Raw genomic sequence first — 142,774 nt, forward strand, 5'->3', positions numbered from 1 at the left:
ACTTCAGCGGAAGTATCTGGGACTCTCGCTAAAGAGCATCCATTGCTAAGTGGTCCCAGTAGGCCTTTCGGACCTGGGCCTCGGTCCCTGCTTTGGTGCCTTCTGCCTGGAGCCTGGAGGTGTTTGTGCAGGAGATAGGACCAGCTACAGACCTCTGCCTGCACACTGGGGCTCACCCAGCACTTACCTTGCCTGCTTCTCAGTGTTACTCAGCATGTGTACGCAAAGGCTGAATGAGAGTGGGAGGCCCAGAGCAAGTGAGTGGGAGTGTGAAATGGGGGCAGATGAGAAAAGGGGACCTGGGGAGTAGAAGTGGGAGTAGTGGTGCTTGAGAAGTGTGTGTGTAAGGAGTTTAAGAGGGTGTGTGTGGACAAAGTGGTGTAGAAGTTTGAGGGAGAACTTGTGACGAAGGTGTGAGAGGTGTAAATTCCAGGTTGGGAGGGCCTGAGGTGGGACAAAGCTCAAGTGAGCCTTTGATCAGGGATGGAAAGCTTGAGTGTGCTTGGAGAGGTGTGAATCTGAGGGTCCAAGAAACTTGGAGTGAGAAGACCAGAATAATGCAGAAGGGGGTGGTTCAGACGGGTGGGCCTCTGAGCACAGCCAGAGGCGTGGAGGGTTCTGGGCTTTCTCCCTTTCTTCTGAGCCTGCCTCATCTCCTGAAGGCAGGGAAGCCAGAACTTTTCCCTTGTATTCTGATTTTTTTTTTTTTAATGAATAATGGAAAGAAAATTTGGAGCAGGAGAGGCTTGTAAGGGATTTAGCGAGCAGTTTCACAATGTATTGGCGACAAGGAGTGATTATGTCGCCCAAGAAAGTTGGGGTGCGTGTGTAGGAATCTTGGAAACATGTATTAAGACTAAGCTGTGTGTGGCGGGCGGCGGAGTAAGTGCTAGTGGAGAAAGTGGCAGGGGGCGAGCGCTGAGCGTCGTGGAGAAGGGGAACGCACAAAGTTGGGGAACGCATGAGAGTGAAGACGCCCCTGCGTGTAAGGCTGGCGACTGACGGGAGCGAGTGACAGCGAAGAAGAGGGGGGTGGGGTGAGAGGGTGTGCCGGCGTCTAGGCTGGGGATTCGGTCTCTGGGTGCCTGCGGCAGCGCGGCGGCGGCTTGCCTGCGGCGGGCTCGGGGCCGGGGTGCGTGTGCGCGCGTGTGCGCGGGACGGAGAGGCTGGGGCTCCTGGGCGCGTGGCTGTGCCTCGGCGCGGCCGGCTGGGTGAGCGCGGGCGCGAGCGGAACGCATAACCGAGGCGGCGAGCAGCCCAGGTTATCTGAGCCGCTCGGTCTTGGGTGACTGCGCCCAGATTTCAGGGCGGCGGCGGCAAAGGCGAGACGCGCTGTCGGGCCGCAGAGAAGCCGAGAAGCGAGACCCAGGCCCAGACGGCAGCGGCGGGGCGCAGAGCATGGAACAGCGTGCGGGCCGGGCAGGTAAGAGCAAGGAGGACCCTGAGGCGCCACAGGCAAGGGGGTGACTGAAACGCACGGGGGCGGCCAACTGAGGGACTCCACTTCTATTTCTGGTGCTTGCCCGGCGGCAGGGCTGGGGACTGGAGCCCTGGGGCCTCTTTCCCACCGCTGAGGCCGCCCGCCTTCCGTCCCAGTGTCCTCTAAACCGACGAAAAACTTTCCACCCAGAAAACGTGAGTTTTACAACTTCTCTTGGTCTCTTTGCAGAATCTGGCCTTGGCTCTCTTGCTGTGCCTTTGCTTTCCTTCAGTGTAGAAATATTTTACCCGACTTCCCCCAAGTTGGGAGCACTGGGAAGGCCTTAGTTTCTAGTGGGGATGGAGTGTGGGTGCATGTGTGCTAGTGGGTGAGGACAGGCTGTGTGCACAAGTCTCTGTGCACATGTGTGAGGGTCTTGTGTATTTGAGTATGAGCGAAAGTGTAAGCACTGGTGTAGATAATATGTGTGGAGAGAAGGTTGCTCCCAAAATAAACAACTCCAGGGAGGCCTGGGACAAGAAGAGGGATGTCAGGCCCCGGGGTACCTGAGTAGGGAGGAGAATCTGAAGCTGCTTACCCAACGGGCTAAGGCAGTGGAAGGCTGTTCCTGTCTCTTTTCCCTCCCCCAGGCTGGCCACCTCCACTCTGTCTGCCCACTAGTTTTCCTGATGTAGCACAGGGGTGGAAAGCCAGGGACCCAAGTTTAGTTTCAGATTGTCAAGGAGGGAGAGGGTTGGATCAGGTTTCCAAGAGTTTTTCAAATAATACCACAGAGGTCAAGGACTAACTCCAGACCTTTTTGCCTCACTCCTCTCCTTCTCCAAGTCACCTTCTTCCTCTCTCTCCTCCCCACATCTACCAGCTCAGGCTCTAGTTCTTTCAACTGCTTATCCACCCTCAGCACTGCCCTTCCTGTAGCTTCTTGGCCTAGTCCCTCAGCTACCTCCATTCCCTCTCGGGGGCCTTGTCCTCACTGGGGGAACTTGGGCCCCCAAGAGTGTCAACTGGGGCCTCTTGGGCTTTTAGGGGTCTGGGCCACCCCTCCGCACCGGAGGTTTAAGTAGGGAGATCAATAGCAAACAGTTGTAATGATCTAATTAATTATGGCAAAATTAAAAGCGAGTACAAAATCAATCTCTGATGGTGTTGAAGATGGAATTCAATTGAGAGCCCATCTGTGCACCCCCTCGACCGTATAAATATGCAGCCCAAGGACAGACCTAATGGCTGGGCCTTCCTGGGAACCTCTCTCCCCCTTTCTTCCCCTCCTGCACAGAGCTTCTCTCTCGCTCTGTCTGAATCTATTTATTTTGCCTCCTACTGCCTCCTGCCCCCACCCCTCCTTCCTTCCCGGTCCTGTCTGCTCAGGCTCACGACACTCCCACTTTGCCATTTTCCCCTCGTGGAAGGAGGCTCTCACTGCCTGGCAGGCCTGGGGTGTGTGGACCTGGCTCCCAGTCCCTGCAAGTCTCCCGAAAGACACAGCCCGACCCAATCCCCAGCGCCTCGGGAAGGAGAAGGCACAGCGGTGGGGGCATCCTTGGGCACCTCTCCGGGCCCTCATCTCAAGCTTCCTGGCGATGGGGATACTTCACAAGAGGCGAGGGCTCTTACCCAGGGCCGCCTGCGCCTACTACCGGCATCTGCCCGACGATCCGCTCTCCCGGCGCGGTCGGTCCAGCGGCCGGGGAAGACCAGCTGCGCACAGCACTCCAATTTTCCCTTCCCTCCTTTCCCCGCTTTGGCCGACGCGGGGATCACATTCCCGCCAGCCCAGCCAGGACTTGGGGAAGGGTAGGGAGGAGCTGCAGAACAGGGCAGGAGGCAGGGCTGGGTCCGAGCAAGGAAATGTTTCCCTTCCAAGGCGCCTTCACTTTTTTCACTGCCTTCCTCCGGTCCCTCGGCCCTCCCCTCATTTTTGAACACCTCTGGCCGAGGCACAGAACAAACCAGGACTCTGCGTGCCCTAGAGGGCCCCGGGTCCCCTCTTAGACCCATACGGCTGGTTCAAAATGACGCGCAGGAGAGAGCGTGCCTGGCGGACGCCCTGGCGCAACCGGCGCAGACGGGTTTGCGAAGGATGCGGGTTTTATTTAGTATCGCTGAACCTGTCCGGAAACAGCGAAGACCACCAGGATAAAGCGAGAGAAGGGGTAACTGGAAAGGATCGGCTATCAGGTCAATTGCGGTTTTTGGCCATCGATGCCTCTACTCACTCTCAGAACCATAAAAATAAGTCCTTTATTTAACGACCTTCCTTTTACTCCACTGGCCTGACCCAGCAAGTTCTCTGCCTCCCTGTCGCTGGTCCTCTCTCTCCCTTCTGTGGCTCAGGGCCCACGCTGATTTCTCAGGGGTCTTTATGCCCCCTCCAGACCCCTCCTACTCCCTACTCCTGCAGCCGGGCCCTCGGGGCCTGGGGGAGACACAGCCTGATGCCTCCCACCCTCTTTTGCCAGGCCTCCTCACCCCGTTATTAATTGCTGTGTTGACCTGCAGGATTGATTGGCGGCCCTGCTGGAAGAGGCTGCAGAGGCCTTGGCCTCGGTGCAGCCTCGGCTGAGGGCAGAGAGGGGAGGGGGAGGTGCTGGGTATGGGTCCTGAGCGCCTATCTCAGCCCCGCCTGGGACACAGCTGTTTGCCTAGACACTTACCCCACCTGCCTCACAGATCTTTCACACCCTCACAACACTCACACACTCACAGGATCCCTTCACCAAGAGGCGTTCAGCCCTCAAGGAGACACATCAGAAATTCTCCATAGATTTAGAAATTGAAAGAGGCTTCCTCTCTCCATCAGTTTCTTCTCTACCTTCGTTATCCGCAGGTCTTAGACTTCCCGACCAGCCTGTTCAGAGATAGCCGGAGTGACCTACTGAGACCTGGGCTTTTTTTCTGTCCGATATTTACTTTGCATCTCCCCCCAACCTTCCCGCCCCTCCTCCCAGGAACAGTTGCAGAAAGTTAAGAAACAATCCTGGATGCAGGTAACCCTTAAAGTCTCAGACCAAAGCACTTCTCTAGAAAGAGTCGGTGCCCCGACTCCAGAGGGATTTGGTTAAGCCCTTTTGTTTCAAGTTCGGTGGATGGACCGCTCTGGATCGCGCAGGATAGAGGGCAGAGGCTTGTGGCAGCTAGGGATAGGGGTCTGACCCAAAGGCGAAGGCCCTCCCCTCTCCACCCCTCCCCCTTCCCTAAACCTTGTCGCGTGCGCGCACACGCGCGCGCACACACACACAAACACACGACCCCACAGACACAGCAACACCTCGCTGCCCGATTCCAGGCCACAGGCCCTCCGGCTTGGAATCCAAGCGATAGTGAACCCCGGGACGACCCACTTCCAGGCTGGGGTGGGCAGAGGCGGGAGGGGCAGACGACCCTCGGCCGGTCCCCAGAGAGACCCCTTTTCCTTGGTACTCTCCCAGTCTCATCAGCCCTTCTCTCTCCACCGAGGTACCCTCTCCCCTCCGCTCCGGTCCTTTGTCTCCGGCCACTCAGCGGCGCCGGGCAGCCTGGCCCCTGCCTGGGCGGCCCTGCCCCTGGCTTCCCTGTTTGTCTGGCGGGGCTCCCCCTGCCTTCCTTACCCGCTCTCGGCTCTGGCGCGTCCTCCGCCTGCTCCTCACGTCCGCACAGCTGCTGGGAGAGGAGGCAGGGAGGGCGGGAGCGCCGCGGACGGATCCGGGAGAGTAGATTTGGTGCCTGCTGCAACTCGGGGAAAACTCAGCCCGCCCCTCTTCAACTATTCCTCAGCGCCTCGGAGCCGCGCGCCCTCACCCGCGTTTGGCCCCTTCCTTTCCTTGTACGTTGGCGGTGGCTATTTCACTTCCCTGGTCTGCCCAGCATCTGAAGTTGCGTTCCCCCTGCCCTATACTCCGTTGCCTTTTGGCTTCCCGCATGCTACCTTCTGTCCCCTTCCTCCGCAGCCCCCTTCTTGGCGGTGGCTTGGAAGGTGTCGCTGGGGACGTCCGAGGTCCGCCGGCACAATCGCCCTTCACCAGCCGGGTCAGGCTCAGGGCTCAGGGCCTGGCTGAGAAGAGGGTTAATCATTACTCGCTACAGACCCTCAGCCTCTCCGGGACTCTCTCACCCTGGGGGAAGAAGTGAAGAGGGCAGATGGCCAGGTGGGCATCCCGGCTTGACCCCAGCCAGCCTCCTCGGCCCTTCCAGAGACACGTGCCTTCTCTGGTCCCTCAGCACCTTTCACATCCCTTTCTTTTCCTCCTCTCTCCCTTCTTCCACTCCTCCCCTTGGTCAGGCCTCTCCCCGCCAGCTTATCTCCGCTCTGGCTTTGGCAGGTTGACTGCAGGTCCTGGGAGGAACAACTTTCTTTGTTTGGAACCGAACTGGATGGGATTTCCTTACCCAAATCTCCACCAGCAAGCCGCTTCCTCCCAACCATTTTGCCCAAAGGGGACCACGCCTGAGGGCACACTTAACCTGGGCTGTTGGCCAGGGCGTGGTATTTAACTGATCCTCTAGCAGTTGCAGTGGGGAGAGGGGCGCAGGAAGAAGTGGGAATGGAAGAAAGGCAGGGGAAAAAAAGTAGAGTGATGAACATGGACAAGGGTGCATTGCGACAACAGAAAGAAAAACATCTGAAGGGGAGGAACACAGAAAGGAAAGCAGTGAGGAATCCTCTTTACCTTTATAGGGTAGACGTTGGATGAGAAACATCACCCCCTGCCCTGAGTGCCTAGATCCCTCTCTTCCCTCTTTGTGAAAGGTTAAGTGTTCAGAAAGTCTACTGTCGACGTATTTGGTTTTTAAAATGCTTTCCTATTGGCTGGCTCCATGGAGAAGCAAGACAGGTGGAATTATCCCTATTTTACAGGCAAGAAAACTGAGGCTCAAAGAGGCAAAGGGACTGTGCACGTGGAAGCTATTGCTCCTTCCCTGGGTGAGTGGCCCTTTAGCTGTGCAGAGGTCTAGAAGCAGAGGGGGAGGGCAGGCTGTGTCCTGGAGCACTAGAGCCTCACTGGGCCCCCCTCACCGCCTTCCAGCTTGTTCTCTGTTGGACAGAGAATTCATTACCTTACCTCCTACCCTATAGCCTTGCTGGCCCAGTTTCTCCTGGCTTGACAGTTTTTGTTGTTTTTTTATTTTTTCCTGCTCCCCAGTCTGGTGGCCCACTGGCGGCAGCCACCTGGCAGGCCCGTGCCGCTAAGAGGCCGCTTTGGTGGCCAAGTGGCTTGCATTGTCGTTTTTCGTCAAAGGGACTGTGAAGGGCCGGCAGGTCGCTAGGACCTCTTGTGAGGAAAAGCCGGGTTAAAGGAGGAGGGGCCGGGGAGGATAAAGGCGCAGCACGTGCGCTCGGCCTCCTCAGGACCAACAGACAGAGCGGGCGGGGCCAGCCGGGAGTCAGGCCCCCCGGGCTTCACGCAGGGAGCCCAAATATTGGGAACAAAAGCGGGGAAAGAAGAGTGAGCGCAGGAGGGTGGGAGGGAGCAAGGGAGGGAGCGAGGAAGCAGAAATTAGGGGGTCTTAGATGAAAAAAAAGAAAGTAGCTTTAGGGGGAATGTGCCGTGGAGTGTGAAATTGCAGCCCATGGTGCTCCATATTGTACCAGAAGCTCTTCCAAAAAAAAAAAAAACACCATCCTCCAACGTGACCAGAGGGCTAGGAAGGGGGAGGGGCGGGGAGAGAAGCGGGAGGAGGAGGAGAAAGGGTCGGGCCGGAGCTGGTCAGGGCGAGCTGAAGTGGGGCCCCAGTGCGTGAAGCGGCCGCTCGGGACCTGGTCCCAGAGAGGATGCGCCCCAGGGGCACCCCGGGACCCTGGGGGCCAGTGGGCCTTGGCTGTCCAAGACTTAGATTGTCAGTCGAACTTTTTTCTCTTTTCTTGTAATTTTTTTTTTCTGGTGGTGGTGACTTCCAAAACTAGGAATAATTCTGAAAAGGAGCTTGGCTCTGGAGCTGATGCTCTGCTCCACCCTCCTCTCTTCCCTCTGTTTTCGCTTTTCTTCCCTTTGGACTAGTTTTTTTTTTCCCCCTTGGTTCTAAACAGCTTTCCCCGCCTTGAACTTTAATGCATTTAATTTGGTCCGCACCGTGGGGAGCATTTCCTAGGGAGATACATTTAATTTCGGAATTTCTAATCCCCTCACTCAGAGCCCCAGCCCTGGCTCCCCTTGCCGCTCCCCGGGGGGTGGAAGGAGTGGAAGGAGGAAGGCTGGCCGACGTGTCCAGGAGGGGCATGACTGCGATGCTCCCTGGGCCCCCACCAAGCCCTCCCCTCAGAGGCAAGCCACCTTCCCCAACTGCTCCAGGTCAGGCATCCAGGCCCTGGGTCAGGGCCCTGCCTGCAGTGGGTAGGCAGCCAAGCCTCAGCCTTTCTTCGCCAGGGCAGAAAGCACTGGGCCAGACTAGGGAATTCAGTCCAAGAAATTACATGGGAAACGTGAAAAGGAGCTGAAGGATTGTGCAGGGACAGCATGCAATTAGGGGTTGCAGACAGGGTTTTGACCACTTGAGTTCAAGCACAGTCTGCCCAGAAATGCATCTGGGAGCTCTGGGTGCTAGTTGCTCTTGGCTTGGGGCGTCTTTGCGTGTGTATGCTGTGGGGGAGGAGAGAGAAGCTCAGTGGAGACCTTAGCCTCGGACACCTACACCCGGCAGAGCAGGCAGGAGACAGCCAGAGAGTCAGGCGGCCAGTGCTCATCAGCGAGGAAGGAGGCAAGGGTGGGGGCGCTAGGCGCCGGGTGAGCCTGGCAGGGAAGGGAGCGGAGAAGGTGAAGGAGCGGAGATCCACAAGGAAGATTTATTGGGCAGATCAGATGCACAGAGGCGGCTAATGAAGCAAATCCCGAGATGGGTATCAGAGCAACTCCCCAAAAGTTTATTTGCCTTTAAATTTCCGCAGGGAGGCGGGCGCCTTGTTTGAAGTGTAAATGCCCCTAGGTTGGGGGGTGGAAGGGCCGCTTTGAAAACACCAGAGAGAAAAGGTTCATTTAGAGGCAGACGGGAAAAGCAACCAACCCTGACAGGTCGGAGCCTGGGTTGTGTTTGGGGTTGGGTTGTTTTCTTTCTTTTTCTTTCTTTTCCTCTTCTTTCCTTTTTTTCCTTTCTGGCTTCCCCCCCCCCCCTCCTCTACTGACTATAGAAGAAGAAAGGGAAGAACAGGAAAGAGAACATCAGAGGGAGAGACCAGCGCCTCTGGAGAGAAATCTGTGCCAGCCCTTCAGCCTGGAGCCCTGGGAGAAGGCTGGGGCTTGACTAAAAGGGTTTCTAATCATCATGGAATATTGCTCTTTGATTTTCTAGGTCCTTGAATGGGCTGGAGCCAAAAAGGAAGGTGCCAGGGGCTGGCTTGGTGGGAGGGTGGATGTCCAGCTGGTGTGGTACAGGGAAAAGTGTCTCAGGAGCAGGGTGGTGGGGTTCTGGAGCCCCAGGGACTGCCTGGGAACTGGACTGTCAGGGAAGGGTCTTCACTTCTCAGGGGTCATGTCAAGTATAGGTGTGTGAGCGCAACCTCCAGCACACTTTGTGTGCCGTCTCCTTCTTTACAAGAGAAGAAAATCCCTCGTCGTTGGTATGTAAAAAAAGCCTGTTGTCTGCACCCCGGCTTCTTCATAGTCTGTGTAACCTAAGGATATGTCTGGCTGATTCTAGAAAAATCTGAGTCTCTGTGCAGACAGGGGTGCTGTCCACTGTCCAGTTTTTCCAAGAGTTCAGACTCCCTAAGACAACTTCCTAGACCAACATAAGGAGACCTGCGGCAAAGGGCTCCTTTAGTATTGAGCTCCTTCTCAGTAAAGAAGACCCTTCCTCCATGCAGGGGGGCCCCCCCTCATCTCAATTGTGACTTAATTACCTCCCTGAAAGAAGCCCGAGGCTGTACCAGCTAATATCACCCGAGAGCCCCTTGCTCCCAAGCCCGAGAGCCATTCCCTTTAGGCTGCCGGGGACGGTTTTCCCTTCTCGCTCCCCACACCAAGTTAGTGCGTGTTCGTGGGGCTGTGAGGCCAAAGGAAACCCAGGAGCGCCATCTGCAGGTCTCGAGAGGAAGAGACTGACCTTCGGGGCTGGACCCTGCGTCTTTCATCTCCCGCCCGAGGGAACCAGCTGGGCCGCCCAAGAGACGTGGGGCTGAGGGCTGGGAAGGAGGGGGCAGGTGGGGAGGGGACTTTTCCTTCCAGAAGTTACTCCGCAAGTGGATTAAACGAACTGGGCTCCGGAGGATCCAGGAAGGAGAGGAAATGCCAGGATCCCAGCAGATCCGACCTCCTAAAGAGTGGGGAGCTTGAAACCCTGTCGGTCTGAACCTGGCCCGAACCGGGCCGAGGATGAAGGGAGTTCTGAAAACCAACGTGCGAGAGGCCCTGTAGGAGTTTCCTCCTACCTGAGTTGGAGCGGGGAGTGAGGGGGGCCGCCGCCTTCGACCCCCAACCTAGCTGCAGCCTAGGTTCCGGACAGAGAGACAGCGGCGCGAGTCCGCGGCTCTTCTACAGGCGCCAGGGTCAACAGGCAGGGGCCAGAGTTGCCTCGAGTACCGGCTGCAAGAGCGCGTCGCGGGCTTCCCTGAGTCGCCCTTTCGCAGACCCAGGAAGCTGGGGTGTGCGGAGCGAGCGAAGGAGGGAGAGAGTTAAAACATCAGCTGAAGTGCCAAGATGATTTATGAGAGGAGGGAAAATATTTCATGAAGATCTCCCGGATATTCTGTACTTAACCAGTTAGGAGACAAAGGGCTTCTCCTGCCTGGTGCTTGCGCGAGCTAACCTGAGCGAGCGAGCGAGCGCGGACGAGGGCTGCGGCGGCTGGGCCGGGTCGAGCGCGCAGCGCCTCCTGCGCTGGCTCTGGATCCGCCGAGCAGGCAGCGGGCGGCGCTCAGCCTCGTTCGCAGCCTCTTCTCCCCAGCCGGGGAGAGCGAGGCGAGCCTCGATCTCCCGCCTCCTCTGCCGCCAGCGACCGGTCGTTCTGCACTGTCTCCCCAAGCCCCCTCCCCGGACACCTGAGGGTCCAGGAGCAAAGTCCCCGGGTTCTCGCACCGTCCGTTGGGTCCCACTGAGGCAGGTGGGTCCCCGCCGGAGGTCTCCAGCTGGCTTCTACACCGAGCGTTCTGGACTGTCCAGACCCCTTTAGGCAAGGGGACGAGGGAAGCCTTGCACGCAGCCGCGCGTGGGATGGGAGAGGACAAATTGCCGGACACTTTGCCCCGGAATGAGAATTGGGGGTGTGTGGGTGGGGAGGTACCTCAGGAGGGACAGGCGAAAGGGAAGGACCAGAGAGAGGAAGGAAGAACCAGGAGGAACGGAAGGGAACTCAGCTGAGAGTAGCGGGGGGAACAGGACTAGGGATGCGGACCGAGCTGGGGGCTCCGTGGCTCATGCGGGCACTGGCCGGTGGATGGCAGGGCTGGGTGAGTTGGGACTTCGAGCCGGATTCGGAGCGTGGCGCGCTCTGCGGTCCTCTGTCGTTGCCTGAATATTCATTAGACTGGCCCTTCTTTATCCTTATCTAACGTTTATCTCATCGGCGAGTTTCGTTTCTCAGTGTAGTTTTAATCCCAGGCTCCCCTTCCCCCTCCCCCTGGCCCACTCCCCTCCCTCCCTCTTCCTTCGCCCGCTGCTCGCTCCCTCCCTCCCGTTTCCCCCTCCCCTCCCCTCCCCTCCCCTCGCCGGCACCGGAGTGACAGGCGCGGGGCCCTCCTCGCCGAAGCTCCGGGCTCCGGCGCTGGCGAATCACAGAGTGGTGGAATCTATTGCCTTTGTCTGACAAGTCATCCATCTCCCAGCGCGGGGAGGGGGAGGGGGTCTGGAGGGGGCTTTGCAGCTTTTAGAGAGAGACACTCCGGGAGCCCAGGCTCCAGTCTGCGGCCGAGTCTTCTCGCAAACGCAACCCACCTGGGGCCAGTCCAGTGCTGCCGGCGTTGTTCGGCTCCCTCCCTCCCTCCCGGCCCTTCGGCCGCGGCGGCGCGCGCCAGCCTTTTCCGGGGGCGGGGGCCCGGCTCGCGCTCTCCCCTCCCGAAGGCGCCGGCTCGGACATCCCGAGGATTGCTACTTCTTTGCCAACTTCTTCAACTCACCGGCACTTGGAGCGGCCCGGCTCCCCGCCTGGCGCCCTCGGGCCGCCCCTTCTCCTGGCCCACTCCCGACTGCCGCCTCTGGATGACCGGGTTCCAGGGGAGCTGAGCGAGCCGTCTCCACGCCCAGCTTCAGCCCTGGCCGCAGCTGCCGCGCGCGCCATGCGCCCCCAGGTCCCCCCGGTTCGACCTGCCGCCCCGGGGCCGTTCTGCTGACCGCCCAGCCCCGCGCCCCGACGGTGGGAAGTTGCGGCCGCTGCGGTTTCGAGCTCCGATCGGCCCGGGAGGAGTCCCCGCGGGGAGCGCAGCGCCCCCCGCTCTCGAGCGCCGGGTCGCAGCCGGGCGCCCACTCACCCTCACCCCCCCCCCCCGTCCCTCCCTTTTCTCCTCAAGTCCTGAAGTTGAGTTTGAGAGGCGACACGGCGGCGGCGGCCGCGCTGCTCCCGCTCCTCTGCCTCCCCATGGATATGCACTGCAAAGCAGACCCCTTCTCCGCGATGCACCGTGAGTACCGGCGCCCGGCTCCTGTCCCAGCTCGGGGCTCCCCGTCCCACCCTAGCCTGTCCTGTCCTGTACTGTCCTGAGGCGGCTCTGGCCTCTTATGCTCAGGTCCCATCTTGGAGGCCACCCTGGCTTCTCCTGGTCCCCCCCATTTCGTTCTTCCTCTTTCTCCCATTTCTCGGTCTATCTAAAGACCCTTCTCTTCCTTCTGCCTTATGTCGCTCATATTTATCCTACTACCTGCCTTCCTACCTCCCGGGTGCCCATCCTTTCTTCCTTACTTCCACCTGCTTCTTCTTAAATAGTGGATCCACAGCCCATGACCCTGGCTCCAGCCACCGTTCCCCTGGCCACCCTCTTGCCTGGGGCTGGGAGACTAATGGGCAGGCAGTTTTTAGGGTTCTGTGTTAGTTATGCTTACTTTGTTTTCACTCTCTGTTTGGTTCCCCATCCTTCCTCCTCTCATCTGTACCTTTCTCGAACTTAGAGTGTGGCTGTCCAGGAGAAGACTCCCCGCACAGGCAGTCTCAGTGTCAAGACAATCAGGCAGAAGAGCGGGGGGTGGGGTGCCCCCTTCTGACCCTCAGCTCCCAGCTTCTCCTGGCCCTACCAGCCCAGGCAAGGCTTCATGTGGGCTGGTTTGAAATACTTCCTTCCTCTTCTTTTCTTTCTTGCCTTCCATCCTACTTCCCCTCTGGTGTCCCTGAGGTTGGGAGTCTGAGATTGGCCAGACGTGGTGGTCATCTTTCTCTGCCTTTCCTGGGGAGATGCTCTAAAAACAAAGAGGGGTTCCAAGGAGAAACCGAAGTCAGCGAGATATCACATAGAAAAGCCTTCCAAGCAGTCCCAAAGCTTTGCTCTGCTTCTAGTTCTAGAGGCTTCTTGCCAGTCTCCCACTCCCTGGTAAGGATGATCCAACCAGTAACCTGGCCAGGGGATCAGAAAAGAGGGAGAAAAGGAGGTGGGAAGAACAAAAGGAAGGCAAATGCCAAAGCTGGGGAGAAAGAAAAGAGAAACCAAAACCAGGGCTAAGAAAGAGCAAGAAAACAGAAAAAAAAAAATGCTACAGTAAAAAAGAGAAGGGGAGAAAATAAATTTAAAATAGGAAAGGAGGACTATTTAAATTAAATTTGAATTTATCTAATTCTTGTCCTATGTCTTTAGCTTGGAAACAATTCAGAGATTTTTTTTTTTTGCAGGCTTTTTTCCCCCCAAAAGGTAAATAGATTCTAAATAGAAAACTTCTCTGTAGATTAATAATCAAGGATGATTTGTAACTTTTCACAAGGAAACTTTTTAGAGCTGGCTTGGATCTGTGCTTTGGACAAGAGAGCCCAGAAGGGAGGGAGAGCTGCATTTTTCTCTAAGCATTTATTTAGCATATATATGTATATATATGCTTTTAAAAGTACTCCTGGGATAAAATATATTTCCCTAAATAATTTCCAAGCATACACAGGAAATCCGAGCCAGAGACCTCCGGCTGCCGCCGGTTTGTGCCAGCCGAGCCTGAAATCCTGTCTCCTTTTCGGAGGGAGTGGAACCGGGTACCACACCGTCTTCGCCCAGCCAGCCGGCCTCCTGGCCCTGCTGCCTCTGCTCTTTCTCTCCCCTCTCGCCGATTCCGCGTGGGATCTGCCGAGTCCTGGCCGCCCACTGGGTACCACTTTGAAGCCCAAAGGGGAGCAAGGCGAGCCGAAGGTGGTCGAAGGAAGGGACAGACCGCGGCGCGGGCTAGCCGGCCAGCAGCGGCAGCCGGAGTCGGCGCCGGCGGCGGCGGTGGCGCAGTCTAGGCCCGACTCAGCACCGGCCCTCGGCCCCAGCCCTGGACTCCCGCGGTACCCCCTTTCTTTCCCCACCCCTTAGATTGGGGTCGAGGGGCCGGGCCCGGAGCCCGGGGAGGCTGAATTATTCATCTTTAATCTGCCCGCAGCTGCCGCCTTTTCATACCGGTAACGCGAGTTCTCCCGGGGCCTAAATTATTGATGGTCGGCTTTGGAGGGAGGGGAGGGGTGAGGAGTGGGGCTAGACTTAGGGAACCTAGCATGGATGAGGGGTAGGATAAGAGGCTTCGGCCTCCCCCAGCCTGGAGATCGGAGGCCTCTCCCTAGAGGTTTAGCCGGCCCCTATTCTCGGTCCCCCCAGAAGGGGACGGGAGAGCAGCAAGCCGGGTGCAGGTGTCCCCGCTTTCTCCGAAAGTCTCCAGAGGCTAGCAGCACAGGGCTGCAGGTTGTTGGTCCGGTCAGGTTGGACTCTGCCGCTAGAACTCTGTGCTTGGATTGCTCAGTAACTGTGACTGCGTGTTGATGGCTCTGGGTGCAGGATTTCTAGACTGCTGTGAGTCAGGGAGAATGGGGCGCCAGGCAGCACCTTGAGGCCTGGCATCCGGCGACCACTATGGCTCCGAGGTTGGGCGCCTGCAGCAGGAGTCAGGTTGGAGACCCAGCGCCCTCCTCTTGCCCAGGAGAGCAAACGCCCTTGCTGTCCCCTTTCCTGAGTGGCAGCAGAGGTCTAAAAGGTCAGAGGAACATGAGCTGGCTGAGGCTGGCTGCACAGGGTGCCCTGTGAACCTTGAGCCCACCTAGGCAACCTGTACCATGTGTCCTGGGCGAGGCGGTGGGTCCCCAGCCTGGCGCAGTGGGGCAGGCGAATGAACCCAAGCAGTCTGCATTCTGTGGTTGCTAGCGGGCACCTCACCGCTCTCCACTGCATCCCTGTCACCAAGCGCAGCAGACTCTGGGCCCCTGCCTCTTCAGCCTAGCCCCTTCCTTCCTTCAGTTGGCTTTCTTTGAACTTTAAACACTAGGCGGGGGCGGGGGGGGGGAATATGGCTCCCCAAATACCTAAAGATAGAAAACATAAAGGAAAGAAAAACTCCCTGTTCCCCCCCCCAAAAAAATCACAATAAAAACACGGGGAAAGGTATAGGAAGACTCCAATTCCAAATAAATACAAGGAAAGAGGTAGGGAGCAGAGGGGAGAATGTCAGGGACTTAGCTCCTCTCCTACCCAACACCCCAGAATCATCCACTTCCAAGCACGCTCCGTCAACTCCCTCTCGCCTGCGGCTCAGGCGGGATTCCGCACCGTCCTCCGCCGGCCCTCTCTTGCCTACATTCTTTCCTGCCGGTATTAATTCCCACTTGGCTCTTTTTCTCCCCTTCTTCCCCCTTTACCCCCTCTCGCCCCGCTGCCCATCCCTTCCTCATTTTCTCCCTGGCGTCGTACCAGTTTTCGAGTCGCGCGTCGTTTCCCAGCCCTCCGCCCAGCCTCTGCACTTCCGCGTCTCTACAGCCCCCGCGGCTCCCTGTCCCTAATCCCCTGCGTTGTGGTCGGCCTCCGCCGTTCGCCCGCGAGCCCAGGAACATGCCCTTCCGCCCTGCCTGCTCCCTTCTTCCATCCTGGGCCGCGCGCGGACCCTGACTAATGGCCGGTCCCTGCTGTGTGTGGGGTGTTGTGTCTTTTTCTTGTCTCTCCCCAGCAGGGCACGGGGGTGTGAACCAGCTCGGGGGGGTGTTTGTGAACGGCAGGCCCCTGCCCGACGTGGTGAGGCAGCGCATCGTGGAGCTGGCCCACCAGGGCGTGCGGCCCTGCGACATCTCCCGGCAGCTGCGGGTCAGCCACGGCTGTGTCAGCAAAATCCTGGGCAGGTGAGGGTCGCGGAGCCGCCCCTGAGAGATGCCCCCGTCTCCTTCGCGGGCTGGACGGCCCTGGGTCTCCAGCCGAGGGCTTGGCTAAAAGTGCAGGTCGCTAGCGGGCGTGGGAGATCCCTGACTGCGGCTATCTGGAGAGCGGCTCCTTTTGGCAAGGGCACGCAGGTGGTGACTGCGGCCCCAGAAGCGCCGTCCAGCGCACTTGCCAGGCTCCAGATTCCTCCCTGGGAGAGAGCCGGATTCCTGTCTTCAGAAACGGAAGGACAGCTCTTCTCTTTGGAAGGGAGGGTTGGAGGAATGGGTGAAGGTAAAGATGGGTGCCCCGAGAAAAGAATCAGCTTGAGAGGTGCAAGGTTAGTCCTGGTTCCCACAGGGGCCCTGTGCTCAGCGGGAATGGGCGGGAGGCCTCCAAGTGCTGTTCCTCCCGCTCTTCTCAAATGAAAGGCCAGGCTTCCCTGTTCGCCTGTTGCAGCTGTTGTGTGTGCAGCCTTTGATACGACCACCTTCTGGGAGAGAGCGTCCCTGTTGTCCCTGCCCTCATCCTCCGACGTATCCCTGCCTTAGCCGAGTGGCTTTGGAAGCCCGCTCAGACACGCTAGGTCTTTTCCCTCCGCACCACTGCCTCCAGCGGGAGAGTGGCTTAGCGGCTCCAGAGCCTGCAGCCTCACTCTCTGCCACCGCCTGCTTCTCACTGACCCTGCTGGCTTTCCCCGTGCAGGTACTACGAGACCGGCAGCATCAAACCCGGAGTGATCGGCGGCTCCAAGCCAAAAGTGGCAACACCCAAAGTTGTAGACAAGATTGCTGAATACAAGCGACAGAACCCAACTATGTTTGCCTGGGAGATCCGGGACCGGCTTCTGGCGGAGGGCATCTGTGACAACGACACGGTGCCCAGCGTCTCTTCCATCAACAGGTGAGTAAGTCACGCTGGGCTGCAGGGCGGGGCTCCAGCTCCCAGCTCCCGGGCAACGCGCACCGGAGTTTCTCCCAGCTCCAGCTCCGTTCTTTCTCCAGCCTCCGCCTGCCCTTGCTCCTAGGCTCCCAGGTTCTTTGGGTAGGGAGAGGGGACCTGGGAGGCAGAAAGACAGACAGACAGACAGGGCTGTCTCCAGCTCAGGACTGGGTATTTCCTGCCAGGCTTCTCCCGCTGGCGTCCTGGAAATGAATCCAAGTGTTTGTGGTAATTAAGACTCCAAGATTACGCGCCTCGGTATCTAGAGACAATCACAGCCCACAGCTGAAGCCTTTAAAATGACCAGTGTCCTATTCATCGCCTCTAAACAGACTTTCCTTTCTAAAGGCATGCTCCCTTCCCCAGGGGCAGCCACCTGTCCTGGCTCCCCGCCTCCCCCCACCCATCATCTCTGCTGACTCCTATAAAGGTGGCCTTCTTGGGAGCCCAGGCCTTGCTAGCCAGTTCCACACAAATTTCTGGCCTATTAGCACCAGTATCCAGGCCTGTAGAGCAAACACCAACGACCAGCAAACTGCTGGCAGGGAGCAGAGAAGCTAGACAAGGAGTGGGATGCCAAGTCAGGAGGGAGAACTCTGGACCCTGAAGCTGAACCTCAGGAGATGCCTCCAACCACCTAGAGTACCTGTGTCCAGGCCTGAGGCTGCACTGATGACAGGTTCAGGCACAGGGTGACAACTCAGGCTGGAGTCAGCTCAACATATAGTAGCACAAGTTAGTCTCCCAATCTTCGAGCCACTCCAGTGTGCTCTCCAAGATACATGCACACTCCACATATGTACCACCCCACCCAGGCCAGCGTATACATGTGGCAGGTATAGCACATAACAGGAGCACTTGGAGATGGGGACCCAGGATGGCTTTCCCATCACAGAACTGCACAACCTGACATCAGCAGAGACCCTGTGCAAATTCCAGACAGCCTTGGCCAGCTTTTCAACCCCGGCCCCTTGCATTTTAAGGCAAATCCCCAAATGAGAAGAAGGCTGAGGGTTTCATACCCGTGTTTTTCTTTACACTCTTCATAGGCTCATTATCAGAGCAACTAATAATTCAGCTGGTGCCTTTTTCTGAAACTGGCATCATGTATCAAGGTTCTTTTTTTTTTTTTAATATTTTGCAAATGATATGGAATTATCCCAAATCATCCTGAAAACAGCAGGTAAAATTAGCTGGTAGAATGTACCTTGGCTAAAGAAGATTCCCTCTGCCACACTCGTGCTGTAACGTACTGCGAGGCGACCCCAGAAATTATCCCACTGTGTGCCATCTGTATTAAAATGGTTATTCAGTTATGAACAGGGTAACATAATACTGATCAGCTAATTATACACCCTCCGAAAACCCTCCAGCTCCCTGGGCCTGGCTCAGCTAGGTATTGAGAGCATAGCGGTTTGACATTCACTTTCCAAAGGAGCTGGAGAAAGACTTGGCCCACCCCCCCCCCCCCCCCCCCCACACACACACAACCTGCATTGGGAGAGGAATGAGTCTTTTGCATTTAAAAGCCAGTGGAGGAGGCTGGGGAAGCTCTGGGGCTGGGGCAGGAGTGGGAAGGGTACAAAGCAATGTCTCCTCTCAACCTCTAGGCTGGCTACTGGTCTAGGGAGTGGGTTTGAACTGGGGTCTTGGGAAGAGAGAAGCCCTGCTGAGGAGCAGTGTTGATGGGACTGGGTGCTGGTATTCTGAAGCAATCTTGTTGTGATAGGATTTGCAAGCCTTTGGAGGAGCCCAAGATATGTTTGGTTAAAGCAATGTGCTTCGCTCTGGGGGCGTGGAAGATTGGGGCAGTCAGTGCAGGTGTGGTGGCAGCACCCCTTGCCTAGCACCCCTTCTTCCCCCCTCTCCCCACTATACCCCTCACTGGCTAAGATGTTTTGGGAAGCTGGCTTATGCAAAAGTTTGAGAATGCTCTCATCCTGAAAAGCCACGGAGAGCAGGGGACGGATGACCCCAGGACCAAGCTCCAGAGGCCTTGAGGTGCACTCACCAGAACTGGGAGAGAATAGAAGAGTGAGCTGCTAGTGGGATGACAGTGGGAGAACGACCTCGGTTTAACAGCTCTGACAGCAGCAGAATTTGCTCAACACAGAGCGTGATCACCCGAGGGACACAGAGGCTACCTTTGGGTGTGGAACTACAGCCATCTGTGGGCAGGTGTTGCTGGAGATGGCCAGGGAGTGGGAAGAGAACGGGGAAGCTGCTGGCAGCATGGGCAGCCAGCCCTGGGTCTGCAGTGAGGCTTCCTGGCTGGCTTTGTCAACAAGGCTTGGTCAGAGTTTTCTTGACTTTGCATTGTGATTCATATGTGGGAATGAATTCTGGGGGCTTCCTGGTATGCTACTGAATTGGGTCTGGGGGGATGCATCTGGGCCAGATGCCCTTAGCATTATGCCTCCAGATGCTTTGGTCTGAAGGGGAAGGTTTGTCTGAGATGCATTGCTTCACCCTAAAGGCTGCTAAAAGTGGGATTTCTGCTGGTACTGCTGATGCCAGGAACTTTGTGAATTCTCGCTCCTTGTAGGAAGAACCTGGAGATGTTGTTCTGTGTCGAAAGTATGGTGTGTTGGGGACTGGGTGGTTCTCGAGTTTAGACCTTTACTGTGGGTGAGGTGCCGCTTGTGTTGGGCACTTTATAATACTCACAATCAAGGATGTGTCTGTACTGGCTGTTGGCAAGAAAGGAAGTCCACACGTGCTTATCCACCTGAGCCAAATCGCAAGGGTTTTCATCTTCTCCTCCCCCAAACAGATGCTGTCGCCGCACTTGAAATATGCTATTATGGTTATAAACTAAATTACTTTTCCTGCTTTAAAAATGATTTTGGCTTTTTCTGATCCTGTCGTGATAAAGGCTTGACATCCAACTCCCCTTCTCCATTGGCAAATCCTCATAGCAGTACCTCTCTGAGCCAATGGAGTAGGTAAGGGAGGCCTCCCAATCTCACCCTCACTCCCAGAAACCACCATCAAAAATCCGGAGGCTGGACTGGATTGTTTAGCATGCGGAATTTATCTGAATGGCTCTCAATTTTGGGTTACTGGTCGTTGAGTGTGGAGTTGCCAGCTCTTCAGCTTGTGCTTAAACACTGCTGCTGTGTGTGTGTGGGGTGTGGGGTGTGTTTATAAACAGGTGACTTGAGACTGAAAGCTCATGTGGGAAATGGCCTAGAGTGGGGAGGAGATGGAGGGGGACCCACCCTGCTAACAGTCACCTGCCTAGTTACATCGCTGAGCAATTGGCTAGGCAGGAAGGATTTTCCTGATTATATGCCAACGTCTTCAGGTTTGGCTGTTGCTCTGGGAAGGGAATATAGCTCCTTTGAAGGCACAGGCGCAGACTCTAGCGAGAGTCAAGTGTTCCTGAAGATCCCCTGAGGGTACTGTCTTGGACTGAGCTGACAAGGAGGCCATCTATCTTTTAGCTTTCTCAGCCGACACTATACTGTGTGGGACCAAGGCACTCCCAGCTCCTAGATCTTTCAAGTGAACCCTCCCAGAGTTAATTTCCCACCAATCATATGCTACCCACACCCTTCCTTAACCTATTTGGATTATAAGTGAGCATATGTACTCTCCTAGCGGTGGCAACACTGGCTTCAAGAAGGCACCAGCCCCAGGGCTGTTAAACAGTTCCATCTTGTGTTATCTGCAAGTCTTTGTCAGAATCTGGCACTGGGGTGACAGGTGGTCTAGCTGTTCATTCAGAGGTCTTTCCAAAGAAGCTGGGAGCCACTCATCCCAGCCAAGGGAATGCTGAAGACACATTCGGGGCTGGGGTCTGTGTCTCTTTCTGAGACTCAGGTTCTAGAACATAGCATATTTGACTCTTGGACAGACCTGGTTTGGCGCAAAGCTGGACCAGAGAGGCTGCATTGCCCACCACATTTCCGTACCCTTGCCCTTGTTTGGTGGTCAGGTCTGTTGGTCTTGTGGCCAAGAGCCAAGGCAAAGAAGAAGGCTTCTCCCCACAGAGGAAAGGGAAAAATAAGGATAAAGGACTTGCTTTGTGTGCCCCTTGGTTTTCTGGATCAGGCCACCTCTAGTGGACAGATGTGCCAGTTTCTGTCGGAAGACCCTCGCCCACCTGTCCTTCCCTAGAGAATGTCTCCTGCTTCTAACAAGGCTTCCCCTCATTAGAATAACACGTGAAGTAGTCATGACTGCTGGCACTCTTATTTCTTTAAATGAGCTGGAGTTGTCCCCCTGAAAAGCCATCTTTGTTCACTTAGTTATTTTAGATGTCTTGGCCAGCAGTTGTATTGGTCTAACTGTTTCCCTGTGGGCAGGCTTCGAGTGGGAAGTCAGGCCACAAGATGGCTTTCAGGTGAGAGTGATGGCTGGTTGCCCTGAGTTCTTACCTCCACTGGCAACTCTAGGAAAGAGGAGGACAGGAGGGGTTGTCCATAACGAAAGCTCCAGGTGCATTTTGGAGGGTGATTCAAAGAGGAAACTAGAGGGGGGAACCTTAAATAAATAAAGTGTGTCCCAACTATTCCGAGAACTCAATAAAACAATCACATCAAATATGAAGAGGCATAAATCTTGTGTCTGCACAGGTAACCTACTCAATTGCTTTTATTATCGCTCAGGCTGCCTCCATTTATTACCGTCCACAGTCTGGGCAAAGGAGCTTGCGTGGAGGGTGGTCTCCAGTGCAATCCTACACCCCGAGAGGCAACAATCAGCCCATACAGCCAGGGATTTCGATGGGAGCTCGGAAGGGCCCATCTGTCTGCATGAAAACCAATCAATAACTCTGTAACCAGAGCCCTTGTCACAGGGAAATGGACAACACAACAGTTCAATACAGGGGCCACGGGGGGAATTAGCCAAGTGGAGATGGACCAGACAGGAGGAGCCCCTGGAGAAGGGAGACAGGGTGCCTAGTGAAGGGAATATTCGGGAGGGAGTGAGATGGAGCAATGGCTTTGTGTGCATATTGGAGGGAATTATTGTGCAAAGTAGACCCAGGGGACTGGAGGCACCGTTGGAAGCTGGGGCGCTAGGGAACAGTTGGGAAGTGGGCTTGTTCCAGTATGTGAGACAGTGTGGTTGTATATGTGATGGTGTGTTTGTGGACTAGAACGTTATGCTTGCATAGAAAGAATAGCTATGGTAGTAACTGATGTGGAAGATGAACAAACCTCCCCGCTCCCCACCCTCCCCAGCCTGCACTCTCTCCCTCTGAGTCCACAAAGGAGTGCCTTAAACCAGGGGCTTCATTTTCTGTCCCCAGCTCCCTAGATCTCCAACTCCAACTGCTCTGAAACTTCACCTTTTAAAGTTCAGGTCCATTCTTAGCCCTTCCTTATTGCTACCTGGAGTTGGAGTTCTTTAAGAGGAAACTGTACACTGGAAAGAATTTCTCTCTCACTTCCTGTTCTTTAAAAGAATGTAGTATAGGGTGTGAGCCTGGCCTGCCACTTCCCTGAATCCCTGCTGTTTCACCTCACCCCCCACTCCCTCCACTGGCCCTCCCCTAGGTCAGATTCTCCAAGGGAGAGTTTCTTGCATTCATGCTGGGGAAACAGGTACAGGTGCAGCCATGTCGAGTACCACTCATCCAGCCACGTGGGTGAGTCTAGAGAAGAGAGAAGGGCCTCTGATAGATCTCAGGGGTGTGGGACAGTGTCTCACAACCAGTGCCTAGGAACAGGTAAAATATTGAATGGGCTTAAAATTAAATCACTGTGGGTTTATCTGTCTACCACTGAACTACTGGGTTGAAATGTTTTTCTCCCGTTGAGCAGGTTGTTGAAATGTTTTTCTTCCCGTTGTTTTGGTGCTCTGAAGGTGCAGCTTGAATACATTCATGATGGTTTATGGGCAACAGAGGTTGCTACCTTCAGGGTGTGTGGATGTGTGTGTGTTTGTGCCTACTTGTGTCTGTTCCTTGGTGAATGGGCTCTGAGGTCAAGAGCAGAAAACAGAGGAAGGCCCATGCAGTATGGCCTGGAGTCACAGACAGACTGGACACCCCGTCCCTGGGACCATCAGGCCAGTCATTGAGGCGGTTATCGGGCCACTGGGCAACAGTAATAGGACTGAGTTGAGGAGTCCTCTTTCCATAATTTGGAAAAACTGGGACCAAGTTTTTCTTCCATCTTTATTTGTACTGTAGCACTCTCTTTAGCCCGCAATACGAGGGGCTTTGCTACAGTGACGCTCCTTTATGATACAGAGCTTTGTGATCCACTGTCCATCTTCACTTTGACACTTGAGTCCCAGTCCTGTCAGCAGAACTAGTTAAGGACCAATTGCAAAAGCAGCTAAGAAGGTGCCCTTCCTGGTGCACCCCCTTGCTGCAGAGTTACAGTGCAGTGGCCCATCAAGGCCCACCATGCCCCCAGCAGGAAGCATGGCAGCAGCACTGAGACACGGTCATGGGCATAGCTCCTAAGTGCCAGGCCTTAGTTACAGCCTCCAAATCCTGCCCCAGGAATCCAGGTGCCAGGGAAATAATGAAGAACCTGGGGTAGGGCAGGGCAGGGCAGGGGAGGGGACGGGAGAAACAGAGCTGGGAACCAGAGAGGGCTTGGACACCAAACCCCGCAGGGCATGATGGCAGAGGCAGATGCTTGGGGTCTGGGTGCAGGGGAGCTATGGAGGATGTGGAAAACCAGAGGAGGATGACCTGGGACAAGGGAAGAAGAAGCAAGGCCCTGTATATACCTGGGAGCTCTCTGCTAGGAGGAGAAGGCATGTAGGAGGGAGATGGGCGAGGCTGCGGAGCCAGGCTCCTCTGTGGCTCATTCTCAACAACCATAAAAAGAACTGGACTCTTGTGGGTTTTGAGTGATAATATGATAAGAAGGTATTTGAGTTTTTCATGAGAGAGAAATGGAGTTATTGGCATTCTGAAGAGGCTGGGGTCTGTTGTGGGGCTGTGTGGGAAGGAAAGCAGTGCCCTGAAGTCCAGACTGGTGAGAAACACGTTAGTGGAGATGCCGTATGGCTGCAGAGGTCATGAGGACAGTTGCCTCCAGGACCCCGCGAGGAAGGTCGGTGGGAGAGCTGAGGAGGCTGGGACAGCGGTGGTGAGAGCCACAGAATCAGGAGCTGGATTGCACAGGCCCAGCCTAGAGGCACTGAGATTTCGCTTTTAAAAACTCTGTGTTGGTCAAATAAAATACATCTCTGGGCCTGATTCAGTTCATGGGCCACTGGTTTGCAGCCGCTGGTCTGCATAACTGGACATAACTTACCTCTCAGCTTCAGACCAGAGCTGTCATCTTAGGGCGGGTATCGGGGATGTGACATTTCCAGAGCCCCTGAGTCCTGGAGCCCCTGAGGAAGGGAACGAGTTCTAAGTCCTCATAGCTAGAGGAGGAGAGGGGGTGATGCACATGGAAAGGGAAGAACAAAAGTAAGAATGAGGAGGAAGAGTGAGGAAGGAGGTGATGAGGCTGAGAGGTGAAAGGCAGAGGCCTGGGACCTGGCTTTGCTGGGCTGGGCTTGCCTGGCCTGAACGTGTCAGAAAGTTGCAGGGAGCCAGAGCTCTGAGCGGCTGGTAGAGCAGGCTGCTGGAGTGGCCTCCAGGAGAGGCTCGGAAGGTTGTTAAGGAGAAAAGGGGAGGCCAGCCTGGGAGGAGAAAGGTGGCAGAGCAAATGATGTGGTGTGGGAGCTAATGTCTTAAAACCTGGAGCCCACGGTTGCCTGTACCAGGGAGCATACCGCAAGGCAGGCAGGCAGCGGCTACGGGGCTGCTGCAGTGCGGTCACTCCAGCCTGGTCCCTGGCAGAAGAGACAGTGGGAGGGAAGCCAAGAGGAAGGAAGGGAGGGCTGGCTTCCTGGGTGTTCCAGGTTAGAGCCCCCTCCACCTGGGAGCCCTGGCCACTTGGCTCTGGACTCCTCTGCCTGCTTTCAGCCCGGCATGAACTCCCCTGTAGTGAACCCCTCCCGAAGCCATCCAGGAACAGAGGCAGCCAAAGGATGATCTGGGCAGCTCCTGGCAGCAGGAGGAGAAAGGGCTGTGAGGCAGCAGGCTGCAAGGGGACCTGTGCCCACTGTAGGCATAGTCAGCTGGGGAAATGGAGAGAAGGACTCAGGAGACTGGAGGAGGGCAGAAGGGAGAGCGCAGGGGCCCCCGGGCATGAACACATGGGAGCGAGCAGTAGGGCAGCTGCCCCCGGGCCTCATGTGCCCTCGTGGCCCCAGGGTCTCTGCTGGGTCAGTGAAGGAAGCCCAGGGTGACCAGGAGCCTGTGGGCAGCCCCCAGCCCAACAGGCCCCAGAGATGGTTACGGAAGAGGCCCTCATTCTGCCCTGTATCCCATGACCCTTCATCCTAATTCTAGAGGACAAGATGGTGCCCGCCTAGCGTGTGGTTCTGAGAGGGGTTGGTGCATCTGTGTTGGGGGTCTCCGTGTGACTCTGTTTTGGAAAGAGTGGGTGGACTCATGGCATCTGGCCAAGTCTTGCATTCATGCCCTGGGAAGCTGTCTCAAAGGGCCTGGCATCACCAGGAGCTCTTAAAAGGCTTTAGCTGCCCATCTTGTCCAGTGGACAACGGCAGACTGGTTTGCCTTTCAGAGAGTTTCCAGCTGAAGGCATTTTTGGGTTCCAGGACAAAAGTCTACGCCTTTACCAGGATGGCCTGCCTGTTTGGGATGTTGTCTGAAAACCATGGGGTTGATGAGATGGTCAGCGTCGCAGTGGGTGGATGAGGGGCCCCCTATCGGGTGCACAGAGGGTCCCAACACAGTTTAGTCTGTGTGCAGGCACGTGTGCATTTGCTCTGCTGGAGGTGAGGGTGTGGAGCTGTGTGCGATGCGGGACTGGTGTGTGTGTGTGTGTGTGTGTGTGTGTGTGACACGCTACTGGCAATACTAGCAGCAGCTACTTGGTTGGTGTCTGCTGAGGTCCTCACAGGGAGTGTACATTTAGATAGGGACAAAGGTCAAGCTATTTATCTCCTTTTATCATCTGTGGAGTGGGTACCTCCCCTCCCTCCCCGCATCCCTCGTCCTCTCCTTTCTCTCTCTCTTCCTCAGCATTACTCAGGTTAGCTGCTTTGAGTTAGGCGGCGAGTCTCAGTAGACTCTAAGGGAAGAGTGAAGAGAATTTGATAAGATCAGGAAGGCCACCCTTCCTCTAGGGACCGAAAGAGGTTTCGTGTTCCGCACGCTCTGCTCTGCCTCTCTTGAGGAGCTGGCACACCAGGACAGTCGCCTTCCTGTGGACTGTGACTGGGAGAGCCGGAGAGGAGGACGTATTCCTGGGCTTGAGACTGGGGCTGCCTTTCCTGCTCACCACGAGCCTGGGGAGGAAAGTCTAAGAGAGCCCAGGGTGAGGGAGAAAAAGGGTAGAAGAGAGATGGCTGAGATGGAGAGAAGCGGGAGCCAAAGCCTGGCTTTTGACTGAGTATGTGTGTTGGGAAGGGAGTGGGGGGAGTGTCTTTTTTTGGGTGGGGGTGGGGGTAGAGACTCTCAGATCTTTTAGCCAGTCCGCTGGGCTGATCACTGAGCTCACTGCAGAGGGTACAGCCCTCCTAGAAACTGTGTTCATGCTCACCCTCCCGCCCTCTGCCCTCCCAATCCAGCACACGTATGCCTCTTTCCCTACCCTCATCTCCCTTTAACTTAGCTTTGAAGACAGTAATTCCTGACCCCAGGGAGACAGCTTGGGGGGCAGTGCAGACTCCTTAAGAGATGGCTTCCCAGGTTGGATACAAAAAAAAGTTGAGAGAAATTCATTTCATGGCCAGTGGCTGCTTAAAAAAGGCGATTCCAGCATACGAATGTGATAAATGTTAACTGAGCATTAATCGCATTAAAGAGCGCCCTATAAACTTTTCATTTCTAATTAAATTCGTCCAGTGATGCTGCCCAAGCGAGTACTCTGGGCCTTTGTTTATGTGGAAAATTAAAATGCAAATACAATGGAATTTATTTCTAGGAGTGGAGTGACGGGCTGGCCCCTCTGGCTACTGGTCTCCCAAGCCAGGTAACTGCTCCTTTGGAGGTTCTGTCACCCTTGGGACACATTCTGGTATGAAGGGAGAGGCCAGAGTTCAAGGTCAAATAGAGTTAGAAATAGAGGGGTAGGTGTGGAAAGAATTGAAAAGGAGAAAAAGACAATAGATAGCCCAGAAATAGAGAGAGAGGCACTGTCCCCATTTCCCACCTTCCCCCTCCAACACCCACCTCTAGGAGAAGGGACCCCAGACGTTGCTTGTGAGTAATGTCTTGACAAGCCTTCCCTGCAGTTCAGCGAAGAAGGACGGATATGGGAGGGAGAGTTTGGAGAAGCAGCCTTGCCAGCAGATGTGGGCTTGCTCCTCAAAGAACCAAGTGGTCATCAGCAGACAAGGGCCCAGGGCTTGGATTTATCTCCAGCAGTTTGAGGGCCGGCTGCTGTCCGCATAATGGTTCCACTGGGCTCTTCCTGCCAGTGCCAAGCGGCATTGACACAGGGCAGTGGAGCATAGAGGCTCTAACCGAGGACGCTGTGCATGCACGCCCGCACACACGCAGCCTTCTCGAACGTAGGGAGAGCTGATCACTCATGAGAATAAACAAATGTCCCGTGCAGGGAGTCCTTTAGTGCCCTGATCCCTCTGATAAAAGTGGTAACTCTAAATGCTATCGAATGGAACGACCTAAAGTTCCTATTTACCAAAACACAAATTAAGTCGAATAGAGAGAAAACCCGGGCAAGAAACATCATTTGGGTTTATCAGTAGAGACACTGAAAGATTGCTGTGCTGCACTATGGCTAAGGAAGTTGTAAATAGCATTAAAAAGTAGAGAGGGAAAGAAAATGGAGGTAGGAGAGATGATAAAAGGCAGAGTGCTAAATCACAAATGGGGACATGGACAAAGGCACAAACCAGATTTACGACAAGCTTTGTGTAAGTCGATGGCTTGGACTGACAGTGCGTAGACATACTACGTACACTGGCATGAGGTGTCCGGAGAGTGGCTGAGGCTGGGTTGGTATGAAGGTGGATTGACCACAACATGAGCTCTCTGTGCCGATGCTGGGGCTGGTCTATCAGCCCTGCCACACGGCATTCTGGTGGGGTAGGGTTCGGTAGATAGTCAAGGATACAGTCTTATGAGGTTTTGGAAGGTCTTTGAGCACATGAGTCTCTGGTGAGCTGGATCCACATTCTAATGGATCTCCCGGGCAGCAACCCATTCCCGGAACAGAGTCTGCTTGACTAGTTTCATCGAATGGCTGCTACTCTGGTCCTCTTTAGTCTATTTTATTCTGGGTTATTCTTTCCCTCTTTAGTGTTCACTTATGTCTCTTAGAAATGCATGAGCACTGGCTGACAAACAGGTTAATGACTGTGGCAACTCCCAAACATCTGGAGGAAAACTCAAACCTTCAGTCAATCATCTATAAACACTGTCAATATGATGCCAAATATCTGGGGATTTAGAGATGTTGGCGTGATTGACTGAATTTCTTAGTTTTTATCCAGACACAGCACCAACACCCATTTTCATTTCACTGGTGTTTCATTGCATTGGGAAACACCCATTTTTGGAGGGAAATAGTCTAGGAAACAAAATGTTAGAAAGCATCTTTGATGTATTTCGGTCTCATATCTGGTTTGAAGGGAATCTGGGTTTGGCTTGAAAGTCAAGTGGCGAGCTGGTGGTCAGGAACATTTAATATCTGAGCAAGCATGGCTGCTGGACACTTTCCCCGGAAAATTGCTTGCGAGGGCAAATTACTTTGTCCAAATAAAGCTTAAGCAATTGATAGGCCTGGCTTCATAAGGGAGCCCACTGCACCATCTTAGGGGCATATCAAGGTTCTTAAGATATGATCCATCCTTCATCTGTTCTTTCATTCATCCATTCTGAAAGTCTTTCCTAAGCAAAGACTTATGTGCCAGACATAAACATGTGCGGTACAGAAAACACAAGAAAGGGGGCTCTGGGAAGTGATTGCCAGAGTTTGAATCTAGCTTCCCTTGTTATGTTGTTCAGTTGCTAAGTCTTATCCAACTCTTTGCAACCCCTGGACTCTAGTGTGCCAGGCTTCTTGTCCTTCACTATCTCCCAGAGCTTGCTCAAACTCATGTCCATTGTATTGATGATCTAGCTTCCCTACGCCTTGGCTCTGTGGTTGTGGGAATGTCCTCTCTGGACCTCAGTTTCCTTACTCTGATCTAATATGGAAGGTAATCATGGAGCTATAGCACTGTCATAGGTTGTTGTGAAGGTTGAATGCATTGTTCCACATAAACCTGCTTAGAATTGCGCCTGGCAGATACCAAGTACTCCATAAATGTTAGTTATTATTACAGCAACAGTAATCATCAAGTTACGTGTCTGTCAGTGTACATGAGTTCTGGCTTGTGCATGCATAAACACTGAAATCTTTGAAATAAAAAAGCTTGAGGAGCCAAAAGGATAGTCCGTGAACAGAATTGTGTATCATGAATGCCAGTGAGAATTATGGTTCACTGCAAGCCCAGCTGGATTTAAGAAGGGGACCTGCTCTGTGTACTTCCAGAAAAATAGAAACCCTTATGACTGTTATCTGACCATTGAACAGAATTAGTCAGATAATTGCCCCCTTCATCCACTTAGTTTGAGAGCCCAGCCTGTCTGTGTGTGTGTGCGCATGTGTACTTAATGACTGCACACTCCTTCTCTGGAACGAGCCTACGATTGCTCGAGGAGCTGAAGGTTGGCATTTTCTGGGCTTCATGGCATTTTCATGGGTTGTGGTGCTTTGCATTTTGTAGTTTTTTTTAAAAGACAAAATGAAATGGTTATGGGGGAAAAAATCCTTATTTGATGGGTTTGAAGGGTTCCTCCGATTCTTAAATGTCATAGAGGGGAGAGGACAGGGAGATAAATAGAAGGAGGAGGAGAAAAGAGGAGAGAAAATGAAGATAAGGTAAAGGATGAAGAAAGAGGAGAGGAAGAACTGAGCAAACATCTGACAAATTCAAACCAAATCTATCTCCTGTGGCCCTGCATACCTGGATATTCCAGGGAAGCATGGGAGGTTGATAATTATTGCAGTTATTCCACCACTAAGGGGTAAAATAATTCTTAAAAATCAGGAGAAAAAAATCACTTTGGGCTTAAAGTCCTCAGTGTAGTGGCTCAAAGTAACTGGACTCTGTGACTTCTCCTACTTAATCTGTGCCCATGAGCAAAAATGAAAACTGACATTTCCTAAACTCATGATATAGTCTGGCTTGCTATCTTTATGGGAAAGCCTGTGGAATAAGTCTGAGGCCCCAAGTTCTCCCTGCCTCTTGGGCCTAGTTAGGTAAACAAGTCCAGCTCAATGGACTTCTGTAAAATCCATACCAAATGCATTAATATTCACTCATCTGATTCTTTTCTTATCTCTTCCTTAGTTCCCAATTTAGTGCCTAGATTCCATTATTCCTCACTGACACCTACTAGCTGTTAGTCCTGATTTTTAAAATTAGAAAGTAAATATTTTTAATGAGTTAATAATATTTTAACATGTAAATATTTTTAATCTTAAAAGAGCTCAATCATCCTGAAATTTTTTTTTACAATTACAAATGTAAAGGGCTACCATCTTTCTTTCTACCTATTCATCACCTGGGTACAGCCCTCAGTATGGAGATGGGGAGTGGTGAACTCTTATCAACCCCCAGCCCCTGCCACTCTCTGCAAGGACAGAAAGCCAAGTGCCTTCACACTGCAATTTTTGCACTTCTCTGCTTAAATCACACACACACACACACACCTTGACTTATCTTGGATTTTATTCACATTAACATATGTGGTTATACACATGATTAGGACAATCTTATGGCTACTTTACTTGGTAAGTCCTATGTTCTCAATAATAATAGCTAACAAGTGCTTACTACAGTAGGAACTGTTATAAGCATGTTGCATATATTAACTTATTTAAACCTCATAAACAACCCCATAGGGGCTTTCCTGGTGGCTCAGGATGTAAAGAATCTGCCTGCAATGCAGGAGACCCAGGTTCAATTCCTGGGTTGGGAAGACCCCCTGGAGAAGGGAAGGGCAACCCACTGCAGTATTCTTGCCTGGAGAATCCCATGGACAGAGGAGCCTAGTGGGCTACAGTCCATGAAGTTGCAAATAGTTGGACACAGCTGAGCAACTAACACTTTCACTTTCAAACAACCCCATAGGCCTTTATAGGATTGTCTATAGATAATGTAACTGGAGTCCAGAGAAGCTGAGTAACTAATTCAGGTTACATGCTAAGTACCACAACTAGGATTTGAACTCCTACAATACTGGCTCTGAAACCTATGTGCTTTTCCACTACCCCATACTTCGTATCAGCTTTGGATCAAAGGAAGTACAGGCATTCCTTGGGCAGCTCTGTATATTTTGCAGTCTCATGCCCAGGGATGTATTTATACTTCTACTTACAAGCTCAGAACAAAGGCTCTGCACCTAATAGAAAGTCATGCCTAGTATGAGTTTCTGTATTCTTCCCTGGTGTGTGTGTGTGTCCCTGTAAATGTAAGCCACGGCTAAGCCACATCATCTGGTGATGCTGGGAAGGAAGAAGATGCTTATGGCCAGAGTCACAGAGTGGAGTGGACCAGGGATTCTCCGAACTAGAGTTCGTGTTGTTATTCCCATCGGGATTGGGGAGTTTAGTCCCATCCATCCTCCTCTAGTTCTACCAGGGATCCAAATTTTAGACAGGCATAGGGTTTGGCCCTGAGGTTTAACTCTCCAAATTAGACAGATACAGGGAAGATGGCACCAGAACCTGTGTCACCATGGTAAGATCAGATCTGTTTCATTGAGCAAAGAAAGCATGCTTCCAAGAATAATAGAAGTGTAGAAGAGACTCATCAAGAAGAGACTTGTCCTGCGTCTCTAGAATCCTCCTTCTGGAAAGGAGCAGGGCAGATGACCAAGCCAGAGTGAACTAAAAAAGCTAAAGGATAGGTCTTCTCACCCACAGCTCCACCAAGAAAGTAATTACCGAATCATACACCACCACCCAGATCCAACATTGTTACTCAACCCACATCACTAAGGAGACACCCATTAACCTAAGCTCTGAGACATACATTATGAAAGAGAAAGATGCTGATATGATCAACGAATGCGATAACTCAAAGCAGAAATACAGACATTGCCACCAAACAATAATCAAATTCCTCCAACTCAGTGTTACACAAAGTGCAGTCACCTTAATACAATACCACAAAACATCCAGTAACAAACCTTAAGCCAACTGCCAGAATGTGTCAGCAATACGTGGTAACACACACAATTCAAGCACTCCATCCCACCGGCACGCCCGCGCACAAAGGCTGCAATCCTGTGGCCACCTGAGTGATAGTAAACACTGGTCGGGCACACACAGAGATGGAGCCAGCAGTGCAACACCCAGCCCTCCTGCACACCCAGCAGAGATCATCACCACCGCCTCCCCAGACCCAGCGTGTTCAGTCCGCAGCACAGTGCAGCCTGCCAGACAGCAGCTGCGCCCTCCTATCTCTCCAGCAGGTGGATGTGTCCAGACCATCACCTCCAATAAAGCCTCTGGGCTCTCATTGCTAGTAAGAAAGTAAACTGTCCCCTGAGCCTGCTTCCCGAGACAGGACAAATCAGCGGTCTACTGGTTGGGGTTTAATAAGACTTGGCCGTTACTGAAAATGACAGAGCTCCAGGGATGGAGGGCAAGCGAGGTGGCTTGGAAGGGGGCTCTCCAGGCTGGGTGCGGGAATTCCCCTTCCTCCACCAAGCCCTGCCTCCTGTGGCCATTCCAGAGCCGAAGCCCTCTTGCTGGGTGTTCACTGAGTATCGATTCAGTCTGCAAGCAATTTTAATATTTCTTCAGGGACTTTCCAGCAACAGCACAAGTCATTAATTCACCCTCCCAAATTGCTTATTCAATAGCAGGAACATGGCTCCTGAATAAAGTCCCAGAATTTATGTGACTTGCACGAGTCAGGAGGTCAAACAACTGTTATGGAGCGAAGTTAAAAATCCAAATAAAATATTGACACTTTTTTGGGGAGGGGGAGAGGGGAGTAAAGGTATTTAAAATAGGTTTTTGTTGTAATGCCCCCAGGATAAAGAATGGAAGGAGACTGAAGACAAGTAGGAGTTTATAAAATCAATGGAATTTATTGCACATCTACTTGGCATTTAATAATTCTCTCATTTCCACAGTCCCCCACCCCCACCCCATCCTGGCCATAGACAGAAAGATACACAGGTATACAAATGCACATTTATGCACATCAATATCGGTGCACAGACCAATATAAAAACGCAGTTGCGACGTGAGCATCTGAAACACCTTGGGAAGAGAACAGTGATGTGTGTGGAGTCATGTATGACTGTGGCTTACAGATCTGACAGAAAGGCATAACTGGGCAGAATTCATGAGGGGAGTTTTGATAAATATATCCAGTATTATAAATCTTGGATCAATGCATTAGAGCGGACATGAATATAAAGATACAGTAATCATAGAAATAGTTTCTAGAAACTGACAAAACACATTTGTATTCAGCATCGCCACAGAATTGTGTACATGATTGGGAAAGTAGACAGATAAGATAGATAGACAGATACAAAGAATTTAGAAAATCTATCCCTCCAACCTACCAATGTATTCATGTATAAAATACAGTGAAACCATAACCACTTAACCTGAAATTGAGGCTAACACAGGATGCATATCAAACACAACCATGGCGCGTGCGCAGGAGAGGGTAGGTGTGTTTAGAGTTACAGCCACCTTCAGTTTCTATTAATTGTCTACACATGCATTTGCTCAACTGTCCAGACCATGGATTTGAAAAGACTGAAGGAAAAAAATTTGCTTATGCCCAAACAGCTAATAAAAATAAATATTAGTAATAGAAATTTCCAGAAGAGGTGATATGGTTCAGCCTATAGACATTGGAGTCACAGACCCAAAGTCTGGCTCCAGTGCTGTGAAGCACATGACCTTGGGCTAGGTGCTTAGCCCCTCTGTTGTCTCCTCAGGAAAATAGAAAACTTCTCCATCTGATAGAGTTATAGTTAGGATCTGGATAAGAAAATGCATTTGTTATACTGCTTGTCATAGAATGAGTATGAAATAAATGATACTTATTGCTTTTACTATTTTTATATGCAGCTCTTCTATCCAGGCCCAGTTTCTCATAGATTTTACCATATGTTCTTGATCTGACTGACTTATTCTACCTAGTGTTTAGCAACATGGGTTTTGGAGTCAGGGTCCCAAGTTCAAATATCCTGGCTCTGGTACTTAACAGCTGTGTGACCTTTGGCAAGTTACACAACCTCTCTGAGCCTCAGCTTCCATTTCTGCAGAACAGGATAATAGTCTTCATAAGGAGTTGCGAAAAACAAAGAATCCATTTACTTAGCAGAGTGCCTTGGCACATAGTGAACATATATTAGTTCACTATGTCCCTTAAGATTATGTTATTGTTATTTTTAATAGTAATAACATTCACTTGCTATTCAACAAGTAGTTTTTAAGTACTTATATCATGCCAAGCACTGTTGCTAAGTGCGGGAAATACAATGGTGAGAAAAATAGGCGTCACATGTGACCGTACAGAGCTCGGAGTCCAGAGGAGGACTCACTGTGGATTGAGTAAACAAAAGAACAGGTTTCAGCTCTGTGCTGGACCCCACGTGGAAGAGGGGATGAGAGAGAAACAAGTTGGAAAACCAGAGCAGAGCCAGATTGGGAAACATTCTGAAGGCCAGGCTGAGGAATTTTAAATTTATCCTGTAGGTAATAGGAAGCAATAGTTGGGTTTAGCCACATTGCAGTCTTTCAGGAGCAGGCACAGAGAGACCAGTGGATTGTTTTTGAATATGGGGTAAGAAGGTAAGCAGTGGGAGGGGCCAGAGGCAGGCCAGACAGCAACTAGCAGGTCCCACCCTGGCTGCTGCTGCTGAAGACCTCTCCTCTCCAGGCTCCCTTCTGCTTGCCTATGGAAGGCTAGGAAGGATGGATAGGGACGTCTTGTCCCTGCAATGAGTCTATAGGGACCCCTTTCACCATCACATTAGTCAGTCTTGTAGCCGCTGGACTGTGCGGTGGACAGCTGGTAGACCAGAACTCTAGCCCAGGGCAGCCCTGACAGATGAGGGCATGGCCGGTGGTGAGAGGAGCTAGTCTGGTCACGCTCTGAGCTTGGCATGCACTGCAGACTGGTTTCCAAATGGTTAGTTAATCACATTGCCCCTTAATTTTTAAACCTATGCATATCTTGAAGTTAAATCAATCCATATGCTTACCATTCATCATATAAACCGTCACTATTGCCCCCTTGGGCCAGCCCCATGGCCCATCTAGCCTGGTAAATTGTATCTGGCCTGGGCTCCCAGGGACACGTGGTAGAAGGGCAGTGCCAGTCTTAGGAAGCTAAACTGATGCAGAAAGTATGCCTGGCATCTAAGCAACCCACTGGGAACCCATCAGCCTGGGAAGGTACCAAAAACTATTTTGAAATTATATTTATTTGTGGCTTATTGTTTGTTTCCACAGAGGAACTGATAGCCTCTTGAGTTTTGTTTACTCTGTTGGATGGAGTCAGGATTAGCTGATGAGGGAGACATGCATTGATAGAATATGAGTAAAAAACCTTCAACTCACTAAGATGTTCTATCAGCTCTCTTGAGAATGGTTTCCTTACTCCTTGACTTAAGCTAGGTTTCTCAAATATCAGAGAGTTTAAGAGTAATCTGGAGAATTTCTTAAATACAGATTCCTGAGCCCACTCCCATCAGAAATTCTAAATGCATAAGGTCTGAAGGAGGTTCCAGGGATGTGCCTGTTAGCATGCACCCCAGGGGATTCTAATGCCACTGGCTCAAGGACGGTAGTTTGGGGACAACTTTCTGTAAGCATTTAGGCAGGACTGTCATCTCTTGGAGCTCAGTTGTGACCTCTGAGAAGTAGTAAAAGAGGCAGAAACTCTTGACACATTTAGGGGAAACCTGTGTATTCTAATTATATCCTACTGCAGCCAGAATGGAAGGGCCTGCCCTTAGGTTCCACTCATCAGGGGCCATTCTCATGCACAGAACCCTGCCTGCCATATGGTCAGTTGTCCAAACTGAAACCCAAGGGGCATGCGAGTGGGTTTGGGCAAACAACTCTAAACTCTGCACCAAAAGAGAGTTCATGTGAAGGACTTCCGGGCTACCCATGGGGAGGGCTGGGTGGCTACTGTCTGCTTTTGGTGCCTGTGGGGAGGAGGGGATGAATTTCAGTTCTCCAGTTCCTGGGATGTACAGCGTGAAGAATGTCAGTTTCTTAGAGTTCTCAGGAGTAGGGAGAAGTAGGAACTGTTCTGGGGAAGGGCAAAATTTTCCTGAATGATCTATGAGATCTCAGTTGAAGTTCTGCCATGAAAAGTGTCCAGCTGTTTTTGTAGCTCTGATTTGCCTCAGGGCAGAGCCAGGGACTCCAGCCTGCTGAAGGCAGCTCTCAAAGGCCTGCATTCGGTGTGCAAAATACCCTTTGCTGAAGCAAATATTTTGTCCTCTTGAATGATCCAGCCTGTAATACCCAGGCAGCTCAAAGTCACTGGTAGAGGCCCCTCCCACCATCATTTTCTTAATAATCAGTGGGGCCAGCTAGTCTGAAACATTCTCTACCTTGGAGTTCCTTTGATTTACTCAATCAGGAAAGACTTTCCCCATACCAGAGATGAAACGTTTTCTGCAAACCTCTAGAAGCAGGCAACTGAAACTGATTTATATATGTACACAACACATGTATGTTAATACTTGACTTGTTGCCCCAAAGACTCTTTCAGCAAATCAGCAATATGACCAGGCCCTGGGGCAACCTGTGGTTCTACTAACAAGTACTTCCAAAGTGGAGAAAGCAGTCTGTTCTGGGTAGCTGGGCAGGATTTTGTGGGAACGCGCTTGGAGGTCCCATGTGTGTATCATGCTGTCAGCAGCTGGCTCCAGCAGGTGTTATACTCCCATTTTATAGAAAGGAATGCTGAATCCCAGGGAGTCCCTTATCCTTTGTTTCTCAAAACACAATAGAACAAGAGAACAGAACCATAGAATCCTGGAGTTTGAATTCTGGGCTTTGGGGTATCTCTTTCCTGGAGGCAGTATGGTTTCATGGTTAAGGGTAGGGGCCTTGGGGTTAGTCTGCCTGAATTAAAACCCCAGATTTTCCATTTCTTAAATAGGTAACTTTAGGCAAGTTACAATATGCTTTATATGCAAAATGTGTTCTTGTGAGGATTAAATGAACTGTTTGTTTTAAGCACTTAGAACATTGTTTTTTATTGTTTAGTTGGTCATTCATGTCCGACTCTTTGTGACTGCATGGACCGTAGCCCTCTAGCTTTCTCTGTCCGTGGGATTTTCCAGGGAAGAATACTGGAGTGGGTTGCCATTTCCTTATCCAGGGGAACTTCCCGACCCAGGGAATGAACCCACATCTCCTGCATTGGCAGGTGGGTTCTTTACTACTGAGCCACTTGGGTTTAGCTCATAGTAAATACTCAGTAAACAATATGTTTTTATTACTGGAGTCTCTGCTAAGGAAACACTGCTCCCAGAAATCCTGAGCAGCCCAGCCCTGGAAATGCTGCCACCTGACTCACTCCAAGGTGAGCTGTCTGAGGTCACCTCAGTGCTAATAGGGCCTCTTCTTGTCTCCACCTCAGGGGGAGTTTTTGCACACCATTTATTATCATACAATATAATGCAATATAATATCATACATCACATAACATAATATGATGGGTAGGTTAACTTGGAAACCCTGAGGCGGACCCTGGATGGATGGATGGATGGATACATTTGTACTAAGCATACATACATTATATCATTCTATTGATTTGTAAAAAGTTCCCGGTCTGCCTGGCTGTAATGAGATTTTTGAACTTTGCGTGGCGATCAATGAGAGGAATATTATTGGCCTGGAGAATTGATATACCTGCTCTCAGTGGCTTGTTCTGCTCCCAGGCTGCCCCGGCCCCCCAGGTGTACGATTCCAGCAGACACTTAACCTTTTTTACAGTGTCATCAGGCTAAAAGGAATCTAATAGTGACACAGGACTTGTGCTCAGCACTCTGCCACTATTGCTTTCCTGTCACAAATAATTTATAGCCTTCCATTTCCATCCCCGAGCCTGCACCCCAGCCCTGCCTCCCGCTTCCCCCCAGCTCCCAGGAATCAATAAGCTCACACAGCCACAGTGGGACTTCAGGGTGCCGAGAGACAGACGGACAGGCATAGGGAAGGGAGACAGAGAAGGGGCAGAGACAGACACGAAGGGGAGAGAGAGAATGAGGTGCAGAGGAAGGAGGAGGAAGAAAATCAGAACAGGAGTGAAGAATCCCCCCCCCACCCCAGCGCTTTCTTAGAGTTGAGAGTGTCTTTCTTTCTTCGTGAGTTTAACAAACTGTTAATGGGAGCCTCATTACCTGATTTCAGGCTAACTCACAGAGCAGTTGAGATTGGGTTTTGTTTTTTTTTTTTTAATTTGGTGTGGTTTGGTTTTAAATTTGTTTATTTATTTAGGCCATAACTGCAGGGTATGCAGGACCTTAGTTCCCCAACCAGGCATTGAACCCGTGCTCCCAGCAGTGGCAGAGTCCTAATCACTGAGCCACCAGGGAACTCCCCCCTCATGAGGCTCTTTGGATGTCCAGCATGGCCAGGGGTGGAGACCTCCTGGGAATTTAACCAAAGAGGGAGTGACTTCACCTGCCTTGTCCTGCTTTACTCCAGAGCTCTACCACAGCCCCCTGGCATCTTTGGGTCCTGAGGGAACTGCTGCTCCTACTGTCTATGGACCCTTCCCAGTGCTGCCAGACAGGGCCCCCAGTCTGTCTTCCCAAGAGTCTCTGATGCATCTCTTGTGGGTCAGGCTTAACACCTGCTGCTCCTGTTTCCGGTCTCAGTGCGCCTCCCAGGGTCCTGGAAGCAGCTGCGTTGACCAGGCTGGGGCAGATGGGCCTGAGTGGCCTCCTCGCCTGCACCTGGTTTAGCCCCTCCATAGAGAGCAGCCTGGCCTGGGGGTCACCCACAGGAATAATAGTAGTAGTAGTTACAGTTATAGTTAGCATTTATTGAGCCAAGCATCACACTAATCATTTTACATGAATTATCCTGTTTAACCCCCAGCAGTCCTATGAGGTAGATAGTGTCATCTTGTTTTACAGATGAGAGAATGAGAAACACCTGGGATTCATTCCACGGACAATAAGTAACAGAACTGGGACTCAGGCTCAGGCAGCCTGAGCCCGGACCCCACCCTCTACTCCCCTTTGCTCTGCTCACAGCCTCATGAGTGTGAGATGCTGAGTATCTGCAGGCCCTGTGCTGAGCCAAGGCAAAGTCCAGGAGGTTCCCTGGAAGGTAGGGGAGAAACAGCATCCCTGTCAAGGAAAGTGTGCCTGGAGGAGAAGTGGGGAGCAGGTACCCTGGCAGGGCAGGCTTTCTGTGCAAACAGCAAATGGCACCTCCCAGCCCCCAGTAAATGTGCTCAAAGCTCCTGTCTCCTCCAAGGATGCATATGTGGGAACTTGACTTTCCAGGCCAACTCTACCTGGAGCTGTGGGGGCTACAGATGTATTTGGCTGTCTTATGGGGCCAAGAATGAGAAAGAATTGAAGAAGCAACAGGAGAAGAAACGGGGAAATAGTATCAGGCAGTCACACAAAGCAACCTCTGTATCCATTTAACCGTTAGGGATATTCCCATGAGTCATTGGGTTGTGTATGGGACGCAGGAGGGCGATGGATGGCCATCAGGTTTTCACAGTCCTGGTTCTCAAATTCTGAGATCTAGCTTTGGGGACTGGTGAGTGTCCACCACCTGGGGGGCATGGATGGACACCAAGAGCATTAGTAAATCACAGCAGGAATCCTGCCCAGCTCCTCTCCTGTGCACCAGCAAGCCGCTGTCAGGAAGTAGTGATTTTCCATCACTTGCTGCCTCAGCTAAATCTGTACCAGCGCCCCAGGGGTCAGAGGCTCTGGGTAACAAAGACAGCAGCTGCATGAGGCCATCCAGTTGTCTGTCTCACCCAGCCTCAGTCTGGGGGCTCCCTCTGTCCAGAGCTCATCAGCCCTCAAATCAGAGCCACTCACCTGTAGACCAGACTACACTGCCCTTAGCGACTGTCGGGTCTTTGCCATCGTGATCATGCTCCAAACCCAGAACCTCTGGGCCACGTCAGCACATGCTGTTTCTCACTGCCTCCCCGCTGTGCCCACCATTCTGTTCTCTCCTTCTTCTACCTTGTCTCGTGGTCATCCACATTCTCTCCGGCAGCTTCAGCCTCTCCTTCTTCATCAGTTCTTTCTTCTTGGCCTACAAACATGTCCAGGTCCTTCCTGCCCTGAACAGGCTTCCCTCCACTCACCTGCCTTCTTCAGCTTGCACACATCTCTCTCCTTTCCTACAAACTTCTGAAGCAATGATCTATTTCACTGCCTCCCTCTCCTCCTGTCCACTTGCTAACCTCTTTCTGTCTGGCTTCTGCCTCAGTTGCTTTGTTGACTCTCACAAGGTCATTAGTGGTCACCCAAATCCCCAAATCTGTGCCTCTTCTTATTTCCAGTTCCCTTCAAACTTTATGTCACCATGGATGGTGTCATCATGGAGGCTGTGGGTTATGTTCTCCTTCTGGAAATGTTCTTCTCTGTTGACTTGGCTAACACCACCTGATCCTGGTTCTGCCATTTCCTGTACGACCAATTGTGAGCGCTGTGCAAGGTCAGGTTCTTTTCCTTAGCCTCTGTTAGGAGATATCCTCCAGGGTCTCCTTAGGCCTTTCATCCCAACCAACACGCCCTTCTTTGACAATCTCCTAAATCTGTGTCTGCTATGCTGGCTGGTGAACAGTCTTCTACCTGGGCACTCATCTGCCTCCTCAAATGATGCATGTCAAGGACCAGCCAGTCACCATGCTGCGTTCCTTTTCCTGAGAGCTGGACAAACCACCAGCCTTCCAGTTACCCACCACTGTGGTTTCAGAGCTGCAGACTAGTGGAGTCATGGTTGACCCCAGTTAGTTGCCAAATCCTGGCCATTCTGCCTTTACTGTGTCTTGCAAATTCTTCTTTCTCCCCCTTTTTTTGGGAGTGCACCCTGAGTGGCTTGTGGGATCTTAGTTCCTCGACCAGGGATTGAATCCGGGCCCTCAGCAGTGGAAGCACCGAGTCCTAACCACCAGACCGCCAGGGAGTTCCCTTTTTCCCCCCTTTCCTTCTCTTTTCTGAGACCAGCCCCTCAGGGCCTTGTGCCTGTCTGTTACTTTACCTGCATCGGTTTGTACCTGTCTCCTTTAGTTTAGAAATCACTCATGGCTTAAGACCCTGTAAACCTGGTTCCTATATACTGAGGGGAGTCTGACAACGTAATGAAAAGTACACATTTTAGAGACTGAATTCCACCTCTGCCCTAGCTGACAGTGTAATTTTCAGTAAGCTCCTTAACCTCTTTGAGTTTTGACTTTAAGTCTGCAAAATGAGGATAATAGTATTGCTTTGAAGATTGTTATGAGAATTAAAAATTTTATATGTACAGTAATAAAGGCACATAGTAGACACTCAATAAGTAGAAAAATCACTAGTGTCATCATTGCTTCCAACTTTTCAGCTCTATTTCCTCTTAGTCCCTTACATCCCTCCAGCGTTCCTGGATAGGCATTACCCCCTCACCCCCTGCTCCCTCCCTTGCTTTTCTTTCACCCGCCTCCAGCATCTGCTTATAACGTCCTCTTTCCCACTTCTTTGTTCATGTTAAGAGCATGCTAATTTTTACTGGGGAAAGAGACCTTAGAGAGCCTGTCATCTATTCTCTTTACTTTATAACTGAAGAAACTGAGGCCTAGAAGGAGAATGATGAGGCCAAGGCTATGTGGCCAATTAATGGCAGAATCAAGATGTTAGACATGCGGCCCAATGACTTTTCCACTATCCTCTGTGCCTTTGGCTCGTGTGTGTGTGTGTGTGTGTGTGTGTGTGTGTGTGTGTATTCAGTCTTACACTGCTTGGAGGCTCTACATCAAATTCCAGATTCCACCTCCTCAATGTCTTTTTTTCCCATTCCCCTTCCTCTGCCCCATGCACAGCAGGTGACTCCTCTCTTGCATCTTCCTGGTACTTACTGCCTGCTCCCTCCCTCGGGGTGACTTAGGTTTCTCAGGGTGTGACCTCCCTACCCAATTTCATTACCAGTCCTGGGAGGCAGAGACCTTATCTTGGCCACCTGCGAGTGTTCCGGTCCATGCACAGCTTGTGACTCACCTGGCTGGTTGAGATAAACTTGGCTCACACACCTCTCTGCGGGGAGCGGGCCTTGCCTTCAGAAAAGGGCACCTGATGGACCAGTGGGTGGAGGGAAATGTTCCTCGATGCTGGCCCTAGGGTTGGTCTTTTGCGTCCCTGAGCCCTGGGCCCTTGGATCACTGACGGGCCTCAGCCCTGCAGTGCTTGATCTAGAGCCCTCCTCCCCACCCTCACCTGGAGTGCTTGGGGAAGGCACCAGTCTCTTCACCCAGGGTAAAGAAGCTGAGATTCAAGTAAGGCCTCTGGGAAGGAGGCCAGTGTGCCAGCGAGCTGGGTAGCAACAGGGCTTTGCGGGGTGTGAGAGCACGAAGTAGTTCAAGGAGTTGCTCAGGGCCTGACAGAGGGACTGTGTGCTGTGTTGGAACCCTGGAGAGGAAAGGGTTACTGTGACCCAGCCCTTCCCTGACTCTGTCTTTAGCTCAGGAAATGGGGAGATCTCACCCCTCCCTGACTCTGGAGGACTGTGATACAGTCCCAATAGGAAAGCCAGCTCCAAAATGATCTCCAGAAGGGAAGGGTGGACAGTGAGTCACCAGGGCAGCCTCAGCTCCCAGAAAAGGGAAGGATGCTGTGGTCTGCTTGCTCCACTACCCTGATCCTTGCTGCTGCTGCTGCTAAGTTGCTTCAGTCGTGTCCAACTCTGTACAACCCCATAGAGGGCAGCCCACCAGGCTCCCCCGTCCCTGGGATTTTCCAGGCAAAAACACTGGAGTGGGTAACCATTTCCTTCTCCAATACATGAGAGTGAAAAGTGAAAGTGAAGTCGCTCAGTCTTGTCCGATCCTCAGAGACTCCATGGATTGCAGCCTTCCAGGCTCCTCCATCCGTGGGATTTTCCAGGCAAGAGTACTAGAGTAGGGTGCCATTGCCTTCTCTGCTTATCCTTGCTGCTGCTGCTGCTAAGTCACTTCAGTCGTGTCCGACTCTGTGTGACCCCATAGACGGCAGCCCACCAGGCTCCCTCGTCCCTGGGATTCTCCAGGCAAGAACACTGGAGTGGGTTGCCATTACCAGACGTCAAACAACAATTTGGTCGATGCACGGCAGGACAGAATGCAGACTGCCTTGGCCCAGGGATGCACTGAACTTGGATCACAGAGCCAACAGGAGGGCAAGCTCCTGCCTTGCAGCAGTCAGGGAGGGCAGGGGTGCAGAGAGCAGCTGAGGGAGGAGGGAGCTAGGCAGCTTGGGGGAGCCACCTCCGTAGGGCTTGCCTGGGCAGGGCATCAGAGGGCATGTGACATGTGATGCTGTTGGTGATGCTGTTGCAGGATCATCCGGACCAAAGTTCAGCAGCCTTTCCACCCAACGCCGGATGGAGCTGGGACCGGAGTGACTGCCCCTGGCCACACCATTGGTGAGAGGACTTAGGGAAGGGGGGATGCTGGGCCCCCTGAGAGCTGGGCAGTGCAGCTCCAGCCCTGGGGAAAGCACAGTGTCTGAGGTCCAAGGCCTGTGCTCTCCCTGGGTTCCTAGAGGTGCAGGATCTGCCTGAGAGACCAGCTCACAAGGACCGCTCTGCTTCCTGCCCGCATCTCCTTGCCCTTATCAGTCTGTGCGTCTGTTGCTCTCCCTCCCTTTCCTCTAGCTTTCCTTCTCCTTCCCATCCTCCTCCTGCTCCATCTCTTGTTCTCTGTCCTTCTCTCTTTCATATCTACTTGCTTACTCCGTTTTTGTTTTGTTAATTTTTAAGATTCTCCTCTTCTTTTCTCTCTCCCTCTGTCTTCTCTCCTCTTCCTCCCCCTTCTGCCTTTCCCTCTCCTCTCCTCTCTGTCCAGGTGGCCCCAGACCTCCTCCTCTGTCTGTCCCCCTCCCTCCTCATGGCCTCTCTCCTCTCAGTTCATCTCGCTTGATGCCTTTGTCTCTCTCTCTCATCTGCCATACCTCTCTGCCCTCTCCAGCCCCCTCATTTATTGACCCTCGCTCACAGCCTTGCAGAGACATGACCAGTCCCACAGAACACCTGCCAGCACCACCACCAACCCCCACCCCCACCCCCCCCGCCCACTCACTGTCTCTTTGACCCAAGGGCGTTCAGTGCTGCAGAAGCCATAGGTGAGATCTTGAGGGACTGGGATGTGGTTAAACTTCTCCTGCTGTTCCTCTTGGCAGCTGTGCCCTCTCTCTGGACCAGCAGAAAGTAGAAAGGGCTGGTGCCAGCCCCCAGGAGTTGGCAGGAGCCCTGTTTGCTAGGCCTGGGTTGCAGCGTGTGCTGGGGCGGGGGGAGAGTTGGATCGAGCTGTACCTGAGTTGATCACTGCTGAGTGAATGTGTTCACTACTCTGTGCCCTGAAGGGGAAATTAGGAACTTCTCAGGTGATTTCAAGACCAGAAGCAACAGGTGGAGTGAAGAGCTTCATACCCCTGGGGAATATCAGGCCCATTCATGTGTCTCTAAGAGAATCAGAGAGATCTTAGAAAGCCACAGACTCTAAATCAGGACTGGGAAAGACTCTACCTAGGAGACTAGAAACAATGGGCTGGGACTTGTTTAAATGGATTTGCCCAGCCCCAGGGATCCGGGGATGAGCTTTGCAAGAAGGAGCTGTGCTCTCTCAGGGCCCCTGAACCACTTTCTAGGTTGAGTCCGCTTTGCCGTTTCCATCCATCCTCAAGAGTGGGTTCAACCTATAGTGAGTGAGTGAAATCTCCAGGTCTGCAGAGAAGGCCTGGGTTGACTGGTCCCCACTAAGCCCAGGGTGGACAGCAGTGAAGAGCCTGAATTGTATGCAGCAACTCGTTCCCCCTTAAGTCTTAGAGAAAGGAGACTATGGGCTCCCCATCCCCTCTCATTCCCTCTGCCTCTCTCTGCCCCCAGCCTTGGGGCTTTGGCCTGCGATTACAACCACTGTCCTGATGGCCTTTCCTCCTTCCTCCCATCCAGTTCCCAGTACGGCCTCCCCTCCTGTTTCCAGCGCCTCCAATGATCCAGTGGGATCCTACTCCATCAATGGGATCCTGGGGATCCCTCGTTCCAATGGCGAGAAGAGGAAACGTGATGAAGGTAGGGAGGAGGGAAGAGGCTTGGCTTTCCCTGTGCATGCTTTGTCCCTGGACTCAGAGCTCCGGTTTCGACCCAGCTTCGCAGCTGCTTTGCTGTGAGATCACTTTTAGTACCAAAGCCCAGGTCCCTCCACTACCCTGCTGGCTCCTGGAGAGAGGGAGGCAGGCTGCTGGTGGGGCCGTCAGCTTCACCATCTGCTCAGCAGCCCCAACTGCTTTACCTTCCGCTGGGATTCACCCCAATCATCCCTGTGGGATGCCAGGAGGAAAAGCAGGAACCATGGACCATGGGAAGGTTTTGGAGGTTAGGGGACAGCTGGTTTCTGACCTGGGGATGAAAAGCTAAACTGACTTGTCCTCCCCTGATCTCAACCCATCAGGAAATGGGGGAGTGATGTCACGTGCAGCTGACCCTACTGCCCTTTCTCTGTAACACGTTGACTCTGTGCCCATTCAAACCACTAGGGGAGCTGGGCATGGGCCCTCTCTGCTCTTTGCTATGGGAGAAGACACCCCCAAGGCTCCTCTCTGGCCCTTCCCCTCATCCCCTGTAATCCCTTGGGGGCAGCTAGCTGTTGGGCAGGGAGTTATAGAGTGAGAGGAATGAAGAGGAGGAGAAGCAGGAAAAGAAAACCAGAGGAGAAAGTGGTGGCGATGAGCTTGGGAGAAGGTGTTTTTCGAATGTTGTGACATTAAGGGTCCCTTGGTGACCATCTGGTTCTCTTTTGATGCATGAGGCCAGGGCGCAGGGCTGGCAGGCCCAAAGGAAGCCCCCAGTGTCTGGAGCCTGCTTCCTGCCCTGATCTTACTGTCCCTGCTGGGGAAGCAGTAACTTCCCGGTCTAGAGAGGATATACTTTTAAGGGTATCTCCCATGAAATAGAGCCCTCTAAATGTGAACATAGGTGGGGGACCATATATCGCATTCATCCAGACAGTTCCAGTTTATGCCTTTGTCTCTGCATCTTGGCCAGTCAGCATCTCCTTTTTCTCTCAGAAATGTCCTATTTGGACAGTAAATCTTGTGGTCATCCCAAGCACAGACAAGCCCTTGATTGGGACAGCTCTAGAGGGTGAGGAACAGAGAAGAGACACAAAGCTGAGATTCCCTAGGCCCAGGCTGAGGGAAAAGAGAGTGTGAGAGCCCCGGACTCCAGCAGAAAGGGACAGTGTGTAGGCGAGGCCTGGGTCTGGCAAGACAGTGATGACCCGGGTCTGGCCTCCTTCCAGAAGCCCTAATGGCCTCGTTTCACAGGAAAACAGCTTGTCTGGCTCTATTTCTCCTTCTTCCAAAATATCCAAACACATTTGGCTGCCACGGCCTTTGCCACTCACTAAATTTCATTGTGGTTGTTTTGGCAATAGCCACTGATGGGCAGGGGGCGGCTGCGTGAAAGGGCCTGCATCTCAGTTCTCCCTGGGGGTTCCCCATACTCAGGCCTTCGCCAAGCTCCCCAGCACCCTGAGTAATCTGGAAGATTCTGCCTCAGACCCTGAGGATTTCTCCTTTGAGCCTCTAGCACTTGTGAGACAACCAGGGGGCTGGGGGAGGCCACAGGACCCCCTTGGACTCTTCCCCACTGGTCTGAAGTTGGAGTCAAGCATGTCCACTGCTTCCTGGACTCCTGTGGGTCAAGGAAGGAGTCTGGAGATAGAGAAGCACTGGCCTGAGGCTGTGGCCACTGCAGGTGGGCAGAACAGAATGCTCTCCTCTCTGACCAGTTGATCACATTCATTGTTTCAAGTCAATTCAATTCAGTGAACCTTTTCTGGGCATCACTCATAAGAAAGGCTTGGTGCTCTAGGTTCCCAGAGCAGAACAAGATATGATTCTTGTCCTTAAGGAGCTTATAGTCTAGTGGGACGTATAAAACATGAGCCCAGAGAGCAGAAAGGCCCATCAGATATCTGGATATCTGTGTTGTGATGGAGGTCTGGGCTGCAGGCTGTGGGAACTCAGACAGAGGAAGGAGTGAACCCCCAGGAAGGGCTGCTCTCTGAGGAGAGGCCTAAGGGATGGCGAGCGGCATGGTTCAAAGACAATGGTAGTTGAGATGCTATGGGACAGACTGAGCCTAGTGGCCAGAAGGTACTGTGCGGAGAAAACAGGGGTGCTTCAGCTCAGATGAAAGGGCCTGAAGGGAAGTTGTGGAGGTAGGGCTAAATGGAGGGGTTAGGGGTATGGGAGAGCAGGCCAAGATGGGACTTTTGCCTGCAGACATGAGAAGCCACCAAAAGTGTCTGATCAGGAAGGGCACAAGAGCAGGGCTGGGTTTGGGGAGGCCCTCCTCCAGCATGGTGGTAGCGATGGCAGTGGGGAGACACCTCAGGAAGCAGTTGAATTCTAGGTGAGAGGTAATGGCAGTCTCTAAATTTACTCTTACTGCATAAATACTTAGCCCGGGGCCTAGCTCAGTGGCAAGAAGGATCAGAGACCCTGCTTCTCTTTTGGGGAGGTGGGGAGGTTCTTTTGCCTTGACTCACCCTTCCTTCTGATCAACCTCAGGCCAGATGGAGCTGTCCTTTCCCTCGTGGAGGCCAGAACCTATGAGGAAAGCCAGTTCTCCCTGACCACCCTGTGCCAAAACACACACACACACACACACACACACACACACACACCCACACCCACACCCACCACCACACACACACCACACCACACATGATCCATGCACTTGATCCATCAGGCCAGGTGGGAAGGGAGAGGACAGGAAGGGCAGACCCTCCACAGCCACCCCCTCCCTCGACTCCAGGCACCTCCAAACAGCCAGGCCCAGTTTGCATTAGGGAGCAGCTCAGATGATTAAGAACAGGGGAGATAATTAAGTGTCAAGATGATGTAGCCCAACTCTGCAGTCAGGCCAAGGTAGCACAGCGGCTGGCAGGACGGGCGCAGGAGGCAGCCTCAGGCATGGGCCGCACAGACACCCAGGTGTGTCCTTCAGCTCCCGGCACTGCAGGCAAAAGAGAGAGCTGGCCCAGGGACCTGAGGGGGGCTGGGATGGGAACAAGGGTGCTCATCAAGGCACTAGACCTTGAGGGAGTGGGGGGGCAGGTCTCCTTCTGGAGGGCCCTGTGCCCCTGCCAGGCCAGCTTGATTTTGGCCCCACACATGGGGGGCATCTCCCTGGCAGTGTCATAGCCCAGGGGCCAGCTGTGAGCATCTCTGTCCTCAAGGAAGCCACTCCTACTCCTGCCTATGGGTACAGGGCGGCCTGTTCTTTAGCTCTAACAATGTCACGGTGGTGGGCATTAGCGAGGACAATTGCTGCAGCGTGTGCTGGCATTATTGGAGACAATCTCAGCAGTAGTTACTGGTGTTCACAGTGATAATACCCAGAGCATTATTGGCATTGGCACTCAGAATATGGACAGCGTTATTAGTATCTGCAGCAAGCAGATCTGTGGGGACATTAGTAAAGGACCGATCAGCTGTGACTCTGGGGAGAAAGGAAACCGACAGTAACTGTGAGCCTGCTTGAGACGCCCTCTCATGCCCTGGCCTTTGGAAGGATGGAAAAATCCCCAGACTTCTCCTTTGAGAAAGGTGCTAGTCAAGAAGCTTTGACCCTCCCCCTTCACCCCAAGAGTCCAGAAGATCCTGGAATGAGACAGGTAGACAGACCAGGGATAGATGGGGAAGTTATGTCATAAAGCACCTGGAGACAGGCCATCCATCAGTCTGAGAAGGTAGATTCCCATTCAGTACCCTCCTGAAATCTGTCCCTCTTCTTGGCTCTAATTATGGGTGGGTATGTTAGAGTCCTTTTTAGGGACACTGTATCACCGAATATTGCATGAGCTGGCTGATGTGACTGCAGAATAGGGACTCTTGTATTTTTTCAGGACCAAAGTCCTTTGCCTTCACCCAGTTGCTTTTGGCCATGGTTTAAAGCACTGCCGTCCATCAGTGGTGGTGAAGCCCAAAACAATCACATAACTTGTCCAAAAATCCAAATGAAGTCATATGGTGTGAGTCTTTAGATCTGTGCAAGGGGAGGTGTGTCGGTATCATCCTTTGATGCATGGGATTGCAGGGGGCCATGATTCTGCCTTCCATTAATTAGGTGCACAATGAATTGTGCAGTTGAGTGGTGCCAAGGCAGTGCAGTTGTGCGTTTGCAGGCAGAGCAGGTTGCATGGCTGTGAACAGCCAAGCGCTGCCACTGCCTTTAATAGCTCCCTTCTGCTTTGGCTGAAGCCATAACTGTGAGAATGATTTCCTTAGTTCCCCTGCTTGAAGTCCGTCGTGTGTTGCTAGGGTTTGACTTGGGGCAGATGAGGGGATTATGCTGTAGGAAGGAGCGGCTCCTGCCCCATCTAGGATCCCAGGCTTCAAGCAAGAGAAGGCTGCAAAGGGCCCCACGTAGAAGGAGGATTCGATGGAGTAGCCAGCAGGCAGTCCCGGGCTGGGCAATGTGACTCAGTGGGGAAGGGCTCTGGAGGGAGGCGCAGCTGGGTTTGCATCGCAGTGCCTTGGGCAAGCCTCTTAACCTTCATCAGCTCAGTCTTCCCCTCTGTAAAATGGAGATAGTGACGGCACTGACTTCACGGGGACCATGGAGAGGATTACACAAAATCGTGGACATGGAGCTGAGCCAACTTCATCTTCGAAGATGGCTCACTGTGTGTCTGGGGAGGAAGGCGTCATTGGCAGGTTTATGTTTCCAGGGGAAATGAAGTTGTGTCAGAAGGAAACTTTGTGGGCACCAGCACCCTCATCTTGGTGTGGTTCCTTTTAAACAGAGCAGCCTAGGGAAGCTGATGCTGGATAAACCAACCTGGATGGGACCAGGGCAGCCAAGGAAAGATGTCAGCCTCCCTGTGTAACCGGGAAGACCTCTGTCCATCTCTGTTTTCACATTTGCTCTGTGGCCATCCACTTGGGCCACGTGTCATCTCTTATTAGCCTCCAAAGGCATTTCAGATGTGTGTAAATAAACCCAGGACCTCCTCTTCTCCAACACGGAGTCTTCCCTCCCTCCATCCATTGCTGTGTATTTCTGCCCCGACATACACATTTATTTATTTACCCTGGGAAATGTGTGCTTGATTTGTGGACACATAGGTGCTTTCTCACGTGGTTTATGCAAATGTGGGTATTGTGTGTTTTCTGCCTTTCTGATATCTTTGGGTGAAAGGGGACATGGAATGCCATGCATTGGGCAGGCACACAGTTTTCTGGGTAGTGCATACAGACAGAGAGATGATCAAATGTGAGCAGGTGTACAATCGTGCCCCTGTCACCAGCGCCAGGGGATGGGGAGAGTCCTGAGCCAGGCCTGGGTGTGCTCAGTCTGGTCTTGAGACACAGATGTGCATGTCGAGTTTTGCCCAAAGGCCCATGTCAGCATTACCCTGTTGGCAAAACGATGATCTGTTCTGGTCCTGCCTCCAGGGGGTCCTGGGCCCCACCACAAGGGAGACTGAGGCTGGGGAGCCTCACAGAGGAGCCTGGTCTTCCAGTCTCTGGATTTACCTCTGGTCTTCGACCTGCCTGCCTTTCGCGATCTCTCAGTGTCTGTCTGTCTCTTATTTGCTCTAGTCGAGGTATACACTGATCCTGCCCACATTAGAGGAGGTGGAGGTTTGCATCTGGTCTGGACTTTAAGAGGTATGGGGGCCAGAGGGAACCTGGTGCGGGGGCCAGGGGAGAGAGCTGGGGAGGTGGTTAGAGACTCTTCAGTGAGTGGGTTCCTGAGGGTCAGAGAGCAGACTAGGAGGAGGTGGCCCAGGCTTCCACTGGAAACCAAAGGCGAACGGAGTCTCAGGGCCTGGCTCACTTCCGCCTTGGGCCCTGCTGGATTGGGGGGCTGAGGCCCTGGTGGCCTGGAGGGTCAGGCCCTCAGTGGATGGGGCACTTTTTCCAGCCCTTGGAAAAACAAAGAGCAGATCGGGTAGTAAAACAAAAGCAAAGGAGACCTGGAAGCACCTGACAGCCCTAATTCATCACGGCCCAAGTTTTTTCCTGTGTTCCCATTATATTTGTTTGTAAAAGTGGAAATCAATTTTGAAGGTAATTTTCTGGAAAGAATGGAAGGGAGGTGGGAGGGCCGGATAAGGCAGAGATGGTAAAAGGAAAAATTTAGGCCAGGCACAGCCCAGGGGCAGCTCTTGGCAAGGTGAAAGAAAATTGCATATTCAATCTCCATCCATGAATCTCCCTCTCTGCTGCCCGCCTCCTGCTTGAAAACAATGAAGGCTTTTTCCCAACGCTGGGCAGGGCCTCGGTATCAGCCTCACTTTAACTTCAGGGTCATTAATTCCCTGATTATTGAAGGAGAAGAGAGGGTTGCAGCATCGTCAATTCCAAAGGCACACCCCTCCATGTGATCAGGGCCTGGGTGGGGTGGGGTTGGGGGGTGAGCCAGGGTGAGGTGAGGTGTTGTTTCAGAAGAGCACAGGGGTGGGAGGGAGGAAGTGGGGAGCCAGCTGGACTGGGGGGGGGTGCAAGAAGCCAGGAGGAGGGGAGAAGAAGGCAGTCATTACTGCATACCTCTGTTGTGTTGTTATTGCAAATTAAAAGTAGCATGTTCCACTCCGCAGCTATCTTTGGGGAGGGAGGGGCACCGAGGGAGGTGGGGGATCTTATCATTGCTTCTTCAGCAGACCAGCCGTGGTGTCACCGTGTGAGGTGACATTTGAATTTACAATTCCGCTGAGAAAAGCCATTAATTCACAAATTAACATTTCTCCCTCTCCCTCTCTCTTTAACACTCTCTCCCTCTCTCACATGGATGTGCAAGCAATTGAAAAGACAAAGGAAATAGCCTTAAGGAAGAGACTTTACTGCTAGTCTGTCTGTGCTGAGATTGCTCCCCCTGCTTCCAGATAGATAAACCAATTACCTGAGCCGCTCTGCTCCTGGCCGCCCGCGATCACCTCCTTTTGTAGGCCGCCTCCATGGCTGGATTACCGTCGGTGTATCTCATTAATGTAAACCAGGCATGCCCTGGTCACCCGGCTCCCTTCCCCGCTGTCTTTCTGGAGGGGCAGTGGGAGGAGTGCTGGTGTCAGAAAAGGCAGGCGAGGAGGACCCCAGGAGAGAGGAGAGACTGCCCCTGGCCAGATGCCAGGCTCTGGTTCTTTGGGTGTCCATGGCCTGGACCTGCAGTCCTGTTGAGGGGGTCAGCAGGTGAGTTCTCTGTGGCAGGTTTGCATGGGTGGACATTTAGAGGCAGAGGCAGGAGTCAGTTCTCTGGGGCCCACAGGGCCAGTTCTCTCTGACCTTTTGGTCCAGAGGCCGGGGGCTGGCGAAAGCAGAGAGGGATCTGAGTGCTCCCTTCATGAAAAGATCTTAGGATGTTTTGCTGAGTCTGCAGAGCTGAGAGGGCCTAGAAGGCAAGGTGAGGTTGCGCTATGTTGGGTAAACAAAAGGAGGTTGCACTGATTCCTTAACCTAAACTCGGTACTTGGGCGCAGTTATGTCTTTTTGCCATGAAACCCTTAAAATCACAGCCAAACCCAGCCATCCAGCTCCTTCTTAGAGAAGACCCCCCAGGAGCATGGACCCACGGGTTGTGGGCTCTCACACCTCTGAAGTGAGCTTACATCGTGGGCGTGGCAGGGCCTTTTTGGCTTTTCCTCTCCTCCAGGCCCCGACCAGGCACTGCAGGAAGACAGTAGATTGGCAGAGGGAAGTCAAGCAGAGCTTGAGTTTCTATAAGGAAAATGCTTCTGTGGATCATTGCTGGAATGATAGGATTTCACACACACTGCCTGCTACCTAGCACAGGTCACAGACTCTGAGCCCCCAGGAGCCAGGTCCTCTGAAAGTTCAGAAACCAGATCTCCATAGAGGGAATCACCCGTCCAGACAGGTACCTGACCTTACCTTGCGTGAACAAAGCTCAGCAGCTCAGCCTATGTTCATTTTCCAACAAATATTCAAAACCTGGCTGCTGTCCATCCAGCCCAAGAGCAAACTAAGGGCCAAAGGTCAGCATTCACTAAAACACACACGCCCCCCAAAAATCCACTTCTGAACACACATTCATTGTTATGATTATATCTTGCTAGTAACCTTGGAGATTAGACCGTTCATACCTGAGGTGGGAATTTTTCTATAGTAGTTGGATCACATATTTTAGCTAAACTCTCAGGGTAATGTTGGCTACGAGCCTGTTGAACACCAGCCAGGTCATTATACAGGGGTAGGTTTAAAGGTTTTATTAAGACCTTTGCCTTGGGCCCCGTGTACACCTGAACATACCTTTTTCAGTAGGGAGGAACCAGGGTTTAGCCATGACTGTGTGTAGCTGACGTAGGTGCATGAATTTGTACATAAATACCTGCGATTATACCAGCGAATGCAGCTGAGTCATTAACCACCTTAGTTTCCCAGCCAGTTCATGCTGCTGTGGATGAAGAGTTACATTTCGTTGTTTGAGGAAATATGTTAAGGTTTAGCACAAAAACATGTATTTTTTTTCGGTAGAGTGCCAAAAAAGTCAGAATGGATGGGTTGACCCCACTCCCCAGGAGAGAATGCACAGACTCGCATTGGAGGGGCTGTGTGCAACCCTCCACCACTGGAAACTGGGGTGGCAGGAGTGCAGTACGGGCACTGGGCAGAGGCCTTGGGTCCTCCCACCCCCACGTCTGTGTATGCACACCCACCTTGTCAGAATGTCTTCACCCCCTTGTCTTCACTCGGCAACTCCCTTCAAGCCGTGCAGGTAGGCATTGTCCTCCTTCCCGCATGGGCAAGGGCACCAAGCAAGAATTCCGCTGCCTCAGCTCTGCCCTTCTCCCTCAGGCGGGGCCATGGAGGGAAGAGCTGGGCTCTGAGGCTGCTCCTCAGGCCCTTCTGCAGGAAGGCTTGCCTCCTCCAGGCACCATCTCCTCTGCAGGCCCACGGGCAGATGAGAAGGGAAGGGTCCTAGAAGATCCTTCAGAAAAAGGGTCAGGGAAAAGGCATCCTGGGAGACCCAGCCCTGCCGCCTGCAAGAGGAATGGGTCCCAATAAACTCCCAACCATGGGTGTCTGCACCAGAGGGGCGCTGGGGCCCAGGGAAGCCTCCCCCCCACCTCCACTCTGCCATCACTTGCCTTCCTCAGGGCCCTGGTGGCCAGTAGGGGTCTCCGGGACCCTCCCCATTCTGCCAGGAGGGTTGGGGGAGGGCTGAGAGACTGATCACGAGCCTCAGAGCAGAGTTGCTGCAGAGCCAGTAATTCAAACCATCCTGACCCTTCGGTGAACCCAAACCTGCTGACCTTGACAGCCCTAGACAAGGGAGGCCTCACAGACCTCAACCTGCGTGGAGGCCTCGCCTTCTCTCCCTCCCTGCCTCGGAGCCTGTGGCCCAGCCTTCAGGTGGCTCCTGATTTGGCCGTCCCAGCGAAATGTCAGCATCCCTCCCTCCCCTGGGGTGCCTGCCCGCTTGCCTCAAAGCACCCTTTGTGCTCATTTCCACTGGAGACAGGCATGTGGGCACCTCACAGGGTCTCTCTGGGGCTAGGCTGAGGCTTTCTCCTTCAGACAGAGCTTTTACAACATGCATGCTTGTCCTCCTGCCCAGACTTCAGCTTTTTCAGGAGCACTAGCCACATTGTGTGTGTGTGTGTGTGCGCACGCGTGTGTGTGTGGTCTGCACACAGGGCAGAGAAAAAATGTGATCGAGACAGAACAGACAAGGGGAGGAAAGAAAAGCTGGAGGAAAGCAGCCCCAGGAACCTGCATTAAAGTAAATGCAGTTTATGAAGTTTATGCTTTCCTCCTGGGGAGAGCTGGAGTTTGTCCAACAGCCTCTCCAAGTCTGCCAGACAGCTCCCAAAGCAGAAAGTGCAGGCAGGAGTGCGAGCAAGCCAGTGACAGAGGGCAAGATGCACGGACTCTCTTTCTCCCTCTCTCTGGCTTTCACAGATCCCTCTCAGCCCCAGCAGACAGGAGAGCCTGCGATGAGGGATGCAGATAAGTGTTTGGTAGGAGGGTCCCTGGGAGCTTCCCTGCCCTCTTACTTCCCCACCCCTATCTCCATCACTTATACAGTGTGGACCACTGGGGCAAGCAGCTTATGGAAGCAGCTCTGGGAGAAGGGCAGTGTGGGTGATCTTGAGGTCCTGGGAAGAAAAGGGACCAAAAAGTGGTCTCCCAGGAACCTGCCTGTATTTTGGATACTGGCGATCCATTTTTCTTTGGCAACTTGGTCTAGACCAATGCAATACCTCGTGGCTACTGAAGACAGCTCTGAAGGAGAAAGTTAAGAATCTCTTAAGGAGAAACAATCAGAGACAGTATTTTTTCTGGGAATTCAAAGGAAATAAATGGTTGACCAGGTAGGCTATAAGAGTGCTCAGAGGGACTTACAAGCAAGCTGGAGTCACTTCCTAGACTCTTCATCATGTGCACAAGCACATGGGTTCATGTGTGTGTTCACTAATAATATGTAAGTAGGCCAGAATCCTTAGCTTTAGAGGAAAGGGGAGTGTGAAGAAAAATGACTGGAAAGGGAACTATATAGCAAAGGCCTTAGCTCTGGCTGGGGAGCGGTGGAGGGGACAGAGGGCAACCTCCAGTCTCTTGTCCCTGTGCTTCCTTGACATGCCTGGGCTGAGAATGGGCAGGAGGAGAAGCCTACCACCCCCCCGCCACACACACACACACACCTCTTCCTGGGAGCTCCATGTCCCTACTCAAGTTCTTCCAGGAGCTGGGACAGAGAAAGACAACAGAGATGGAGTCATCTGAAGGCAGGAAGTCAAGGAGGAGGGGGTACAAGGGAAGGGGAAGGGTGGCTAGAAATCGCTGATTGAGGAGGATGCTCTGGGAAGCCAGGAGACCTGCCCAGGGATGGCTTTTGCCCTTTCTCTCCTCCTTTCTCCCCTTCTCCCTCCCTTCCCATCCTCATCCCTCCCCTCTTGCCTCCGCACATCTTTATTGGTTCCGGTAATAGCGTTGATTTGCATGTCAGGCAAAGCCTTGCTACACACACAAAAAGAAAACCCCAGCCGTGGCGGTGTGGCAGTGTCAGCTCTCGTTGTTGTTCAACAGTGTAAAATTAAATTAATAAAGCCCCCAACACAGGAAAACATAACAGGAAATTAATGGCCTTTACTGTCGCTCTGATGCAGTCATTTGCAACCCTGCTTTCCGCACCAAAGACTTCATAAATGCAAGCAGTTTCTCTAAACAAGCATACTTAGAGCGGCCTGGTATGTAATTTTTCGCCTTGCTTGTGTCCTTTGAGCTAACAAAGCCCCCTTCCCTTCTGGCTCCAGAGAGGTTTCTAACTGATTCTGGCCGCAGCTGGAGCCCGGCCCCAGGCAGAAGGCCCCAGCCCTCCTGAGAGCCCAAACAGGACTGAAGGAGGCCTCAGGTCCCACCCAGACAGAACCCCAGCCAGCCCTCCTTCCCTACCAGTGGCCAGTGAGCCCAGAGCCCCAGCCTCTGCCCACAGTCAGCAGGAAGGCACAGCGCATACTCTTGGCCAGGAACGTTGATCACTCTGGGGAATTCACCCAAATCCACCCAAAACTCACCCCTCCTCTTCCTCTCTGCAGCTGTTCTCTCTTCCACTACCTGTTTGCTCCCCTTCCCCCACCTGCTCACCCTCCTGCTTCTTCACTGGAGGTCACACACACCATGCTGGCAGTGTGTTGGCAGCGGGAGCCTGTGCACTTTTCTCCAAACTGGAGGCTAACTTCTTCAAAACAGGAAAAGTAACTGTACCGGTATCATTCTCTGGGGTTCTAGGTCTCCTCCATATATCCCCCTTCTCCCTAAATGATCATTCAGTCCATCCCTCTGTCCACAGGCATATTTCCCACAAACAGTTTCAGAGAACTGAGAGTCTGTGGGATACTGAGAAAGCTTTCACTGACCTCTTTGGGGATCTCTATGGGCAGAAGTTCCCACTGTGTTAGGATGTTTAAGAGAAGCAAATATCCAAGATGTGTACCTCACAGCACTCACAGTCTTTGGGGAGGCAAGGCTTGCCTAGATCAGACGATAAGCTGTTAATTCAACGCTGAGCCACGCGGCTGAGCTTTCAGTAGGAATCCAGGCAAGTGGCTAGAAGAGCAGGCAGGAAATGGAACTTGAAGCTGGAAATGGCTGAAATATGGAGAGGCTGTCCCTAGGGCTGTCTCTCCCATGGAGGGAGGCCAGTGGCTGGGCTGAGAGTGGTGACAAGGAGGAGTCAGATTCCTAAAGGTCATCTGGTCTTATCTGCTGTGCACATAAAACTCTCCACAGCAGCAGTTCTTCCTGACAGGTCACGGCCCCTGCCTGGACACAAGACCCAGATGGACAGTTGTCACTGGTAGTGACATGGCCTTTGTACTGAGTCAGTGTGGTGGTAAGGGGAGAGCATGGGACTTGGATCTTGATGTCTGGATGTGGGCTTCATCTCCGCTTCTTGCTTGCTTTGGGACCTTTGGCTGATTACATAATCTCTCTGCATCTGTTTCTTCATTTTTAGAACAGATAAGAACACTTACCACATAGAATGGAGGACAAGATCTCCATTCGACAGTCCTTCTCTCTCCCCCTCCTCCCTCCCTTCCATTCATTCCATCTGGTTTAATGAGCATCTGAAAAGACACTTGGCTGAGCCCTGGGTGGATTTCAATTTCTCACGTGGTGTGGTCCCTGCACTTAAGGGAGGTCCTTCACCATCCTGGTTATCCATCTCTGAATTCATTCTTGACCGTTAAAGTCCCTCTTAAATGAACACTGAACTCTAGAGACAGTCTAGCCAAAGCCAAGTACAGTAGAACCCTTGCCATTGTCCATCTGGAGAGTCTACATCCATAATGTAGCCTAAGATTACATTCGATTTTTTAGCAGCCGTGTCAGACTGAAGCTCATATTGAGTTCGTGGTCAACTAAAACCTCGAGATCTTTTTCACATCAATTGCTATCAAGCCAGGTCTACCCCATTCTGCACTTGTGTAATTGATTTTTTAAAAACCTAAACATAGGGCATTCCATTTATCCCTGTTGAATTTCATCTTGTTGGTTTGGGCTCTTAATTTCACCCGAATAAGACCTTAAGGATGTCTTCTATGTCATCATCCAAGTAGCTTTTTTTTTTTTAAGTTATTTTCCTTTAAAATAAAGGAAAGCCACAAAGCACACCAGTGGAACTGTCCCTCCTGGCTGCTTTAGGAACTATTGAGCCCAACAACCGTCAGCCATTTCGCTGTTCTTCATCTTGTTCATAAAGTTAGAAAAATTTTCTGTGAAATGTTAACATTTACTATATCTGCAGTGTTTTCTCAATCAGTTAAAAAAATCCAATATAAGTTGATGAGCAGATTGAATGTCTGCTATGGATAAAGCATAACAGAACTGACTTAACAAAGGTAAACAGGAAGGATGCTGTCCTTGACCTCAAAAACCTTCTAGTCTAGTAGGGAGATAGATAGATAGTGCACACCATTATACAAGCAGATTGTGATAGATCTATGATCAAAGTATAAAGTGCAAATGATAAATGTCAAGAAAGAGGGAGTCAGTAGCTTCTCACCAGGGCCATGGAAGAAGTCGTGGTGGGGCTGGCATTTGACCTAAATAATGATAACTAGTTAGGGTGCTACAACCTACTCTTGGTGAATGGATGCAGTCTCCATGGTCTCCCTCTTTTCTAATGCCCACAGATTAACTGCACGATGTGCTGTGTGTGCTGTGCTAAGTCGCTTCAGTCATGTCTGACCTCTTGATACCCTATGGACCGTAGCCCACCAGGCTTCTCTGTCCGTGGGATTCTCCAGGCAAGAATACTGGGAGTGGGTTGCCGTGCCCTCCTCCAGGGGATCTTCCCAGCCCAGGGATTGAACCCGTGACTCTTACATCTCCTGCATTGGTAGGCAGGTTCTTTACCACTAGGGCCACCTGGGAAGCCCCTGCATGATAATTTATTCTAAAGATTTCCAGACCCTAATAGTAAATGTATTAGAGTGTTGTTTGCATAAGCTTACCTTTCCCCCTTTTTTGCTATGGCATTGATCTTGTCACTGCCTTGCCCTTTCATTGTGACTGCTCAAGGATTATCAACAAAAAATTTAGGATCCTGTCCACCTCACCCCACCACCCTGCCCCACCTGAGGTCCTGATATTTGAGTTATTTGAGCCTGGGAGAGGTAACCCAGTTGAAATGGTTAAGAGTTACCCACCTGGCTCCCACCTGACTAGGCGTCTCCTGCTGGTCTCATTTTGAGGATTCTTTTCTTTGATGGAGAAGACAAAGTCAAGCCAGGGGTTGAGAAGTTCTGCCTTCTCTTTCGTTTCTCTCAGAATTACCTCCTTTCCTGAGCACTGAGCCTAAGCCTGCCTTCCTTTTTGTTCTTTCTTCAAACATGGTTGCCAAGGCCCTTTTTGTTGTTTCAGCTTGTTCTGAGCTTTTGTCTTCCTGACAGGCTCCTGCTACTCTCCTATCTATCCCTGGTTAGGGTCCCCTCCTCCCTCCTGTCCTTTATAAGAAAAAAAAAATAACTTGTCTGATACTAAGTGTAATATATGCTCATTGTAAAAATATTCAGAAGATACAGTAATTTTTTAAAAAAATTACCCATAATCACATCACCAAGAGATAACAACTGTTAGAATTTTGGCATATTCTTTACAGTCTTTTTGTCTCCTGTGTGTATATAATTTGTTATATTACATATAATTATATATATTAATATATATGTATACTTTTTATCAAAATTGGAATGATCCTGTATATACAGCTTACAACTCACTTTTTTTACTTAACATTATATAGGACCATTTTCACATATCATTAAATATTCTTTGAAAACATGATTTTTTTAATGGTTGCATAATCTTCCACTGTTCTGTGTACATGTCCTTTTAAAATCTAGGCTCCTCATATTTTAAAGCTCATTCGTGTGCAGCAACAATGATTTCCCTTAAACGCCCTCTCTTCCCACCCCTCCCCCACTCCCACTCTCTTTACTTTGTCAGGTTGATTATTTGAGCTTGTGGCAGTGGAATTTCATTTTTAGAGCATCCTGTCCTCATGGAATTATATTCCCCTCTAGAATCTCTTGCTGTGGGTGCACACAGCCATTCTTTCCCGCAAGGCATAGCAGTTTGCTCTCCTCTAGTTGGATTCTGCCCTAGTCCTCTTCTTTTGCCACTGTCAGTTCTAGACATGGTTCTTTTCTTCCCAAATCCCCAGTGCTTCCCTTTTATCAGTTTCCTCTTTCTTGATCAGAATTAAGCAGCCTGGAATACTGGAAAAGGGCATAAGACTAAGAGCTTTCATTCCTATCCTAAGGATAACTAGCTGTGTGACATGCGGAAATCACTCAACCTTTCTGAGCCTCTTTTTTTTTTTTTAATCTATAAGAAGACATCAGATTAAATTATCTCCATGATACTTTCTAGCTATAAAATGTGATAACACTGAATTCAGAGTAGCAAAGTCCTATGCTCCTTCTAAAGGTAAACTGTAAGGCAAGTAAAGAAAGAATCAATCTTTGCTTTTGGAATTCTATACTACAAAGCAGCCAACATTCTTTTATTAGCTACTATGTGTCAGGCTCTGGGCTAGATTTACAAAAATGAAAAAAGATGGGTTCCTGGCTTTAAAATAGTCACAGTTTAGTGAAGAAAACAAACATCAAAAAAAAAAAAACCTTAAGTACATATGGATTCTAAATTTGACTCTGCCACTTACTGTCTGGAACGAGTGCTTCAGAGCAAGTTACCCAACCTCGCTAGCTCTCAGTTTCTCCAGGTTATGAGCTCAGCTGCCAGAGGCATGTCGCCTGGGTTGCTTCTGCCTCCTCCTTCACTAGTTAGCTGTGTAACCTTAGGAAAGTTCCTGAACCTCTGCATTTCCATTTCCTCACCTACAAAATGGAGATAATAATAGAAGCTTCCTGCTTAAGTTCTGGTGAAAATGAAATGAGTTAATATATGTAAACTTCTTAGATGAGTGCCCAATATATAGTAAGCACTTAATGTTAGCTGCTGTTATTGTAAGGATTAAATCATTGGACTATGTTAGGCTTAGTGTCTGGTACCATAATAGGAATTGGATCGATTTTAGTTATTATTATTTCTACAATAGAGGTTTGGATAGATGTTTGTTGGAACACAGAGAACAGAGAAGTGAATCCTTCTGAGGTAGCAGTTAGCAACCCTCTGGTGTTCATCTGAGGAAACAGTCTAGAAAATCTCGAGAGACTTGGCCAAGGACATATAGCAGGTAAGGGACAAAACTAGAATTTCAGCCCAGGAGATGTTACTTCTAGTCCAGTATTATGTTAGGACCACAAATGTAGTTCGTGTCCCCAGAGACACATGGGTGTAAATTGGCACAGTAAGACTGAGGTCAGGCAGGCAGGTAGCCACCCCCGTCTTCCACCCTGTCCTGAACACATGGAGTGTTGAGAAGCAGAGCCTGGTCACAGTTAGCAGGTTTGCCAGGGCTGGAAGGCTGGGCAGAAGCTGGTGTTGCTCAGAGCCAAAGCTTCGGGCCAGGTTTCCAAGGGCTTCTTTACGCTTTCCCCTTGAACTTGGCTTGGGCTGCCTGGCCAGGGCAGTCCCACGGATTGTCTAGTATTAATATAAGGATGCGAGGCCGTGGTTCCTGGACAGTGTTTATTTACGTCAGCCCCTCCCAGCATGTGGCGCTCCACTCTCCTGCTCTCTCCTTCCTTTCTGGTCTCCTGCCCTTCTCTCCTCACCCCCTCACCCCCTTCCTTTTCCTTCCTCCTTCCACTTGCCTCTCCATTCTCTGAATCCCCACTCTTCTCCCAGTGTGGAGAGCAGCCTGGCTCTTCGGCATCTCTGACTTCTCTCCGGGCCCTCCATCAGAGGGGAGGCCAGGGTGGCAGCCCAGACCTCTGGTCCTGGCCGCCGTGGGGGTGGGGCCAGGGCTGCACAGGCGGGCTGCCCTGAATGACAAGCGGGGATATTGATCGCGTTCTGAACTCAGCCCAGCCGATAGAAGGTAATTAATGACTCCATTTGCCTCAGTACGGAGGAGAACAATTGAGTTTGAAACTGCAACAACTGGCAGCTGGGGAGACTGGGGGAGGCCTGGGGCTGAACCCCGCAGAGGAAGAAGGTGGTGTGAGAGGAGCTAAGGCAGAGAGAGCAGGGTAGAGGCCACCAGTCAGAATGGGATGCAGCAAAGAGCCCCCACCTGGACCCAGTACCCCTGATCGCTCCTGCTCCCCAAAGCCCCTAGAGGCCAGGTCCATCGCTTAGTGTCCCCACTTCCTCCACATTTTCCTCTTTTTCTCCTGTATCACTTTTCCAGGTCATTTTTAGTCTGCAGGTGAAGTAAGGCTTATTTTCCCTGAGCTTGCTTCTTGTTAGCTGTGTGATCACACACATGTTTTTTACTCTCCTTTAGCTTATTTCTCCATTTGTAACATTGGACTAATGGTATCTCTTCTGCAAGTGTTCTGTGGGGGATTAGGGATAATGTGTGGAAAGCACGTGGAGCCTGCCTCATACACAGTTAGTGCTCAGTAAATGGCTGCGATGATGATCTTTGACAAGGAAAGCAAATCTGATAGAGTGGAGAGAGCCTTAGAGTCAGACTTTCCTGAGTTCAAATCCAGCCTTTGGCTACTTTCTAGTTGGGAGATGTTGAACAAATAATTTTTGCCTCTCATCTGAAAAAATGAGAATAGTGATAGTAAATACTTCATAAAATTGAATGGATTAATGCGTGTATGTGGAAGCCCTGATGTTGTCAGTTTCCCTATAGATGGGTAGACAGGTATATTTGGGTTAATTTGAAATTAATATACATCTTTGCTATACTTTAAAAGAATTCCTCTCAAATGCCTGATTCCTACTTCCTTGGGTTCAGTGGACAGCCCCTGTTCATTCCACATTGACCTTGATGAACCTTGGTGCTTTCTAACCAAAGAAATGGCATAATTTTATTCTGTGATCAGTGCCTGCCCTCCTCCCAAAGATTCTGAGACCTCACTGGCTAGCCCTATTCATGGTTGGCCAGTCAGAGGGATCTGGCCTGGGACCAGAGGGGCGGGAGGTAGGGCTGTGCTCCCAGGCAGTCCAGGAATGGATGGGGAGTGACAAGGCTAAGTGAATGAGGAGATAACACCTTTTTTGTTGAGGAGTAAAAGTCATTTTTATTAATGATTCTCAAAGTGGTATGTGCTTCTTGTATAAAGCCTGGATCATATGGAAAAACTTACATGAGAAGTAAAGCATTTGCTCATGATCAGGGAGTAATCACTGTTACCCTGTGGGTGGCTCTCCTGGTCAAGGTAATCTTTGGTCTTACAATTCTCTTCTTTGGCATGGAGCTCAGGGCCCCACTGCTGGAGCCCTGCATGTGGGCTGGACCGGCAGATACTGCTACTCGTTGCTGCTCAGGCCACAACTGTCCACAGGGACTTTCGTGTGCCAGGCTCCCTGGTAGAGCCTGGTAGATATGCCCTTGATCTAGCCATTTACCCTCGTTTAACCTGCACTTCAGGTACTCTGAACCTTAGTTTCCTCACGAGTAAAAAGTGAAAGTTGCTCAGTCGTGTCCGGCTCTTTGCGACCCCATGGAGTAGCCCACCAGGCTCCTCCTTCCATGGAATTCTCCAGGCAAGAATGCTAGAGTGGATACACTTTCCCTTCTCCAGAGGATCTTCCAAACCCAGGTCTTCCACATTGCAGGCAGATTCTCTACCATCTGAGCCACCAGTAAAAAGGGGCTTATAATCCCTAGCTATCTTAGAGAGTAGTTGCTGCTGCTAAGTCGCTTCAGTCTTGTCCGACCCTGTGCGACCCCATAGACGGCAGCCCACCAGACTCCCCCCTCCCTGGGATTCTCCAGGCAAGAACACTGGAGTGGGTTACTGTTGCCTTCTCCTAGAGAGTAGTTAGGAAGCCCAAATAACATAAGGTCTACGAAAGCTTTTTGTTAACTGCTAGGCAAATATGAAGCGGTCAGAGAAGACAATACAAGCCTTTGTTCCCTTTGAAAGAATAATCTGCGTCAAAGTTTTAACTCAGCAGTTTGTTTAATTAATTTATTTATATGCTGCCTCATTCTGGAAACGACTTACGGGAACTCACTCTCCTTCAGATACGCTATGGCTCATGCCAGAGTGGACACGGCACTTGGAATGGGCTCCAGTTCTGCTGCCTCGTAGTGTGACCCTGGACTAGTCACCTCCCTTCCCCCACTTCACCGCCCACCCTGCTGGTTTTTATTACCTTAAAATGGGGAGTTTGGACCAAGTGTCCCCTCATCATTCTTCGTACAGTCTGGGCTCAGCAGCTCATAGGCTGTAGCTTCAGTGTAGGGAGGGTGCCAATCAGGAAAGGGGGGATCCTGGGAGGGACACAGCGGCCTGGATGGGGTCAGGGGCCCCTCAGCTGGGTCTCCTGGGTTTGGAACCCGGGCAACAGAATGAAATGATGTGGAGGGCAGGCTCTGGGTTCAAACAGACCCGAATTCAAATCCCAACTCATTTACCAGCTGCATGGCCTTGGATAAGCCACTTAACCTCTCTGCCTCAGTTTCCTTTTTTAAAAAGTGTTTTTATTTTTGGCTGTCCTGGATCTTTGTTGCTGCTGCTTGCAAGCTTTCTCTGATTGTGGTGCGTGGGCTTCTCATTGAGCTGGCTTCTCTTGTTGCTGAGCACCGACTCTAGGGTGCAGGCTCAGTAGTTGTGGCTCACAGGCTTAGTCTCCCTGCGGCAAGTGACATCTTCCTGGACCAGGGATCGAACTCGTTCGTGTCCTCTGCATTGGCAGATGGATTCTTCACCACTGGACTACCAGAGAAGTCCCATCCTTATCTTTAAAAGAGATATCGCAGCATCTACCTTGCAGGTTGTTGGGAGGATTAGATGGTGGGTTAAATGGAACAAGCTCTCGGTGCTGTGAGCTGCTAATGGATGGTGGCTGAGCAGGGACAGCAAAACAGGGCTGAACCCTCCACATACTGAGACCAACAAGTGCAGGGTGTCCCCTCGGGGGAGGGGGCAAGGTTACTAAACCTTCAGCAACCACATTTTCCAACTTCAATCTGAAAGTGGGGCCTGAGAGTGGGAAAGGATATTGGAAATCAGAATTGCTCCAGAAAGCCCAGAACGTGTGGCATCATACTCCTGCCCTCCTCTTGGAGCCCTGACAAGGCTTGGGCTGGTTTTCCCATCAAGATGAAGGCTGAGGGCCCACTGTGTCATCTAGGGAAGGGCTTCCCTGGAACCAGAAATGAGCAGGTAGACCTGCTTTATCTCACACCTTGTGACCAAAGCCGTGGTGTGGGGAGTCCAACGTAAGGGCCATCTCTGGGCCCTGTTCTCAAGCAGCCTCTGCCGGCTGCCTTAGATGACATCTGCAGCTCTGAGGTCAAGTTTCACTCTTAACTGGGAACACGGCGTGCTCTGTTTCTTGGACAGAGGTACTGTAGGCGGGCAGGAAGGTATTGGTGTGAGTGGGAAGGGCCTCCATGGACCAGAGTTGATGCTATTGGAAGTTAACAAGCAGTGGAGCGGGTGAAGAATGTGTGTGAGTCAGTGCAGGGGCCTGCTGTGGGCTTCTCACATCCTCTGACACCTGGGGCTGCATGGGACTTGCCTGACAAGTGACTGGATGTCTTGGGATGCCAAGTCAACCAGGTGGCTGGTTCAGAGACCTTCTGCCAGGGGTCTGGCTTTGAATGCTACTCAGGAGAGCCTCATTCATTCATTCCTTCATTGAGTACCAACTCTGTGCCCAGCGCCGTGCCTGGCACTGTAGCTATAGAGATGCACTAGTCATGGTTCCTGCCCATGGGGAACTCCCAGCCTGGCTCCTTGGTGAGGTGGATGCTAATTACTTTCCTTCTTGCTCACTCTTCAGCCCAGATTAAGACTTGCTTCTGCCTCTTCCTCCATGTTCGCCCCAGAGAGCTCTCCAGTGCCTGGGCCTGGCAGTGTCTCCTAGCCCAACCCCACCCCTCCCCCGATGCCACCTCTGAGACTCCACCCTTGGGAAGGCCCACCTGGGCCCTCTTTCTCCGCGTCCTGAGGATGCATCCCCGCCAGCGGGAGGCACTGGCAACGGTTTCGTGTTCTCTTCCTTTTCAATTCTCTTCTTCCACGGTCTCTGTTCTTCCTCTACACTCTTCTTCTTTCCTCCTCTGCCCTCTACCCTCCAGCCCCACCCCCACCCGGGTCCTGGACTGTGCTCCTCATCTGGATCCCCGGGCTTCCAGGAAAGCAGAGCCCACTGGGCTCATTCCTACGGCAAGTGGGCAAATGCCCTCAGCACAGCCTGTGCTTCTCTAGGCATCTGCTGCGGGAAGCTTCTTCCCTTTCTTCCTCTCTTTCTTTCTGCCCTGTCTCTGCCTCTGGCTTTCCTCCTTCACTGAGCTTCCTCCTCCTTGGACCTCTGAGTCCAGGCCTCCTTGCCTGCCTCCCTTCCCCACCCTTCCTCCTGCCTTTGCTCCAGCCTCCCTTCTCTAGCCGAGGGAAGGGTACCACCCTGGTCTCTGGGGAGAGCCTGTGGGCCCACGGGCTGACCCGGGGGGGCACTGCCTCCCTGTCCCCCACCAGTGATGCCACTGTCCTCTCCCTGCCCCTGTGACTTCCCACCCTGTTCCCCACAAGTGTCTTTGTGCTCCTCCGCCATTCATCCCGACTGCTGCCTTTCCCACTCCCTGTCACCTTCCTTCTCCTTTGGGGGGTCTCCTCAAGCCTTTGGCAGCCTCATGGCTCCATCACCCTGGTTTGCTTTTCTGCCCTTCTGGCACCTTCTGTCTCTTCCCCACCCCACCCCCCTTCCCTCTCCCCTTCTCCTTCCCAGTCTCCCCGCCACCTCTTCCAGGAGCAGCCTTCCTTTCACCTTTCCTCCCTCCCCTTTCTGTGGCTGCCTCTGTAACCTGTCTTATCACCAGGGCCTGAGTATACGAAAAAAAATAAATAAATAAAAAGGTCAGTGAGTGGAGGGAGCAGCAATAACCCCTAAAACAGTACTATCAGTGGAACATGATTGATCAATTGAATTCCATAGCGGCTGAAAAATGTGGGATTAAGTAGTGTATTATACGCACAATGAGTTGAGGCATGATGTTCATTTCAAGTTCATTTCGCCGGCCTCTGCCACCAGATCAGGCAATCAATAGGGGCAGCAGATATCATATATCACCTCTCTGCGGGCTGGGGAGAGAGCACCATAATCTCTCGCAAATTTAGAGTGACAGATTTGTCAAGATCTGAAGGGCCCCTGAATAAATGAAGGAAAAGAGACTCCTCCAGCCAGTGACCTAAGGACAAAGCTTCAGTTTAGCCCCTACATACACACACACACATACACACACACACACGGGCTGAGCCAAGCCACACACAGGCATATACACAAATCTACAGAGAGGCATAGTATGAGTCTCACTGCACATAGCACACACCTATGCATATAGCATGTGAGGCTGTGTTCACAGACAAATGCACGTGACTCCCCAGGACCCATTGGTGACACTGGAGTAACCACACACAAAGACACTCACTGTCTCCCTGTGCCCTGACAGAAAGGCTTCCCACAAAGGTAGGACTCCAGCAACAGAGGATTAGACACAATGAAACATGCAAATATTGATAGCTCCAAGGGATGGCCTTAGGATGATGGCACATCCTTGAAAGAGAAGAGGCACAGGAGAAACATAGGGATGTGGGCTCACGCTCCCTGTGCAGTCACACCCGTACACACACACCTGTTCAGAAAGGTTCTTGTGTGTATATGTGTACAAATGCATGCATATACACAGAAGATACACAAAAGGGGAAAATAAATATGTCACCATCTAACTCAGATAGAGAGAAGCACACACTCCCTCTAACACAGAAAAGCATTCCAGAGGCTTACACAGAAAAAACACGACAACAAGTTTTGTGGCCTTAGGAACATAGGGAATATAGAAATATCATTCATGCTGTCCCTGTGTCTGTCTGTCCACCTCAGACATCATCCTGGTCTCCATTTCTCTCTCTTTCACACACACACACACACACACACACACACACACAACACACTTTCTTTGCTTTCCCACCCCCTCCAGGATGGAGTGAAGACAGGAAGTCCCATTAGGAAAGCAGATCCCCTTGCTACATCTGGGAGACCAGCAAGAGACGATGGTTGCAGGTTGAGGTTAATCAATATGTAATATTTTCTATGGTCTCCTGAATGATACTGTATGGTGTTACTGTATATAATGCAATATTGATTATATCATATCGTATAATCACCTATAAACTGATATATATAACAGTCCCAGAGGAACACCCTGGGGCCTCCAGCATGGCTGGCCCCAGGCCCAAGACTCCCCAGCTGGTTTCAGGGTGAGGGAAGCAAAGGAGAGGCCAAGCGGTGGCTGCAAGGACCCAGCTTTGGGCCGGGGAGTGGCGGGGCAGGGGTTCGGGGAATGCGGGCAGAGCAGGCGCTTGACCCACTGTGCTCTCTGAAAACCCGCGTGGGTCAGATGGAGAGGGCAGGGCCAGGGAGGCAGGGGTAGCCGAGTGGCGGGAGGCGCCGGGAGTGGGCGCTCTGTGGCGCTGTCCTGGTGTTTCAGACCTGGGGTGGGTCTCAGCTCTCTGTGGAGATGGCAGGAGGAACCAAATGGCCAAGGAGCAGGCCTCTGACAGAGTTTAGCCAGAGCCCAGGTCAAGGACAGAAGCTGAGGAGGGGTTGCCTCAGAGCACAGCAGCATCTGCAAGGACCTGGGCTTCAGTCTCTGCCTGAGTCGCATTTCCTGGCTCCCTGCCACCTGCCTTCCTCCTGCTCCAGTCTCAGGCCTGGCCCAACGTAAGAAGAGTGCCTCCGCTGGGCCCCGAGTCCCTCCTCCCTCGGTGGTGAAGTTAATTACTTCACCCAGTCTCTGTGTTACACTCAGCCTCGGAGATTTGATGATTTTCCACCCTTGGAGTCAGTGGAACTGAAATTCATCTCAGAGCCAAGTTCAATTCTCCACAGGCTCAGTAATGCTGGCCTGAGACAACCAGCTCCTCCTCCCAGGCTGACCAAGGGCTGAGGCACAGGAGGGGTTCAGGGGAGACAGGTCCTGAGGAGATGGTGCCCAGGAGCCCCTCTGGCTCCCCCACCTCTGCCTAGTCCTTCCCACCCCCACCCCAAGCTGTGACAACTTCCCTTTGTCTTCCCAGGTCGTTCTGGGGCGCTGGCTCCCTCAGTCAGGACTCTGATGCATGGCCAGCCCCTGGGTCAGCCCCTCAAGCCTCAAAACTGGGTGTAGGAGTCCTAGAAGCGGTGCAGAGCCCCGGGGGCCCAGCCAAGTGCCCACCCCCTTTGCCCACTGCTTTGCTCTGTGCCTCTGCTCACCTGCGCTCACGCCCCGAGTGTCCCTGTGTCCTCCAGATGTGTCCGAGGGCTCAGTCCCCAATGGAGACTCCCAGAGTGGCGTGGACAGTTTGCGGAAGCACTTGCGGGCCGACACCTTTACCCAGCAGCAGCTGGAAGCTTTGGATCGGGTCTTTGAGCGTCCTTCCTACCCTGACGTCTTCCAGGCATCAGAGCACATCAAATCAGAGCAGGTGAGGAAGGAGCTCTCTGCTTGGAGAAGAGAGAGGGACTGGGCAGAGCAAGGCTTCTGGAGCCCGTGCTCGCAGGTCGGCCAGGCACACACCCAGCATCACATGTGCTGCCTGTAGGTGTGCCGTGTGTGTGCCCTGTAAGCACCCTCACACGAGGACATTATGACAAAGCTGAGAAAATCATCATGGTATGTGGCAGTTAGAAGGCGTGAGTTCTGGGTGCAAGCATAGCCGTAGGCGAGTCTTACCCCCTCTCAGTTTCAGCCCCATCCTCAGGTTCCCTGTCTCTAGACAGAAAACCTGACAGGTCACTTCCAGCCGTGCATTCCAGCCCTGCTCCTGGCATAGGGGATTCAGGAACACCCCTTGCCTAAATGCCCCTAGAGTCCTACAGAAAGTCTGAGGAAGCCTGGATGCTCTTCTTGCCCCAGGAGGTGTCAGGAAGAGAGCCCAGTGCCTGCCTCCTACTCCCTCACCCGGCTGTCCATCATGACCCCAGACAGGCTGACAGCCCACCCCTCAGACCCAGTACTTCCCACAGATGCAGAACAACCCAGAATACCCCAGCATAATACACAAAACACATCTCCTAACTCCTGACATTTACCTGTGTGCATGTGTTCACAGACGATCTACCACCCACCTGCTCCCTCCCCACCCTCCCACAGCCCATCAGCCAGTTGCTGTGCCCTCCCCAAGATCACCAAGTCAGCACCCCTCCATGCCTGCCTTCACCCAGAAGATAGGATAGCCCCCTGCCCCCTGCCGTGCGTGCATGCTCCGACACGGGAGCACACACACATTCTCCCCACACTACGGCCCGGGCCAGGCCCACAGCGAGCACAACACAGCCTGCCATGTTTGCACACTCAGCACACACCCGCACGCAATGCACACGCACAGCCGCACAGACTGCACAGCACAGTTCTACTTGGGACTCCAACAGCTCTCAGCCATTCGCCTTTCTCCCCGCCCGTCCTTTTATCCCATAAGCTGTTTGTCTTCATAAAACAAAAATCAAAAGTCTTTTTAAGGTGCCCTGAGCCATAAACCAACAAAGGAGGAGCCGGCCGAGGCGGGCGGCTTGGTGCACCCTCCCCGAGTCCCCGGCTGTATTACAATGAATAACCTTTATTTACTTTCATTAGACTATTAAACACCAGCACAGTCATTTTTCCCCCTGAAACTCAGAGCAGGGCCCATAAAGCAAATCCGAAGCCTAATTGAGTTCATTTTAATTTCTCTCCGATCACAGCGAATTACTCTGGTGATAAATCAGGGGGCAGCTTCACCCCCAGTAGAAGGCCTAATTTGCAGCTAATTACAAAACTGATTTCTACAGGAAGATCAATACGAGAAGGAATTGGAAATGACGAGGCAATCCTGTCCAGCCAAGGAGGGGAGGGGGTCCTCTGGGGGGGGCCAGGAAGCGGAAGAGAAAAAAACGGACCCGAAAGCGCAGAAAATCAGTTTTAATTTAACGTAATATTAATCAGAGCAACTTTTCCTGCTTTGTGCGGGCTCCTGGTCGGCCCAGCTCTGGGGTCTGGCTTGGCAGTAGCTGCAATAAAAAGGCAATTACCGGAGTGTTTCAGGCAGGACACCCTTTCAGAGTCAATGACTGGCCCCCTCCCACCCTTCTGTTAGCCATGTGGACTCTCCCCCTCCCCAATTTCATACCCCAGTGCACAGGCAGAGAGCGAGGGGCCCGTGAGGCTGTCTTTGTTTGTTTTTTAAAAAGGGGCGCCAGCACCCGATCAGCGGCTCAGCAGTGCCAGGCTGGAGGCCCCACTAGGCCCTTCCCCCCAGCTCCTGCCTCTGCCATCACATTAGGGTTCATCTCCCCTCCCTGAGACTCCCTACCCCCAGGCACCTGAAAATAGCCCTGGCCTCTTACCAGGGGGTTTCCCACTGCTACCCCTCGCCCTTGGGGTCTTAAGCAGGAGAGGCTACAGAGAGGTCAAGGGTGCTTGAATACCCACCAAGAATGGATGGGCTGCCCCTCAACTTCCCAGAGTCAGGTCTGCCTCCCCCCAGACACAACTCTGCATCATCCCTTGAGCCCACCCCTCCCACCCTCCCCGCCCTCTGCCTGGCCAGCTCCTTCCACCCCATCTGGGAGGGCTCCCCGTCCCTCCTCCCCATCTGCACACCAAGGCCTCTCTCCGCATGTGTGCGTCAATAGCGAGCTGTCTCTTTTCTTTCTCCTCCCAGGGGAATGAGTACTCCCTCCCAGCCCTGACCCCTGGGCTTGATGAAGTCAAGTCGAGTCTATCTGCATCCACCAACCCCGAGCTGGGCAGCAACGTGTCAGGCACGCAGACATACCCTGTTGTGACCGGTAAGGGGGCTTGCAGGAGGGTGGGGAAACTGCTTTCAGTGGGGGCGCCTCAGCCTATGCCATCTGGGGCCCAGTGTGACAAGTGGGCTCACTGCCATGATCTCTGTAGAAAGAGCAAGTCTCCAAAAGCCAGGGCACTTCCTCAACAGATGTGTACAGATGTGGGAGAAAACACCATGGGCAGGCTCTCTGTGTGCTGCAGCCTGGAAAGGTCAAAGCCAGAAGGGGTTATAGCTGGTTCTGCCCATCCTTTTGCCTCTTTCTGTGCCTTTTTTTCTTGCCTCTACCAAGGCGGTGAGAATTATGAGCCTCTCGCTAGGATGTGCATGGGAGAAGGAGGGTAAATAAGCTAGGCCAGCAAGAATGGAGCCTGAGTGCCCATTCAGTGTTGAGCCTCCACACTCCCGTGTCCCCAAGTCCCCTGGAGGACCTGTGTCCCTCTCCTCTGGGCGGCCCGGGAGTGCCAAAATTGTGGCTTTGGGCTTCAGGGCATGGCATCCGGTTCTGTGGTAATAGATAAGCTCAATTAGTTCAGCCCTTCTCCAGCTTCTCAGAGACATCATTGAGACCAAGGCTTGATTTCAAGGCCAGGCAGGGTCCCGTCCCTCCATGCAGGGGGCAGGGCACCTAATCCAGGTGGATGAAGAGCAGCAGAGGCAGCTAGAGGGGAAGAAGGCTGAGGTGCGGCGCAGTGGAGGGCCCAGCTGATGACACTCCTGGCCTCCGAGCTGCGGGCTGGCACTGCAGAAAAGGGTTTCCGGGCCAGGAAAGTGCCCAAGTGGGAGAGACACACATCGAGGTGTTATTAAAATTCACCTAATTATTCTGAAGACAATAAAGCCAATGTGCCGTTTGTTCCTTGGGAGAGAGAATGGCTGAGAAGGGTCTCGGTGGGGATTGGGAGACGCTGAGGCATTACTTGCCGAGCAAGGCGAGCGGAGGTGGCATGGGGACCTGGCAGCCCAGCTGTAAGCAGCCAGCAGCAGAGATAGGGAGCGGGCTTGGCCCCACTGGAGGACAGGTTCCAACTTGGAGCTGTTCTGAACGCGCCTCCGGTCTGAGACGGGCTGCAAGCGGCCACCATCCTCCACCTGGGGACTTGGGAGATCCCTGTTGCTTGCTGTTCCATATTCTCCCTAAGGGGTGTCCCAGTCCCACTGTTCCTGGCCTGGAGAGAGTTGAGCTCTTAGGCCAGGCAGTCAGAGTTTGAGTTCTGGACAGGCTTTTGGGAGTGACAACCAAAATCTGGGTCAGGACACAGCACAGGACCCACTGGCCCTCAGCAGGAGACAGTCCATCGTCCAGTACAGAAGCTCTCTGAGCTGTGGGCGTTCCGACCCAAAGAAGAGCGATGGCCTAGGATGGGTCACGTTTCTTCTGACCTGCTGAGAGTTACAGTGGTCACTTCTTAAAGGTGGCCCACCCTAAGGCAGCAGCAAATCAGAGCCCAGGAGCCTTCTCTAACCCCAGCTATGCTTCCCTGGGCCCAGGGCCACCATCCAGAAGGTAGAGGCTTCCTGGAGCGGAGAGAAGGCTCTCTGGGGCAGGGTTCCTACAGCAGAACTCAGGCTGGTGCAGAAAAGTGCCTCCACCTTGAGCATCCCCCCGCCCCCCTCCCCCCCATGGCCCTGGAACAGTCCCAGCTCAGCCTGGGAACATCTCCGGCTGATCCATCTGGATCCAAGTGTGAGAAAAGTTCATTTCAGACCCAGCTTGACATTCCCAGGTGGCAAGTTAGCACTAACATCTCAATCTGTATGCGACATTTCAATCAAGCGAGGAGTAACAAAAGCAGAACCATTAACATTCGGAGCTGTTCACCAGTGGTAATGACGGGGAAACTCGCTCAGAAACTGGAAATTACCAAAAAGAGAGAAGTGTGTAGAGAAGTGGGGGAGGGGTGATGGGAGGAGGTAAGGGGGCAGGGAATGATTTTTCTACACTTAGGCCAAGATCCAAGGTTTGGATTAATGGTGCCATTACCCAAGAAAGGGCTACAGATTATGCTCATTCTTAAAGTGTTTTTGCTGGCAATTAAATGGCTGCAGTTATTGATCTTTGTTGATTTTATGTCCTCCTAATTTGCATAATCTATTAAAGATGAATGATTCATGATGTGTTTATTATGGGGACGAACAGAATTTGCTGGAGGTACTGTCAAGGTGAGAAACAGGGCAGTGCCCAGAGGTTTCCTGGACCATCTCAGGAGTTAGGTCCACCAGGTTGGCCTTCAGGCCAGGAGTTTGTGGGTAGTAGTGAGCAGTGATGTAAAGAAAGCGGACATCAGAGAGGTAGATTTCAGGTGAGTTTTTCTAGAAGGATGTTGGTATCTAGAACTGGGTTCCAAGCACAGCTTGGATACAGGAATGGCTTTTGGTGTATTTGAAAAAATTCCTCCCTAAGATTCTTTATGATTTTATTTGGTTGGAGAGTATGAAGGGCTTTGGTGGGGGCGGAAAGGGTTGGAGCTTTCCAGCAGGTGATTCTGGCCAGGTGTGTGCTCTGGGTGAGAGAGGGCATCCTGTGGCCACAGTCTGGCTTGAATGTGCTCAGGTGTTTGAGGAGCCCTCTTCACCTCCCATATCCCAAACTAAACCCCCAGCTCCTCTTCCTCCCAGGGGACAGGCAGCTGAGGCTGTAAACCTCTGCAAGTGAGTCCTAAGGAAACAGCTCAGGAAGCCCTAGCCCAACCCGACAAGCCAACCTTATTGATATTCCTGCCACCTCCTGGCACTAGAGGCTGATTTCAAACTTCACCAGCCACTTGATGCAGCTGTTCCACAAGGTCAGGACTGAGAAGCGAGAGGAACCTGGACTATTGTTTGGAGGGGAGAGTGGAGCCCAGTGGGCCAGGACACAGCTAATCACATTGCAAGCAAGGGTGGCTGCTGGAGGCTGGGGCTTGGCCCGAATGCCTCCCCTCCCCGCCTTCCATCATGGAACCAGAGAGGGAGACGGATTTTTCTGGGTAGTGTTTGCAAGTTCTGCCGAGATTTTAATTTCACTGCATCACAACTCAGCAAGCTGCCAAGTCAAGCTGGTTATTTAAATTTATCACCCACTTTCCCTTCCGCCGCTGGGCCGCTCCAGCTCAGCAGCATCTCTTCTCTCCAGCCCACTGCTCTAGGCTGCTGGTCTGGAACAGAGCCGAGTCTCTCCTAAGTGATAAGGAAAAGGGGGCCAACAGGATGAGAGAGTGGGTGGGAGGCACTCTAGCCCCAGGCTTCCTCAGGTTGCCTGGCTGTGGCAACCCTCTACCACCTTCTTACCCTTTCAAAGGACCTCAGAGCAGGGCTGCCATCAACCCCTCAGTGGTCCCAAGGGCCTTTGAGTCAGGGCCTTTTCAGTGGGGACTCTGGTTCTGATTGTGTGCTGATGCCTCCAAGTCTCCCATCGCTGGTAGAAAAGAGCCTCTCTTTCCCATGCCCTCCTCACTGTGACTCCTCTTGTGTGCCTGGCCAGGTCTGCAGCTGTAGAAGAGTGTGAAGGGACCTTGGCAGTGATGTTGATCTGTGAGAGTAAGATGAATACTAGTTTCAGGATTCCCAAAGTCACTTGGAGATGCTTCTGAGCATTTAGAGAGTCCCTTTGCCTGGTGAAGATCCACCCTGATAAGGAGAGCAGGTTCCCTGCACGGGAGCGCCAGTGGAGCAAGGTGGTGTGGGGGGAAGTCAGGGCTTGTGCAGCAGTTCTCCATGTTCAGTCTATAACCTGAGGGATACACTGGGCCCCAGAGCTGCTGCCCTGAGTGAGTGAGCTTCACAGCCTCTGGTGAGGCTCACTGCTGAGCACTAGGGAGCTTTATGCAAGTAAAGTTCTCCCCATCCTCTTTTAAGTCCCAGGAGGTAACAGATGAATGAGATAGATGTCCAGAAACAAGGCAGGCTAAACTCACCAAAACACAGCTGGATAAATAACAATGAGAGTTGCTAATACACAACCAAACCTCACCCTCTGGTATCAGAAACAGAGGGAGATTCAAACCCAGAGCAAAGTGTGAGAGGCCACACTGGAGGCAGACCCTAACTGGAGGAGGCTGGGGTTGTAACACACCAGGCAGAAAACATGACCTTGGGCCCCAGAGAAGCAGCAACTAGAACTGAGTATTCCCCTGAATAAATCAGGAACAAAGCAGGACAACACTGTCTATGAAAGGGAAACCACAGAGTCATCCCAGGGCCCATGGAAACAAGTGAGGGCAAAGTAACGTCTCTACGAGAAGTGGAGACCCCAAGCCTAACCCGGAGTCTAAATTTACACCATGGGGATGTGGCAGAAACTCCCAGCTAAGAACTTACATACAAGTTTGTCCAGGATAGTAACCCACTCAGAAACCCCAGCAGGACAAGGGCAAATCTTCTTTGCAGAGACATTGTACAATCCAGAGGACATGGGACTCCCACAGAAACAAGTCCACCACTAAAGATGAGCTCGCTACAACAAATAACAGACCTCATATGAATATACAGACTATTATGAGGGAGAGTTAGTAGAAGCAATAAGCAGAACAATTAATACCCCCCAAGAATTAGAGATAATAACAATCCAGAACAATCCAAAAGCAACTATATAGTAAGCGTGTTTAAAATTCTAAAAATTTTTTCTAAAAGTATGGCTGGGTGTGCTTAGTAACTCAGTCGTGTCCAACTCTTGCGACCCCATGGACTGCAGCCCGCCAGGCTCCTCTGTCCATGGGGATTCTCCAGGCAAGAATACTAGAGTGGGTTGCCATTTATTCCTCCATCTAAAAGTATGTTTTGTGTTAATCACAGATCTTGATCTCACATCCCCTTCCTCACCACTGCTCAGCAACTAGTCAGGTAATAGTGACCTTAAAAAGGCAAAGAAGACACCTAGATCGTGTTCTCTGGGGACTCGGGGGCATGGAAAGAGAGGACCCCCAGGCACCCCTGAAAGTAGAGCCTGTTGCCTTCTTATCCAAGCTCCCATACTGCTCAGTCTCAGCAGATAATCTTCCCTTTCAGAAAAATGTCTGAACGTTGGACAGCTGTAGCAGGGACGGTCCATTCCTCCTTATGGGGAAATTTCTAAAAAGCCTTGTTAGCTTCCCCACCCTGGTGGGGATAAGCTGGTTTTATTCAAGAGCTCCGGGAAATATCTCTTGATGCCTAGAGACTGCAGCTCTGCAGGAACCTGTAGCTGAGATCTGGGAGGAGATGTGGATGCTGCATAAGCAGGAAAACCGCCACGGCAGGGGAGGGAGCAGAAGATGGGGTTCTTCTGGAAGCTGGTAAATCTGAGCAGAGGTGGAGGAAACCAGTAAGGCAAAGTTCAAAGAAAATCAGGGGCTGGCCCCTGGGGCCTAGAGAGAGTTGTGTGGGCTCAGCTTCTGAGAAAAGGTTGCAGACTGTTAGAAGTTCAGCCTCCTTACCCACAGCTGGGATGGTGAGCGAAAGTGGCCTTTTAGCAGATAGAGGTGTGGACCCTGGGAAACCCTCCTCTTGCTCCAGGAGTCCTGAGGACCTCTAGGAAATGCCTCTTTCCTGTAGTTAACAACCCCCTTCCAATGCGGCTGCATTTCCCTCCATAAAACAAACAGCTTAGCCCTTGGCCAGCCCCTTGGGGGAGGAGAGGGCAATAAAGGCTGAGAAATGTTTCTGAAGGAGGCTGGGAGTCTCCTAGCCTTGTCTGTCAGCTCAAAGCCCCTGATTAGCTAGAGGAATTTAGGACACAGACATCAGAGTTTCTCTCCAACCTTGAAAGGAGAGGGCTAGGGCAACTTCAGACACATAGCATGTCATAGAGCCCATTGCTATGGCGGCTGGATGAAGCCAAGAGGGCTTCTCCTCAGCTGAGAAGGCCCACTGGTAAGAGGCTAGCCTCCTCCAAACATCCCTGAGGCCTCCAGACACATCCCCAAGGACCACCAGCCCCCAGACATCAACTCTGATTTAATTATGGGGGCATTTCCATAGCAATGAGACATTGACAGATAATGTGGGTGCTGTGGGTCTGCAGCCTAGGGAGTCATTGGATCAGGGCTCCTTCCCTTCCTCCTTCATCCAGTCCACCTCTAGAGGGAAAAGATATTTTAAATAAAAGTCATTAATTTACTCTAGGACTGGGAGAGTCAGGTCAAATTTGAACACAACAAAAGCTGTACCACCCTAATCTCCAGCCCCAATTCTACACCCATGACTGTGCTCACCAGCTATCCCAGCAGTGATGGGCTGCCCTCCCCAGCAGGGTGCCTTGGACAAAAGCACCCAGGGCTGCTAATGGAGCCACTGAGGGAAGGGAGGCATGGGGAAGAGGAAGAAGTTATAAAGGGCTCTCTGGCATCTTAGCAAAGATGTAATTCTATGGGCTTCTAAGTTGAGCTCAAATTTGGCCCATTACCTTGGACTTCTCCTCTTGACTCGTCCCCTCATCTCCTCCTTCCATCCATGAGACCCAAAGGCTGAGCATGCCAAATGGACTGTATTTGGCCCTCCACAGCATGGTCTCACTGATTTATTTAGAGATCAAGGAGAGAGGACAGTTTGAATCTAAATCAAAATATTTTTGAGGGAGCAACAATCTTTATTTCAAACGCACGTAGTAGCCAACTACAAAAAAAAAAAAAAAAAGTGTTGCCTAGTAGAAAACTTCCCTGGGGACCTTCTGGGTGGTCCAGTGGTTTAAGACCCCATGCTTCTAGTGCAGGGGGCGAGAGTTTGGGCTCTGGTCAGGAAACTAGGGTCCTTCTGTATGCTGCATGACCTAGCCGAAAAAAGAGAGAGAAAAAACACTGTTTTCATGGTTAGCTGGGTTATGGGGAACTTTTCCGCTGCTGTAGATATTTAGAGACGCTTGAAGTGTCCCAAAGGAGAGTTCTCCAAAGGTGGGAAGAGGGACCCCCCAGCACTAAACCTATTTATTCCATTATTCGGTACTAAGAAGAAAAGGTTGGCTACGTAAAAGTGAAGTCAGTCAACCCAGCCTTTCCTAAAGGACCAGAAACCCTAAATAGTGGTGTCCCAGTGAATGTTATAGGTATGTATTGGCACCAAGGACTCAGAAATGTCCCTGGTGGTCTTGGAGTCACCTAAGTAAAAAGCCATTTCCCCTATAGAGCCAGTCACCCCAACAAGGTGACAGGAAGGCCCCCACCCCAGGGTAATCAGAACCCTTCCTTCCCAGGTTCTGAGCTGTAGCCTCGGGACAAACAAACCAGCACCTTTTCAGCCCTGAGCTTTGGGTGGCAAGCCCTGCCACTGTTGTTACTTCGGAGAAGGCTTTGCACACCTTCAGCCTGAAATCCTCCCCTCTCCTCCTCCAGTCGGTGGAGTGCGGGAGCGGCTGGGGAGGGAGGAAATCCTGCAGTAGGCTCAGAGAGCAGCCTAATGCTCTGGCAGCTTAAGTGGCCGTTTTCCTTGGGATTAGGGTCTCACTTACACAGAGTGCCTGAAAAACACTGTGCTTTCAGGAAGGATTAGAGCTGACAATTCAGTGCTCTCAGAGAACAAAATAAAGCCAGAGAGGAACTGGGAGACCTGGAGCATCGAGAGACTGTGCCAACAGGCTTAACCTCTGCCCACCCAGCACGAGGGGCTGAGAGCCCATCAGCGAACCTAGGCCCAGCCTCCAGCGTGCCAGCACCTAAAGACTCCATTCTTCATTTGCGGCTTGCTAGTGGGGCCAGGGAAGGCAGTAGCCTGGGGAAGTGAAAGAGGAGAGGACAGGGAAGTTGTCCCCTCTCTCTGAGCCTCACTTTCCTCCTCTGTAGAATGAGGGACTTAGACTGGAGGATAGCGAATTTCCCTTTCAGTTCTTTGAGAATGCGATTCTTGCCAGCACTCCCTGTCCTTCTCCCAGGACCCTAAGTCTGCAGCTCCATCCATGGTGCAGCTGAGTTATAGGAGCACCTCTTGTGGGGCCCTGGGCCAGCAGGCTAGCGTGGCCCAGTCAGGGGTTGTGTGCTGGAAGAAGGGCAGTAACAGCATGACTGACTGTGTCCAGCAGGTTGGCTGTCAAGGTGCAGGCCTCATTCTCCCCACATAGCTGTGAGTGGCATCTCTGCCCAGGACACCCCAGGGAACAGAGGTCCAGCTGTGGGTGGGAAGCCAGATTGGCTGGGAGAGCAACCGCCCTGAGCTGCAGAAACAGCCCCCTCTGCTGGAGCCCAGGGCAGGCCAACCTCCGGATGAGGAGCTATGGGGCCAAGCAGAGCCTGGGGCTGGGTGCCCTCACACAGGCACCTCTGACCCCCAGGAGAAACCTTCTGGAGAATCTGGAAACCTGGGAAATCAAGAACAAAATGAAATAGGTAGAAATTTCTTCCCCTCTCCTATTAAAACATCTTTTACAGATTTAAAGTTGTTGCTTTGGTGTGTTCTATATAACTGGGATTGGTCCTAAAGTGATCATAATTGATGCAGTAAATGTAAATGTACAGTATATTTAGACAGTAATTACAAATTTAATAACTGTGTATTCTTGAAAGTATTATAAACGCTTGTGTCAAATGCAGGCCCAGACTGCCAACCTTGAAGCAATCTAATGTCTTCATTTTCACTACCGTATGAGAAGCAGACAAAATTTGAGGTTAGGATAGTAAAACAAGAGTTATGTTTTCTCCCCTTAGGGTCCTCCGTAGTGTCAAGTGGATAGCAAAAGTGCTCATTTTCAGAGAAAGATGCTGAGGGAAGGCATCTCTAAGCTCATTGAATATAACTTTTACTGTATAAATCTGTGTCTAATAAGTCTTGTTGTCTTGCCATCATTGAATGGAAGCATCTGTGCTGCTTTGGTGGCTTCCTTTTTATTATTTCCTTGGTCTTCTGGATGCTGACATTTGTCTTACTTGAGATAAGCCTTCCTGTCTCTTCACATGTTATTCTACTGTTCTTTGTATGATCTGGTTTATCGCTACCATTCAAATAGTTTCAAACAAACCAGTGTCTTTCTTACTAACCAGTGTCTTTGGTCTTTTTTTTTTTATAAACACTGCCTACTAATCTTTGAGTCATGAATACTTTTGAGAACATGATAAAAAGCCATCTAAGTATGGCATAAGTATAACTGTGACATCTTATATATAGCTTTATATGGCCTCCCTAAAGCACATCAGTGATACCCTACAGGATCGGTGATCCCCAGTTTAAAACACTTGCTGTAGAAAATGGAAGAACTTGAAATATGCAAGAAACAAGAAGTGATGCAATGTTCTATTGTAGGAAGGATTTGCTTAGCATAATCCCAGATTACTTTCCTGGACCAAATACCTATTTTCTGGGTCTACAGTAGTTGAGAATGTTATTCTAGAACCCATTTCCAAGGATACTGCTTGTTCTGTAGTCCAGGTTCTGTCATCTATGAGCTGTGAAATCTTGAACACAATACTTATCCCCTCTGAGGTTCAGTTTCTCATCTATAAAATGTGGATTTAGAAGACCAGATCAATACCATAGGTTGATATCGGGATTAAATGAGATAATATATAGAAAATATTTAGGACAACGCCTAGCATAATTAGTAGGTGCTCAGTGAATGCTAGCTAGTCTAGGTGCAAGTAGAAACACAGCTCTGCCCTTGGATCTTAGAGCTGACAACGTAGCATAAATTAACCAGGGACTGAAATTTTCTTAATAAAGCCTCACTTTGCTTTTCTCTGTAGTTGTAAGAGGAACTGCACTTAGTTCCTCCCAAACAGTTGATTTGATCTGGCCCATTTGGTAAGGAATGTCTGACAAAAGTGCACTGTCTGATTCCGATGTAGTGATTGCTGTAGAAATTGGCTTTAGAATCTTCAGGGACTTCTGCAGTTGAACTGAGAAGACATCCTCATCAAGTACAGTGCTTCTAACACTTCTGGGTACTTTAGATTCTCAACTACTCCTGTTTCTGGAAGAGCTTCTTTGTTTTTCGGAAAACTCTCAAAGGAGATTAATGCCCAACCCCATGGAGTTTTACTGCAGGCTTTCAGTGTCAATATTTTGTTCTTTGTGTCCTGTTTTTCTTGCCTTATCCTAATAACAGTGGTGACAATATGAGATTCTGCTTGTCAGAGGACTTCTTTTTCCTTTTCTTTGGTGCATTTGGGGAGGATCTGGCTTCATGTTATCATTGAAAGGCAGTGTGGTACAGACAGAGCTTCACGCTTTGTCATTTACCAGCTCTGCAGCAATAGGAAAGTCACAGTGCTTCTCTGTGCCCCCATTTTCTTAACTTTAAAACAAGGAAGTGAGACCCAACATCTCAAAGGCTCTTCCATCTTTAAAACTTTGTCATCTTAGGAAACAATTATCCAAAGAGAAATGCCCATCCTCTTATAATATGTGGGGTTTTATTCATGTGTGATGCTTGGCATTGCTTTCATGTCCATGGCATCATCAGAGAGCAAAGCAAATGCTTGACTGCTTCCTAAGTCTGTCAAATAATACATATTTTATAGCCACATATTCTTCTCGGAAGCTGTTTCCTCCTCTTTCTGCACTTTCGCCTGTTTGTTTGAAGAAGGTGGTTATGCTGTCATACAGTTTTAGAGTCCGTCTCCACTCCCGCTTGTCCATTCATCTGTAGTAATGCAAGGCCCAGTCCTCTGTTGATTCTTCCTTGCACAGATTCCATTACCCATTCATATTCACTCACTGAAAGAGGCTTGCTCACAGAATGCTGCTGGGCAAACGGTATGATGGTCTTAGTAATTTGAAAACTTCCTGCAGTATGTGTTTTCCATTATTGACAATGGTGTTCCAGAAGGATATATGGCTCTGGCAAGAGTTTTGTCAATTTGCTCCTGCTCTTCAGGTGTCACCTGTGTGCTAATGAAGCCATTGAGAGTACTTTGTATGCAGTGGCTTATACCTTTGTTGGCTCAGGGGTCCTGAACAGGCACTTCTTGGTGGTGATACTGATGTTACAGAATCCAGGAGAGTAGAAGCACAGCTGTGTGCAGAACATCAGGAAGCTTTCTATGCTTTTTCCTCATCGTGGGTCTCTTATCTCACACTTTGAAAATATTTGAATAGCACTTCCCAGATTCAGTTTTTTAAAAATAGTATTTAGAAATGTGTCTCTCAATCAACAGTTCTGTGGCTGGAAGCTGGATCATTTGCAAGAGAAAAATCCAGTGGAAATAAACATTGCATAGAGGTGCCTCCAGGTAGCTGGAAACACCTTTCTGGTTATCCCACATTTCCTCTTCTCTCCTGAAGCTAGGTAAGGTATTGTGTGACACAACCTTAGAGTACAAGGAATTTGTGTGTAACAAGCTGTGAGAACCATGCAGCTGAAAATCAAATTTCAAATGCATTTAAATTCCTGTTTATTGAGAAGAAGCGTCCTTTTCCTGGCTGTTTTGTGGCCATTAGGGTTGGAAGACCAAGAATTGGTCTTCTATATTCTTGTAATTCAAAACCTCTGAAAGTGAACGTGAAGTCGCTCAGTCCTCTCTGACTCTTTGCGACCCCATGAACTGTAGCCTAGCAGGCTCCTCCGTCAATGGAGTTTTTCCAGGCAAGAGTACTGGAGCGGGTTGCCATTTCCTTCTCCAGGGGATCTTCCCGACTCAGGGATTGAACCCGGGTCTCCTGCATTGTAGGCAGATGCTTTTACCGTCTGAGCCACGAAAGCCTCTACATCCTCCCTAACTCTCCTCTATCTTGGGACTTTTTTGACCACAAAATGCCATATCACTAATCTCCCTAGGAATTGATAGATGTTGCTGACTTGTCTACTTCTGGTCCTCTCCACTGAGAGACAGTCAAGGAGGGTCATACATTTAGTTGACAATAGAAGTCAATGAAAGAAAACCCACAACAAAGCAAATATAGATTCTTCTATCTCTCTGGGAGTCCAAAGTGATCTCTGTTTGACAGTCCTACTCTTCAGTTTTGAAATGTAAGAGATTAGCTATGTTAGATAGGTAGAAAGCCTGTCATTCCATGGCATGATAAAGCTGACTCATAACATATGAGTCTCTCATTTTCATCATCCTACATAAATCTTTCATCATCTTATAAAAATTCATAATCCATTATTTAAACTATTTGTACAGAAAAAGCAGATTTAAAATTTACATTTTGCTCAGCTTTTCCTGTCCAAAGGACACCAACGTATATGAAACAGAAAACAATATAACCCACCTGGAATTAAGTCCATTAATTAAGTCTATTAAATCCAGTAGACTGGTAGAGAATTAATCAGTAAATTTTTATTGAGCATCTACCATATTTTCAACTGCAAGATAGAGCACAAGACAGGGTTTCATTATGATCTGTTTGAGGAAGCAAACAATAGGGCTGATGCTTTGTGAACTATAGTGACTGGTAAACCATGGAGGACAGAAATTATAGAGAAGTTCAGAAGAGAGAAAACTTCTCTGATAGGTAGAACAGTAGGAGTTTTAAGGCTTGAGCTGGAAGGAGAGGGAAATGATAGTAAGAAGAAAATAACATGGCAAAAGCAGAGATTTCGCAGCACCCAAGCCAGTGACAGCAGTCAAACTAAACCAGGAGGGGTGAGAATCAGAGCTGAGAGAGCTGAGTGGGAAGAGTACCAGAGAGGCTTTGAAAGCCTGGTAGGCTTTAGACTGCCAGAGAGACGCTCCAACTATAGACTACAGAGAATCTGCAGTGGTTTTGCAAGGGAAGTGATGTGATGAAAGCAATGTTTCATGAGGGCTAACCAAGCAGCCACACGTGGGATAGACTGAAGAAGAATGTGGAGGCAGGGAACGCAAATGCAGGGAATGGAAACAGGATGGATGTAATAGCCATTGCTAAGGAAAACTGATGGCACTTAGTGACTGACTTCATATGGCGAGGGTGTGGGAGCTATGTCAAGAACAACTCCAGAGGTTTTGGTCTGATGGTCTTCAAGTGGGTCAGTAGAACTGACTGTGGGGAAGATGATCACTTTTTTTCCTGTCAGGTTTGAGGTTACAGTGGGACAGCTAATGAAAAGGTTCACAGGCAGCTGGGAATGCAAAGGCCTGACCTGTGTCTTTGTCTATTTAAGGAAGGATGAATCACTCAGATGTGTTAAGGTAGCAGTGAGGAAACTCACACATTTCAGGGAAGTTGGGGGTGAGGTCAGCTTTAAGGGGAGAGTGTCAAGGAGAGAGAGAGAAGCGCTTTGGAATAGCCATCAGGAGGATGAGGTCTAGCGCCATCAATGAGAAGAAAGTGGGCCAGAGATGCATAGTTCTGTGACTTCTTCCAGCCACACCTCTTCCCAGGGTTGGACAGAGGCACTGGAGTGGGAGAGTGGCACTGGCTGAAGAGGAGACTAAGGGGAATATGGAGAGGAGAGATGGGACCTGGGACCCAGGAGACCATGAATGAGTCTCTAGGGCATGAAAGTATGGGAGTGGGCAAATTATTGTTAGAGACTGGAGCATGCTAAATTGCAAAGGAGGCAGTGACTGCTTATGGCAATGGAGGGGGTCTGCAAGGAAGGAAAGCCATTCAGGAACAGCTATGTTCCAGAGATGTCTGTGGCCCATGGGTATCTCCCTCCGACTGGCATGCTTCGCCTTCACTCCTGGACAGTAGGAAAGCCCTTCCTCCCACTCTCCAGACTCTTAGCAACAGACACCTCCAGGGACAGAAGTCTAGCAGCTAGTGGGCAAAGCAGATTTTGCTCATTGAAACTTGGTCTAATCTTGTACTGCTGGCTCAAAGCTCCTGATTTGCTTCAGAGATGGTTTTCTATCACTTAAATGTCAAAAACACTAACAGGAAAATAGCCCACTGGCCAGCCCCTGCTCTTCACACCCGCCAGGCCCAGCACCTGCAGCTTCACTTGGAGAGGACAGGGAATAACCATGTGCACCAGAGAGGGAAGAGCTGAGCAAGATGATAGAGGTTGTTTTTCCTACTGGAGAGATACAACTGAGTATCTCACTGGGAAGGATGAGTAAAGCCAGGTCATCTCCCTCCCTTCTCCAACTGGGCTTGAGCTAGAAAGAGACACAAGCAAAGGCAAACACACATACATGCACTGCTGCTGCTGCTGCTGCTAAGTCGCTTCAGTCACGTCCGACTCTGTGACCCCATAGACAGCAGCCCACCAGGCTCCCCTGTCCCTGAGATTCTCCAGGCAAGAGTACTGGCATGGGTTGCTATTGCCTTCTCCAACACACATGCACAGAGACACACAAAGAGCTACACTGAGCAAGGTACATACACACAACTGATCATGGGACATTCAGGTGACAAGCTAGATACACGTGAGGGCTCACCTGGACCTTCTCATTCAGCTCTGCTCCCACATGTCTGCACTCAATACTTCTTTTCCACAGAGTACCCTGGTGTGAGCAGAGGCAGGCCCCTCTCTTCCAGGCCTCACCCCTTCCCCTTTTGTGTTTTTCCAGGTCGTGACATGGCGAGCACCACTCTGCCTGGTTACCCCCCTCACGTGCCCCCCACTGGCCAGGGAAGCTACCCCACCTCCACCCTGGCAGGAATGGTGCCTGGTATGTGACCCAGCTGCAGCTGCCTGACTTAGGTGGGGGTAGCTGAACTGTGGGTGAACTGCTGCATGGTCTGTAGTCTGAGACTGGGGGTGGGGGGAGACCCAATATCTCCTCTCCCACAAAATACTGCTGTTCTAGCCCTCTTGTCTCCCTAGAAGCTGCAGCGGGGGTCCCTCACCTTCCTTCTTGAGCACCCCACGGAGGGAGCCTGCAGAAGTACCCCCTGTGTGCAGTCTCCTGTATGTCCTGGCCCCTCTGCAGTACCCACCCACCCCAGCCTGTGCCCGGGGAGCACTCGGCCTCAGCTCCACCCTCAGTGCCCTAGCCCACCCCCAGCCAGCTGACACTGCTTGAAAGAGCCTGCCCTGGTTTCCATGGAAACTTGGAGCCAAGAACCATTTCCAGGGGCATGTCAGTCACTCAGACAAAGCCACCCTGGTCCACACCAACCCACTGGGAAGACCAGGAGCCAACCCCACCCCAGGGAGAGAAGGCAGTCAGTCCCTAAGGAGAGAAGAACAGAAGACAGGCTGTGGCAGGAACCAGAGAGGCTGGCTTCAGAGAGACAACCTAGAGCACCCCCACGTCTCAGAGGAGCCCTGGGCCTTCATTGCTCCTGGGGCTCTGACCTGTCCCCCTCTGAGAGGAGCTGGGTTTGGGCTGTGTGGATCAGAGAGAAAGGGGCCCTATGCAGGATCTGGTAACTACACCTGGAGGCTGTGCTCTCCCCAACCCCTCACCCCAGATTGGGAGCTGGGCTTGAAGCCAGAGAGTTGAAGTTCCTATTCACATCAACACCAAAAAACCCTTGTCTTAAAGAGGATGAGAGTCACTGGCCCTGCATCCTGTCCTGCTGGGCACCCTCTGTGTGCCCATTCCCTGAAGCTCAGCTCTCATGGAAGGCGGGGGTGGTGGATACAATACGGTGACTGGCCCCATTCCTGGATGGGCCTTTCAGGGACAACCCTTGGTCAGCAGAGCTGGGGAGGGGGATTGCAGAGGGGGAGATTGCTGCCTGGTGTTGCAGAACAGGGGGCTGAGGAACTGGGTAAAGAGAGTTGAGGGTGTGAGTAGGGGGATTCTTGCCCAGATTTAGAGTAGGGGAACAGGAGTGTTGGGTGCAAGGAGATTCTTCTGGGAAGGTCCCAGGCGAGAGCAGGTAGAGACTGGAGAAGGTCTCGGAGAGATGGGGGTGCGGGGGCGGGAGGGTGGTAGTCTGCAAGGAGATGGGGGTGAGGGGAGCCGCAGAGAGCTCATGGTGGCAAGGGGGGAGTCGTTAAACAGAATCTAGTGCTGATGAGGAAATTACACTTGTTTCATTAGCGATGGGGAAGGAGATAGCTCAGTTCCTCTTGGTCACAGTTGAGCTCAGAAGCTCATTATCCTGCTGCACGCATGCTTTCCCTCCTCGTCAATAAACAGGCTTTCCAGTGGCTGCATCCCCCACCCCCACCCCAGCTCCCTCTCCGAAAGGGGCCCCTTCTCCTCTACTTAACCCGCGGTTAGGGATCACTGTAAACAGTCTGGGGTCATCACACAGGAGAAAGGGCGAGGGGGAAACCCGGGGGCCTGGCCTTTCTCGCGCGGAGGGAGGGAAGCCGCTTCCGACGGCTCCCAGCCCACGGGCCCTCCGTTCACCCCTTGTGAACCCGTGGGCAGTCCACCTGCCTCCTCCCGCCGCCTCCTTCCCCTGCTGCGTGGCCCACGTATCAAATCTCTAGAGGGAAAGGTGGGAGAGGAGTGTTTCCCAGCAGAGCCCCCACCCCTCACATTGGCACCGTGCTGAGATGTCATTCCCAGGACTTTCTGGGACAAAGCGTCCCGAGAGCCTGTCTTCGCTATCCTCCCCCGCTTCCACGCTATGTGGCTGTGGCTCCTCGAACCAGAGTCTCCACTAAAAAGGCTTTGGTCCCCAACGCAGGGCGTAGGTGCCCCTGGACTCAGAACAAGCCCTTCCCGGGTGACTCGGAGCGCTTCCGCGGGAGCGCCCCGAAACTACCTCCGCGGCTCTGTGGGAGGCGCGTCGGTGCTTCTGCAGACACACACACCCCACCACCACCACCACCACCACGGGCTCTCCCCCTGCGGACCAGGTGGATTGTTCAGTCTCCGCCCGTCCGCCTGGCGAAGCATCTGCACCTCGGACCCGGGGGAGGCCCCTGGCCGGGCACGTCGGGTCCGCCCTGGCCTTGCGCCTGTCTGATCCCCACTCCCCCGCCCTCCCGCAGGGAGCGAGTTCTCCGGCAACCCGTACAGCCACCCCCAGTACACGGCCTACAACGAGGCTTGGAGATTCAGCAACCCCGCCTTACTAAGTGAGTACCGCCACCTGGCTGGCCGGCGGCTCAGCGTGTCGGTCCGCCAGCCCGCCAGCTCGGCCGTGCGGCTTCCGGACGCGGGTTCGACAGCCCGCCACCGGACCTTTGGGTGCCCAGCAGGGCAGGCTCGTTAGCGCAGCTCTGAGGCCACGGGATCCCTATTGGAAGCCCGCGCCTCTCTCCCCTCCCTCCGCTCCGCTCTGTTCCCGGCGGCTGCAAGGCTCTGCGCCGCCCCACCCTGGGCCCCCTTCGAGGTCCGCAGTCGGGCGGCGGCGGTCCCCGATCGGGTCCCTCTCCCACCCGGTGAATGCAGTTCTCCTGAGGGCAGCCGGCCCCGCAGCTCAGCCAAGGCCTCCCTGCACGGATCCTGCTAGACCCCAGCACGAGGAGGTCTCTGCTTTGCTTTTCTTTCCTTTTTTGTTCTCCTGTTTGTCCTCTCACCCAGCCCATTCTTCTCCTGTGTTAACTTCCAGGTTCCCCTTATTATTATAGTGCCGCCCCCCGGGGCTCCGCCCCTGCCGCTGCTGCCGCTGCCTATGACCGCCACTAGTTACCGCGGGGACCACATCAAGCTTCAGGCCGACAGCTTCGGCCTCCACATCGTCCCTGTCTGACCGCCCGCCCCGGAGGGAGGGAGGATCGACGCGACCCGAAGCCTCCCGGCCACCGCCCCAGACCCAACCCCCCTCCCAGGACCCCTCCAGCCCTTCACTTCACCCCGTCCGAGGCGGGACAGGACGAGTGAAGCAGCGGGCGGGACCCTCAGGCCCGGGCCCGCCACCCCAACCCCGCCCGCCGCCCCTTCCCGCCTGCTGGACTGCGCCGCGTCGCGAGGAGGGCCCGACCCAGTTCGTCCCCGCCTCGCCGGAGCTGGCCCGGAGCCCACCAGCCGCACCGCCGGGCTCTGGCCGGGCCCGCCGCTGCGCGGGGGGACACGCTTCTGTGACACACAATCAGCGCGGGCTGCAGCCTGGCCCAGCCCGGGAGCAGCCCGCCTCGGACGCTCCGGCGAGCGCCGGGAGGCTTCGCTGGAGGGACTGGGCAAAGGAAATGAAGAACAAAACGATTTTCTGCAGAAGGAGGAAGAGCCTCCTGCCGAGATCTCGGGAAAATGTCCGAATCCCGGCTTCAGCCAGATAGCCCCCACCTTCTGAGTGTGCCCTGCCCAGGTGGAATGGAATGGGGGCGTGGGGGCCGGGCTTCAGGGATGCGCTTTGGGGATCGTCAGGCGTTTCCAAGGTTGGGACCCAAGGCACACAGGCCCCAGCAGCCCGCACCCACCGAGTCCGACCCTTGGCTCTTCCCAACTCCACCTGAACCGCCTAGTTCGCAAGAGCCCAGGCAGCTCCTACTAGTGACCAGACTCTCAGCCCCCGCCTTGCCCCTACCTTGGCGTCTTTTCCATCTACCCATCTCACAGCTCCTCCTCCTCCCCGTCCTTTTCCGATCCCACGTCGCTGTGCATCTCTCCTCCCTAACTCGCCGCCCTCACCTGAGTCTGTCCCCGTGCCTGCCTCAGGACCAGTTTCTGCAGGCCGCGGCACTGGTCCCCCCAGGCAGTTACCCGATGACCCCCGCCCCCCGTCCCGACACAGGCTCAATCTGCCGGTGGTAGGAGCAGGGTGTGAGCTGGCGTCTGAGCTGCGCGGAGTGGAAGGTGGGGGGCTGCCCATTCCACCCACCTCCATCCTCTTCCTCTGGCAGGAACTGAACAGAACCGCAAAAAGTCAATTCTACATTTATTTAATATGATGGTCTTTGCAAAAAGGAAAACAAAAACACCCAACAGGCTGCTGCTTTGTAGAAAGACGGTGTGTGTCTTGTGAAGGCGAACCCACGTGTATATAACCCCGCCCCTCCCGCCCCGCCCCTCCCGGTAGAGTCCCAGGTGCCCGCCCGCCTTGCCTGTAGATAACGCCCTGCTGTCTGTGCTGTGAGAGTCGCCGCTCGCTGGGGGGGAGGGGGGAACACAGCTACACGCCCACTAAAGCACAGCACGTCCTGGGGGAGGGGGGGGCTTTTTTTTATGTTACAAAAAATGACGAAAGAAAAGAAATCTCTATGCAAAATGACGAACATGGTCCTGTGGACTCCTCTCGCCTCTGTTTTGTTGGCTATTTCTCTGTAATTCCGTGTTTTCGCTCTCTCCTCCTCATCTCTCTGCATCGCTCCCCTTTCCAGCTCTCGTCTCTGCTTCTCTCCGCTGTCTCGGTCTCAGTCTTCGTCTCTCTTGTCTCTCTGTCTCTGTCCTTCCCTCGGCCTCTCTCCCCAGCCCTGCCCCGGCTGCCTTGCCCCCTGAGGCTAGATCAGAGGTGGCAACTCCAGCCCCTAGGTTCGCCCCTCGCGGCCGTGCCCCGTGGGCTCTGGGCCGCCGGCGGCCGGGCCGCCCCGCCCCGTAGTTGCTCTCTCGGTAGCGGCGATGCGCCCTGCATGTCTCCTCACCCGTGGATCGTGACGACTCGAAATAACAGAAACAAAGTCAATAAAAGTGAAAAATAAATAAAAATCCTTGAACAAATCCGTAAAGGCTTGGAGTCCTCGCCCAGATCTCTCTCTCCTTCGAGGCTTTTTATTTGAAAAGGAAAACGAGAAAAGAGAATAGTTAAGGGAACTGCCGGTGCCCAGCCAGGCTCCAGCGGCCCAAGCGGGGCGGCGAGGGAGCCGAGGTTCAAACGCCGAGGCCCGGCCCATTCCAGTCCCTGTAGGGCTGGCGCGACAGGGGCCCAAACCCAGGACCCAGCCGAACCCTCGAAAGATTCCCGGATGGCTCTGGTCTTCTTGGCCACCTTCAGCGCGTCGGTTCGTTTTGATTCTTTTTCTTTTCTTTTCTGTGCACATGACAAATAAATAATAATAATAATAAATAATTAATAAATAATAATAATAAAATTTTGTATGTCACTCCCCATGGCTCCAAGTTTGTCTCTACCTGTTTCTGGAACAGGCCTTCCCTCATACTAGTCGATCTCAAATAAACCCTCAATAATCCTCTCAGCTGCATTCCCTTTGCGACCCCTCTCCCACCCCGTAGCCCAGACCTATCGGCGGCGGCGGCGCATCAGAAGCCACCCTCCCCCGCCCTCATCCCCACCCCCACCCGACCCCCACCCCGCCCTTGGAGCGAGGAGTTTTCGCTTTTGCAAAACTTCAGAATAACTTCGAGTGCTTTGGTCGCTCTACCTCTCCACTCACACCCAAACTCAGGGTGCAGTCTCTCAGAACTCGCCGTCGGAGACGCTCTCTGCGTGGTAGGGAGATTCTTTGCGGTCCTGTCTCCTTCCACCCTCCTCCGCGCAGCCGCAGTTTTTATCCCCAGTCCGCCCAGAGACGACAAACGCTTGCCACCGGTTTTCTCGCTGCGCATTTATTTCTTGGCCAGGACAGCATCCAGTCCCACAGAGACCCGGGGGAACCTGCGGGCTCAACCGACCTCGCGCGCCCCCTGGATCTTGCGGAGTCCCCGCCTGGGCAAGCAGCCGCTAGGATCGGAGCGGTCTCGGTGTATCTTGAGGGCGCATATTATGCAGTCGGTCGCCGGCTCCCATTTCTGTTGTTCTGCGTGGGTCTGCATGTTCTTGTGTGAGTCTAGGGGTAGGGAAGTGGGAGAACTGGTAGTTTTTTCAGACACCCTGACTGTTCTTGTGCCCAGGTGTCCACTGAAGGCTGACTGTGTCTGTCCCTATGTCTCTCTGTCCTGTTTAGGGAACGGATGGAGTGACTGTCGAGCCTACTTCTGTTATACTTGGAAGGGGTCTGCCCTCCATCCCTTCAGCAACCTCCCGAGGCAGTCCTCCCACAAAGGCCACAGCCTCCACCTGGTCTCTGCCCTAGGATACTTTCCTTCTCTACCCCTGGGAAACCTTCCCAGCTGAACGTCCATCTCTGCCTCCTCCCGCTTGAAATACTCTGGAAGTTCTGAGCTGCCAGGGGTGGCTGGGCAGCTGCAAGCAGGACCTGGAGACGAACTAAGGAGTGACCTTTCCCATTGGTTGGGGACACTGTCTCCTAGACCCCTACCTCCGATCAGGATTCCAGCAGGCCTGTCTTTCCCAGCCTACTCACATCGTGATGCTGCAGGGCCCCCAACAAATCAACCAGCCCCAAAGCAGTCAAGTCCATCCGCTTCCTTCTGCATCACCATTTGTGTCTCCTCCCTAATCCCATATTAATAAATGACAGCCCCACCTTCCACTTGCCCCTACTGCTCCTTTTAATCACCAGTCTCTTAGAAGAATGGTCTTTAAACTACTTTGATCATGCATCCTAGCAGTAAAAAGAATTCTGAATTTGTACTCCTAATATACTTGTTCATACGTGCTCAGTCGCTTCAGCAGTGCCTGTTTGTGAACTTGTGGACTGTAAGCAAGGCTCCTCTGTCCATGATTCTCCAGGCAAGAATACTGGAGTAGGTTGCCATGCCCTCTCCTCCAGGGGATCTTCCCGACCCGGGGCTTGAACCAGTGTCTCTTATGTCTCCTGCATTGGCAGGTGGGTTCTTTACCACTAGTGCCACCTGGGAAGCCCAAAAGTATATTTACTTACTCACAAATTCCATAAAAAACTCAACTAACATATTTAAAATCTTAGAAGACATGAAATAGAAAAAGGATGAGACCGGAATACAAAGAAATTCCAATGTTCTCTTCTCATGCCTAAATGGATTATTTTGCACCCTCTGGAAAATGTTTACCCCACTTTAGAGAGCCTGCTCAGAACCCAAATCCAGTGTGGCAGAACTCCTGATTTTATTGCCTAAAGTCAAGCAAGTGGATTCTGGATGTTGCCAGGCACTGGGTTGGCCCAGGCAATGCAACACGCATCACATGGAGTGGTTCTCTGGCCCCCGATGCCTGGCTTTGCCTTCAGGTGCCCCAGAATGGGAGCCGTGTCCTGCTCAGTTCATCGGATTGGGAGCCAGCGCCTCTCACCTGGATCCCACCAGAACTTCTTACCTTCTGTTCTCTTTCTGGTCTCCTTCATACTAAATTGGGTTTTGAGGGCCTGCTGTCAACAGTGACCACCTCTACCCAAAAAAACTTTTATTCTGTGTCCCTCCTGGGGAATATTCCCTCCTAGAATCAGCCTGAGGGGCCCAAAACATTCTCTACAATCCTTGAGCAGTTGCCTGTTCTGAATGCAGTCCCAAACACAAACAGGGCCTGTTCCCCAGCTCTGTTGCTCCTCAGAACTCACCTAATTCTGATTCTGCTAGCCCTGTTCCCACCCTGCTCCCACAGAGTTCCTAGCTGAGGTTCACCAAATATGACAGTTAGAAATTGTCCTGGGTCGAGGAAACAACAGTAGCAAAGACATGAAAGTGAAAGTGAAGTCGCTCAGTCATGTCCGACTGTTTGCGACCCCGTGGACTGTAGCCCACCAGGCACCTGCGCCCATGGGATTCTCCAGGCAAGAATCCTGGAGTGGGGTGCCATTTCCTTCTCCAGGGGATCTTCCCGACCCAGGGATTGAACCCAGGTCTCCCGCATTGCAGGCAAACGCTTTAACCTTTGAGCCACCAGGGAAGCATGGAGGCATGCAAATATACCAGATGAAATGGGCTGGGGTATCAGCTGCCTGGGGAAAGATAGAAGGGGTTGGGAGAGGAGGCAAGAGATAAAACTTAAAAGTGATTGAAAGTCAGGACAGTAGAAATGGCCAAATGGTATCCATCACTCATGGCTTCTTTAAGGAAGCTGTCCCACTCACAGCCCATCCTGACCATGTATCCACCAATGACTGTACTAGAATTGGACTCATACACAAAACTGAACTCAGCCAATCAATCCACTCTCTCAGGACACAAAACTAGGAGGAACAAAGAGAATAAGGCCATTTGACCATGATATATAGTCCAAGCCCAGTGGAGACTGGGGGATTCCTCAGTCCTTTATTTTATTTATTTATTTTATTTTTGGCTGTGCTGGGTCTTCAGTGCTGCACGGGCTCTTCTCTAGTTGCAAAGAGCACGGACTACTTTCCAGTTGTGGTGCTCGAGCTTCTCATAAAGTGGCTTCTCCAGTTGAGGAGTATGGGCTCCAGGCCTCATGGGTTTCAGATGTGTCATGCGGGCTCACTAGTTGCAGTTCCAGAGTCCAAGAGCCCAGGGTAAAAAGTTATGGCCCATGGGTTTAGTTGCTCCTCGGCATGTGGGATCTTCCCCAGCCAGGGATTGAATCCATGCCTCCCACATTGGCAGGAAGATTCTTTTACCACTGGCCGTCAGGGAAGCCCTCTCCAGTCCTCTTCATCTCAGTCAAGGACAACTCCATTCTACCAGTCACTCAAGCCAAAACCTCAAACTAGTATTTGAGGTTTTCAGTCTTCCCTGACTGCTCCTGTCTCTCCCATCCCCTATCTGATCCACCAGCCAAATCAGACAGCTCTACCTTTAAAATGGATCCAGGGACTTCCCTGGCAGTCCAGTGGTTAAAACTACCCACTTCCACTGCAGGGAGCTCAGGTTTGATCCCTGGTCAGAGAACTAAGGTCACATGCAGCACAGTGCAGCCGAAGCGGGGGGGAAAAACCAGTTAACAGAATTTGACCATTTCTGATGATCTGCACTGTACCATTCTGGTCTAAGCCAGTATGACCCTTCATCTTGAATTGCAAAAAAAAAAAAAAATTAGCTTTCTTGTTTCCATCTTCGCCTCACCCACCCCAGTCTCTTCTCCCATCAGCAGAGTGATCCCCGAAGTGTAGAGCAGAGCATGCTCCTTCTCTGCTCAGAGCCCCCCAGTAATTCCCCTTCTCCCTCTGAGCCAAAGTCAGAATCTTAAATCTGATCTCTAAGGCCCTACATGTTCTGGCTGTCCACCCTGTACCCATCACCACCACCCCCGGCTCACTGTGCTCTGAGCTTGCTGGCCTCCATGCTGTGCTTCATTTACATCAAGCATGAGCCTTCTCAAGACATCAAGACATTTGCTCTCGATGTGCCCCAAGCAGTCCCATGACTAGCTCCCCACTTCTTTAAGGTGTCTGCACCCCCCATTCCATTTGAAACTGTCCCTCCCCCATCCTGTGTAGTTCTTATGGGACTGTCAGTCAAAATGCCCCATGAGCTCCTGACCATAGATGTGGGCCTGAGACCTATGTCTGTCCAATGGGGACCCCCATGTCCCTGTTCAAAGCACCTCAAGGTAGGAAGAGTCCTCTCAGAAGTCTTGTTATTGGGGCTGGAAGAGAGAGGATTCCTTCTTTCTTTGGGCTATGAGCTGCAATGATGAGGGCTCTGGATCTCTAGGGACAGTTCCCCAGCATGTGGAGAATCCCTGCCTGAGAGCGCCGTGCAGACACACTCAGAGTCAGGCTGGGACACTCAGAGCTGAGAGGCAGACTGAAGGAGAGCTGTGCTGGTGTCTTTCGAGCCTCTGGAGCCAGCTAGGCCTGAAGCAAGGCCACTTTGGCACTTCCAGAGTCCTAAGCCAGCACCTTCTCCTTTTAATCACTTAAGCAAATGTGTTGAGTGTCTGCCAATTGTAACCCAAAAGTTCTGAGTTAAATAGTTCTGGGGAGCACTAATGTCCTGTTAAGAACCTTGGACTTTTTTGCTGTAGGCATTGAGAGTCATGGAAGGTTTTTGAGCAAGAGAGTGTGGTGTCATAGACCTGCATTTTAGGAGGCACTCTCTGTCCATGACATGAGCAGTGGGATACAAAGAGAGACAGTGGGCACAGGGAGGCCTGTACAAGGCCACCACAGTGGTCCAGGCAGGAGATGATGGAGGCCACACCAAGGATTAGCCCCACGAGGACACCAACATGGAGATGTACAAGATTAGAGTTTTAAGTAAAAGAAGAAAAGTGCTGAATAATGGACACACTGTGTAAGAAAGAAGAAAAATAAAGATTTTATCACATTTGCTTATATATATATATGAAAACACTGGAAAGATAAATGGTAATCTAATAAAAATGGTTGTCTCTGAGCAGGGAACCAGTGTGGATGGGTGTAGGTAAGGGTGAGATTTCTGTGAGTATGCTTTTCGAAATGTAATTTTGAGTTTCAAAAAGTTAAATTAAAACAAAAGTAAAGAGACTACCATATCCTTGACGCATATAAGCATAATTGTCCAATGAATAAACTAGACTTTGCTTTTTTGTTGTTGTATAATTGAGGGAAAGGCCATTGGATTTGGTGAATAGGGGCCACCTGGTGACCAGGAAGCTAGTGCTTTCTGAAGGTGGAGGGAGGGCTGCTGGGGGAGGGGTAGCTAAGAACTGAGAAAGCAGATGGAGGCAGAGGGTAAACAATTCTTTTGAAAAGTTTGGAAGGGAAGGGGGCACAAGAAGGGCCAGGAGATGCTGCGGTCAGCGAGCTTGAGGGAGAGTCCTTTCAAGCTAAGGGCTCTGTGAACCGGCCTGGGGGCCGAGGCAGAGGGTGGAGACTGAGTGGGGAAGGAGGGGCTATGGAGAGATGGACTGAGGGGCTTATGGCAACAGGCCTGAAAGAAAGGGGTGCAGCTTGAGGAGCAGGGATAAATCAGAGAATTCTGCTGGGAAAAAGCTGATCGTGAGGGGATAGGGCTGAGAAGCTGCTTAGAAAGCTTGCAAGAGACACAGTTGCTATCTGCTGAGAGTGAGGGGAGCAGGACTGGATCCCGCCTTGTGGAGGGTAGGGAGCTTTGGAAGAACCATCCTGGGAGATATCGAAGGTGGTCTGTGAGACCGCGTCGTCTCCTGAGCACGTCGCCGGCCTGCAGCAGGAGAGCACACGAGGGTGGGAGCTCATCGCCTTGATCCAGGGCTCCCCTTACCCTGGCTGGCTCCATCTCTCAGAACCCAGGGTTCGGGGCCCCCAGATTACACTGCTCTCCCCTCCCGCATCTGACCCACATCCTCGTCAATGGGGCCTCCCTACTTGATTGAACCCCAGCAGCATCTCAGTATGTTCCCATGGCCGGATCTTCGTGACTGTCCATCCTCAAGTGCCCAGGCTCAGCCTCAATTTCCTGGTTGAAAAGGCCTATAGAAGAGCCACCCCTTCCCTAAAGAACCCTCAGACCGGAAATGCATCCTCTAGGCAGAACGAAAAGCTTGTGTGTACAGAGGCATCTCCAAGCTAAGAGCAGCAGGAACCCAGAAACTGGCTCCCATGATCACCGTGTGACCTTCAACAAGCCCCTCGGGCCTCTGTCCTTGCCTCCTGTGTAAAACCAGATGGCCTTTCGGATGCTTTCCCACGTTGGCATTCGAAGCTTCTGCAGTTATACGTGGTAGGTAGACTTCACTCTCTATGATCAGGAGGAGTTCAAGAAAGCTCTGTGGAAGAAGATTGGATACATTCAGATGGGGAAGGGGATGGGGGACTTTTTAAGCTAGGAAAGGAGGCATGGATTTATTTATTTGTTGCCATCTCTCCCACCTGGGAGTCATTACTGCCTTTCCCTCTCTCTCTCCCCAGTGTCTGCCCAGAGATCTCTAGGAGAATGGTGGAGACCACTGAGGGCGTAGGATAAGGTACATGGGAGGGAGACAAAGAAAGAAGCTATTGGGGGCCAACCACATGTCCTGCCCCCCACAACAATCCCCCAGCCCAGAGCATCCCAATACTCTAATTAGCCAGTCCCTTAGGCCCCTGTTAGCCAGGCCGGCTGAGCGCCCAACTCCCTGGGGACCAGCCCCCTTACCCCCCAGACTAATCAGTCCCTTTGCTCCTTGAGTGCATGAGCATGCATGCGCATGTGCACACACACACACACACATCCACACTCGCACTCTCTTATTCTATCCCAGAACCCCAGCACCATTCTAGCCTTCAGAGGATTAACGTAGCATGGTGCTGAATTCTCCCAATGAAGACACCCCACTTGAGATGATTGAAGGGTAGGGGAGAAGTCAGATAAAGTTTGGAGGTCCTCTCCAATTTAGGGTTTTCTCTCAAACTTGTGGGATCAAGGATGTGTAGCAAAGCATGCAGCTATGATTGGGGGTGCTCTATGGCACCCCAAACCCTGGGGCTGGCACCTCCCAGGTCCCTATCTACGGTCAATACTCACCCCAACCCAGACCCCCTCCTCCCCTTCATCTCAGCCCCCCCATTCATCTCCCCACCCCCCTACCCCCCGACACCCGCACTGTCAGCCCAAACACATGATAAATTGCCCTGTCAACAGAATTCATTCAGGGACCAATTAATTCCACAGAAATGAACCAGGAGCCATCAGTTGCTGAAAAACTCAGAGTGCAGGGAGCGGAGGGAGGGGGTGTGGGCGGGGGGTGGGCGGCAGAGGAGGGGACGGGGAGGCTGGGGAAGTTAGTCTGACAGAAATTGGTCATTTAATGCTTAAGTGCACGCTAGACAGCCCTGTCATCGCCTGCGGCCCCCGTGCAGGATTAATTATCGGTGGAGGAGAGGGCAGCCCGGCCCAGCCCAGCCGTCTGCCACGACCAAGGCTAGAATCACCCAGGACTTGGCCACCCTAGGTCCACTTCCAAGTCTCCAGGCCGCCTCCCCCCTCAACTTCCTGGTGTCCGCAGATCCCAACCCTAGGCCCAACCTCATATCCTGGACCCTCAGCCACATTTAGTCAAGGCCTTGCCATCAGCTGTCTAAACTAGGAAGGCTTCTCTGGCCCCTTGGCTGGGTTAGGCCCCATATGTGCCCCCATCATTACCCTCAACCATCCTGAGTCACTTTCTGTGCAGAGTCCAAGGCATGACTGTCGCAACCATTGATCCCAATCTGAGAGCATGGCACCATCTTCCACTCAACTGCCTATGTCAGATCCCTACCAGTTCTCCTTGACTCCTCCCTCTCCCTCATCCACTCAGCCAATCAGAATCCAAGTCCTGTCAGTTCAGCCTCCTGGAAACAGCAAATCTGGGCCACCTGCTTCTAGCTCCCCATCACCACGTTCAGCAACTCTGCCTGCTCTCTCTTGCTTGTAGCTAATGTTATCTTTAAAAATGCAAATAATATTCTGATGTACTCCCCCGCCATCACACACATACACACTAACTTTCAGTTTAACACTCTTTGGTGGACCACCATGGGCCTGCAGGAGGTGAAGTCCAAACTCTTGACACAAGCCACAAAGCCCCAACCTCTGCCACCAGCCCAGCCTCACCTCCAGCACACTTCCCCTGTGCTTTCTCTACTCCAGCCCCAACGACCTTCCCTTCCTGCCTTTGCAGACACTGTTCTTCTTGCAGCCTGAAAAGTTCTTTCTACCCTGCAACCCCCACCACTTGACTGACTCCTATTCATCCTTGAGATTTAAAATTAAATGTCACTCCCTCCAGGAAGCTTTCCCTGAACCCATGATTAGATTTCACAGCTCCCAAACTTACCTCTCCATCAACATGTCACCCTACTTCTGCACTCCACCAAATGTTAAGTTTCATGAAAATGGACTCCATGTCTTTATCTTTTGAGCCTGGCACTTAATGGAAACCAGAAAATACTTGTTGAACAAATAAATGAAAGAATAAAAGCCTAATCTTGTCTTGGCCCTAAGCCTGGCCTGACTCTGGGGCCATGTTCCCCAGAGCCAGACCTCTCTTGGGAGACCAAGATAGGTTGGGGTGGCTGGAAAGATGAGAAACCCTCAGAAAACATTCAGTCAATCTGTGAGCCCATCAGACTGACTTAAGTCAGTTGTGCTGAGTGGGTTCCAAGGAGGCTACAGATAGTTGGAGGTTAGAATGGTAGAGAAAATAGCCAGGACTTGCTAAAAGAGCAAAACCCAGGATCTGAAGAAGCATGCTCTGTGCAGCAACGTGGATGCATGTGAAACACAGGGCTGATCTGAGGAGGAGAAGGAAAAACTGTTGGCAAAGTGATGTCTCCACTTTTTAATATGCTGCCTAGGTTTGTCACAGTTTTCCTTCCAAGGAGCAAGCATCTTTTAATTTCATGACTGCAGTCACCATTCACAGTGATTTTGGAGCCTAAGAAAATGAAATCTGTCACTGTTTCCAATTTTTCCCCATCTATTTACCATGAAGTGATGGTACCAGATGCCATGATCTTAGTTTTCTGAATGTTGAGTTTGGAGCCAGCTTTTTCACTCTCCTCTTTAATTCCTCTTCACTTTCTGCCACTAGCAGGGTATTATCTGCATGCCTGAGTTTGTTGGTATTTCTCCTGGCAATCTTGATTTCAGCTTGTGATTCATCCAGCCCAACATTTCATATGATGTACTAATCTGCATAGAAGTTAAGTAAGCAGGGTGACAATATACAGCCTTGACATATTCCTTTCCCAATTTTAAACCAGTCCATTGTTCCATGTCTGTTTCTAACTGTTGCTTCTTGTCCTGCATATAGGTTTCTCAGGAGACAGGTAAGGTGGTCTGGTATTCCCATCTCTTGAAGAGTTTTCCACAGTTTATTGTGATCCACACTGTCAAAGGCTTTAGCATAGGCAGTGAAGCAGAAAAAGCCTCATGCTTTTTCTATGATCCAACAGATGTTGGCAATTTGATCTCTGGTTCTGTTAGAAGAAGCATGCTGATTGAAACCGCCCACCCTGGCCAGGCACCATAGTAACCATTTGCATGAGTTATTTTCTGACGGGAGGTCCTGGTAAGGAGCACAGAACTAATAAGCCTCCACCACCGGAAGAGTTCAGGAAAGATCAAAGGAGACACCACATGTCCGACCACCTCCCAGAATCCTTCTCTCTGGCATCCATCTTGGCTGAACAAGGCATGCACCACCAGGAAGGACTCTGAGTCAGAATGATTGGCTAAAGACAACCCATAAACTAATCCCATCACCATAAAACCTGAGATTGCAAGCCATGTGACAGAGCTGTTCTCCTGGGTTCCCTTACCCTACTGCTCTCCAGCTGGGTGCCCTTTCCCAATAAAATCTCTTGCTTTGTCAACACATGTGTCTCCTCAGACAATTCATTTCTGAGTGTTAGACAAGAGCCCAGTTTCGGGCCCTGAAAAGGGTTCCCCTTCCTACAACAGTTCCTCTGCCTTTTCTGAATCCAGCTTGTACATCTGGAAGTTCTCGTTTCACATACTGCTGAAGCCTAACTTGAAGGCTTTTGAGCATCACCTTGCTAGCATGTGAAATGAGCACATTGGTGTAGTAGTTTGAACATTCTTTGGCATTGCTTTTCTTTGGAATTGGGATGAAAACTGACCCTTTCCAGTCCTGTGGCCACTGCTGAGTTTTCCAAATTTGCTGACATATTGAGTGCAGCACTTTAACAGCATCATCTTTTAGGATTTGAAATAGCTCAGTTGGAATTTCACCACTTCCACTAGCTTTGCTCATAGTAATGCTTTCTAAGGCCCCCTTGACTTCACACTCCAGGATGTCTGGTTCTAGGTGAGTGATCTCACCATCATGGTTATCTGGGTCATTATGACCTGTTTGCGCAGTTCTTCTATGTGTTTGTGGTCCTAATACAATAAAATGTGGTAAAGATGTGTGACCAGGCATAAGTGATTCAGTAGGGCTGTAATGGCATAATCCCAAAAGAGGATAACCATACAACAGTTTACTAATGTCAACCAGGAAATGATGGATGACCTTACTGGTGAACAACCTGAAGTTATATTGTGGTAATGTGGCAAGAAAGGGGTAGAGCTGGAATTCAAGGTCCATCTCCCTTTTAAAGTACATCCATGCCCTTGACATTGTGTTATCTGCTTTAAGAAGTTTGGCCCTCTAGGTAAGAAGCAAAACAGGGAACAAGTTGAAACACAACATAAATATGTAACATATTCCTAGCCATAAATTTTATTAAAAGGTCAATATTAAGGTGGATAAAATGTGTATAATAAGCAAATATTTATTTAAGAAAGGAGGAATATGTATGCATATTTTATGAACGTATCATTTTACAAAATGGAAAGATAAAAAGGTTTTTTTAAACATCCATCTATAGAAGACAGGAGGAAACAAAATGGAGAAGACAGGGTAGAAGGTTGCCATCACCGATATCTTATATTGTAGATATGACTTTACTGCCACTGCTACTGCTACTGCTAAGTCACTTCAGTCGTGTCCAACTCTGTGCGACCCCATAGACGGCCGCCCACCAGGCTCCCCCATCTCTGGGATTCTCCAGGCAAGAACAATGGAGTGAGTTGCCATTTCCTTCTCCAATGCATGAAAGTGAAAAGTGAAAGGGAAGTCTCTCAGTTGTGTCCGACTCTTAGCGACCCCATGGACTGCAGCCTACGAGGCTCCTTTGTTCATAGGATTATTCCAGGCAAGAGTACTGGAGTGGGGTGCCATTGCCTTCTCCGAGATATGACTTTAGAACCATGTAAATATTTTACATAATGTCACCACAAAATTAAATCAATAAGCAGTCCCCCCTAAAGCAAAAGCCAAATGAAACAAATTTAACTCTCTATTGAGTTGGTATCATAACCACATAGAGAGAAATTATTCCAAGTAATTTGAAACCTAGAGTTTGACCAAATATATATTCTCTGGTGGGGCATACACTGATTAAGCAATTAAGAAAATGATATTTGTATGCTTGGAGGTGTTTTTTTTTTTTTTTTGGTGTGGGAGAAACAAACAAACCAAATGGAAGATCAATTAAGATAAGTAAAATCCCTATAGTCCTGGATTTAATTGGATGTATTAATAGTAACTCTTGATGCATTTCATCTTTTAAAAAATGCACTTCCTGGCTCTGTGTACCGAAAAGGACAAGAAACTAACCAACTCCATAGCTGTAAGCACCTCTTGTTCCTAGACTCTGGTCTTTAAATACCACTTTGCACTAAAAGCAACCAGGACTCTTTGGGGAAATGGAAGATATCAGATTTGAAAAATTAATATACAAGATGATCAAGGAAATCTTGTCATAACAGGAAGCAAGAAAGCTATCAAAGATTACTAGGATCATGTTAAAAGGACTTAGGTGCCCATTAGAGGCTCCCATTGACCAATAATGAGATAATTGAGCATCAGTGAGAATAATAGCTGCAACTGACTGAAGTTCATCAACCATATTTAAATCCATGAGTTCATAAGTATACTTAAAAGAAAAATCTTTATGATCTTCTTTAGAGGAGGGAGGGAACTAATTCATTATTTGGGAAACTGATAAATAAAAGGAATCAAGCATTTCTACTACTTTTCTTATAAGAACTGTACTTCAGGAAATCAAATAGTGGAAGAAGGGAAGTTTCTCTTTATAGAAGTCTTCCAATTAATAAATGAAGAAGGAATGGATAGAATTAGAGTATCACCATTTTGCGACTCCAGTGGAGTAACAGATTTCAGTGATTATCAATGGCTGTTAATTTCACAAAAAGAGAAACAGCAGAACACTATGTGCCTCTTAATGAAAATACAAAGAAACAAAAAAATCTTTAAAAGTAGTATTAAAAAAAAAAAATCAAACCTGAATCTGATCAAGCCTTTAGCTGTAACTACCATTTTACAGAAAACACTATAAACAAAGAAACCACAAGGGACTTCCCTGGTTGTCCAGTGGTTAAAGATCTACCTGCCAATTCAGCAGACATGAGTTTGAAACCTGATCACGAAGGATTCCACATGCTGTGTGGCAACTAAGCCCATGCACCACAACTACTGAGCCTGCATGCTCTAGAACCCATGCTGCACGATAAAAGAAGCCGCCACAAATGAGAAACCAGTGTACCACAGCTAGAGTGTAGCCCCTACTCATTGCAACCAGAGAAAACCCGTGTACAGCAACAAAGACCCAGTACAGCCAAAAATAAGCAAATAGAGAAATCGCAAGGATGCAATCTGATCCAAGCTCTTCTTCTCTTTTTTCTTTTTAATATTTATTTATTTGGTTGTTCTTGGTCTTAGTAGCAGCTCACAGGATCTTTAGTTGCAGCCTTCAAACTCTTAGTTGTGGTCTGTGAGATCTAGTTCCCTGACCAGGGATCGAATCAAAGCATGGCGTCTTAGCCACGGGACCACTAGGGAAGTCCCATGATCTAGGCTCTTCTTTGCATAGTTTCCACAGACTGGGAGAAACTTTAGTGCAAATAATCTCTTCTTCAATGAACAAATTGCAAGGGGGGAAAAGGGTAGACTAATTAAGAAACATATTCACTAATTGCAATATACTTGAATCCTGCTGCTGCTGCTGCTACTGCTGCCAAGCGGCTTCCGTCGTGTCTGACTCTGAGAGACCCCATAGATGGCAGCCCACCAGGCTCCCCTGTCCCTGCGATTCTCCGGGCAAGAACCCTGGAGTGGGTTGCCATTTCCTTCTCCAATGCATGAAAGTGAAAAGTGAAAGTGAAGTCGCTCAGTCGTGTCTGACTCATAGCAACCCCATGGACTGCAGCCCACCAGGCTCCTCCGTCCATGGGATTTTCCAGGCAAGAGTACTGGAGCTTGAATCCTGCAAGTAGTTAAAATGAGGAAGAGGATTAGGAAGAGGAGAAGTTACAAGGTAATCAGGAAAAAGTAAATATGACACAAATTACACATTCAGATGTGCTAGTGATATGATGACCATTTTAAGAAGTCATTTTATTTTAGAAATATACACTTATATACAGATTATATGATATGGTGTCTGGGGTTTGCTATGAAACAAGTCTAGGGGTTGGAGTGGTGGGGAACTATATAAAACAAGACTGGCTATAAATTGATAATTGTTGGTTGCGCTTGTTATACTAGTCTCTCTATTTTTTATATATGTTTGAAATAATAAATTTTTAAACCACTGTTATATTAAAATGAACTAGCTAAATTTGGGGATCACTGTCTCCTCTCTTTTGACTTTTCAGAAATTCAGTTGCTTAGTTGTCCAAGATAGAGATTCTGAAGAAAATGACCAGTCCAAAATAAAATACCTCTAGAACCGTGAAATCCCTGATGTTCAAGCTGGTTTTAGAAAAGGCAGAGGAACCAGAGATCAAATTGCCAACATCCACTGGATCATGGAAAAAGCAACAGAGTTCCAGAAAAACATCTATTTCTGCTTTATTGACTATGCCAAAGCCTTTGACTGTGTGGATCACAATAAACTGTGGAAAATTCTGAAAGAGATCAGAATACCAGACCACCTGACCTGCCTCTTGAGAAATCTGTATGCAGGTCAAGAAGCAACAGTTAGAACTGGACATGGAACAATAGACTGGTTCCAAATAGGAAAAGGAGTACGTCAAGGCTGTATATTGTCACCCTGCTTATTTAACTTATATGCAGAGTACATCATGAGAAACGCTGGACTGGAAGAAACACAAGCTGAAATCAAGATGGCCGGAAGAAATATCAGTAACCTCAGATATGCAGATGACACCACCCTTATGACAGAAAGTGAAGAGGAGCTAAAAAGCCTCTTGATGAAAGTGAAAGAGGAAAGCGAAAAAGTTGGCTTAAAGCTCAACATTCAGAAAATGAAGATCGGCATCCGGTCCCATCACTTCAAGGCAAATAGATGGGGAAACAGTGGAAACAGTGTCAGACTTTATTTTGGGGGGCTCCAAAATCACTGCAGATGGTGACTGCAGCCATGAAATTAAAAGACGCTTACTCCTTGGAAGAAAAGTTATGACCAACCTAGATAGTATATTCAAAAGTAGAGACATTACTTTGCCGACTAAGGTCCATCTAGTCAAGGCTATGGTTTTTCCTGTGGTCATGTATGGATGTGAGAGTTGGACTGTGAAGAAAGCTGAGCGCCGAAGAATTGATGCTTTTGAACTGTGGTGCTGGAGAAGACTCTTGAGAGTCCCTTGGACTGCAAGGAGATCCAACCAGTCCATTCTGAAGGAGCTCAGCCCTGGGATTTCTTTGGAAGGAATGATGCTCAAGCTGAAACTCCAGTACTTTGGCCACCTCATGCGAAGAGTTGACTCATTGGAAAAGACTCTGATGCTGGGAGGGATTGGGGGCAGGAGGAGAAGGGGACGACAGAGAATGAGATGGCTGGATGGTATCACGGACTCGATGAAAGTGAGTTTGAGTGAACTCCGGGAGATGGTGATGGACAGGGAGGCCTGGCATGCTGCAATTCATGGGGTCGCAAAGAGTCGGACACAACTGAGCGACTGAACTGAGCTGAACTGAGATTCTGCCAATTGGGGTCTTCCACAAAACATCTGGGTCCCCACCTTATCACTTTTAAATGGTATCTACTAATCAACAGATCTCAAACATGCACACAGAGTTTTCAATCTTTTATTGCCTTACTTTTGTGTTGATGGACTAGAAAGGACACTAATGATTTAAAATAAGCTTCTAACTTGAAATAAAGGCCAGAATTAACTACCACAAAAAAAAATGTGAAAGAATCAAAGTCAATTCAGGGAAAAGAATAAAACTAAAAACAATCCCCCCCAAAAAAACCCATCTATAATTAATAGTCTGAGATGTAAAGAAACTGACCTCTGTGAAACAAAAATTGTGTATTTTTAAGGTACATTCAGAGAATAATAGTAATTAGCAAACTTCTAGATATTAATACATATGTATATGTGCATATATGAATAGGTGTATATTCATAAACATAACATTAAAAGTAAAAATATTTAATAGAAGATTTTCAAGGTAAAGTTAAGAAAATATCCAGAAGGTAGAATGAATAGTCTCAGAGATAAAATTAGAAAAGAAAAAAATAAGAAAAATAAAGGATAAGTACAGAAAGTATAAACATCTAATGGGAGTCTCAAAAAAAAAATGGGACAAAGAAAATGAAAGTTAAAAGGTTCATTAAAGTTAAAAGGTTAAAACTATTTTTAAAATAATTCCAAAAATTTCCCCAAGTTGAAGGGCATGAAATTTCTAGATTGAAAAGGACAATCAAATACCCAGCACAAAGGATTTACAAAGTACCAAATCAAAACACATAATAATAAAGTTTTAGAACACCAAAAGATAAAAAGAAGCTGCAGAATGAAAGAAAGAGGGGAAATACAGCAATTTGAAAACAATAATGGCAGCAAACTTCTCAACAGCAACAATGGAACTATTAGATACTGGAACAATACCCTCAAAATTCTTAGGAAAAAAGGATTTCAAATGTATAATTCTATATTCAAACAAAATATCACTCAAGTATGAGAATAAAATATTTTTCACAATTCCAAAGCTCCCAAAAACCCCCATGCTTTCTTTCCTTAAAAATTACTGGATGACTAGGGAATTCCCTGGCAATCCAGTGGTTAAGACTGCGCTTTCACTGCCATGGGCCTGGATTCCATTCCTGGTCAGGGAACGAAGATCCTACAAGCTACGTGGTGCAGCCAAAAAAAAAAAAAAGGCCAAACTAAGAAAGAGGAATACTTGCAACTCAGTAAGCAAAAGATCTAACACAAGAGAAAAATGAGCGGAATCACCAAAATGATGGCGAAGGAAAAATCCAAAATGACAGGTGTGCCGCGTATCCATGGAACCAGTATAAACAGGAACTAGAACAGGTATACCACATACTGCTGTGTAATTGACCAAAGATGTCTCGCGTGGGGACCATAAGTGAGAACCAAAATCCATTTAGTGCTCTGCTTCCCAAGCCACATTTCTAGAGAAGGGGTGCATCAAACCTTGAGGAAGAAGACACCCTTACTAATCAGTCTTCCCAAAGAGAGCACTATTCTGTAATTTGTCAACTCAAGAAGCTCTTTTTTACAATCCTTCTGGCCAGAGGGGTTCGTTATAAAAAATTTTGCTCAAGGGAATTTTCTGGTGGTCCAGTGGTTAGGACTCTGGTCTTTCACCATCAAGGGTGTGGGTTCAATCTCTGGTCAGGGAATTAAGATCCCATAAGCTGCATGGTATGGGCAAAATTTAATTAATTAATTAATTAAAAATTTACTCAGAAGGGACATCTGTGTTAGTGATGGCCTTGAATAGGAAAATTATAGGTCCAAAAGGGATGCCACCAATAAAAATATGGTAACAGTAGATTAGAAAATATGCTTGACAATAATAAAATATTTTATATTTCTGTTGAGAATTTGGAAATGATTAGAAATGAGTAACTAGAAAATTTAGCAAACCACTGGTGTCAGGGGAGGACCTGAAGCAATTATTAACTCCAAGAAAAACAAAAAGATATGCAAGAAATAAAATGTGATGAAAGTCACAACATGACCCAGCTGTTAAAAAAAAAGAAAAGAAATATTTACACTTTTATATACATGAACACAGAATATTGAATTTACTCTGAATTGTGATAAAAGTATATTGAAAGAATGAACATAGATAAAATGAACATAGATGATGGTATGCTGCTGCTAAGTCACTTCAGTCGTGTCCGACTCTGTGCAACCCCATAGACGGCAGCCCACCAGATGCCCCCATCCCTGAGATTCTCCAGGCAAGAACACTGGAGTAGGTTGCCATTTCCTTCTGCATGCATGAAAGTGAAAAGTGAAAAGTGAAAGCAAAGTCGCTCAGTCGTGTCCGACTCTTAGTGACCCCATGGACTGCAGCCTACCAAGCTCCTCCGTCCATGGGATTTTCCAGGCAAGAGTACTAGAGTAGGGTGCCATTGAGCCCAATTCTCATCTTCCATAATAGACAGTCAATAAAAGTATCTAAAAAATGACAAGTCAAAAAAGCAAGATAAACATGATATTTTAATAGAAACAGGGAAGCAAATATCAGAAGATGTCACTAAACAATTTTAAAATGGTAGTCCATGAGGATCTGATAGGGAATAGCTATCACCTTGTATTAGTTTAATTTTTGAGTTACATAATTATCTTTAATGAAAATTTTGGAGATATATGAAAATAGAATAGTCAGTGAATTCCCATATTCTAATCACTCAGAGTTAGCCAGTATCAAGATGTTGCCACACCTATATCATGTAAGCATAAAGTTTAAATTTTTTAATTAAAATATGTTAACAAATTAATAATATGGCTACCTCTGAGGCACATGATGGCTATAGGGGATGAAATGTAGTGGGGAAAGGGAGAATTTTTTTCTGTTAAACAGAAAAAACAAATGTAAACAGTTACATTTTAAATTTTATCTTACAAATTCATACATTCACTATTCATTTGATCCTCAGAACAGTTTGAGGTGGATACTAGTATCATTCCAATTTGACAGAAAAGAGTTGGCTATCATTTGAAGTTTTGTCAATGAGAAAGTATTCCTTTTTAAACAATAATTTTTTTAAGTAGGCCATAGATTTGCAGCCAGTTAAACTGACTGCGTGCTTTTCCCCATCAGGGTCGAGTGTGCAATGCCTGCAAACAATATATGCAGCATGTTGTCTATGTGGGTTGTTCAAAGGGACCCTGGAGACAGCCCTTTCCAGGACTTTCATGCTGGCATGCTGTCCCCAATCTAGGTTCCAGACAGGTAGGCACAGTGCCTTTGGAAGGCCCCAAGGCACAGTGGCCAGGGTCCACATTGGCCAAATCATGTCTATCTGCACCAAGCTGCAGAACAAAGAGCGTGTGACTGAGGCCCTCCTCAGGGCCAGGTTCAAGCTCCCTGGCCATCAGAAGATGCACATCTCCAAGAAGTGAGGATTTACTAAGTTTGTGTGTGTGTGCTTAGTTGCTCAGTCGTGTCCGACTCTTTGCAATTCCATGGACTGTAGCCCACCAGGCATCTCAGTCAATGGGGATTGCCATGCCCTCCTCCAGCGGATCTTCCCAACCCAGGTATCGAACCCAGGTCTTACCATCTGAACCACCAGGGAAGCCCAAGAATACTAGAATAGGTACCCTATCCCTTCTCCAGGAAAAGGTTGTACCTTTTAAGACTAACTTTTAAAAATATAGTATGGTTTACTTGAATTTTTGATGTTTTATCTTCCCGACCCAAGAATGAAACTAGGGTCTCCTGCATTGCAGGAGGATTCCTTACCAGCTGAGTTACTAAGTTTAATGCAGATGACTTTGAAAAGATAGTGGCAGAAGAGCGACTCTCACCAGAGGGCTGTGGGGTCAAATATATCCCTAACTGTGGCCCCTGGACAAATGGTGGGTCCTGCACTCATGAGAGCCATGGTGCTGTCCCCTCTTAACTCAAACCCACCAGTAAATCCTACTTACCTGTCAAAAAAAAAAAAAAAAGGCCATAGAAATCTATTCCCCTTCTCATATGATAGCCATTTGGCTACTAGCATTCTTTTTCTTTTCTTTTCTTTTTTTAGTATAAAAAGTCCCAGTTCTTCCAATGATGCTTCAAAAGTAGAATTATTATACATTGCAATTGTTAATAACACTTTCTTTTACTGTCAAATGTACCACAGTTTAGGTAATATTTTATGGCCACTCTTCTAATAGGATTTGGTATTTAGGTCCTTTCCGATGTGGGTTGCCCTACCCAGGACATTACTCTGAAGAAGTGTCTTCAGTCTTGAACCTAGCAAAATATGGAAACTTAGTGGGACAATTAATCTTTCCTGTTTCAAGCTTTCTGCATCTACTAAGGCAGGTAGGGAGCCTGGGAGTCATCATACTTCTGGATCATACAACTGATCCACAATGAATTAGCTGTCACATAAATTCAGTCTTTTTCAAGCGATTCGTCCCTAAACCAGGACTCCCAGGCCTATGTTTGCACCTCTGATCTTTTTAACCCACCTGTAGGACTCCAGGTCCACTCTCCTCCGAGTGTCATTTGCTCATGTAGGATCATTGTTCCAGCCTGTCACGCTCATTCTAATTGCAATTCTGTCATCCAGCCTATTAGTGATTCTGGTCCTCCTTGTGTCATCTGGAAGTATGATGAGCTGGACATCTACATCTTCATTTGAGCCACTGATAGAAACATCACACGACCGGGTTCCAAAACCTCCAACTGGAAAGACATAACCCCTACCATCATCACACTTCTTTGGGTACAGTGAGTCACCATTTATGAATGCTCCAAGCAGGTTCATCATCAGCTCACATTTCTTCATTGCATCCACAAAGATAATAGGACAAACTGCTTCAGCCCCTGTTGAAATCAAAGAACAGTATCTTCAGGATTCCCCTAACCTCCTTATTCTGTGTCCTTATCAACAAAAGTGTCCTTATCTACTCTTTGGCTTGTACGCCTAAAGAACTCATGTTGGCTTCTGCCTAAAGGTAGACATGTTTTCCTTGTTAGGCATTGCCAGAACCTATACATAATAACCATTTCTAGAGTTTTGCCAGGAGTCAGTCTCGATCTTGACAGTCTTTAATTCCCAAATCTATTGTCTACTCCTTGCTGAGCGTTATGGTAGTCCTTGTCCATTTACGTGCTGTAGCACCCCTCTGACCTGCCAGGATTCCATGAAGGTCACCAAAAGCAGATTCCTGCTTGCATGTGATTTTGACACTTGTCTGGACCTAGATCTTTTTAATCATAATTTTTCCTGCTATTTCCGATTTAAAGTCATTCTCCTCAACACTCCGGAAAGAAGGAAGAAGGATAGATAGCAGCTCTTTTCTCTGTCTTTGGATAACATCAACAACCCAAAGGTTGTTCTGGGTACCAAACACATTTTAAAATTTTATTTACTTATTTATTCATTCATTAATTCATTCACCCATCCATTCATTCATTTATGTTTAATCACACAAGTATTACATACTTATTAAAATGCAAATATTACAGATAAAGCCAAATCTGTCATTGATCAGTCCTTCTAATTCTAGTCCATTCTTTTTTATATTCATTTTGTTTATTTCTCATTTTTATTTTATCTTTGGAAAGGCATTTTATTTTAAATATAAAAGTGTGTACATGTCAATCCCAAACTCCCATTCTATCCTTCCCCGTAACCACAAGTTCATTCTATAAGTCTTTGAGTCTGTTACTGTTTTGAAAATAAGTTCATTTGCGTCATTTTTTTGGATTCTGCATATAAGCAATATCACATGATATTTGTCTTTCTCTGACTAACTTACTTCAATTAGTATGATAAACTCTAGGCCCATCCATGTTGCTGCAAATGGCATTATTTCATACTTTTTAATGGCTGAGTGATATTCCATTGTATATCTGTACCAAATCTTCTTTATCCATTCATCTGCTGGTGGACATTTAGGTTGCTTTCATGTCTTAGCTATTGTAAACAATGCTGCAGTGAACACTGGGATGCATATATCCTTTCAAACCATGTTTTTCTCTGAATATATGGCAAAAAGTGGGCTTACTTGGTAACATGGTAGCTCTATTTTTAGTTTTCTAAGGAATCTCCATACTGTTCTCTATAGTGGCTGTATCAATTTCATTCCTACCAACAGTGTAGGAGGGTTCCTTTCTCTCCACCCCCTCTCCAGCATTCATTGTTTGCAGATTTTTTGATGATGGCCATTCTGACTTGTGTAAGGTGATATCTCATTGTAGTTTTGATTTGTATTTCTCTAAGAATTAGTGATGTTGCTCATCTCTCTGTGTGCCTCTTGGCCATCTGTATGTCTTCTTTGGAGAAATGTCTCTATAGATCTCTGCCCATTCTTTATTGTTACTAGATTGATGCATGTTCTTCCATGCACTTACACACACACATGTACATATAGAATATATACTTTGGATTTTTTGTTTAACTATGTTGGCATAGCCTGTAGAAAATGTTCCCTTATTAATATTTTCCTGACAAAACATCTTTAGGCTTTTAGTACCCCAACCTTAGAGAACCCATGTATATCAAGCACAATAATGTTTGTCAGTTTTTGTTTACAGAGGGAAAATATATACGTATTTGCATCCCCAAAACTCAATATGGCATTCTAAACATATTGATGGATGGGAAAAATCCCAAGTTACATTTCAAATAGAACTGATAGGGTATCAGAATCATGTGTAAATGTTTGGAAAAGTGTCAACAAATGGGATGTGAGTCTGGAGTGTGGCTGAGGCTAAGAAGACTTACTGCTAACAAAGCAACCATTCATTACAGCTATATTCTTGTTTGGTAATCACGAAGCAATATCCTGAGCTTTTTACATCCTAATGTAATAATTTTTTAATTCTATATGGGCATTTACTGGGATCTAGTTACATTTTTTAGGAAATTTGTTGAAAAATTCAAGTTGACACACAACCTGTTTCCATTTTTCCCATTTAAAAAATGGAAAACAGGCTCCAAGTTAGTATTTTCACACAGAATGTTTCATTTGAATGAATGGATTTCTGATTTAAGAGGGAAAATGCCCATTCATCAGCAAAAGGATAAACAAAATGTGGTATATAATGTGGTTTATCCGTACAATGGAATATATCACTTGGTCATAGAAAGGAATGAAGTTCTGATAACATGGATGAATCTCAAAAGCATCACACTATCGCCGGTCTTCCACCCCCACTATCCTAGGCTAACTGTTTCAACCTAGGTCTTTTTCTTGATTTTTATTTTATATTGGAGTATAGTTGATTTACAAAGCCACGGTCTTCATGTGCTCCCATTGCAAACCCCATTGGTCTCTCTGACATCCCTGCAGCAGGTCATTCTGCTGCCCACTCCCATCTGCCTGGACCACTCTTCTCCCTCAGCTTCCTGATGACACACTCCCAATTTTTTTCCAGCCTCACTGATGGGGATGCTCAGCCTTAATCACTGGCTGCTCAAACTCTACCTGCCCCTCACAGGCTGGTGCTGCCATGTCCCACCCTTAGCCTTCAACCCGACCCCTCCTCAGTCACCGTGATCCTTTCCACAGCTGCAGAGGTCACACAGACACACTGACAACTTCTAACCTGTTATCTTCAGCTCTGCTCACTGTCTCCCAGTTTCATATGTCCATCAGCCTAACAGACACCTCCACCTGGAAGTTCCTCTGCAACCCCAACTCAATGTGTTTAAAACTAAATAGTGCAACATGTTCCCCATAAGCACACACACACATTTGTGGGTGGTAGGATTAAATGCTATATTTTGGACATCTGAATTTTCTAGTTTTTCTTCAATTAACAGCCATAGCCTGTATGATGGGTTATGGATGTTAAAGCAAGAGAATTCCAGAAAAATATCTACTTCTGCTTAGTCAAGTATGCTAAAACCTTTGACTGTGTGGATCACAACAAACTGTGGAAAATTCTTAAGGAAATGGGAATACCAGACCACCTTACCTGCCTCCTGAGAAATCCATATGCAGGTCAAGAAGCAAGTTAGAACTGGACATGGAACACCAGACTGGTTCCAAATTGGGAAAGGAGTATACCAAGGCTGTATATTGTCACCCTGCTTATTTAAAGTCTATGCAGAGTATATCATGAGAAACGCTGGACTGGAAGAAACACAAGATGGAATCAAGATTGCCGGAAGAAATATCAATAACCTCAGATATGCAGATGACACCACCCTTATGGCAGAAAGTGAAGAGGAGCTAAAAAGTCTTTTGATGAAAGTGAAAGAGGAGAGTGAAAAAGTTGGCTTAAAGCTCAACATTCAGAAAAGTAAGATCATGGCATCCGGTCCCATCACTTCATGGCAAGTAGATGGGGAAACAATGGAAACAGTGACAGACTTCATTTTCTTGAGCTCCAAAATCACTGCAGATAGTGACTGCAGCCAAGAAATTAAAAGACAATTGCTCCTTGGAAGAAAAGTTATAACAAACCTAGACAGCATATTAAAAAACAAAGACATGACTTTGCTGACAAAAGTCTGTGTAGTCAAAGCTACGGTTTTTCCAGTAGTCATGTATGGATGTGAGAGTTGGACTGTGAAGAAAGCTGAGCACCAAAGAATTGATGCTTTTGAACTGTGGCGTTGGAGAAGATTCTTGAGAGTCCCTTGGACAGCAAGAAGATCAAACCAGACAATTCTAAAGGAAATCAATCCTGAATATTCATTGGTAGAACTGATGCTGAAATTGAAACTCCAATACTTTGGCCACCTGATGTGAAGAACTGACGACTCATTGGAAAATATCCTGATGCTGGGAGGGATTGAAGGCAGGAGGAGAAGGGGACAACAGAGGATGAGATGGTTGGATGGCATCACCGACTTGATGGACATGATTTTGAGCAAGCTCTGGGAGTTGGTGATGGACGGGGAAGCCTGGCATGCTGCAGTCCATGGAATGGCAAAGAGTCAGATACAGCTGAGTGACTGAACTGAACTGAACCCATATAATGAGGGGAAACAGCTTTTTTAAAAAAAGCTTCAAAGTTGACTTCCCAGACTAAAGTTGAATTCCCAGGTAATTGTGCAGAAAATACTAATTTTGGAGCACAAATAACATTCCTCACACTCTTCTCGCTTTCTCCCTGAGAGTTTCAGTCTCCATTATAATGAAAAAGGAGGGGAGGGGAGAGGAGGTGGGGCTCCTGCTCACTGGCACAGAGCTGAGCCTCAACCGGGGACTAAGGGACTTTGTCATTGTTTTTACTCCTCACAATAACTGAGGGGGATAGATATTATTAGGCTTATTTTACAGATGAAAAATGGAGGCTCTAAAATGATAAGCAATCACCTTCCATTATTCAGCTAATGAACAAAAAAAATCAAAGCCAAATCTACCCAACCCCAAAGCATGCTCACCTGCATTCTTTCCCCACTTTCCACACACACTCTCTCTCTCTTTAGAAGTACCCCAGAGTTCTTACTTAAAATTTTCCACCAAATATCCCTCTCCTCTCTACCCTTTCACATCAAAGGCTTAGTGGCAGAGGCTGGAAGGTGGATGTCTGAGTACACACTGTATGTGTGTGTGTGCTCGATGGTCAATTGTGTCTGAATCTTTGCCACCTCATGGACTGTAGCCTGCCAGGCTCTCCTGGAGTGGGTTGCTATTTCCTCCTCCAGGGGAGCTTCCTGACCTAGGGATCCAACCCGCGTCTCCGGCATTGGCAGGTTGATTCCTTACCACTGAGTCACCTGGGAAGTCCCCTACATATATTAGGTTCCTAACAATTTTGCACAACTGCACCATAATTGTCCTACCCTAATACCAGTACCACCCTCATTTCTGTCAGAAGAGTCATTTATGTCATTTAGTCTTTCAATGACTCTATAGTAAGCACCCTCTAAGTCTCAGAAAGAGAGCCAGACACTGGAGATTCCATGATGAACAGGGAAATTGTGGTTCTTGTCTTCATGGGGTTTTCACTCTGGCTGGAAAATGCATCACTCACAGCGCATGAGCACTAAACAGAGAATATCTGTGCACAGAAAAACCAGGGATGGTTCACCAAGAACCAGTAGTCAAAATGGAGAAATGAAAGGAAAAAGTAGATGGGTGTAAGGTGGAAAAGAATTTGCCAGAGCTTGCTCCCATAACTCCATTATTGGCCCTCCTATTCTCTGTTTTTGTTAATGACCTTCAAGCTCATCAGATTATCAGAAGATATAAAATTTGTTAAATGGTAGAGGAAAAAAATAGGGTCTCAGAGACAGCTTGGAATAATGGATCAAAATTAACTTAATGTAATTTAAGGGATAAATACAAAGTCTGGATTTGTGTCACAAATTGATCACCCCAGTGCACCGAGACAGTCAGAGTTTGTCGGCAGCTCATGCGAGAACAGGGCTTCCCAGGTGCAACAGTGGTAAAGAATCTGCCTACCAAGCAGGAGATTCAGATTCGATCTCTGGGTCAGGAAGATCCCCTGGAAAAGGAAATGGCAACTCACTCCAGTATTCTTGCCTAGGAATTCCCACAGACAGAGTAGCCTGGTGGGCTGCAAGTCCCTGGGGTCACAAAAGGGTCAGACATGACTTAGCGAATAAACAGCAACATGTGAGAATAACCAGGGAGTTGCTGTTGATGAGCTTAATGTGGGTTCTCAAAGCCACTCCTAAATTCAAAGCAACTACTAAAAAGCTAGGACATAGGTGTAGGAGCCCCAACGGGGTCCAGCAGAGGCAAGGAAGCCTCCGACTGTGTCAGGGCTCCTCTGAGAGGACTCTCCACCCACTGGGAGTCCCAGGAAGACTACAGGTGTCAGTAAAGAGAGGCTGCACCCCTGCATCAGCACACAGCAAGGCTAATCCCCTGCTCCAGCCCCTCTTTTACAGAGTTGCCAACTGAGGCCAAAGGGGGAAAGGGCCCAGTGGGGTCAGCAAGTTTGCAGCAGAACCAGTACAACCCTTGAACTGTCTTGAATGAATGAATGAAGTACATGGATGGATAAGGATAAAGTACATGGAGAGGCAGCATATAAGATCAGGAACTTCCATTTCATCTTCTTTGAGGCATAAAGGAGGAGTTTAATCAGAGACTTCCCTGGTGGTCCAGTGGTTAGGAATCCACCTGCCAGTGCAGGGAATATGGGTTCAGTCCCTGGTCCAGGGGAAGATCCCATAGGCTGCAGAGCAACTAAGCCCGTGCACGGCAACTACTGAGCCCGTGCTCTAGAGCACCCAAGCTGCAACTACTGAGCCCAAGTGCTGTAACTACTGAAGTCCGTGTGCCCTAGAGCCTGGCTCCACAACAAAAGAGGCCGCTGCCGTGAAAAGCCCATGAACGGCAACTACAGAGTAGCCGCCTCTCTGTCACAACTAGAGAAAGCCCACTTGCAGCCACAAAGACCCAGCGCAGCCAAAAATAAAATAAAAGGAGTTAATCAAGGTGATAAGGTTTCCCACTGACTTACCCACAGGTTCTTTGTGCTGAATACATGAGTGCCCATATGTGTGGCCACACCATGCCCCCCCAGACTCTGCTTGACCTCCCACAGTGCTTTCCTCCCTGCCCTAGGCCAGGCTGGAGGCAAGGGGAAAGGCACTGCTAGCCCTTGCCCAGCTCCCTAGGCTTTCTTTCCTCTTCCCAAGGCCCCTCCTTCAGGAAGTCCTCCTGAGCTGGGGAGGCAGTGGTGTCAGCCTCCTGCCCAGGCAGAGAGCTCTGCCAGCTGTAGCGGCCCCTGCTCCAGGCAGTTCTCCTAAACTATCCTAAGCAGGCAGGTGCCTAGAGAAAGCCCCCAGCTTTTACCTTTGCACCCTCTGTCTCCCCATACACTTCTGTGCCTCAGGTCCCTCATCTCTTACCCTCTCCAGGAAGCCATCCTCAGACCCGTGTCTTCCTGAGACCCCAGACCCCCAGTTCCCTCTGCTTCCAACTGTCCCCTCCCCCGAGATCCTCTGTCATTATCTCTGGAAAGTGAGGTTTGTGCATCATCATTAATGGGCTAAACAGCAGGGTCAGCGAGGCAGGTAGCAGTAAACACAGCAATTACGGCCTCGCCTCCATCCGAGTGCCTTCGCTCCCAATCCATCTCCCCTCATCACCAGGCGGTGCTGAGCCGGCCCTGCCTTCATTACATTAATCAGGTTAATTCCAAGTTAGAGCCCACATTCTAATCAAAAGGCAGTCAACAGGGGTGGGGTGCCAGGGAAAGAGGGAAGAGCCATCCCCCCAAGGAATGGAGGTTGACAGGAGGCCCAGGCCTGAACACCTGACAGCCTGCCTCCAGGGCCCCATGCCTTCCAGAGGCTGCTCCCAGTCTCAGTCTGGGCCTTGCTCCTGAGACCTCTTTTGTGTCTTGGATTGAAGCCAAGGCTGAGACTCTGGATATATAGTCAGAGGCTAGGAAGAGTCTCTTTCCTTCTCTCTCTAAACAGGCCAACGAAGCCTTCATGGACTGTTGGCAAGGTTGTACACTGACAACTCTAGGAGGGCACCATATTCATACCGAAGTCTAGGTGAATGACGTCCTTAGAGCTGTGCAATGTACAACCTGTACAACAGTACAGAGCAGCCCAGCAGGCCACCTCCTGAGAAAGGGACTAGGGAAGGCGGGGGACAGCGAAGGATTGAGAGTAAAGGCCACTGAGCTAACACTGGAAATCAAATAGTTCATTAAGAGGAAATGGAGATCGGGCTTCCCTGGTGACTCAGTGGTAAAGAATCCACCTGCCAACGCAGAAGGTAAGGGTTCAACCCCTGATCCGGGAAGATCCCACATGCCGAGGAGCAACTAAGCCTGTGCGCCACGACTGCTGAGTCTGCTCTAGAGCCTGGGAGTCGCAACTACCGAGGCCCATGCCCTCGGGCCCATGCTCAGCAATAAGAGAAGCCACCGCAAAAAGGAGCCCATGCACTGCAGCCAGAGAGTTGCCCCTGCCTGCCGTAACAGAGAGAAAGGCCCAAGTAATGATGGAGACCCAGCACAGCCAAAATATAACTAAATCAAAATTATTAAAATAAAAGAAGAGGAAACGAAAATCAACAGACTGCCATCAGCAGCAACACCACCATCAACTCCAACTCACTGGCATTTTCCCAAGGTTCTCTCCTCATCCTTTGCTAGGTAACTTCACTGCTTCCACAGCTTCAAATGGCACTGCATTGATGGAGAGTCCTTACCCTCACTCTTTCCTACCCTGGCTTCATATTCCATAGGTGTAGCTCCACATGGAAATCCCTCTAGCTACACAAAGCATGGTTAAAATAGCTCAGAAGCTTTTTGCCCAGATTTACTTCTCTTCCCTTTCTCAGTTAATTCCTCCCTATCTGGCCCAAGCTAGAAATCTTGGAATCATTTGAGAGTCCTCCTTCTTGGACCCTTTATTAAACCAGTAAGTTTTCTACTGTGGCTTTAACAAATTACCACAAGCTCAGCTTCAGACAATAATATCTTTCAGGTATGGAGGTCAGAAGTCTAAAAGGGGTCTCACTGCATCTAAATCAAGGTGTTGGCAAGGCTGCATTCCTTCTTGGAGGTTGTAGGGGAGAATCCATTTCCTTGCCTTTTCCAACTTCTGGAGGCTGCATACATTCCTTGGCTAATAGCCCCTTTCGCCATCTTCAAAACCAGTAGCATAGCTACTCTCTGACTTTGCTGCCTTCTTTTTACTTTCAAAGGCCTTTGTGAGTACACTGGGCCACTTAGATAATCTAAAATAATCTCTTGGACCTGATTCTCAATTTTAATTCCATCTGCAACCTTTCTTCTCCCTGCTGTGTAACACAACATATTCACCAGCTCTTGGGATTAGAATATGGATATTGAGGGGCCCTTATTCTACCTACCACAAACCCCAAATGCCCTATCTTCAAATCCCATTAATATTATGCTTCTAAGATGATCCTTCCATCAGTTCCTACCTACATTCTTCATCTCAAATTGTCTGAATACGACAGTCATCTCACTGGTATCTCTATCTCTCACCTTTCTCTCTTTAATCCATCTCCCAAGTGACTGTCAGAAAATAGCAGATGCTTTTATTACTTTGAGCAACTCCTTTCCTCAGCCCACTTCTGATTTCAGTGCAGTTTGCCTAAGAAAGGGAATGTAATGGCCCAGAGGGCAACCTTCAACCAATCAGTCAGTATATAAACACTCAGCTTCCTATGCTTTAGAGGGACAATTCTGACATACATTCTACATGATTACTGAGGGGGACAAGGGTTGGGCCCCAGTTGCCCACAGTGGCCACCAACTTTCTTCTGTCTCACCCTTCCCACTCCTCCACTACTCCTCCCTGAGATCATCTCCCAAATAGTCTTTGTCTCAAGCTCTGATTTGGAGGGGAAATCTCTAGCTATAGAATGATATATATCAAATGAACATTTGATTAAGTCATCTGCCTTACTCAAAACAGTCAAAAACTCCTGCCCTCAGATTAAAGTACTAACCTATAAGCTGCTATTCACAACCCTATATACTCCAACTCACTTCTCCCATCTCATTGTCTTCTATATCCATCCATTCATCCTATATGTCAGCCGTATCAGGTGCCATCATGAACTTTCACAGCCCCAACCTTTCACTCATGCTGAGAGCTCTGAGTCCTAAATCCTGCCCCCTGGACACCTCCACATGGATGTCTCATAGCAAAGATCAATGTTTCCAAAACCGAACTCAACCTCTCAATGTTCTCCTCTTTTCTAACTTTCTCTCAATTTTGTCTGATTCTTCATCATCTTTTCCTGATTCTGTTTCTTCCTCCAGTCTCACTCACATGAGTGATCTCCAGGATTTTGCCCTTGACCCTCTTCTTTTCTTGATCTCCATACCTTCCCTGGCTAGTCCCATCCATTCCTATGGCATTATTTTCTACCCGCACATGCTGATGGTTCTTTTCATTTTGTCTCCAGGCTAGAAGTCTCTGCTGAGCTTCCAGACTCCTATCCAGCTGCCTGCTGTATACCTCAACCTGGATATTCAGTTTCATCTCAAACCATACATATTCAAGACCTTATCTCCCAACTTGCTCTTCCTCTAATATCTCCTATTAGCGAATCACCTACTACTAAGATGCTTATAAACTTTCAATACTTTCTGCCCTATCCCTCTCCCCAAATTCTGCCCTTTCCATCTAATCCGTTCTTTCTTCCACCTTCCCTCCAACCCTCACAATCTCGCCCCTGGATCTTGCAATGGTTGTTACTAGCTTCCTGACTTCTGGCTCTTGCTTTTGCTAATCCATCCTCTGTCAAAGCCTTTCTAATATACATATCTGGCAGAGCTACTTCCCACTCAGTACCCTATAGGAAAAGTCCATCTCTTAGTCTGACCCAAAGTCCTTGCTCTGGGGTCTGCCCTCCTGGGAAGCCCACCTTCCCTTACATGCCATATACTGTTCCCTCTGGTTGAATGCCCTTCTTACACCACAGCTCCATCAATCCCTCCTGCTCTTGGAAACTTCCTTATCTTTTAAGTCACCTCTTCCAGGAGGCCTTCCAGAACAGTGCTCCCAGAGCAAGCCATGCAGCGCAGTGCTACGACATTTCCTCTCATCCGTCTCCTCTGTTGGACTATGAATCCTTGAGGGCAGGGACCCTATCTTCGTCATCTTTGCCCCACAGCACTGCATCCGGCTCTAAGCAGGGGTTCACTGAGTGCTTGCTGAAGAAATGAACTAATAGGTGTGCACTTTACAGAGAAATTCTTACCTACGAGTGACACACAGGTAGTCACCATTCATGGCTACGCAGCAGACACAATCATCCACGTGCACACTGCTGTTCTTCATGTACGAGGAGTCTTCAACAGTCTGTCACACACCTCTGCTGTCACTTACCTACAGCCAAGTACCAACATTCACCCGCATTCCTACCTCCACATCAACCAAGTTACTCAGCGTCACAAACACTCCCACACGGTCGTGCGCACACAATCGCACAGCCACACACACAATTCTAAACACCTCGAGGGCACACTTCATCTCCAGTTGCGAGCAAATGCTGTTGGTTTTCATTAATCTGCAGACTCTGTTCGCCAGTCTCTCTGGCTCCCCCTCTCCCTCTTCCCCACTCTCTCTCTTTCTGCTCGGAGGCAGGTGAGCGCATCAATTTTCTCCTCGTCTGTGGCAGTTAAATTAAATGGAATCGGCCTGATTGCTGAAAATCAAAGGGAAGGCTGATAAAGCAATTAAATCCCTCTAATTCCTCGTCCTGAAAGGTGCAGCAGCTCTGAAGCTAATTAACTTCATAATGAAAATCCTTCTTCACCCTTTTAGGCTCTTCTCCCCGGGTCTCCTCTCCTCTTCTTCTCCCCTTCTGGGGAGAAGCTGGTCACCGAGGAAGAGCTGGATCAGCAGCATTAAAAGTCAGAACTCTGAAGAGGTCTCCGGGGGGCTCTTCCTGTGCTCCCAAATCCATCTCCCTTAATACCCAGCCCTCTTTCTCCCACACCCACTTGCCTACCCACCACTCAACACTGCTTTACTATCATCCCTCCAGACCCCAAACAGCACTACACGAACACCACCCCACCCTCTAGTGCCTAGCCCCACCTTCAACCACAGCCCTACCTCAACAACCACCCTTTCTCTTGCACCCACCCATTCCACCTCTAATACCCAGCTCCTCCTTCAATATTCAGTCCTACTCCCACCAGCCCTACCTGTATGCCCAAGCCCACCTCCCCTCAACACCCAGCCCCACCTCCAACCCCAGGCCTGTCTCCACATCAGCCCACCTTCAATATGCACAGCCTATAATTGTGAGCACCTGCACTAGTCACTGGCACTATAAACATGAACAAAAAACAAGCCTTACCTTAAAGTATCTCCTTACATAGAGTTAGAGACAGACAAGCAAATAGTCAAATCACTACAGAGCTAATAAGCTCTTCATAGAGAGAAGCTCATGACAGGGACCCTCAGAGGGCTCTGACAGAGAGAGAAAGCCCTCAGTTGGGAGACACTTGAGCTGGGTAACTAAGAGTCAGCTGACCTGGCTGGATGAAAGAGGGAGATGGTGTCAGAAAAAGAGCATGTTCAAGGCTTGGAGATGGGGGAGAGCAAGGGCTGACCAGAGGTTGGGAGTTAGTTTGGGAAGATAGCCATTGGAGCTTCTGGAGGTTGGGCTGGAGTTGGATCGGGGTAACTGGGCAGAGGCCAGATCAAGAAGGGGTTTGGAGTCTCACTGTCTTTCAAACAAAGTTAGGAGCTGAAAGAGGATTGACATGTCAGCTAGAACTGGAGTCTGTTGGGCTTATCTTCCATGACCTGACATGTGGAAGCAGGGCAGACACAGGGAGCCTGGCTGCTTCACACACACACATGTGTGTGTGTCCATGGGCTCACTGGCAGGGAGCAGGTTGGGAGAGTTGGGGACCACAGGCGACATCCAAGCAAAGCTTATCTGAGAAGATGGAACAAGCGTACTGGATGAACTTCCAGGATTTGAGGGAGACAGAGACCCGGTTCCGTGGCCACTGCTCTTCCAACCATGCGATGCTGACTCTTTCCTCTCTTCTTCCTCCGGGAAGCTCATCCACACTCATGGCTACAGCGACTGCCTCTCCAGTGATGGCTGTGAGCCCCACCAGGGAGGAGCACAGCCTGCCTCATTCACCACCACATCCCCAGCCCAATCTATAATATCACACTCAGTAAATACTTGATTAAAACATAGAAATGAACAGTGACTTCCAAATGTATCCCCCCAAGCTCTAGACCTTAGTATTCCACTGTCAACTGAACATTTCTATCTGGTTATTCCCATCTCAGCCCTCCCCCCACCCCCACCCCGATCCTGCTCCTCTTCTGAGTTTCCCTTCCTAATGAATGGCACCACCAGCCACACTAGTGACCAAGCCAAGGGCCTGGCCTTCATTCCTGGCTCCTCCCCGTCTCTCACCCCCACCCCGCATTGCACCAGTCTCCTGTCCTATTCATTCTGCCTTCCCAGTGGTTTCCTCTCCCACTGTAATAACCCAGTCATGACTTCTCACTGTCTCTCTTGCACTGATTTCCTAATTGATCTCCCTGCTTCAAGCCTCAACCACCTCAACCCATCCTCCACAATAACTGTCCTAACATGGAAAATAGGATGGCACCAGTCATCTGCTCCCTGCTCTCCTGGGTGGCCCCTCTATCAAACAAGGGCCAGGCCTCTCAGCCAACCTGCAGAACCCTTCCTCCCACAGCTCTCAAACTTCATGAATTTATGCCAGGGTGCCTGGACTCATGCCCCACCCCTGCCTGGAATGCCCTTCTCTAACACCACCCCCAGTTTCCTCATCACCACCTACCGTTCACTTGGTAAAATTCATTCATTGCGTAAGACTCTCCACAATTTTCTTCAGAGGCTCTATTTTGTTTTTGTTTTTGTTTTCCTTTGAACTTTCTTGAGCTCTCTCAGCATTCTGCATTGAGCAAGATTATTTTTGTAAAGAGAAAATGTTTTGAGTGCAGCTAAAAGCCCCCTTCTCTCTGATTCTCCCCAGGCGTCTACCCCCTACCCATAGCATTTTCAGCCTTCTTTGGCCCTCACTGGGCCCTCTCTCACCCCCTGGAACACCAGAATCTTGATCTGTTTGCACACCTGTCTCCCTCAAGGCCTCCCTCTCTCAAGGGTCTGTCCCTCAAGTTGGCTGGCATAATGCTTAGCAGATCATATGTGCCCTCTTATTGCTGAACGAAAGAATGACCAAGTGTCCTGAGAAGGAGGTGAGGGTTTGGTCCAGACACAGCATTCTGTGGGAAGTAAGGGTGCTGGAGGCACCTAATCTCAGAGACAGGAAGAACAGTAAGCTTGCCCCCACTGGCCGTAGGGCCCTGTCACAGACCTAAGTACCTGCCACTACCACCAGCCAGGACCCCTGTCTCCTTGCTGAAGGGTACGGTGGTAACAGAATTTCCCAAATAAGGAGGACATTCCTAGGGACCTTGACCTCAGCTCCAGCCCAGCCTGATGACCACCTTTAGAAACACCCAAAGGCAGCAGCCAGAGGCACAAGGAGAGGAAAGCGGTGGGAAGAGAGGAGCAGGATGTGGAAGAAAAGCAGAGACAGGGAAAGGGGCAGAGGGAGGGTGGTCCTTATGAAGGCACAAAGAGGGGGAGGGACAAAGAGAGACTGCAGTAGAGACACAGGATGGGCAGAGGGGCAGCAAGACCGTAAGTGCAGCCCGGGAGCCTCTGGGCTCACATCAACAAGGCTGAAGCTGGGGGACAGGGTCCCAGGGACGGAGGAGAAGACAGCAGCCTCCCAACTCCCCTGCAGATGCCCCCTTATCTTAAGCAGACTCCCCACCCCCATTCCTGAGCCAACAGGCTGGCGGGCGGCACGCAGCAGGGGGCAGATGAGGCTGCAACGTGAGTGATGGGTGCGGATTTGGACCCAGATTCGAGGTGCTTGGGGGGCCTGGCACAGTTCCGAGACCGGGAGGGGGTGGACTGGGCGAATGTGGAGCTGACCAGCCATCAGTCTGGGGAAGTGCCTAGTTCTGTTCTCTGAGTGCTAGCTGGAGTCCAGGCAGCCGAGGACTCGGGAGGGCCACTCCCTGTGGGTGCATGACCTCTGTGTGCAGAGAGTGCAAGGGGGGGGTCCCCTGGAGGGGCAGTCACAGTGGAGCAGGGAGTAGGAATAGCTACATACACACACACACACACACACACACACACACACACACACTCTCATGCACTCACACTCCCACCATTCCCTAGCCCAGCATTCACACTCGGAGCCAAGCACTGCAAGGTGTCTGGATGGACAAAGTCAGCAACACTGTTTGAGCGCCTATTACATGCCACAGCCCCTCTGAACCATTCACCCCACACACAACACTCAACCCCACAGATCAATGCCACACCCACACTCATCCCCCTACTGTCACCCACCATCCCTCCCACGCATCCTCAAGCACTCATGTGTCCACAGGTCACAAGCCCCAGGCTGACCTGAAATGTCATACCCCCACTCACTGTCACATACCCTATCACAGACGGCCACCAGCACTCATTCAACCCCTCCCAGTGGCTCCGAGAGCAAATCAAGCAATCCACACAGACATAATGCATCACACAAGGGATCTCACCTTCGCCCGGGTCCCTCACTCATACCCATAAGTGGGTGGGCACACATGCACGCACATATATGCACACATGCAGATTACTCAGTTTGGCAAAAGCAACGGGAATATCTCTAGAGATTGGGAGCTGGATGTCTGGGTCTCAGTTCTGAGAAGAAAAGACAGTCACAGGCTCCCAGGCTCATGGAGGCAGATCTGTGGCCATCACCCTAGAGAGTCCAGTGAGGTCACTCATGGGGCCTAGATCCCTTGCGGCCAGTCCCAGCCATCCCCGGTGACTCAGGGCTGACCCACCCTGTCTCCAGACAGCCTCCCCTGCCCAGCCAGGGTCCGGCCCTCTCCAGTCCCTATAGTCAACCCCTCCCTGGCCCCCCTCCTGTCAGCTCATTCTCTTTCCATCTGCATCCCTTCTCCTCCCCCCTTCTCACCCCCCCCATCTACACCCCCCCCCAGCCTCGGTGATAAAAGAGCCAGATTGGAGCGGGTGCCACGCAGCTTCATTCCCCACCATATGGGCCCAAAAGCCAAATCGTCAGCTAAGCGATTAAATCAAGTATGTCGAACAAAATGTTATGAACTGACATTATGGGTATATAATTTTATGCCATTTGTTGCCATCTGTTTATCTAAACAGCCCCCGTTCCACACAGACATACAGACTCACACCTTCCCTCCTACCTCCTCCACCCATCAGGATTCCCCCCACCAATCTGAGCCAAGGGTCAGGGACAAGAAGACATGTTCCTGGAAGTTGGAAAGCTGGGGACTCCGGGGTTCTTGCGGAAGGGAGAGTAAGGGTTAGGACCACCCACCCACTGGCCGGGGAAGGGGCAAGCCCCTTGGGAAGCAAGAGGTGAGGCAGTCAGGGGGCCTGGGCATAAAGAGTGTGATTGGGTCCCTGGTACAGGAACCATGGACCAGGGCCAGAGGAGCCTCACTGGCAAGCCTCCAGTCTGGCACGTGGCACATGTGAGCAAAGCGTGTGAGCAGGGGAGGGCACGAGAGCAGCAGCTGTGCACATCAGCGGCTGTGGGAGCTTCCTCTCCCTCTGCCCCCTGTCTTCCCTGGGGCCTGAGACTCCCAAAGCCTTGTAGAGAGGCCTGCCTCCTCTTGGGACCAAAGTCACAGACCAGGCTTAGACAAGTTACTCATGTCTGCTCCTTAGCAGGAGGCCACAGGGCAGGTGCCCCATCAAGTCCAGAGGCTGGGGAGCCTCCCTCCCCATACCCCTCCAGCCCCAAACAGCTTCAGAGTCTGGGTGATGGTTTAGTCGCTAAGTCGTGTCCAACTCTTGTGACCCATGGGCTGTAGCCTCCCAGGCTGGGAGGGCCCCTTAATACCAGGCCTTGGCCTCTGTGGGAATCCTCCTACCCTCTTCTGCCCTCCTGTGGCCTGACCCCTGTCTATGGCCCTCCCTTACCCAGCACTTCTGCTCACCTCTGACTCAGTGTTCTGTTCGTCTCTCTCAACTTCTGTGTTTTTGTCTCTCTCATCTCTCTTCTATCTGCCTCTGGCTCTGTTTTGGCCTCTGACCCTCCTGGAAGTACAGGTTTGAGCCTCAGTGATGTTCAGCCAGATGGGTGGTGGCTCCACAGAGGGGTACAGGCCAGAGGGAGCGTGAGAAGCTGGACAGAGACAAAGCAGGACAAAACATTAGACCCGAGGAACTCCCATGGTGGGCAGTTGGGTGATCCTGGGGCATTGAAAGCCCGTGGCAGTTCAGGGAACTGGAAAGAGAGTGGCCTGAAGGTCATAAAGTGTGAGGAAGGGGAGGGAAGCCTCATGTCCCCTTTGAGGCTGACCTGGTGAAAGAAGGGAGGACCCACTGAAACCTCTGTGGGACAGAGGGTGGGAACCTCTCCCAGGGATTATTCAAACACTATCTTAAACGCACGCTCACGTGCACATGGAAGCAGGTCCCATCCACGGCCACTCACATGGCCACACACACACAAACCGGGTCGCAATCACACTTCCTATATACACATCTCAAGGCCATTCTCACACAGGCCCTCGAAACCAGGATCAGGGTTGCCACTAAAACAATAACTCCGTGGCCACTGAGTCCCTAGCCAGGCATTCCAAGGCCTGGCCTCTTTCAGCAGGTGTGTACACAACGGGAACCCCGGGCCTGGGCTCGCCATCCTCGGCATCCACACTGCATTCTGAAGCCTTCCGGAGCTCTCCGGGTCCCTGACCCTCTTGCAGGAGGAGAAAAGCCCAGGTGAGCAATAGAAACCCAAGCCCCAGAGCAAGAAACAGCCAAAAAGACCGAGAAGGCTGAGCCTGAGACACAGCCTGGGAGATAAGAAGACGAGGTCACAGAGAGAGGCAGAGACTCCAGTCAAAGAACAGAGAGAGAAAGACAAAGAGCGAGACCCGAAGACCCACCCAGAGAGCGCGGGACAGCCGGGAGAGCGCGGGGACGCTGCGGGCGGGCGGCGGGAGGGGGCGCCCAGGACGCGGAGAGCCGCGGAGGCGCGGGCGGCGGCGGCTGAGGATGGAAAAGCTCATTTTGCTGGTAATTTACTCTCCTGCTTTTGGGCCGCTCCGCCTGCCGCTGCCGCCCGCCCGGGCTGCCTGTTCCAATATTAGATATAAACAAGTAAACTGTGTAATGGATCACATTAAGCAGGCCTTGCGTCTTGAGGCAGGATTTAATTTGCATGGCAGATTAGCTTGTCTTCCCAGCAAGGCACCCCGGGGCACCCCGAGCTGTAATAGGATCCCGCCTCTTAGAGCCCATTAAGGCAATTGAGAGCGCCTCTTAATCCCCCTCCCCGCCCAGCACCAGAATCCCCTTCTGCCAGACCCCAGGGACTTGTGTTGGCCGGACCCCCACCTTCCAATTTCCTGCTCGGGCCCCACCTCGCCCTTACAGACGCAACTCCACATCCCAGGGTGGCCCCCCTTTTCCAAGTCTTGCCTTAGCATCCAACCTCAGACTTGCCCTCTGCACATCCCCAACTCTGCTTCAGAGCCCCCTAATGGCCCTAAACCAGCTTTTCCTCATTCCCTCAAAGTCTCCCCAACTCCAGGCCAATGGTCTGACCCCGACTTTCTCAATTCCCCAGCTGACTCCCCCAAACTCTCCACTGACCAGGCCAGCTTCTTGCCTGATATCAGAAATTAGACTATGTTCCATCTCTTTCTTCAATTTTGCCAGGATGGGTATCAGTGCAGGACCCAGAATCTGTGAAGATCAATGTTCAAGTCATAATTTGGTTCCCCACTGAGGGTGATGCAAGTGGTTATAATGACCCCTATTCGTGGGGTGCTTTAAAGATTTTATGTGTTATGCCCATCAGGTCATTAATCCTCATAGGAGCCGTTTAAAATCAGCCTAATTTTGAGATGAGGAAACTGAGGCTCAGGAGGAGAAATTATTTGCCCAAGCAGCTCATAGGTACCAGTCCCAGGACTCAATACAGGTCTTCCTGACCCCTGGCTCAGTGGCCTTGCTGATCTACCACAGTGCTGGGGTCGGCATTGGGTCAAGAGGGTCAGGGTAGTCTCAGGATTAAGGACCGTAGCAGGATGTGTATCAGGGTTAGGTTATCCATGAATTTCCATCCTCTGTCCCACCTCTGGACCAAGGTGGGTGAATCCCATGCCCTAGCTCAGTTTTCCCTCTCATTTAACAGAAGGTGCTCCTGCAGCAGGGTCTTCCCAGGTGGCACTGGTGATAGAGATCCTGCCTGCCAATGCAGGAGGCATAGGAGATATGGGTTTGATCCCTGAGTCAGGAAGATCCCCTGGAGAAGGGCATGGCAACCCACTCCAGTATTCTTGCCTGAAGAATCCCAGGGCCAGAGAAGCCTACAGTCCGTAGGGTCACACAGAGTCGGACATGACTAAGCGACTTAGCACACATACATGCACGCTCCTGCAGCAGACCTACTGGATGCTTAAGAGGACAAAACAACCAAAGGCTAATAGCATGGGAAAGTAGAGAAATTAGGGTGACAGAGAGAAGGATTTTCAGTCTGTGGCACATTGTTTGGGTTCCCTTAGCATTGGAGAGCCCCTGAGTTGAGTCCTGCTGGGCTGGGGAGGGGGGCTATGGAGCCCACTAGCAGGGCGATGGGGCCGAGGTGGGTGGGTATGGGGCCAGGCTGGTGGAGCAGGGTCAGTTCAGCACTGCTCAGCTCACAAAGGGTCCTTGTTGTGGGTAATGGGACTCCCCTGGCAGCTTTATTTGCTGTCAGTGGCTTTTATTAAAGTCTCCAGTTTCAGACCCTCCAACCTCCAGCCATTGTGTGTGCCCCCCCAGGGCCCTGCCCCCAGCCCCTGGCTAGGTTGACTCTGAAAGGCCCCCTTGCCCCATCTCCTGGGCCCCAGGGCCCCTAGCCTCCCGCCTACACCTCCCAGCGAGAGGGCAGAGAGGCTAAGCACTCAAGGGGGACTGTCTCGGCCTTGGCCCTGGGCACCCAAACAGTCCCTAACCTCCCAGGTGTTGTGACGGTTGCCAGGGGGTAGGGCTGTGAGTCAGCCTGGGCAGAATCCATACAGGGTGGCATACACGCAGCACATATATGTGCACTCATGTGTGACCTGGAGGGGTGTGCACCCATCTGTTCCTTCAGCCCGTCTCTGTGTGCACACACAGGGACGTTCTAGGAATGTGTCCTGTTTAGCGACTGAGATGGAGGAGGCCACAGTCTGATTTCATAAGCAGTTAGGGACACCCAGTGCCCTGATCAGATACCTGTCACACTCGGGGTTGGGAGGATGGGGTAGCATCTCCCGGCCCAGAGGGTCACCTGGGGTATTGCTTCCCCACTCCCTTCTCTCCTCCTGGGCAGGGGAGAGTGTTTGCCAGTGGAAGGAAGAGGGCAGACAGAGCCAGGGGAGGAGACTCTCAGATGCACTGACATCAGCATGGAGCTGAACCTCACTTCACCCTGATCCAGACTCTTCCTTTGCTCCCCAGAGCCCCAGCTTTGAACTCACAGCCCAGAACTCAAGCAGCTGAGACCTGGTCCTCACATACTTCCTTCCCAGAGAACACATCTGGGGTTGGGGCATGAAAGACCCAGGCCAGTCCCTTCAGGATGATTCCCCACAGACAGAAATCTGGAGTAAAATCAAGCACTGATCTCAGGAGATCCTCTCTGAGCAGGGAGAAGCAGAAGAGGAGTAAAGAAGGAAGCCAGAGGGCCAAGAGGAGGCCCAGAGAGGCCTCAGATCACACACCTGGGCTTCTGTCCCATGCCCCACCCCACCTCTTGTGGAGGAACAGGGAAGAGGTGGTGATTTCTCTCCATTACGCATGAATGCGAGGTTGACATAGTGCTAAGCCAAGTGACCATGTCCAAGAGCAAATGGGCATCATGGGCCACGGAAGTCTGTTTGGATGTGGGTGTGCATGAATGTTGGGTCCAATATTAGGAATCAGGCAGGATACCAATTTGTGTGCGTATGTCTTTCCTGGGGGTGTCTACACGGGGGTGGGGTGAGGGTGGTGCAGCTCAGTGGGTTTATGTAAGAAGAAAGCGTCTATGGCTGAAAATGACTACAAGTACTTGTTATGGGATGCTTGTTCTGTGTATGTTTGCATGTATAAGAGAGAGGGAGATCTAGGGGTTCACAGCCTTCCCCGGGGTCTTCTGAGCTCCTGGCTGGGCCTGTGCCAGGCCATTTGGGGAGCACCCGTGCTTTATGGTGCGCGGGTGAAAAATGGAAATGCTAATAAGTAGTCGTTAAGTTGTCTTGCAAAAATGTTAAATGATAAATTGGGTAATGTTATTGTTGAAATGAAATATGTAAAATAAATGAGTTATTTATTTCTAATAAATATTTTGTTTACGATATATTTGTAGGGGTGTTAATTATTTTCCCCCTCAATCGGGGCAACGTATAAATTCTAATAAAGTGCAGACCACGGTGAAGGCAGCGGTGGTGGTGGCGGCTCCTCCGGGCCGGCCAGCTGTAGGACCTCGGCCCGTGATGGATGCTCCAGTCACAAGCGATTGTTCTCGCTGCTATCGCAGCCTCCCCGGTGTGGCCAGTTTTCTTTCTTAAAAAAAAAGAAAAGAAAAGAGAGAGTTGAGGAGGAAAACAAATAGGCCAGGGTCTCCATGATGAGATGATTAAACACCCCCAGGCCAGGACTTGCTCCTTCGCTAGTTGCAAGGCCCTGGGCACGCACGTTGCTGTTGGAGCCAGCTTCGAGAAGGAGAAATAAATATGTAAGCAAACCAAGGGCAAAGAAATGGTATCCCCCAGCCTCATCAGCAGCCCTGAGCACTCACCCCAGGCAAGGCGTTCTCAACCCCCTCCCAGAGAGGGGGTCCCCAGGGAGGCAGATGCCCCCATTTCCTATCATTTCCACCCCTATCACAACAAAACTTCCTTCTTCCCCCTGTCGAGGGAAGGCTCCCCTCCCCCCCACCTACCCTGCCTCTTCTCTCTCTGGTGCTTCCGCACCCCTTCCTATGCAGGGACCTCCTGGACTATCGAGGACCTCTCCAGGGGAGCCCCAGCTGAGCCCCCTGGGGATTCATCAGACCAGAAACTCAGAGAGGCTCTGGCCAGCCCCTGAGGCTTGATGGGAGGAGGGGGGTACTTTCCCCTTCAGAACAGGCTGCCTTCCCCTGGGGCTTTATCTCCCTGTGGGTAATAAAACTGCTGAGGCAGGACGGCCTGGTGGGCAGGGACAGGGGGCACAGAGGCATGGGCACGGGACGCAGGGTGCTCTGTCCCTGCCTCAGGCGCCATCCACCCCTCCCTCTAACCCCCTCCCCCAGCCCCTGAGCCAAACTGGGCTCCAAGTTCTCACCTCAGGACCCTAGACCAACCTCCAGCCAGGGATCGCAAGCACTTAGCTCACCCTTCCTCAGGGTGGGGGGCAGGGTTCTGCCTTGTGGGGGGTTGCACCCCATAAGGAAGCTGGGATTGCACAAATTCAGGGAGTTCCTGCAAGCCCTTCAAAGTTGAGATGGGGAGTCATAGCTTGAGGTAAGGCCTTCCAAGCTGGGGTCTCCCAAAGTCTGCCCCAAAGGGGTGCCTGTACTTATTCTAGCTGCTTACCACTGCCCACCACCCCAAGCTAAACCACTGGGAAGTGCCTCTCAAGCACAAGTGTAGTGTGTGTGTGTGTGTGTGTGTGTGTGTGTGTGCACGCACATACCAATGTGTGTGCAAGAGCAGCAAGCCAGGCTTGTAGGATGGTGAGGCCTTCAGGCTGGGACTAAGAGGAAGGTAAATAATAGAGGAAACCAGAGGGAAGGACGGGTAGTGTGGGATTAGCAGGTGTAAACTATTATATATAGGAGGAATAAACAGTAAGGTCCTACTGTATAGCACAGGGAACCACCTTCAATAGCCTGTGGTAAACCATAATGGAAAAGAATATTTTAAAAATAATGTCTATATATATAGGGCTTCCCTTGTGGCTCAGCTGGTAAAGAATGCGCCTGCAATGCGGAAGACCTGGGTTCGATCTCTGGGTATAGCACAGGGAACTACCTTCAATAACCTGTGATAAAACATCATGGAAAAGAATATATATTTTTTTAAATGTCTATGTTTGTATAACTGAGTCACCTTGCTGTATGGCAGAGATTGGTACAACTGTAAATCAACTACACTTCAATAAAAATAAAATAAAATAATAGAAGGAACCAACAGACACACGGGGCATAGCTACCACTTTCACGTATGCCCACACAGACCCGTATGTAGATCGTGGCCTGGCATTCAAGATTACACACAGCATGTCTAGGTGCAAAGCCCAATGCCACACAACCACAGTCCCGCAAATACACATGCCTCACAACTACACTTCCAGAAGAATTTGACGCATGGCCCTGAACAGACCAAAAGGGACAAGAAATCATCACCCATCTGCGGGGCTTCGAGTAGGTGGAGGGAGGGGGTATCAACTCTGGAGGGAGGGCGCCCCCTGCTGGACATAACAGCTGTAACTACCCCCTGGTCAAGCCTTCCAAGCCTGCCCCAACCCTTCCCCTCCCAAGGCCCCTAGCCAAGACACCCCCAGAGCTTGCACTTGTCCACCACACTCTGGATAAGTCCCCAGCCGAGTTGCATAACTCTAGGTTCTTTTCAAAATGTGTAAAATCTTTGATCATCATTTGTTTAAACTGTATAAATAATCCACACGGTTTTAATAGGATTTTTCTATGAGTTGGCAACAAAGCATGAAATGTGATATTTTCACCATGAGTAGTTGGGAAATTAGTCACCTCTGTCCATGGCTCTCTGCTGGCTGGAGACCCCCATTCTGTCTGCTCCCTCCCTCCCTTCTACTTCACACCATCCTGGGCCCTTTAAATGGTACCCCTGCAGCTCCCACCTTCTGAGAGGTAGTGGGGGGATTCTGTGACATCGCTCTGAGGCGCCCATGCTGATCATCTCTGGGTCTGAGAGCAAAGACTAGGCTGCCCCGGGTCCCTGTTTCCCAGTTTCCTCATCTGAGTCAGGGTCTTTCACTCTCTAAATCCCACTGAGAGAGCCAGTGCAGGTTGGGGTAGTGTTTCAGGACGGGCAGTGCATTTAGGTAATTATCTGGGGCAGGTGGCAGCATAGTGCAGGGAGTTGGGGTCATTTGCCACTTCTTCCAGTCTCCCAAAAGGGTTTCCACACTTTCCAATTCCCTAGGCACACTCACAGAGGCATAACCCAGGCACATTCTCCAAGGGCTGGGCCTGTCTCCTGAGGCTGACAAGCTGTCCACCCCATCTGGGAGCCGACAACTCCTCTCTCCGACTCAGAGAGGAGTCACCATCGGTGACAAGGAAAGGGCAGAGACCTGTAGAAGCAGGAGATGGGGTGTCAGAGAGGAGCTTCAGGGGTGGTGAGACAGGAACCAGAGACAAGGAATCAGAGATCAGACCAGGACCAGACAGTGATGCAGACACGGTGGAGAGGGTAGAGACGGCCCTGAGTGCAAGAGGGCCTTTCAGTCCCACTTCCCTATGACTCCTAACCCCAGTCCCCACTACAAGCAGCCCTCCTCTGCCTCCAAGCCCTGTTGGGAGAAGCCACCAGCCAACGCAGTGACAGAGGGCCCACAGAGCAGACAGGCCCTGAGCCACCCGGCCAGGCTTTGGGCCTCCCAGGTCTCAGGCCACAGCCTGGTAGGGCTCAGCCTCGGAGTTGGCACAGCGAGGGGCCAGGGGGTGGGGGTGGGGGGTCTCTCCCATACTGCATCACAGTCCACGTGCTCCAGGCCCATAGCCCCCTTCCTTTCTGCCCCCTGCCTCTGGCCCGAGATGAATAAAACTCAGGAGGTGGAGGGAGCTATTCATGGAACTAGAGAATGTGTGAGCTGCCCAGCGGCCCCCTCTCATTAGGGGACCCCCGTCAGGTGGCGCTCATTAACTTCAAGTTGTCTCTTGTTTTAAACCTCGGGTGAGGGGGGTGGGGTGGAGGGGCACATTGTCTGGCTGCTGCCCCAGAGAGATTAGGCGCCCAGGGGGAGGGGGCAAGCAAAGGCCCTTTAATTAGTTACTTTCAAAGATTCCCTGTCCCCTTTCTCTCGGGTCCTCCTCCTGCCCCCGGCTGGGCCCAGCTTCGAGGGGGGCGGTCTTTTCTGCTCCGCAGAGCCGCCTGGTCACTCAGCTTAAATCCGCAGTCTTTGTTCCAGCCTGGACAATGGGCCCAGCACATCAGCCACGGAGGCCACGGAAGAAGCTGGCCCTTCTTCTATTAGCCTGGAGCCAGCTGAGAGGGGTGCACCCTGCGCATGGGGTATAGCCAGGGGTTCCCGACAAGGGCCTGGGCACCAGAGGTCCTTTCTAGGCTGAGAGGAAAGGGGGATACGTGCAAACTTACATTCACCCCAACCTCAAGACCTAGCTCCATCCAGCAGAGGCAAAAAGAAGGACAAACCTCGTGTCAGGGTCTCGTTGTCCTAGGAAATTTCTAGGAGGGATACCTGGAACCTAGCTCAATGATGGGGGTCCCCTCCCTTCCTGATGGCTGAAAGAACATGGTCTTAGAGGCGAACAGATCTGGGTCCCAGTCTTGGCCCTGCTACTAGTTAACAAGTGGTAACTCTCAACCCTCACTTTTCCTCATCTTTAAAATGGGGGGAATAATGCCTGCCCCTTGGGTTGTGAAGATTAAATGATTTACAAGTGTAAAGTGCCCAGTATCATGGCTGGAACACAGTCAGCCCTCAATACTGTTCCTTGTGGGATTCCCACGACCAGAGCCTGACCACAGCCTCCACCACTAGGGTGCAGGCACATGGGCTAAGTGCTGGTATTCACACTTGGGGAAATACTTGGAAACTGGTGAGTACACAGAAGTGAGGAGGAAGGAGGATTCCACATTGGGGGTGATGGGTTTGGGGAGGCCTTCATACAGAGAGAGGTAAACTGGAGCAGCAGGAGAAAGACAGCATGAGCCGACCCTGGGGCAGGTTACTTAGCAGATCCTGGGGGGTGGTCGGCTTGAGAGGCTGGGTTACAGGAAGAGGTGGTGATTTGCCTGGGTCAGCAGATTAATGGCACTAACGAAGTTTCCAAGAGCGTAGGGAGTTGGGGGGTCGTGGGCGCCCATGTGGAAAGGCACATGACTGGGGATTGATCAGGCTGAAGATGAAACAGAGAAAGCTTCCCGGGGCAGCAGAGGTAGGAAACGCCAAAACCAATTACTCCCCAAGACCTCCGGCCTCCAGATCTCTCCCCCCAGGGAGGAGGGAAGGGGCTGTGACCTCTCTCTGTGGGTGTGTGCACTCCAGGCACAGACACACACACACACACACACAGAGGCTGCTCACATGGGTAGGTGTGTGCCCCCGGGAAGGCCCACGGGTGCGAGTGAGTAGATCCAGGATACCATCACAATTCTCTGTTGGTCTGTGAGCTTGGCTTCCTGGGTGTGGGTCTTCTCACAGATGTCCCTACATCTAACCTAAGTGTCCCCACATGGCAAGAGCATGTGTCACCAGGAAGAGTCAGGGGCCCATGTATGGCAACATAATTGAAGGGACACTGAGGAACCCCTTCATTCCGTTTTGGCCTTAAATGCCACCTCCACAAATTTGCTGATTTAGGCTCAACCCTAGTTGCCAGTACAGGCAACCTTAGCTTACCATTTAGGTGGCTAATTCCCCATGCAGATCATTGACAACTTAGCCCCTAGTTAGTGGGAATGTACCCCACTTAGGACAAACCCACCTTTTCAGAAATAATCAATTACTCCCCAGGTCCCTTTCAACAGCCCCTGATGTTTGTTGAATGAATAAGTGTGGCAGATCTGGCAGCCCTGGCCAGCTTAAAGAATTCACAAAGGATATCAAAGAACTAGATCAAAGGGCAAGCAAACATCTCTTATAGGATCTAGAGAAGCCCTTAGTTAAAAATCAACAGTTAAGAGGTGATTAGATGTAAGATAAGGGCCCTTCAAACTCCTAACACTAACCCAATAGTTGTCCACTTTGGGACCTTTCAGGGAGATGGAGGTGGGGGAGGGAGAGCAGGAAGCACAGAGGGGCCTGGATTTAGCTCTTGCAGTGGACGGACAGCTCCCTTTCGAGCAGTGTGCATTGTGTAGTGTTTGCACTTCCAGATTCAGGACAGAATTTGTGTTTCATGCCATATGTTGAGTATTGTTATTATACTTATTAGCAATTACATTTTATCATAAAATCACTTTGCCTTTGAATATGTGAGTAAAAAAATCTGACTGTTCTTAGAGTAAGTTTTATCTAATCTATTCCTCCTGGAAATTACTTCCAATTTTATAATACAAGTCAGCAGGCAAACAGGATGAGAACCCCTGACATTTTCACGCACCTAACCATTAAGGAAGCTGCCACCAACCCACCCACCGCATTCTGGATCCGGATGGTTGGAGGGATAGGAGACATGCCCCAAGGGTACTGTGCAGAAAGTCTATGCCCTCAGCCCAGGCCCCTCCTCCAACCTCGAACCCAGTGACCACTTCACCTAGGCTACCACTGGGGTGCCTCCCCCTTCTCCATGCCCCCCATCCCCACCCTGTGCCCCTGCTGTAATATCTACGAGGGAGACCGGCTCCTCTTGGGGCCTGCAAGCTTTTGTTAGCGTTATGTGAGCCGCTAGTGACAAGGGCCCTGAAACCCAACTCGACCACACTCATAAAAGGGGTCACTGTCTCTTTAATTAAAGTTCCCTGTTTGGAGGTTAAAGACAAACCCGTTTGATGGTGCAGGTGTGTGTGTGGGGGTGGTGGGGGAGCCGGGTGGAGGGGGCTGGAGGGAAATGGAATTCTATCCTTGGAGGGGAGCAGGGAGGGGCCTCACGAGGGCCAGACTGGCTGACCATGGAAAGTCTGATGGTGGGGGGTGCCTAGAGGTTCGCAGTGCGGTGACGGTCACAAGGGGAGAAACTAGGCTGGAACGGGAGGCCGGGGGCCAGTGCAGTCAGCTCTGACTGCCCGGCAAGCACGCCCGGCACATACTGCCTGCCCTCAGCTCCCCACCTCCATTATGCCTGCAGACCACTCCCCTTGTCCACTCTCCAATTCCTCCTTTTCCACCCCAAAAGTTCTCCGTTAAAAGAGGGCCCAGGGTCTAATCCCATCTCCGCACAGAAGCGACTTCATCACAGTTTAACATAAAAAGATCAGCTGGTATCGACCCGTAATTTGGACCCACGCCATGCTATTGGCAGGAAGACAGAATAAGTTAGGGTGGCCATGTTTCAAAAATTCTCTGTGTGCACTCAATCACGGCCCAGGGAAGGCGGGTGGGTGCGTAATAACCCAGCCGCGCTCTCCATTTCCCCTGTAGATCAATGCTAATACCAGGAGGCCCCGGAAGATGGATGGAACCGACAGGAACCTTGAAATCCCGACACGGGGGCTGCTGCCTCAACCGATAAAGGATTTTGCTGCTGCTGGGGCGGGGACACAGAAACCCTAGGGGCCGTGGGAGACAGTCGGCTGGGGGGCAAGGAGGTGGAGAAGGGGGGCAGCCTCTGTTTCACACACACACTCTTGTCCTCACTGACATGCACAGTCGCTCACGCAGCCACTGACAGATGCACACGCTGGAGTCACTGACACACACACCAGTGGCTGGCACACACCATCACTCACTTACTATCCAGCCAACAGCACCAACACCTCCCCAAGAGGCCTTGACTCCCAGAGGCCACTCACACAGGTCCTAGCATGTGCATACACAAACACACACACACACACATACGCACACGACTCAAACCTACACACCAGAGTCAGAGGCTGTGACACAGACCCTTATGTTGACATACTGAGATGCAGACACACGCACCCACTGACATCCACACGCTGCCACAGTGAAGCGCAAGGATCCCCGCACCCAACACAAGCACACAGCCCTGCCTCACCTTTCTTCCTATCCATTCCATTCCTTCTTCACTTCACCTTCTGAGTCTGTTTAGAACCTTGCTGGCTGATAGTCAATTGGGGGAGCTTCCCAGAACTCGTGGGAAGTAAATCACTAAGACAGAAGATGTCCAAACACACAGTCCTGGAGACACACCAGATGGGAACCGCCGCCCCCCACCCCACACACACTGGGCTGGAAGGCAGGAGACTTGGGTTCCAGGCACAGCCTGGCCAAACTCACTGCATGGCCTTGGGCAAGGGCTTGTTCTCTTTGGGTCTCTATTTCCTCATCTATAAAATCAGAGGCTAGAATGGGTGATTTCTAAGATAACTTTCCAGTTCCGAATTTCTGTTTGTGGCAGATACGAATCCTTACGGAGTCACACACATACAAACACCCACACACAGAGGCAGCCCCCAAGCAGGCACACCCAGGCTTTCAAGCACCCAGTGGCCTGAAGCCACACCAGGTAATTCACAGGACTACACACCCACGGGCTGCTCCCCCCAACAGGAGTGCCTGCAGCAGGGACAGTAGGTCCACATCCTCCCCAGAGCTGGAGGTGAGGGAACTGCAAGACCCACTCTCCTGAATGCAAACGACAGGGAGCAGAGCAGAAAGAGATGGAGCATTGCCATGAGTCTGAGGAAGTATGGAGTGGTAGGGCAAGGGTTGGGAACTACAGAGGGGACAGAGAAAGAAGCACAGGGGTGACGAGCAAGGAACAGCGCTGTCCTGCCGCACCCCAACATGCACGCAACCCCCTGCAAGCTGTGTTACCTGTTATCCTTCCTTTTGAGTTCGGGCTCAGGGCGGGAGCCATTTCCATGGCCTCACACTGACATCTTGTGGCCACGTCTAGGATTGCAGGCACTTCCTGGCCGCACTTGGTCTCCCATGGAGAGAGCTCTCTACCTAATGGGGATCATCCCGAGCAGAAAATATAGGTCTGAACCCTGGGTGCCGGGCCCCATGCACGGCACCAGGAAATACAGCGGGGCTAACAGGTATCTCAAGCCAGGGACAGGCGGAAGAACAGGAAGCTGCCTTGGGAAAAGGCTTCAGGGTCACCTGGTGACAAAAGGGACTGGAGAAAAATAAATGCTTAAGGGACTGTCGGTTGCTGGTGGGAGATACCATCCTTTTCCTCCGCAGCCCCAGTACAAGGTGTGAAGATGTGACCCTGACTCCTGGGGTTGCTGTCCAAGGGGAAGACACAACCTTTCCCCAGGGACACATCTCCTGAAGGAAGAGATTCAACCCTGGCTCACAGAAGCCCAGTCAGACGGGGAGCACCCCTCTCACCGAAAGCCTACTGGGAGGGAGGGGGTGAGACACAGCTTTGCCCTAAGTTATCCTTTCATTCTGAGGAGAGAGAGAAAACCCAGCCCCCGTAAGGCACTTCAGTCCTATCTGAGGAGCATGCAGTCCACGGGTTCACAAACTCCCAGCTACCCCAGCCTCTGAAAACAAGCCCTCCTCTGGCATTCTGAAGCAGACGCAATATCTGGGTCTGAATCTGTAGCCTAAGGATGGGAAGAGGGTTGCAGAAGAAGCTTGAAGGAGGTGGACCCTTGCCGGCCAGCCCCATCCATTCTGAAGAGGTCTAGTAAGTGATGGGGGAGGCCCATGGCTTCCAGTTCTTCCCAGAGGTAGCCATGACTGAAGCTCCAGGCTGTCCCAGGATTCTCCTAGAACAATTCTTCTTTCGGGAGCCAGGTCCCAGTCAGCCGGGATGACTGATCATACACCCACAAGGCAGAGGCTGTGGGTTCCCAGCCTGGTGTCAGGGAACCCTGGAGGTACAAGGCTGATGAGTTTGTTATAAATTAGAGACTCATTAAGAGAAGGTGAGGAGGGCTCAGTAACAGCTTTCGGGGCCCATCTTTTCGATTTCTTGTTCAGTTTGTTTATTGCGATTGTTCCTGTCTCATAAGCTTATTGCAAAACCAATAAAAATGATCTATTCAGAGAGAGGAGCTGCTCTTTTGACTGGTAAGCTGCCGCTTGGTCCTGGACCCCACCCCACCCCCTCCGGGTAACTGCGGCCCCAGCCTGGTTGACCAGCTGTCTCCCGCCGCGGGGTCAGCAGAGGGTGCCAGATTCCTGCTCACCAGAAAGTGTGTGCACCTGCCATGCGGCCACTCTGGGCTGGCCTCAGGCCTCCAACCTGGCCCCGTCACCCCAGTGACTGCTGTACCCCAGCCCTCCAGCTCACCTCTGATAGACACACCATCAGAGGTGAGCACATGTCAGGGCTCAGTTGTGGGGAAATGGGAGGCCAGGATGGGGACATAGGGACAGTCACTGGAGCTTGGAATTTGGGGTGGATTTTGCCTCAGTTTCCCTTTTTGTGTCTCTGTGCATGAGTGCACTCAATCGTGTCTGACTGTTTGTGATCCCATGAACTGTAGCCCACCGGGCTCCTCTGTCCATGGGGCTTCCCAGGCAAGAATAGTGGAATCTCTTCCTTCAGGAGGGGGGTCCCTGGGGAAAGGTGGTGTCTTCCCCTCGGACAGCAACCCCAGGAGTCAGGGTCACGTCTTCACACTTTGTCCTGGGGCTGTGGAGGAAAAGGATGGCATCTCCACCACGAACCGACATTCCCTTAAGCATTTATTTTCCCTTCTCCAGAGAATCTTCACAAACCAGGGATCAAACCTGTGTTTCCTGCATCTCCTGCATTGGCAAGTGGATTCTTTACCACTGTGCCACCTGGGAAGCCCCGTGCCTTAATGAAGCTATGCTTTTAATAGAGTTCCCTACCTTGAGGTAGCCCCGAGGGGTGGTGGTTAGAAGTAAGGAGGCCCCAGAAGTTCTCTAGAATCAGAAGTCCTAGCTTTGACCTTGATGACAGAAGACAGGCCCCTGGCCTCTTGCACATTCAGGAAACTAGTCACAGCTGGCATCAGAGGCCCAGGAGCCCCTCTTCTCAGTGAGCTGCTTCTCGTCACCTGCCCTGTTCTATCAATGACATCCATTTAGTAATTATAATATTCCTGAGACATCCTGGACCTTCTCATGCTGCTG

General features: G+C 50.6%; 1 protein-coding gene and 1 pseudogene across 1 annotated transcript; both read left to right on the forward strand.

Moving 5' to 3' along the window:
- Positions 1-5,961: 5,961 nt before the first annotated feature.
- On the forward strand, positions 5,962-88,963 carry PAX2 (paired box 2). The gene is made up of 12 exons (XM_052660894.1): positions 5,962-5,986; positions 11,853-11,963; positions 15,442-15,610; positions 16,332-16,529; positions 43,134-43,219; positions 44,747-44,866; positions 50,410-50,478; positions 69,157-69,332; positions 71,547-71,673; positions 85,994-86,095; positions 88,324-88,410; positions 88,887-88,963. The coding sequence occupies exons 1-12, from the start codon at positions 5,962-5,964 to the stop codon at positions 88,961-88,963; spliced, it is 1,347 nt and encodes a 448-aa protein (XP_052516854.1).
- A 20,511-nt stretch (positions 88,964-109,474) lies between these two features.
- LOC128068109 (uncharacterized) lies at positions 109,475-109,594 on the forward strand (annotated as a pseudogene).
- The last annotated feature ends 33,180 nt before the right edge of the window (positions 109,595-142,774 follow it).

This window comes from Budorcas taxicolor, chromosome 23, assembly GCF_023091745.1.
Source record: "Budorcas taxicolor isolate Tak-1 chromosome 23, Takin1.1, whole genome shotgun sequence".
Taxonomy (NCBI): domain Eukaryota; kingdom Metazoa; phylum Chordata; class Mammalia; order Artiodactyla; family Bovidae; genus Budorcas; species Budorcas taxicolor.

Coding starts and splice junctions, on each gene's coding strand:
- PAX2 (XM_052660894.1), top strand. CDS start 5,962: ATGGAAGAAAGGCAGGGGAAAAAAA. Junction 5,987..11,852: donor AGAAAGGCAGGGGAAAAAAA/GTAGAGTGATGA, acceptor TTTCTCCTCAAG/TCCTGAAGTTGAGTTTGAGA. Junction 86,096..88,323: donor CCTGGCAGGAATGGTGCCTG/GTATGTGACCCA, acceptor GCCCTCCCGCAG/GGAGCGAGTTCTCCGGCAAC.